At 53.0% G+C, this 133,156-nt stretch overlaps 9 protein-coding genes across 15 annotated transcripts in view; 3 read left to right on the forward strand and 6 right to left on the reverse strand.

The window, feature by feature from the left end:
* Nucleotides 1-201, forward strand: part of FCER2 (Fc epsilon receptor II) — an 11,939-nt gene extending 11,738 nt beyond the window's left edge. Inside the window, exon 10 of the mRNA XM_060182246.1 lies at nt 1-201. This exon is cut by the window's left edge and continues 58 nt beyond it. Coding sequence (XP_060038229.1) covers nt 1-81 — 81 coding nt within the window. The 3' untranslated portion in view covers nt 82-201.
* Nucleotides 202-1,659: 1,458 nt separating this feature from the next.
* Nucleotides 1,660-2,308, reverse strand: TRAPPC5 (trafficking protein particle complex subunit 5). Its single transcript, XM_007532817.3, has one exon. The coding sequence runs from the start codon at nt 2,278-2,280 to the stop codon at nt 1,714-1,716; it is 567 nt and encodes a 188-aa protein (XP_007532879.1). The 5' UTR covers nt 2,281-2,308; the 3' UTR covers nt 1,660-1,713.
* An 11,945-nt stretch (nt 2,309-14,253) lies between these two features.
* Nucleotides 14,254-19,658, reverse strand: MCEMP1 (mast cell expressed membrane protein 1). 2 transcript variants are annotated; one of them, XM_060181614.1, is made up of 8 exons: nt 19,526-19,658; nt 19,370-19,430; nt 18,871-18,960; nt 16,949-16,966; nt 15,913-15,963; nt 15,686-15,832; nt 14,535-14,601; nt 14,254-14,387 (listed from the first exon to the last, which is right to left on the reverse strand). In XM_060181614.1, the coding sequence occupies exons 1-8, from the start codon at nt 19,541-19,543 to the stop codon at nt 14,381-14,383; spliced, it is 459 nt and encodes a 152-aa protein (XP_060037597.1). In that variant the 5' UTR covers nt 19,544-19,658; the 3' UTR covers nt 14,254-14,380. The 2 variants fall into 2 exon arrangements, with proteins under 2 accessions (XP_060037597.1, XP_060037596.1); XM_060181613.1 differs by having other exon boundaries at nt 16,949-17,086; nt 19,526-19,650.
* An 8,576-nt stretch (nt 19,659-28,234) lies between these two features.
* On the reverse strand, nt 28,235-31,991 carry RETN (resistin). The gene is made up of 4 exons (XM_007532841.3): nt 31,885-31,991; nt 31,642-31,775; nt 28,729-28,806; nt 28,235-28,493 (listed from the first exon to the last, which is right to left on the reverse strand). Exons 2-4 carry the CDS (start codon nt 31,763-31,765, stop codon nt 28,360-28,362), a joined length of 336 nt encoding a protein of 111 aa, XP_007532903.1. The 5' UTR covers nt 31,766-31,775; nt 31,885-31,991; the 3' UTR covers nt 28,235-28,359.
* A 7,271-nt stretch (nt 31,992-39,262) lies between these two features.
* Nucleotides 39,263-53,738, reverse strand: STXBP2 (syntaxin binding protein 2). The gene is made up of 19 exons (XM_007532815.3): nt 53,631-53,738; nt 49,437-49,486; nt 48,887-48,968; nt 48,652-48,728; nt 48,456-48,534; nt 48,169-48,272; nt 45,041-45,189; nt 44,766-44,850; nt 44,557-44,687; nt 43,934-44,041; nt 43,606-43,663; nt 43,433-43,498; nt 43,227-43,307; nt 42,249-42,387; nt 41,884-41,993; nt 41,137-41,232; nt 39,943-40,028; nt 39,676-39,833; nt 39,263-39,434 (listed from the first exon to the last, which is right to left on the reverse strand). The coding sequence occupies exons 1-19, from the start codon at nt 53,665-53,667 to the stop codon at nt 39,349-39,351; spliced, it is 1,782 nt and encodes a 593-aa protein (XP_007532877.1). The 5' UTR covers nt 53,668-53,738; the 3' UTR covers nt 39,263-39,348.
* Nucleotides 53,739-60,798: 7,060 nt separating this feature from the next.
* PCP2 (Purkinje cell protein 2) lies at nt 60,799-63,118 on the forward strand. 2 transcript variants are annotated; one of them, XM_060181630.1, is made up of 4 exons: nt 60,799-60,881; nt 61,401-61,512; nt 62,303-62,430; nt 62,894-63,118. In XM_060181630.1, the coding sequence occupies exons 1-4, from the start codon at nt 60,822-60,824 to the stop codon at nt 63,011-63,013; spliced, it is 420 nt and encodes a 139-aa protein (XP_060037613.1). In that variant the 5' UTR covers nt 60,799-60,821; the 3' UTR covers nt 63,014-63,118. The 2 variants fall into 2 exon arrangements, with proteins under 2 accessions (XP_060037613.1, XP_060037614.1); XM_060181631.1 differs by lacking the exon at nt 60,799-60,881 and adding an exon at nt 61,219-61,279.
* Nucleotides 63,116-67,745, reverse strand: LOC103122218 (protein PET100 homolog, mitochondrial). 2 transcript variants are annotated; one of them, XM_016192437.2, is made up of 4 exons: nt 67,597-67,745; nt 64,823-64,909; nt 64,640-64,672; nt 63,116-63,235 (listed from the first exon to the last, which is right to left on the reverse strand). In XM_016192437.2, exons 1-4 carry the CDS (start codon nt 67,621-67,623, stop codon nt 63,155-63,157), a joined length of 228 nt encoding a protein of 75 aa, XP_016047923.1. In that variant the 5' UTR covers nt 67,624-67,745; the 3' UTR covers nt 63,116-63,154. The 2 variants fall into 2 exon arrangements, with proteins under 2 accessions (XP_016047923.1, XP_060037615.1); XM_060181632.1 differs by having other exon boundaries at nt 67,525-67,658.
* Nucleotides 67,746-67,951: 206 nt separating this feature from the next.
* XAB2 (XPA binding protein 2) lies at nt 67,952-85,940 on the forward strand. The gene is made up of 19 exons (XM_007532812.3): nt 67,952-68,049; nt 72,760-72,908; nt 73,428-73,551; nt 74,511-74,708; nt 75,446-75,580; nt 75,713-75,877; nt 77,499-77,643; nt 77,793-77,944; nt 78,043-78,162; nt 79,843-79,974; nt 80,055-80,186; nt 81,111-81,224; nt 82,635-82,797; nt 82,892-83,082; nt 83,792-83,914; nt 85,074-85,245; nt 85,359-85,488; nt 85,629-85,741; nt 85,825-85,940. The coding sequence occupies exons 1-19, from the start codon at nt 67,999-68,001 to the stop codon at nt 85,884-85,886; spliced, it is 2,571 nt and encodes an 856-aa protein (XP_007532874.1). The 5' UTR covers nt 67,952-67,998; the 3' UTR covers nt 85,887-85,940.
* Nucleotides 85,941-88,261: 2,321 nt separating this feature from the next.
* On the reverse strand, nt 88,262-121,004 carry CAMSAP3 (calmodulin regulated spectrin associated protein family member 3). 4 transcript variants are annotated; one of them, XM_007532839.3, is made up of 19 exons: nt 120,728-121,004; nt 110,247-110,500; nt 108,077-108,199; nt 107,899-107,994; nt 107,671-107,703; nt 107,004-107,051; nt 106,566-106,704; nt 102,807-102,946; nt 102,608-102,701; nt 102,461-102,512; nt 102,289-102,362; nt 99,360-99,429; nt 97,220-98,627; nt 93,131-93,270; nt 92,705-93,009; nt 90,668-90,767; nt 89,423-89,535; nt 89,045-89,163; nt 88,262-88,885 (listed from the first exon to the last, which is right to left on the reverse strand). In XM_007532839.3, the coding sequence occupies exons 1-19, from the start codon at nt 120,873-120,875 to the stop codon at nt 88,580-88,582; spliced, it is 3,762 nt and encodes a 1,253-aa protein (XP_007532901.2). In that variant the 5' UTR covers nt 120,876-121,004; the 3' UTR covers nt 88,262-88,579. The 4 variants fall into 4 exon arrangements, with proteins under 4 accessions (XP_007532901.2, XP_060037598.1, XP_060037600.1 ...); XM_060181615.1 differs by lacking the exon at nt 107,671-107,703; XM_060181617.1 differs by lacking the exon at nt 107,004-107,051.
* Nucleotides 121,005-133,156: the final 12,152 nt, after the last annotated feature.

The raw sequence follows: 133,156 nt of genomic DNA on the forward strand, positions 1-133,156 counted from the left end.
CAGGGCTCGGGGCAATGGAACGACGCCTCCTGCCGGAGCCTCCTGGCCGGCTGGGTGTGCGACCGGCTGGCCACCTGCTGACCGCGCACCCCAGGGCCCCTGGGTGCCCCCTCCCCCAGCTCTGGAGACACACGAGCCTGGGCAGCCCCCGCCCCCCACTTTGCCACATTCCCCCCCCTTTCCAGCCCCCAGAATCCAGAACAGGACCCCAAGAACACCTCACCCCCTCCCTTTAAAAAAAAAAGGGAGTCGGGCTGTAGCGCAGCGGGTTAAGCGCACGTGGCGCAAAGCTCAAGGACCCGCATAAGGATCCTGGTTCGAGCCCCCGGCTCCCCACCTGCAGGGGAGTCGCCTCACAGGCGGTGAAGCAGGTCTGCAGGTGTCTGTCTTTCCCCCTCTCTGTCTCCCCCTCCTCTCTTCATTTCTCTGTCCTATCCAACAATGATATCAATCATCAATAACTACAACAATAAAACAAGGGCAACAAAAAGGAATAAATAAACATTAAAAAAAAAAAAGGGAAAGTGCCCAGTGGTGGTGCACCTAGTTAAGCGCACACACCACAGTGCTCAAGGACCCAGGTTCAAGCCCTTGGTCCCCACCTGTAGGGGGAAACTTCACGAGTGGTGAAGCAGGGCTGCAGGGGTCTCTCTCCCTCTGTCTCCAGTTCCCCTCTCAATTTCTCTCTGTAATAAGTAAATAATTTCTATCCAGTAATAAGTAAATAAAGGGGTATTTTTAGGTGAGAGAATGGGAGAGAGAGAAAAGGAAAGAGACAGAGAATGAAAGAAAGAGAGTGAAAAAATAGTCCGGGAGGTGGTGCACTGAACTCTCAAGCATGAGTTCAATCCCAGAGGCAAGGTGGTGGCACGCTGGGCTAAGTGCACATAGTCCAAAGCACAAGCACCTGCAAAACTATCCTGGTTCGAGCTCCGAGCTCCTCATCTTCAGGGAAGTCGCTTCACAGGTGGTGAAGCAGGTCTGCAGGTGTCTGTCTTTCTCTCCCCCTCTGTCTTTTCCTCCTCTCTCCATTTCTCTCTGCCCTGTCCAATTAAAAAAAAAATAGAAAAAAATGGCCTCCAGGAGCAGTGGATTCATAGTGCTGGCCCTGAGCTCCAGATATAAAGCTGGAGGCAAAGAAAGGGGAAAAAGTGGGGGGTTGAGTGGCAGCACAGCTGGTTAAGCACACGTGGCACAAAGCACAAGGACCGGTGTAAGGATCCCAGTTCGAACCCCGGCTCCCCACCTGCAGGGGAGTCGCTTCCCAGGCGGTGAAGCAGGTCTGCAGGTGTCTATCTTTCTCTCCCCCTCTCTGTCTTCCCCTCCTCTCTCCATTTCTCTCTGTCCTATCTAATGACGATGACACCAATAAAACAACAATGATAACTACAACAATAAAACAAGGGCAACAAAAGAGAATATTTTTTTTAAAAAAAAGAAAAAAAGAGAAACAGATAGAAAGAAAAAGTGAGAGAGAGAGAGAGAGAGGAAAAAGAGAAAGGGAAGAAAGAAGGAAGGAAGGAAGGAAGGAAGGAAGGAAGGAAGGAAGGAAGGAAGGAAGGAAGGAAGACAGACCAGTGAAGGCACATCAGGAGCCCATCCCAAAGACACCCGCTCCCCACCCCCCCAGGCGCGCACAGACACACAGACACACAGCCGCGGGGCGCTCGCAGCCTTTATCGGGGGATCCGGGGCGGGAGCAGGGGGCGAGGCTCAGCGACCCTCCAGGGCCCGGTCGCGGGCGATGACCGCCTCGTCGAACTTGATCATGAGGGTGGTGCCCTTGTGCCAGTGCGCCGTGACCTTGGCGGGGAAGCCGCTGTGGCCCAGCACCGCCTCCACGACGCCCGCCGTGAAGCTGGCGCAGTTGAGGGTGCTGTTCTCCTTGGGCACCGAGATGTAGGTGTTGATGAGCGGCTCCCGCTCGATGATGTAGAAGGTGCGCGCGTCGTCGTTGGCCTGCTCCAGCTTGTCGGCCTCCTTGCCGAACAGCGCCCTCCACACCGGGCCCTTGACGAACAGCAGCGCGCCCAGCACCTTGGTCTCCCGCCGCGCGCCCTTCTCCCGGGCCACCAGCGCGTCCAGCACCCGCGCCCCGACCTGGCGGCCCAGGCCGGCCAGGCGCGCCTGCAGCTCGGCCACGGAGAACACGCGGCTCTGGCAGTGCTGCACCAGCTCCGAGAAGAGCAGCGCGAAGGCGCTCAGGCTCACCTCCGTGCGCGGCCGCGCCAGGGCCCGCTCCAGCAGCGGCGACTTGCCCCGGGTGAAGCGCGCCTCCATGGCCGCCGCCTGGGGACAGGGGGGGGAGGCATGGGGGGCGGGGTGATGGGGGCTGGTCAGAACCCAGACCCCGGATACGGCCACCAGACCCAGCTCCCAGGCCCCAAGCCAGACCCCAGGGACCAGACCCCAGACCCAGCCCTGAGCCCAGCCCCCAGACCCAGCCCCCAACCCAGACCTCAGCTACAGCACCCAGGCCAGGCCCCCAGACCCCAGCCCTCAGCCCCAGAACCCTCAGCCCAGACCCCAGCCCTCAGCCCCAGACCCCAGCCCCAACCCTCAGCCCAGACCCCAGACCCAGACCCCTACCCAGCCCCAGACTCCTGACCCCAGGCCCAGCCACCAGCCCTGAGCCAAGACCCCAGACCTAGCCCCCAAACCAGCCCCCAGACCCAGCCACCAAGCCCTGAGCCCAGCCCCCAGACCCAGCCCCCAACTCAGCCCTCAGCCCCCAAGGCCCAGCCCCCAGTCGCCAGACCCCAACAAAGACCTCTACCACAGACCCCAGACCCAGTCCTCAGCCCGACCCAGCCGCCAGGCCCGGCCCCCAGACCCCAGCTCCCTGACCCAGCCCCCAACCCAGACCTCAGCCACAGCCCCGACCCAGCCCACAGCCCCAAGGCCCAGCCCCCAGACCTAGCCCTCAGCCTAGACCCAGCCGCCAGCTCTGAGCCCAGACCCCAGACCCAGCCCCCAACCCAGCCCTCAGCCCCAGCCCCCAACCTAGACCCCAGACCCAGCCCCCAACCCTCAGCCCCAGACCCCAGACCCAACCCCCAGACACAGCCCCCAGCCCTCAGACCCAGCCCCAGTCCCCAGACCCAGCTCCCAGGCCCCAGGCCCCAACCCAGACCCCAGGGACCTAACCCCAAGGACCAAGACCCAGGGACCCATACCCCAGACCCAGCTCCTCGGACCCAGGGACCGGACCCAGGGCCCCAGCCCCCAGGCCCCAGAGACCAGTCCCCAGCCCCCAGGGACCTAACCCGGGGACTTGACCCCAAGGACCAGGCCCCAGGACCAGCCCCCAAGCCCCAGACCCCAGACCCCAGGGACTTAACCCAGGGATCAGACCCAGGGACCAGCCAGCCCCCAAGGACCAGACCCCAGAGACTAGACTCAGGGCCCCAGACCCTAGACCCAGCCCTGAGCCCAGCCCCCAGACCCAGCCCCCAACCCAGACCTCAGCCACAGCACAGGCCCCCAGACCCCAGCCCTCAGCCCCAGAACCCTCAGCCCAGACCCCAGCCCTCAGCCCCAGACCCCAGCCCCAACCCTCAGCCCAGACCCCAGACCCAGACCCCTACCCAGCCCCAGACTCCTGACCCCAGGCCCAGCCACCAGCCCTGAGCCAAGACCCCAGACCTAGCCCCCAACCCAGCCCCCAGACCCAGACTCCTGACCCCAGACCCAGCCACCAAGCCCTGAGCCCAGCCCCCAGACCCAGCCCCCAACCCAGCCCTCAGCCCCAGCCCCCAAGGCCCAGCCCCAGACCCGACCCAGCCGCCAGACCCCAACACAGACCTCTACCACAGACCCCAGACCCAGTCCTCAGCCCGACCCAGCCGCCAGGCCAGGCCCCCAGACCCCAGCTCCCAGACCCAGCCCTCAGCCCCAGACCCCTGACCCAGCCCCAGACTCCTGACCCCAGACCCAGCCCCCAACCCAGACCTCAGCCACAGCACCCAGGCCAGGCCCCCAGACCCCAGCCCTCAGCCCCAGAACCCTCAGCCCAGACCCCAGCCCTCAGCCCCAGACCCCAGCCCCAACCCTCAGCCCAGACCCCAGACCCCTACCCAGCCCGACTCCTGACCCCAGGCCCAGCCACCAGCCCTGAGCCAAGACCCCAGACCTAGCCCCCAACCCAGCCCCCAGACCCAGACCCAGACTCCTGACCCCAGACCCAGCCACCAAGCCCTGAGCCCAGCCCCCAGACCCAGCCCCCAACCCAGCCCTCAGCCCCAGCCCCTAAGGCCCAGCCCCCAGCCGCCAGACCCCAACACAGACCTCTACCACAGACCCCAGACCCAGTCCTCAGCCCGACCCAGCTGCCAGGCCCGGCCCCCAGACCCTAGCTCCCAGACCCAGCCCTCAGCCCCAGACCCCTGACCCAGCCCCAGACTCCTGACCCCAGACCCAGCCCCCAACCCAGACCTTAGCCACAGCCCCGACCCAGCCCACAGCCCCCAGGCCCCAACCTAGACCCCAGACCCAGCCCCCAACCCTCAGCCCCAGAGCCCAGACCCAACCCCCAGACACAGCCCCCAGCCCTCAGACCCAGCCCCAGTCCCCAGACCCAGCTCCCAGGCCCCAGGCCCCAACCCAGACCCCAGGGACCTAACCCCAAGGACCAAGACCCAGGGACCCATACCCCAGACCCAGCTCCTAGGACCCAGGGACCGGACCCAGGGCCCCAGCCCCCAGGCCCCAGAGACCAGCCCCCAGCCCCCAGGGACCTGACCCGGGGACTTGACCCCAAGGACCAGGCCCCAGGACCAGCCCCCAAGCCCCAGACCCCAGAGACCAGACCCCAGATTCCAGGGACTTAACCCAGGGACCAGACCCAGGGACCAGCCAGCCCCCAAGGACCAGACCCCAGAGACTAGACCCAGGGCCCCAGACCCTAGACCCAGGCCCCAGACTCCAGACCCAGCCTCCAGGCCCCAAAGACGAGACCCCAGGGACCAGACCCAGGACCCCAGCTCCCAGACCCAGGGACCAGACCCCAGACCCAGACCCCAGAGACCAGACCCGAGGGACCAGACCCCAGACCCAGACCCCAGAGACCAGACCCCAGGGACCAGACCCCAGGGACCAGACCCCAGGGACCAGACCCCAGACCCCAGGGACCAGACCCCAGGGACCAGACCCCAGGGACCAGACCCCAGAGACCAGACCCCAGGGACCAGACCCAGACCCCATCAGGACCCAGAGAGAGAGGAGGAGAAAAAGGAAGGGCAGTTAGAAGTAGAAACAGGTGTAGGTGTGACTTAAGAAAGGAAGAGAAGGCGGGACCACGGGAGGGGGAGGACTGGCTAAGTCTATATAAATACAGACAGATAGTTCTAGAAACAACCATCAGCCCATCTCTGTGACCTTGGGAGAACCACTGCGGTTGCCAGCGGAGGGACCGGGAATCAGAACTCTGGTGGAGGGGACAAGGTGGAATTCTACCCCTGTGATCTCATAATTTTGTAGACGAGTATTGAATCACTAATAAAGAGAAGAGAGGGAGAGAGAGAGAAAAAAAAAAAGATAAAAGGTAAGAGAAGGAAGGAAGGAAGGAAGGAAGGAAGGAAGGAAGGAAAGAAGGGGAAAAGGAGAGTGGCCCAGGAGATGGCGATATGGTGGTCAGAGTGCTGAAGTCTTGGCCCCAGTATCACAGACGCTCTAGTTCTCTCTCTCTCTCTCTCTCTCTCTCTCTCATTCTCTCTCTTTCTCCCTTTCTCCCTCTCTCCCCCCCTCTGGGTCCTTTCTCATTCTCTCTCCCTCCCTCTCTCCTCTTTCATTCTCTCCTTTCATTCTCTCTCCCTCTCTCTCCCACTCCCTCCCTCTCCCTCCATCTCTCCCTCTCTCTCTCTCCCTCTCTCCCTCATTCTCTCTCTCAATAAATACTGATAAACGTATAAGAAATAAACAAATAAATAAACTGGGCACCAGCAGAGGTGCATCCAACAGAACTCACGCAGTTATCAGACCAAGGACACGAGTTCAAGCCCCGGCTCCCTGCCCGCAGTGGAGCAGGGCTGCAGGTGTCTGTCTGTCTCTCCCTCTCTGGTCTCTCTCTGTCCTGACCCAAGGAGCCATGAATTAATTCAATGAAGTCTTCACGGAAATACAAAGCAGGGGGCACGGAGCACAGGGTTAGTCTTGAGGAAGGAGAAAAATGAGCTCCCCCCATTATGGGGCTCCCTGGCCTGGCTTGGGGCGGGGGGTGTTACGGGTGGGCTGGGGCTTTGGGGGAGCAGAGCTTGGAGGGGCCGACTGCACCCCGCGCACTGGACGCACCTGCAGGAGATGCTGCGGCCTCCCCTGCCTCCTCCTCCACGGGGTGTCTGGGCCTCTGCTAATGGGAAAAAAAATTTCAGATCTGAAGTTTGGGCGATCCTGGGATGGTGGGGTTTAGGGCGGAACCAAGGATTGGGGGATCCCGGTGGTCAGATCTGGGGTCTTGGGGGATCCCGGTGGTCAGATCTGGGGTCTTGGGGGATCCCGGTGGTCAGATGAGGGGTCTTGGGGGATCCCGGTGGTCAGATCTGGGGCCTTGGGGATCCCCAGGGGATCAGATCTGTGGGCAGATATGGGGACTGGGAAAATCCCAGGGATTTGGGGGTGAGGTCACTCAGATCTGGGGTCTGGGGGGACCCCAGGAAGCAGCGGCCAGAGGTGGGGGGCTGGGGGTCCTGTGATGAGGGGGCATCGGATCTTCGGGTTGGGAAGGTGTCAGAGCTGGGCTTCGGGGCACCCTGGCATGGGGTCAGGTCTGGGGTTTGGTGGGACCCCAGGATGCAGAAATGATCAGACCCGAAATTTGGGGGTTCCCAGACGCTTGGGGGGCCCTCGCATGAAGACCTGGGGGGGACTGAAGACCTCGGGATGGAGGGTGTCACACCTTGGAGCTTGGGGGTACCCCAGAATGGGGGTGCTGTCAGATTTGGGGTTCGATGATCCCAGGATGGAGCAAGTTATCAGACCTGAGGGGGCTGGGAACCCCAGGATTTTGGGGGCAGGGCATCTGGGGTTTGGGGTGATCACATTTGGGGGTTCAGGGATCAGATTTAGGGGTCTGGGGGTCAGAGTTGGTGGTTCTGGGGGTCACATTTGGGGGTTCTGGGGGTCACATTTGGGGGTTATGGGGGTCAGATTTGGGGGTTATGGGGGTCAGGTTTGGGGGTTCTGGGGGTCACATTTGGGGGTTATGGGGGTCACATTTGGGGGTTATGGGGGTCAGATTTGGGGGTTCTGGGGTCACATTTGGGGGTTCTGGGGGTCACATTTGGGGGTTATGGGGGTCAGGTTTGGGGTTTCTGGGGGTCATATTTGGGGGTTCTGAGGGGATCATATTTGGGGGTTCTGGGGGTCAGTTTTGGGGGTTCTGGGTGGTCAGATTTAGGAGTCCTGAGGGGTCAGATCTGAGGGTTCTGAGTGGGTCAGATTTGGGGGTTCCGGGGGTCAGATTTGGGGGTTCTGGGTGTGAGATTTGGGGGTTCCAGGAAGGGATGAGCAGTCAGAGAGGCCTTTGTGGGGGGAGATGCAGCAAAGGGGTGCTGTGTCCCCGCTTCCGGCCAGGGTTTGCAGTCACAGCAGTTGGGGGGCGGGTGCCACCCCGGAAGTGGAGGGGCGGGCGTTAAAAGCAGGGGTGGAGCCCGCCGGGTGCTGGGTGCTGGGACCCCCCACACACACCCTGTAGGGCCCGGGTCCGAGGCTGCAGACACGGCCCCTCCTCACGCTGCCTGGCGGCTGGGGGACCCCGGCGGACCCTTCCCAAAACTGGGGTGCAGCCCCGGCCCCCGCCGGCCACGTCCGGGCTGCGCGCTCGGGAAGGCCGGGATCGCGGCCCCAAAAGGGCTCCACGCCGCCGAGACTCGGACCCAGGACCGCCCCCACCCCAGCCCCCCGAGCACCCTCGGGTGCGAGAAGACGGGGCGCTGAGCAAACGGAGAGGGAGGGGGCTCACCGGGAACTGCGGCCGCCGGGGGCGCGGGTGGCTGGACGGCGCCGCCGTAAAAAGGCGGCGAGTGCGCATGCGCGGGAGGGGGCGGGGCGGGGCGCGCGGCGAGAGTTCCCACAGTGGCCGCGAGGGGGCGCGCGTGACCAAGGCGCCGGGTGAGGGGCGTGGCCAGCGAGCAGCTCAGCGGCCCGAGGCACTTTTTTTTTCTCTTAAAGGTATAGCCACTCCTTTGGACTGGACTCTGAAGCCTGAGGTCCCCAGTGGGATTCCTAGAGTCATGTTCTGTCTCTCTCTCTCTCTCTCTCTCAATCTCTCACAATAAGTATATGCCTTTGAAATGATTAAATTAAAAAAGTAAAGGTGTAGGCCAGGAGTAGATAGCTTAACGGTTCTGCAAAGAGACTCTCCTGCCTGAGGCTCTGAGGTCCCAGGTTCAATCCCCAGCACCACCAGCAGCCAGAGCTGAGCAGGACTCTGCTAATAAAGTAATAAGTAATAATAATAATAAATTTAAAGTAAAGGTATACAAAAAGAAAAAAATTGACATGAAAATTTGTCATAAAAATGTTTTCAAATGGAGTAGGGCACCAAAGTAAAAAGCCTGTTTTGAGGGTGAGAGTGGATGATCGGCTTCATGGGGCGGGATGGGAGTGGGGGGGGTGGGATGGGACACAGTCTTTTGGTGCTGGGAATGGTGTTTATGTACACTCCTATCAATTTGTAATCATATAAATCACTAAGTAATATGAGAAGGGAAAAATTGAATGTGTCAAACTTTTTAAAGCACAGATTGAGTCATCTTAATACATAGGCTGAGTCTTTGATATGCTGACTCTCTTAAAAGCCTAGACCAGGGAGAACAGAAGCAACTGGTGGCACAGCTATATGCAAATAATGTCAAAGGACATAAATTATGGTGATGTGTATGATATAGCAAATCCTAACAAAGGAATATTTCAAAGTTAACCCAATCGCCAAATAAAGTGATTATAGCAATAACTATCTATTGTCTTCCTAATCCTAAAACAGCAGGAACCTCCCACTTCCTCTATAGAGCCTGTATTTCCCCCAATATGGCAACCTCTAGGGTGGGTCTCACTTTCCTGCATGCTTCTCTCAATTCATACCAAATGATATTGCATCTGCTGATGCCAACCTAGTCAGTGCAATGAGTACCACCTCAGCATGCTTCACTTCAGACTGTGTCCAGAGACGTCAGGCATGGAATGTCAACCCTTCACCCTCACTACTCAGGTGAGACCTTTCCTTTCATAGTATTCTCTAATTCCATTCCAGGTGTTCACATGTATCCATGAATTAGGGCAAAATATATACCTGAAAACAAAAGTACACAATAGTCTGCAGTGAGTCAGTATAAAGTTCCTAATGAAATAGTGTCTACTAAGACTTAGATACCCTCCTCACCTACTTCCTATTACACTTCCCTCAGTCACTCCAAAGCTAACCTTATCAAAGCAAGGACTGCAAAAGCTGAATAAGGGCAAGAGACTGGCAAACTTTAACGCTGACCCTTTAGTAACTATCAGGCCACCCCATCAGCTGTGGCCCTAATCAGGGAGTCCTGAGATTCCCAAACTTGATGGGCCTAGACCCCTAACAAATCCCTCTCTCCATTGTTACCGGTAATTTCTATCAGGAACAACAAAATAGCCCCATTTGTGGGCCCTCAACTTGGATCAACAACAGTAGAGAATGTTCCATCCTCCGAAGGGAGGCTGGACAACATACTGTATGCTACACCTGAGGAAGATGGGTCCTGATATTGGGGCAGCTTGGAATGTTCCTACTCATGACCACAGAACGTGAGCTCAGATCTACAGGGATGCAGAGGTCACACAGGCTCCTAAGCTGAATATGGGCCCCAGATGACATCAAATCGATGGGGTTTACAGTCAACAATATTTATACACCTTTCCTATATTTGGGAGCTACTCTCTTCCCTTATCCAGCTTTCTGGTCCTTTTTCCAGCCATGAAATCACCTCCCCAGACAATAACTTGGATCCACCTGCATATCAGATTTCAGGCTCGGAGGAAAAAGGAAAAAAAAAAAAAAAAACACTAGTATAGCCACAGGCCCTTTAAAATATAATGCCTACAAAAAATCTGCCTACTAGCTATCTACAAAATGGAAAACCCCCTAACACTTCGTCTGCACTATTCCAGCCTTCAGGTTCATGATATTTCAACAGTGTGTTTGGCTTTGTATGTTAACTCTCTTTTCAGCCACCAGATTCCAGATGCTAGAATGATGTGACCAGACTTCCCTGGACAGACAACCCCACCAATGTGTCCTGAAGCTCCACTTCCCCAGAGCCCTGCCCTATTAGGTTAAGGAGAGAGACAGGCTGGGAGTATGGATCCACCTGTCAACACCCATGTTCAGCGGGGAAGCAATTACAGAAGCCAGACCTTCCACCTTCTGCATCCCACAATGACCCTGATTCCTTTCCCCCAGAGGGATAAAGAATAGGAAAGCTATCAGGGGAGGGGATGGGATACGGAGTTCTGGTGGTGGGAATTGTGTGGAGTTGTACCCCTCTTATCCTATGGTTTTGTCAATGTTTCCTTTTTATAAATAAAAAAAAAATGTTTTCAAAGACTGTGGAACTATGATTTTTTTTCTTTCCTGCCTTTTTTCCCCAATCCAAATTTTACAATGACAGAAGCCAGACCTTCCACCTTCTGCACCCCCAAAAGAATGCTGGTCCAATTCTTCAGAGGGGGAGAAATGTTAGGGGAAGATGACCAGAGGGCTCTGAACCCCAATTCCATCAGTACCAAGAGAGAGAAGAAGAAGGAGAAGAAAGGGGGAGTCGGACAGTAGTGCAGCGGGTTAAGCACAGGTGGCACAAAGCACAAGGACCAGCATGAGGATACCGGTTCGAGCCCCCGGCTCCCCACCTGCAGGACAGTCTCTTCACAAGTGGTGAAGCAGGTCTACAGGTGTCTGTCTTTCTCTCCCCCTCTCTGTCTTCCCCTCCTCTCTCCATTTCTCTCTATCCTATCCAACAATGACAACATCAATAACTACAACAAGGGCAACAAAAGGGAATAAATAAATAAATAAATATTTTTTAAAAAGAAGAAAGGAAGGACTCTTGGAAGTAGTAATAAGTGTAGGTGTGACTTAGAAAGGAAGAGAAGGCAGGACCATAGAGAAAAAGAATGAACATATATATAAAAATATAGATAGCTCTAGAAATAATAGTCAGCCCATCTCTGTGACCTTGAGAGAACCACTGCAGTTTCCAAAGGAGGGAGTGGGGACACAGGACTCTGGTCGTGGGAACAATGTGGAGTTATATCCCCTCCCTTGTCTCATAATTTTGTGAATCAATATTAAATCACTAAGTTTCAAAAGTATGTTTTGTTTAGGAAACAAATAAAGGCTTAACTTGTTTCTCTCTCTTTCCTTGGTTCTGGGGCTCTAGCACAAGCGGTTTCACTGCTCCCAGAGTAAGTTTTAAATTTTTCAGATAGGGCTGAGGAGAAAGCATGATGGGGGCAGGGGTAGAGAGCATAATGGTTATGCAAACAAACCCTCAGTGCTTGAGGCTCCGAAGTCCCAGGTTCAATCCCCTGCACCACCATCAGCCAGAGCTGAATGGGGGGGGGGTCACTTCACAAGTAGTGAAGCAAGTCTGCAGGTGTCTCTCTTTGTCTCTCCCTATTTCCCCTTCTTCTCTCAATTTCTATCTGTCCTATCCAATAAAATGGAAAAATGATCACCAAGAGTAGTGGATTCATAGTGCCAGCACTAGCGATAATTCTAGAGACAAAAAATAATGTAACAGATGTGTTGCTAGAATTGAACTCAGGATCTCACTCGCTAGCCCAATACTATAGACGCTTTGCTTCCTCCTAAATCACTTTTTTTTTTCTTCCCAGAGCCCTGCTCAGCACTGGCTGCTGGTGATGCTGGGTACTGAACCTGGGACCTCAGAGCCTCAGGCAGGAGAGTCTTTTTTTTTTTTAATATTTATTTTATTTATTTATTCCCTTTTGTTGCCCTTGTTTTTATTGTAGTTATTATTGTTGTATAGGACAGAGAGAAATGGAGAGAGGAGGGGAAGACAGAGGGGGAGAGAAAGACAGACACCTGCAGACCCGCTTCACCGCCTATGAAGTGACTCCCCTGCAGGTGGGGAGCCGGGGGCTCGAACCAGGATCTTATGCGGTCCTTGCGCTTTGCCACCTGCGCTTAACCAGCTGCGCTACCGCCTGACTCTCTAAGAGAGTGTTTTTTGCAGAACTACTGTGCTGTTTCCCCAGCATCCGATGACATCAATAACAACAACAACAATAACTACAACAACAACAAAAAGAAAAAAGAAAAGAAAAGAAAAAACTGGAGCCAAGCAGTGGCGCCCCTGGTTAAGCGTTCACACTACAGTGCAAAACGACCCGAATTCAAGCCCCTGGTCCCCACCTGCAGGGAAAGTGGTGAAGCAGGGCTGTAGGTGTCTCTCTGTCTCTCTCCAATAAAAAGTAAATAAATAAATATTTAAAAAAATAATAAATGGGCCCCAGATCAGATCAAACTGATGGGGTGTACAGTCAACAATATTTATACACCATTCCCATATTAGGAAGCTACTCTCTTCCCTGATCCAGCTTTCTGGTCCTTTTTGCAGCCAAAACATCATCTCCCCGACAATGACTTGGGTCCTTCTGTCAGATGTCAGGCTCAGGCAAAAACTAATAAAGTCATGGACTCTTTGGAATATAACTAAAATAGGCCTACTAGCTATCTACAAAATGGAGACCCCCCAAAAAATCTTTATCTGAACGATTCCAGCTTTTAGGTTCATGATTAGTCAACAATTTGTTTGGCTTTATATGTTAACTCTCTTTTTCAACCACCAGGTTCTAGATGCTAACATGATGCCAACCAGACTTCCCTGGACAGACAACCCCACCAATGTGTCCTGGAGCCCCACTTCTCCAGAGCCCTGCTTCACTAGGGAAGGGAGAGATAGAGATAGAGAGAGAGAGAGAGAGAGAGAGAGGCTGGGAGTATGGATCCACCTGTCAACACCCATGTTCAGTGGGGAAGCAATTACAGAAGCCAGACCTTCCACCTTCTGCATCCCACAATGACCTTGGGTCCATGCTCCCAGAGGGATAAAGAATAGTAAAGCTCTCAGGGAATGGGATGGGATACAGCGTTCTGGTGGTGGGAATTGTGTGGAGTTGTACCCCTCTTATCCTATGGTTTTTGTCAGTGTTTCCTTTTTATAAATAAAATTTTAAGAAGAAAAAGAAAACAGACCTTCCTTGGAGCAAGGGGATAATTCACCCAGGCAGATGCATATGCCTTGCCAAGCCCTGAGTTCAAGCCCTGGCACCACATGGAAGTAACCCAGCACCAGAGAGAAGTTCCTCATATGATGGAACAGAGAGCTATGGTCTCTCTCTCTCTATCTGTATCTGTGTGTGTGTGTGTCTCCATCCCACTCTGTCTCCATCTCTTAATTTGAAATGAACAAAAACTAATTGGGTTGGGGAGTAGTGAAATCACACATTTGAGGCCCTGACAGTAAAAGGGAAAAAAATTTAACTAGGACCAGATGGTGGCATATGTGGTCGAGTGCACACATTACAATGTGCAAGGACCTGGGTTCAAGTCCCCAGTCCCCACCTGCAGAGGGAAAGCTTCACAGAGCAGGGATGCAGGTGTCTTTCCTTCTCTCTGCCCAGACATTTTGTTTGTTTTTATTTATTTTTATTATTTGATAGAAACAGAGGAATTGAGAAAGGTGGAAGAGATAAAGAAGGGAAGAGCCAGAGAGAGACCTGCAGCCCTGCTTCAACACTTGGGAAGCTTCCTCCCTGCAGGTGGGGACCGCGGGCTTGAACCCAGGTCCTTGTGCTTTGTAACATGTGCCACTCAACCAGGTGCACCACTGCCTGGTCCCCAGACATGTTCTTTGAAGCCCCACCCACTTCCAGATTTCAAAGTCCCACCACCCCAGGCACCCCAATAATGGATCTGAAAGGCATCTGTTTTGTTGTTTTTGTCCTCTGGTTTTTATCTCCAAGAATCATAAACGCTCAGGGGGGTGGGGCTGTGCATGTTTTGGTGGGAGGAACAGGTAGGCACCCTCACACACACACACACACACACACACCTGTCCCATCCACAGTGACTCCCGCCACCGCCCCCACCTCAGAATGGTGTGGGGGGGTGATACTCAGGCTACACTTTGCCTGTGACCTCTCCCCCTCACCCACCCACCCACACAGCCCCCCAATAATCCCTGATATAGAGTCTTCTTTCCACATGGGGGTTCTGGAGCTGAGGAGTTGAAGGATTAGGGGTCTTCCCCCCCCCCTTGTTTTCCATCTTCAGTGAGAGAGGCGAAGAAGCCCATCACAGCTTCCTCCCACTCCGTGTCTTCATCCATTAGGCTCTGGTGGAAAGGAGGGTAGAGGGGAAGGGGAGGAGGTGTGGAGACCCAGGAAGATTCCAGCCCCTCCCCCTCAAAAAATAATAAACCAAATAGGGAGCTCCCTCCCCACCCCCCAAAAAATCCACCACCCCTCCAGTCTCAACTCACGGTTTATTTATCCTCTCTTCCAGTTTCTGCTTGACAGTCTCCAGACTAGACTGAACTTTGTTTATTTCTGAGGGTTTGGGGGGGTGGAAGAAGGAGGAAGTTCAGATGGAAGGAGGGGGGGGTCACCTCGACTTATCCGAGAGGAGCCCCCTCCCCTGCCCCCCAACCTCAGTGCAGAAAGAGAGAGAGAGTGAGCAGTGCCCACACTCCCCTCCAAGCTCTGAGCTTTGAAAGGATGGGGAGTCAAGATTGCCCCCCCAGAGGATGGGGGGGGCAGAAAGTGTTCAGGGGTCATGGGGGGAACCCTTAGATGATGCCGCATCCTGACGAATATCTGGCGGGGCGATGTTGCTAAGAACTGGCAGCCATGGAACCGGGGTGGAACGGATGGTTCCAGAAATGATCCTCATGGAGGAATATAATTTGGAATCGACCAAGTGGACATGGGGGCTACGGAACCATCCTGGGGCACAGTATTCTGCAGTGGAATAGCATAATGCCAGAGAGGATGATCGTAGTGTGGAAGCGCTCGCGCCCCATGAGGAGCTGGCCAGTCTTGCAATGATGTTATTCCTCGCGCCCACCTTTGCTGCAGTTTTTATGAGATGTTTGTGAAATGACAGAGTGCGATCGAGAGTAACGCCAAGATAGACTGGCTGGGCTTTCCCACGTCTACGCTCGACCGGACCTGCCAATATACGCGGAGATCTTCACCCACCCTGTCCAACGCTTGACGTCTCGTCACCCAATCTGGTCCCCTACGCCTACACTGAACTTCTCTGTTCCAGACTCTTGGAAACAGAGTTGGCAGTCAGCTGAGGTAAAGAACAAACACCTCATCACAGACCCCTGCAAGCGTCAACCCGGCTTTAACCTAGCACGTTATGATTGGGCTCTCCTCCATCGCTATCGAACAGGCCATGGCCGGTGCGCCGCTATGTTCCATCGCTGGGGAGCCAGAGACGACCCGAACTGCCCCTGCAGCTCCAGACAGACTATGACTCACATAGTCAACGACTGCCACCTCTCCAGATTCAAAGGAGGTCTCGAAACTTGACATCAGGCTCAACCTAACGCTGTTGACTGGCTACAGAAGAAGGGCAAACGCTAGAAGAAGAAGAAGGGGGGAACCCTCAGGGGCAGGCAGGCACCTGACTTCAGTTCCGTCAGCTTCATGGAGGTAGTTTCCACTTTGCCATTCACCCCTCTGATGTCATTCCTGGCATCCTGGACCTGCTTCTGGGTGTTACCCCAGCCCTGTTGTTGCTCTGTCTGGCACTCCCGGACCCAGTTGGAAACTGCCAGGGAGAAGAGCAGGACATGAGGAGTGTAGGTTTCACCACGCCTCTCCCCACCCTCTGTTTTGGTCCCCACTCACCATTGGACAGCTCCATCCTCAAACCATTCAGCTCCTTGGACATGTTGGAATCTGGTCGGGTAGGGAATTGGGAGGAGGTGGGTTTGAAATCCTAATACCTTTCTCCCTACCCTCCAAAGAATGTGGACATCTGATCTCAATGACAAGACAAACTCCCAACTGCTGGGGGTGGGGAGAACCAAATACAGCCACATTGGTGCTGGGAGAGGTGAATTGATGGGGTGGGGAGTAGAGAACCCCAATTGGCTCAATGGTCAGGGGTGAGGTGGGGTGGGTGGAAGAACCCTTGAGGTTCCCTCAGTGTGGTGAACTTAGAGCAGGGAGAAGGGAAGGCAGAGGGGTGAGGTGGTGGACACCTGGTTGAGCGCACATACTACAATGTGCAAGGACCTGGGTTCAAGACCCCAGTCCCCACCTGCAGGACGAAAGCTTCACAAGTGGTGAAGAAGGTCTTCAGGTGTCTCTCTGTCTCTCTTCCTCTCTATCTCTCCTTTCCCTATTTATATCTGGCCTTCTCTATCCAATAAAGATAATACAAAATAATAATAATAATAATAAAGTATCCTTAAAAAAAGAAGTGGACGGGGAGGACAGCATAATGGTCATACAAAGAGACTCTCATGCCTGAGGCTGGCTCCAATGTCTCAGGTTCAGTCCTCTGCACCACCATAAGCCAGAGCTGAATAGTGCTCTGGAAAAGAAGGAGAAGGAGGAGGAGAAGGAGAAGGAGGAGAAGGAGGAGGAGGACAAGGAGGAGGAGGAGGACAAGGAGGAGGAAGAGGACAAGGAGGAGGAGGACAAGGAGGAGGAGGAGGACAAGGAGGAGGAGGACAAGGAGGAGGAGGACAAGGAGGAGGAGGAGGACAAGGAGGAGAAGGAGAAGGAGAAGGAGAAGGAGAAGGAGAAGGAGAAGAAGAAGAAGAAGAAGAAGAACATGAAGAAAAGACAGAGAGAGTGGTCACAAGGAATCAAGTGACATCAATACCTGAGGATCCCTTCCCCCCCCAAAAAAAAAAAAGAGAGAGAAGCCACTCACTCTGCATCAGGATCAACGCTGACAGGATGATACAAAAGAGGAATGTCAGGGCCAGGATTACGTAGAGGCTCAGGATAGCTCGGTGCAACCAGTGGGGCACCATGGCTGAGTTTGAGGGGGCCCTGGATGGACCTGGATCTGGGGCAGAGGCAGGAAAAGTCACTTCCAGGGCACAATACCATCAGTTGAACTCTCAGCACCAATTCTGACACCAGCAATGGCTGGGTCACCTCTGTCCAATCTTCCCAATGCCATCAGCAGCTTGGGCATGTTGGAATCTGATTGGGTAGAAATTGTGGGGAGAAGGTTGAAATCAGTGGTCCCACCTGCAGTTGTTGTCATGCTATCACCATCACTTCTCAGCCTCCTTGTCACCAAAAACTCACCAGCATCAGAGGTAGCTGTCACCAATAGCCCTTGGCGTCCATGCCCACTGTTACCCGTGATGTCACCATCAGCAAATCTCACCATCCCCATCGATGTTCTGTTTCTGCTCTTCCCACAAGGCCATTCACACTCACTTACCAACACCAGGATTTGCACTCACACAATCAAGACCACATCACATGACCAACACAGTCAACACCACCATCACTATCACCAACACAATCAACACCACCATCACTATCACCAAACACAGCCAACACCACTATCACTATCACCAACACAGTCAACACCACTATCACTATCACCAACACAGTCAACACCACCATCACTATCACCAACACAGTCAACACCACCATCACTATCACCAAACACAGCCAACACCACCATCACTATCACCAAACACAGCCAACACCACCATCACTATCACCAACACAGTCAACACCACCATCACTATCACCAACACAGTCAACACCACCATCACTATCACCAAACACAGCCAACACCACCATCACTATCACCAACACAGCCAACACCACCATCACTATCACCAACACAGTCAACACCACCATCACTATCACCAACACAGTCAACACCACCATCACTATCACCAAACACAGCCAACACCACCATCACTATCACCAACAGTCAACACCACCATCACTATCACCAAACACAGTCAACACCACCATGACCTGAATCTTCACCAACATAATCAACACCACCATTACTATCACCAACACAGTCACCATCACCAACACCAACACAGTTAACAGTACCACCAACAATACAATCAACATCAACAACACAGTCAACATACAGTCACCTGACCCTGAACATTCACCAGCACAGTCACCACCATCCCTTGACTCTTCACCAATAGCATCAGCATCACTACCACAATCAACACAAAAATCATCTGACCCTTGACCTTCACCAGCATTATCAGTACTGCCATCACCACTCCCTGAACCTTTACCAACACAATCACATTTATTACCACAATCACCAATACAATGAACACCATCATTATCTGAACTGGCACCTGCCCCTGACAACACTACTACAATCACCAGCACAATCAAAACCATCGTCTGCTGACCTGAACATTAACCAACACAATCAACACCACCATCACCAATACAACCAACACCACCATCACCAACACTCGCATAATCAACACCATGATCAACCAAAACCAACACAATCAACACTACCATCACTATCACCAACACAACCAACACAATCAATGCCACCATCACTATCACAAGCATAATCACCAGCACCAGAACAATAACCACAGCCAACACTATCACCAACACCAGCACAATCACCAACACCATCAATACCACCATCTCATAGACCTGAAACTTCACCAACACTGTCACCAGTACCTAAACATTCACCAGCACAACCAACCACCACCATCTTGCTCACCACTTGACAAGCAATCCCTACCACAGTCGCACACCAGTTTGAACACCCCCACCACCACCAGCCCCTACAAATGACCCTGACCTCTGTGTGTGGTCACTCACTCTGATTCTTGGGTGTCAGGTGACCACCCTTCTGTTGCTCTCGGTTTCGGAAGGCCAAGTTGATATTCTCATACTCTGGGTCTTTTTCACCTGTGAGTGGGAGGGATCAGTGGAAATCTGGTAAGGATTTCCAGAGTGAGAAGGAGGAGGAAGAAGAAGAATGAGGAGCAGGAGGGGGGAAAAGAGGGAGTGGGGTTCATGGATCCCTGATCCCTGAGGCAACATCAATGAGTTACTATACACACACATACATTTTGGGGGGGAAGGAAAGAGCTCTCTGGCTTCCACCTTTACCCCCAAACTTCCTCCATCCCCACCCCTTCCTTTTAGACCCTCATCTGTCCCCACCCATCCACAACCCAGCCAACAAAACCAACACCGCCTTCACCAACACCTCAGCCTTCACCAACTCAGCCAACCACTACCACCACCACCAAGACCTGCACCTTCACCAACACTCCCCTCTTCCCAACACATCCATCCCCACAGGGTGTCTCACCTTCCTTGTGGGCCTGAGCACCCCGTTTTTTGTCTTTGGGAGCTGCTGGCTGCATCCTGACCTGTTGATCAATGTGGGTGTCCTCAATGTCTATCCCACTGCCCCGCCACCACCACCACCACACCAGCCACTATGTCCACAGACATCCCCACCCACCGGAAAGTGTTGAGTCATGTGAAGGAACTTCCGGGTGAGAGGGAAAGGCAGAAGGGGAGAGAGAGTGAGAGAAAGACAGAGAGAGACACAGAGAGAGAGAGAGAGAGAAGTGCCCTTTTTCTAGGGATCTGACCCTGAGACACCTTTCTCACTCCCCCAACCCCTCCGGGAGTCCAAGAGGTCAGGAAGGTCACAAACGTTCAGAGATCTCAGGGAGGGCCCAAGGGAAGAGGTTCTGCGTGGGCCCCAGGGACAGAGAGGATACCCAGGGAACTTGTGAAGGATATTAGTCAATGCTCTGGTGGAAATCAGATTGCAATACAGTTGGGATATAGGTTGTGTCACCCTTCAGTGTAACCAATGTTACAGTCACCCATGGCCCAAAAACACAGAGCTAGAGCAAGAACTTAAGGAAGAGGGATCCTTGTTTGAGCTCCAAGTACGAGCCCCGGCACCAGGTGGGAGGTTCTCTGGTACCAGAGGAAGCTCTTTGTTATAATATATATCTGCCTCCAGACTTATCACTGGGGTTCAGTGCTGTCACTACGAATCCACTGCCCCTGGCAGACATTTTTTTTTTCCATTTTACTGGATAGGACAGAGAAAAATTGAGAGGAGGGGGAGATAGAGACGGAGAGACGGTGAGACCTGCAGACTTGCTTCACCACACGTGAAGCTTTCCCCCTGCAGTTGGGGACAGACCTCAAACCAGGTCCTTCTATCTCTCTATCTCTCTATCTCTTTATCTCTCTTTCATTTTCTTGTCCCTTTCACCATCCGAAATCAAAAGAATGGGGGGGGGGGCAAATGGCCCAGGAATAATAAAGCTAGATATATCTGTGGTCCCACTATCACAAAAAAGAAGAGAGTAAGGGCCAGGTGGTGGCGCAGCTGGTTAAGCACACACACTGTAGTGCACAAGGACCCAAGTTCAAGGCCCTACTCCCCACCTGCAGGGGAAAAGCTTCATGAGTGGTGAAGGAGGGCTGCAGGTGTCTCTTTGTCTCTCTATTGCCCCCTCCCCTCTCAATTTCCCTCTATCCTGTCAAATTAAAAAAATAAATATATTTTAAAGGAAGACTTAGAACATTTCAGGAATCTGTGTGTGTCAGAGAGAAAGAACCTTCAGAACCCTGCTCAGCTCTGGCTGATGGTGGTGCTGGGGATCGAACCTGGGATGTCAGAGCCTCAGGCAGGAGAGATCTTTTGCTGAACGATCATGATGGCTCACCTGTCCCATTAATAGTAATAATAATAATAATAATGGCCGGGTGGTGGCACATCAGGTTGAGCGTACAGGTTACATTGCTCAAGGACCCAGGTTCAAGCCCCGGGTCCCCACCTACAGGGGGAAAGCTTTGCAAGTGGTTAATCAGGACTGCAGGTGTCTCTCTGTCTCTCTCCCTTCCTATCACCTCCACCCCTCTCAATTTCTGGTTGCCTCTATCCAATAGATAAATAAAGATAAAAATTAAACCCTTAAAATAAAAATAATAATAATAATAATTTTTTATCCCCCAAGCCCTGCTCTTCTCTGGCTAATGGTGATGGTACCAAGAACTCAGAACCTTAGGCTTTCTGAAGAACCATAGTGCTATCTCCCCAGCCCAAGCCCCATTCTTTGAGAGCCACCAAGCTAAGAGTTAGAATTCCTAGGACCCACCACCATCACCATAACCCTCTCCCCTTACCCCAATCTTACTCCCTGGGCTCCACCCAAGAAATTCTACTTTTCAAGACTCTGGGGCGGAAGGAACAGATATGAGGCAACACACCCAAAGCACTGATGAGGTTACACCCACATCTGGGATGGAGTAGAAGCCGTTCCCCCATCCCCTTGCCCAAGCCAAGGGAAATCCCTTCTCCCCCCCAACTCTAGACACTCCTGGCAAAGAAATGCCCTCACCCTCACCCTCACCTACACACACACACACACACACACACACACACACACACACAGACACCATGTCCCACCAGCCACACCTCTGACCCTGTGAACACTTTACATATGAGAGAGAGAGAGAGAGAGAGACCAGAGCCCTGCTCAACTCTGGCTGATGGTGGTGCTGGGGATGGAACCTGGGACCTCAGAGCCTCAGGCAAGGGAGTATCTTTGCAGAACCACTGTACTTTCTTCCCAGCCATGTAAAACACGTTCTATTTTAATGATATATAGACAGACAGAGAGAGAGGAGACCCTAGATCCCTGCTGAGCTCTGGCTGATGGTGGTGCTAGGGATTAAACCTGGGACCTCAGAGCCTCAGGCAGGAGAGTATTTTTCTTAGTAATATCTTATTTATTTAATAAGAAAGATAGATGATGATGGTGATGAAGATAGATAGATAGATAGATAGATAGATAGATAGATAGATAGATATAGACAGACAGATAGATAGAGGAGAGAGGAGAGAGCCCTGCTCAGTTCTGGCTGATGGTGGTGCTGGGGACTGAACCTGGGACCTCAGGTAATCATGATGTCGTCTCCCAGACCCTGTCTATTTTTTGATTTCTCAGAACTCTTTTTATTTTATTTATTCAGTTTTTTTTTTTTTTGGGGTAGAGACTAAGAGAAACTGAGAGGGGAGAGGAGATAAAGAAGAAGAGAAAAAGAGAGACACTTGCAGACCTGCTTCACCATTTTTGAAGCTTTCCCCCCACCCCTGCAGGTGGGGTATTCATTTTATTATTATTGGATAGAGGCAGAGAGAAATTGAGAGGGAAGAAGGAGAGAGGGAGGAGAGAAAGAGAGAGGGAGAGAGAGAGAGAGGCTGGCAGCCCTGCTTCACCTCTTGTGAAGCTCCCTCCCCCCACCCATGCAGGTGGGGACCAGGGACTTGAACCTGAGTCCTTGTGCACTGTAATGTGAGCACTTAACCAGATGTGCCAATGCATGGCTTCTATAACTCTCTCTCTGTCTCTATCTCTCTTACTTTCTTTTTTTAATTTCTTTATTCATTATTGAATAGAGACAGACAGAAATTGAGAGGGGAGGGAGAGATACAGAAAGACTCCACTCGTGATGCTTTTCTCCTGAAGGTGAAGACCAGGGGTTTGAACCCGGGGTCCTTGAGCACTGTAATGTGAACATTGAACCTGACATACCACTGCCTGCCTGGTCCCTATAGCTTTCTTTTCTTTTCTTTTCTTTTCTTTTTTTTTTTTTTTTTTTGTCTACTACTGGATAGAGATATAAATTGAGAGGGGAGGGATGCACACACACACACACACACACACACACACACATATAGAGAGAGAGACACCTGCAGCCCTGCTTCACCACTCCTGAAGCTTCCTTCCTGCACGTGGGGATCAGGGGCTTGAACCCGGGTCCTCGCGCACTGTGACGTGTGAGTTTAACCAGGTGCACCAGCATGCGTGGCCCCTTCTCAGAACTCTTTACAAATGTGGGGTTTTCTTTTTAAACCAGAGTCGTGTTCGGCTCTGACTTCTGGTGGTGCTGGGGATTGAACCTGGGACCTCAGAGCCTCAAAGATGACTGTTGTTTGCAGAAGGATGGTGTTATCCCTTCAGCCCTGTATGTTTTAGTTTTGATTACAAGTATTTTTTTTTTTTTTACCATTTTATTGTAAGGTGAGTGGTTATATGACAGCTGTTGACATATGGGGACAATTCCTTTTCTCCCTGTGTAGGTGTCTGCAAAACACTCTCTCCACTCAACTGAGGTTTTTTCCACCATCAGGCACCAGGACCGCAAAGCTCCCTTTCCCAGAGTCCCCCGCTTTGGTGCAAGACACCAAACCCAGTCCAAGTTCTACTCTGTGTTTTCCCTTCTGTTCTTATTTCTCCACTTCTGTCCATGAGTGAAATCAGCCCATCTTCACCCTTCTCTTTCTGGCTCATCTCACTTCACATGATTCCTTCAAGCTCCATCTGAGATGTGACAAAGAAGGTGATTTTATCATTCTTCATAGCTGAATAGTATTCCGTTGTTCATAGTTGTGCATACCAACTTTCTTAGGCACTTATCTGTCAGTGGACACCTGGGTTGCTACCAGGTTGACTTTTTCAAATAGATAGGTAAATATATACTAGATAGATAGATAGATAGATAGATAGATAGATAGATAGATAGATATAACCATTTACTTTCCTAGAGCCCTGCTCAACTCTGGCTGATGGTGATGCTGGGGATTAAATCTGAGACCTGAGAGACTCAGACATTTTTTGCAGAACCATTATGCTGTCTCCCGGGCCCTGCCTTTTTTTCTTAGTGATTTGTAAGAGCTCTTTACATATGTGAGGTTTTTTTTTTTTTTTTTTTTTTTTTAGCTCAGAGCCCTGCTCAGCTCTGGCTGATGGTGGTGCTGGTGATTGAACCTGGGACCTTGGAATCTCAGGCAGGAGAATTACTTTACATCACCACTATGTTATCTACCTGATGCCCACTTTTTCTTATTGATTTGTAAAAACTCTGTACATGTGAGGGATTTTTTTTTAAACCAGAGCCCTGCTCATGGTGCTGCTGGAAGCTCAGAGCCTCACACAAGGAAAATCTCTTGAAGGAACACTATGCTGTCTTTCTAGTCCTTTCTCTACTTTTCTTTTGGATACATTGATTAATTGGTTGGTTGGTTGATTGATTAGGGAAAAGAAAGAACTAGAACATCACTCTGGCACATGTCATGCCAGAGATCAAACTCAGGACCTCATGCTTTAGAGTCCAACACTTTGTCCACTGTGCCACCTTCCAGATTTCCTCCTCCTTCTCCTCTTTCTCCTCCTCCTCCTCCTCCTCCTCCTTCTCCTCCTCCTCCTCCTCCTCCTCCTCCTCCTCCTCCTTCTCCTCCTTCTCTCTCTCTCTCTCTCCTTTCACTCTTTCCAGTCTGGGGTGTGTTGTGTGACAACCTGGCACTGAACTAATTAATAATAACAGTAAATTAATTAGTGCTAAACCCTGGATCTAGCCATATCTGCATTTGTCCCTCTAACCCTGGGCCTCTCCATTACACAATCCAGAAACTTCCCTTCCCTGTTGCTCAAACAGGCATGAAGTGGAGTCAGAGGCTCTTGAGACTAGAAGAATCATCACCCACACCAAGGGGCTGGGCAGTTAGGAAGTAAGGAAACAGGGCCTCAAGAAAGGAAGTGGGGGTGGGGGTCTGTCCAAGCCAGTCCCTGGGGCAGGAGGGTGTGTGTGATGGCATTTGGCAAGGTCTCCGATGGGTCCTTCTTGGGGTTCAGATGCAGGGGGGAGGGAAACTTTAAGTGAGGCGTGGAGTTTCAGATGTATCACGCGAAGGTCTAGGGACTAGAAATATGCACGTCCCACTGTCACCATGTGAAGGTCTAGGGACTAGAAATATGCACGTCCCACTGTCACCATGTCAGCGAGGAGGGAGGGGCTTGGAGAGAGCCTCTGGACTTGGGGTTGGGGTGGCCTGTCACCATGTCAGCGAGGAAGGAGGGGCTTGGAGAGAGCCCCTGGACTTGGGTTGAGGTGGCTTCTAGGGACCTCAGTAGTGTAGGGGGCCTTGGTGGTGTCCGAGAGGGGGCTGGGCCCCAGAGCCCTGCCCCACTAGGGAAAGACAGAAACAGGCTGGAGGTATGGATCCAACTGCCAATGCCCATGTCCAGTGGAGAAGCAATTATAGAAGCCTGAATTCCCACCTTCTGCACCCATATCTTTGGTCCATACTCCCAGAGGGATAAAGAATAGGAAAGCTTCCAATGGAGGGGATGGGATACAGCATTCTGGTGGTGGGAACTGTATGGAATTATACCCCTCTTATCTTACAATCTTGTTCATCATTATTAAGTCACTAATAAAATTTAAAAAGAGGGCAGGGGTAGATGGCATAATGGTTATGCAAACATAATGGTTATGCCTGAGGCTTCGAAGTCCCAGGTTCAGTCCCCTGCACCACCATAAACCAGAGCTGATCAGTGCTCTGGTAAAAATAAAATAAATAAAATAAAATTTAAAAATAAAGAAAGAATAAAGGGGGTGTGGCACCATAAAGTGTGGAGGGGCACACAGGGGTGAGACATCCTGAAAAATTAGGATTCTAGGAGTCGGGCGGTAGCCCAGCAGGTTAAGCACACATGGCACAAAGCTCAAGGACCGGTGTAAAGATCCTGGTTCAAGCCCCTAGCTCCCCACCTGCAGGGGAGTCGCTTCACAAATCGCTTTCTCTCCCCTCTCTGTCTTCCTCTCCTCTCTCCATTTCTCTCTGTCCTATCCAACAACGATGATATCAGTAACAACAATAATAACAACAACAATAAAACAACAAGGGCAACAAAAGGGAATAAATATTTAAAATTTTTAAAATTTTTAAAAATTTAATTAGGATTCTGGGGATGGATGGTGGCGCACCTAGTTGAGTGCACATGTTACAATGCTCATGAACCCAGGTTCGAGACCCAGTCCCCACCTGCAGCGGGAAAGCTTTGTGAGTGGTGAAGCAGGGTTGCAGGGGTCTCTCTCCCTATCTCCCCCTTCCCTCTTGATTTATGGCTGTCTCTATCCAATAAATAAACATAATAATATATATAAGAAATAAAATTATTTTTAAATTATCTTTATCAGATAGACAGCCAGACATCGAGAGGGGAGGGAGAGCTAGAGAGGGAGAGAGAAGAGAAACAAAGACACCTGTAGCCCTGCTTCACCACTTGCAAAGCTTTCTCCCTGCATGTGGGGTCTGGGGGCTCGAACCCTGGTCCTTGTACAGTGTCTCATGTGCGCTCAACCAGGAGCACCATCACCTGACACCAATAAATTATTTTTAAAAAATAAATAATTTTTAAAAAATAAATAATTTTTAAAAAAATAATAAAATGAATATAATGGTTATGCAAACAGACTCTCATGAGTGAGGCTCCAAAGTCCCAGGTTCAATCCCCCCACACCACCATAAGCCAGAGCTGAGCAGTGCTCTGATTAAATTTTTAAAAATAAAAATAAATAATAAATAAAATAGATAAATAATTCCCCTCCCTTCCACCATCCCCAGTCCAGGAGTGTGAAGTGGGGTTGTCGGGAAATTGTGAGGATCCTCACAAAGCACCTGCATTTTTCTGCCTCCAGGAGCCTGGCATTCCTTAAAACATTAAGCCAGCTCCCCCTGCTCCACCCTGCATTCCTGATGCTATGGCTTATCTACATAATAATTATTTTGCCTGAAAGATCCCCACCCATTCCATTCCTTTGATCTATCTTCTTTCTACCCTCATGCAGGGTATTATTAATCCTACCAGTAAAACCCTTGCAACAGTTGCTAAGGAAGTTCCTACTTTTCCAGCTCCCTTTGGCCTTTCTCCGCCCATTTCCAAACCATGTCAAGCCATTTCCGTTTCCGACTTGCCACTTCCAGGTCTGCCCTTTAAAAGCGTGGGCTATCTGATCAATAAAGAATTGCATTGCCTCGCTGCCAGGAGCTTGGTTCATGAAGCATCTCCCTCAGGTCACTGAGTGAGTAGCAACCCAGGCTGGCTCCAGTTGCGTTCTTTCCAACCTAGAGAGTACTTCCCCGGGAAGAGGCACCCCCACACTAGCCTGGCATGGGGTGACAGGAGCTTTGATTCAGACCCTCGCCTTCCCCCCTATCCCCAGGGTGCTGGGGATTCAGAGCCTCCGTGTATGTGAGGGGTTCACCCCAATTTTCCATGAAGCTTCCTCGTGGGGGGAGGGAGGTAGTGAGGGGACACTCCAGCCACTTTCCGGGAGGTCTGACACCCAAAGGGGAGATGTCAAGATGTCCTGCACTAATACTGACGCCCCACCAAAAAATAATAATAATAAGTGATGAGCTTTGGAGTGTGCGTGGATGGGAGGTCATCAGAGAAAGCTAAGGACCCACACAAAAGACTTCTGGAAACAAAGGTAGAGGCCAGTACTGGAGGATATGGGGTGGGGTACAAGACCATTACATGGGCCCCCTGCCTCCTTTGAATGGCTACAGCGCCCAGTCTCTGTCCCCCCAAGACCAGCAGCAAACACGCACAGGCACAGCCACGTGGTCAGATCATTTGCATGAGCTTTGCAAGATTTATTAGTAGCCCCGCCCCTGGGAAGGCAGGCCCCACCCATTGTGAAAAGGTCCTGCCCTGGGGTAACTTGCTACGCCCCCCACAGACCTGACTCCACCCCTGGAAGACCTGGCCCCACTCCCTGCAGAGCTGACCCCCCACCCCCTGAGTCTGGCCGCCCCCCCTGAGTCTTACCCCATTCTCCATCCCCTTGCTAGGCACCAGACCACGCCCCCTTGAGATCTGACCTCGCCCCATATGCAAATTCCACACACACCCCCAAGCCTAACTCATAGCCACGCCATGCCCAATAAGATACTTGGCCCCCAACTCCACATCCCATAGCTAGGCCACACCCCCTGTGATTTTTCCGTTCTGCCCCATAGCCTGATCACATTCTCTCTGGTGCCTTGCCCCACCCCAACAGCTAGATCACGCCCCCATAGCTAGGCCACGCCTATAATTTGCATGACCCCACCCTCACATCTAAGTCACGCCCCTTCGGTGTCTGGTTGCACAGCTAGGCCACGCCTCCCGCATGTCTGGTCCCGCCCCCTTAGCCAGGCCCTGCCCCCTGTGCTTTCTTGCTCCACCCCATAGCTAGATCACGTCCCCTCTGGTGCCTTGCCCCACCCCCCATAGCCAGGCCCCACCCCTGCTGCATCGAGCCCCGCCCCCTATCCAGGCCACACCCTATATGGTGCCAAGCCCCGCCCTGTGCTGTCTTGCCTCGCCCCATAACCCAATCACATGCACTCCTAGTGCCTCGGACCGCCCCAGAGCTAGACCACGCCCCCTCGTTTGCATGGCCCCGCCCCACCGCCTGGCCCCGCCCGGGGACCTAGCCCGCGTGCACGCGGCAGCAGCGCGCCCCCGTCCAGTCCATGCCCGCGCACTGGCAGTGGCAGGTGGTGTCCGCGCGCACGTCCCAGGAGCCGCAGGCCGAGCCGCAGGTGCAGCCGGTGACCTCGAAGCCTGGGGGAGAGGCAGGGGGAGTGGGGGGAGTGCTGGGAGGGGAGGGACCTCTCCCATCCTACGGCCTGGGAAAGGGGGCGGGGTGCATTGGGGAGAAGGGGCCAGGACCCCAGTGTCCCTCCCAGGCAGACCGGCTTCCCGCTGCCAGCGTTGACATGGGGGGGGGGGTAGGAGGGAGGAGGGGCTGGGAGGACCCTGAGGAGGTGGAGGCTGGGCCTGCGGGGAGGGCGCTCACCTGCCGGGCAGGTGGCCAGGTGACCCCTGGAGACCACAGTTCGGCAGTTCAGGACCAGTTTGCTCATGGCCTGCTGAGCTGTGGGAGAGAGGGAGGGAGAGGAGAAGGGAGAGAGAGGAGAGGAGGAGAGAGAGGAGGAGGAGGAAGAGAGAGGAGGGAGAGGACGAGGGGGAGAGAGGGAGAGGAGGAGAGAGAGGAGGGAGAGGATGAGGGCGAGAGGGAGAGAGAGAAGTAGGGAGAGAGAGGGAGAGGAGGGAGAGAGGGAGGGAGAGAGAGAGGGAAAATAGAGAGGAGGGGGGGAGAAAGAGGAGGAGGGAGAGGAGGTGGAGAAAGGGGGAAGAAGAGGAGGAGGGAGAAGGAAGAAGAGGGGAAAGAGATGAGGGAAGGGGAGGAGAGCGGAGAAGTGAGCTCTGAAACCAGCTGGCGGCCCCCACTGCCCTGAGGCCCGCCCACCGCCGCGGCCCTCGTGGGGAGTCCCCCCCCCCATCCCTCTGGGCCCAGGAGTCTATCTCAGACCCCCCATCCCTCTGGGCCCAGGGGTCTATCTCAGACCCCCCATCCCTCTGGGCCCAGGAGTCTATCTCAGACCCCCCATCCCTCTGGGCCCAGGAGTCTATCTCAGACCCCCCATCCCTCTGGACCCAGGGGTCTATCTCAGACCCCCCATCCCTCTGGGCCCAGGAGTCTATCTCAGACCCCCCATCCCTCTGGGCCCAGGAGTCTATCTCAGACCCCCCATCCCTCTGGACCCAGGAGTCTATCTCAGACCCCCCCATCCCTCTGGGCCCAGGAATCTATCTCAGACCCCCCATCCCTCTGGGCCCAGGAGTCTATCTCAGACCCCCCATCCCTCTGGGCCCAGGAGTCTATCTCAGACCTCCCATCCCTCTGGGCCCAGGAGTCTATCTCAGACCCCCCATCCCTCTGGACCCAGGAGTCTATCTCAGACCCCCCCATCCCTCTGGGCCCAGGAATCTATCTCAGACCCCCCATCCCTCTGGGCCCAGGAGTCTATCTCAGACCTCCCATCCCTCTGGGCCCAGGAGTCTATCTCAGACCCCCCATCCCTCTGGGCCCAGGGGTCTATCTCAGACCCCCCATCCCTCTGGGCCCAGGAGTCTATCTCAGACCCCCCCATCCCTCTGGGCCCAGGAATCTATCTCAGACCCCCCATCCCTCTGGGCCCAGGAGTCTATCTCAGACCTCCCATCCCTCTGGGCCCAGGAGTCTATCTCAGACCCCCCATCCCTCTGGGCCCAGGGGTCTATCTCAGACCCCCCCATCCCTCTGGGCCCAGGAATCTATCTCAGACCCCCCATCCCTCTGGGCCCAGGAGTCTATCTCAGACCCCCCATCCCTCTGGGCCCAGGAGTCTATCTCAGACCCCCCATCCCTCTGGACCCAGGAGTCTATCTCAGACCCCCCATCCCTCTGGACCCAGGAGTCTATCTCAGACCCCCCCATCCCTCTGGGCCCAGGAATCTATCTCAGACCCCCCATCCCTCTGGGCCCAGGAGTCTATCTCAGACCTCCCATCCCTCTGGGCCCAGGAGTCTATCTCAGACCCCCCATCCCTCTGGGCCCAGGGGTCTATCTCAGACCTCCCATCCCTCTGGGCCCAGGAGTCTATCTCAGACCCCCCATCCCTCTGGGCCCAGGAGTCTATCTCAGACCCCCCATCCCTCTGGGCCCAGGGGTCTATCTCAGACCTCCCATCCCTCTGGGCCCAGGAGTCTATCTCAGACCCCCCATCCCTCTGGACCCAGGAGTCTATCTCAGACCCCCCATCCCTCTGGACCCAGGAGTCTATCTCAGACCTGGGTTTCTTGGAGGATGGAGGTTAGAGCTGTGGAGATAAAGGCGCTGCTGGAGGAAGGACCAAGGTTCGAGCCCCCACCACCACCACCTTCGAGGAGGATGCGCCTCTCTTTCTCTATGTATCTATCTCCCCTTCCGCTCTCAATTTCTCTTTGGGCTATCAAAAATAAAAAGAGAAAGAAGAGAAAAAGAAAAAAAAGGAAAAATGGCTGCTGGGAGCAGGGAATTCCTAGAGCTCGTACCGAGCCCCAGAGATAATCCTGGAAAGGAAGGAAGGAAGGAAGGAAGGAAGGAAAGAAAGAGAGAGAGAGAAAGGAAGAAAGAAAGAAAGAAAGAAAGAAAGAAGAGAGGAGTGGTCTGGGAGGTGGCGCAGTGGTAAAGCTTTGGACTCTCAAGCATGAGGTCCCGAGTTCGATCCCCAGCAGCACATGTGCCAGAGTGATGTCTGGTTCTTTCTCTCTCCTCCTGTCTTTCTCATAAATAAATAAATAAATAAAATCTTTTTAAAAAAAAAACAAGAAAGTAGAGAGGGAGAGGAGAGAAGGGGAGAAATAGATAACAAGATAAAGGGAGAGAGAAGGAAAGAAAGGAAGGAAGGAAGGAAGAGAAGGGAGAGAGAAAGTGGAAGAGGAAGAAAGAAGTAGAGAAAGAAATGTCGAAAGAAAAAGCAAGAGAGAGAAATAGAGAGAAGAAGGGAGAAAGAAAAGAAAGAAGTAGAGAAAGAGAGGGAGAGGAAAGAAGGAAGGAAGGAAGGGGAAAAAGAAAGGGAGAAAGAAAAGAGAAAAGGAGAGAAAGAAAGAAATAGAGAAAGAAAGGGAAAGAGAAAGGGGAGAGAAAAAGAACAAAGAACTAGAGAAAGGGAGAGAAAAAAGAGAGAGAAAGAAAGAGAGGAAGAAAGAAGGAAAGAAAGAGTGAAAGGAGCTTTGCTTGGGGGGCATTGCATGAAGTGCTGAGGAGGTTGGAGCTGGGGGTCCTGGTTGGGTTTGAAGTTGGGTTGGATCGGGAGGTTTCGTTGAGTTGAGTTGAGTCTGGCACAGATCACGCCAGGCTCGGGCCCTGGGTGGGGACAGGGGTGGGGACTGACGGTCTCCTCACTCAGGGACGTGGTGGCCTCTTGGACCTTCTGACTGATGGCTTCATCCATGGGACACAGCGACTCGCCATCAACCAGGACCAAAAGGAGGACGAGGAGGAGGTGGAGGAGGAGGAAAGCCTTCATCCTGCAAGAACTGCCCGAGAGAACCAAGTCGCCCCCCACACACATGCTGACCACCCCTCCCACCCCACCCCACCCCCAACCGTGCCCATGGACCTGGGGTTGGGGTGATTGTCACTTACCCTCTGAGCACGGCACAGTGCTGGCTGAATCTGGGATCCAGAACCCAGGAACCTACCACCAGCCTCTCTTGAAGGTCTCACCAGAAATGTGGGGACTTCCTGTTTTCCCAACATCCCCCACCCCACTCCACCCCTAGCACTTCCTCATTGAATCCGGGTTCAAGAGGAAGCAACCAGGACTGACCCCATGTCTCTCTCTCTCTCTCTCTCTCCCCCCTACTCCCCATTAGTGGGAAAGTCTTCCTGTCTCTATCACAACCTCCCAATTCAAGAACCTTGCTTTCACACATCAGGGCTGGGATGTCCTGGTAGCTGGAGTCCAACAGAAAACAATGAATTGGGGGTCGGGCGGTGCCACAGTGGGTTAAGCGCACGTGGCGCAAAGCAGTTCCAGCCCGGGGGGAGTCGCTTCACGGGTGAGGGTGTGTGAAGCAGGTCTGCAGGTGTCTGTCTTTCTCTCCCCCTCTGTCTTCCCCTCCTCTCTCTATTTCTCTCTGTCCTATCCAACAACGAACAACATCAACAATGGTAATAATAATGACCACAACGAGGCTACAACAAGAGCAACAAAAGGGGGGAAATGGCCTTCAGGAGCGGTGGATTCATGGTGCAGGCACCGAGCCCAGCAATAACCCTGGAGGAAAAAAAAAAAGTGAATCTCTGATACACACACACCCCTGCAAACCCGCCCCCAATATACAGGTCCCAGGGTTATTTATTATGAATTGTTTTATTTATGTGTCTATTTATGAGAGGGCTAGGAGGAGAGAGAGAACCAGACACCATCATCGCTCTGGTACCTGTGCTGCAGGGGATCGAACTCAGGACCTCAGGCTTGAAAGTCCAATGTTTTATCCACTGTGCCACCCCTTTCAGACCACATAATGTGAATTCTTGGGGCTGGGAGATAGTTCATCTGGTAAGGTGTGTGCCTGCCGGGGACACAGCCCAGATTCAAACCCTGGCACCACGTTGAGAGTGCCTTGATATATAGGGAAACTCCAGGGTGGTCTCGGCTCTCTGTCTCTCGCTATCTGAGATTACCAAGAATGAAACCGAGAGGGACTGAGGAGACAGCAGGGTGATTCTGCAAACAGACTCTCCTGCCAGAGGCTCTGAGACCCTAGGTTCAATCCCCAGCACCACCATCAGCCAGAGCTGAGCAGGGCTCTGGGAAAATAAAAATTTTGAGAGAGAGAGAGAGAGAGAAAGAATATTAGGCCAGGAGTAGTGCTAGTGAAAGGCCAGGGCACAGGCACATAAAACTAAACGACAACATCAATAATAACAATAATAACCACAACAATAAAACAACAAGGGCAACAAAAGGAGAAAAATGGCCTCCAGGAGCAGTGGATTCATAGTGCAGGCACCAGCCCCAGCGATAACCCTAGAGGTAATAATAATAACAAAAACAACAATAATAATTTTTGTCATCATTGTTGGACAGGACAGAAAGAAATGGAGAGAGGAGGGGAAGACAGAGGGGGGAGAGAAAGACAGACACCTGCAGACCTGCTTCACCGCCTGTGAAGCGACTCCCCTGCAGGTGGAGCTGGGGGCTAGAACCAGGATCCTTATGCCGGTCTTGGTGCTTCGTGCTATGTGTCCTTAACCCGCTGTGCTACTGCCCAGCCCCTAATAATAATAATAATAATAATTGTTGTTGTTGTTTTTATTATTACCACCAAAACACAGCTCAGCTCAGGCTGGTGTTGGTATGGAGGAGAATGAACCTGAGACCGTGGAGCCTCAGGCATTAAAGTCTTTTTGTAGGGGCCAGGCTGTGGTGCACCTGTTTAAGCACACACATCACAGTGCACAAGGACCCAGGTTCAAGCCCCAGGTCCCCACCTGCGGGGAGAAAACATCACAACTGATGAATCAGAGCTGCAGGTGTCTGTCTCTTTCCCTCTCTCCCCACTTCCCCTCTCAATTTCTCTCTGTCTCTCTCCAGTAATAAATAAATTAAAATACTTAAAAAAAAAAAGTCATCAGGCCAGATGGTGGCGCACCTGATTAAGCGCACACATGACAGTGTGCAAGGACCCAGGTTCAAGCCCCTGGTCCCCACCTGCAGGGGGGAAAGCTTCATGAGTGGTGAAACAGGGCTGCAGGTGTCTGTTTCTCTCGCTGTCTACCTCCCTCTCCCCTCTCAATTTCTGGCTGTCTCTATCCAATAAGTAAAGAAAATTTTAAAAATAAAAAAACAGCAAATTAAGCAAATAGCATGATCCTAGGTCCAGGGGGACATGTGGGCCTTCTATTCTAGGCCTGGGATGATTAGTCACGTCACCCAGAAAGTTTCGTTTACTGTCAGCCCAGTAGGTTTGAAATGAGGCCAGAGGCACTCGAAACTAGAAGAATCTGGACTGGGACAGGGGATCCGGAACTTTAAAAAAATATATAATACATACATACATACATACAGGAAATTGAAACTCAGTGAGTTTGCCTGCTCACATCAGCACTCAGGGACGGGAGGTTGATGGTGTTGGAGTTAAGGGCTCTGAAAGGGCCCTTTTTGGGGTCTGGAATGGTGGGGTAGGGAGCTGGGTCTTGGGAGTCAAAGAGGTGCCCACATCCATGTCTTGGGACAAGAAGTGCCTCTAAACATCAGCAAGTGAGGTGGACATTTCTGCTTCACATACTTAAAAATTCAAGTCTCCTCCCATGGTTCTTTTTATAATTATTTATTTATGTAATGAGAGAGATAAACAGAGAGACCAGAGCCCTGCTCAGCTCTGGCTGCTGGTGGTGCTGGGGATGAAACCTGGGACCTCAGAGCCTCAGGCAGGAGTGCCGGGCTAGCTTCGCGGGTGGGAGACAGACGACCAGGGACTCATGGCTGAGCCGGGCAGCAGTATCTCTTTATTCATGTGGAACGCAGCACAATCTAAGCAATCTCTAATCACAATCCTGTCCTTATATATACTTGCCAAGTAGGGTGGAAACAGGATGTGACGTAGAGAGGGTGGAGCGAAAAAAGTGGTGCAAATCAGGGTGTACTAGGAGAGGGGGTGGAGCAAAAAGCCATCATGAACCAGTGGAGATTAAACCGATGTCCTGCAGGCAGGGCGGTGCTTAGTTAACAGTGGTTATGTAAATAGAATACAGTGTTAAGCAGGGGGGATTAAACCAATGAAACAGAAGGGGTTTTAGAAGCAGAGTTAGAAGCATACCAACACAGGAGAGTCTTTTTCGCAGAAGCATTATAGGACTTCCCAGGCCCAGTCTTTTTCTTGTTGATTTCTAAGAACTCTTTACATATGTAGGGTTTTTCTCTCATTTTTTTTCTCTTTTTTTTTTTTTCTCTAAACCAGAGCCCTGCTCAGCTGTGGCTTATGGTGGTGCTGGGGATTGAACCTGGGAGCTCAGAGCCTCTGGCAGGAGAGTCTTTTTCGCAGAACCATCACGCTGTCTCCCAGGCCTTGCCTTTTTTTAAAAAAAATTTTTTTAATTAATTTATGTTCCCTTTTGTTGCCCTTGTTTTTTATTGTTGTAGTTATTATTGTTGTTATTGATAAAGTCATTGTTGGATAGGACAGAGAGAGATGGAGAGAAGAGGAGAAGACAGAGAGGAGGAGAGAAAGATAGAAACCTGTAGACCTGCTTCACCGCCTGTGAAGCGACTCCCCTGCAGGTGGGGAGCTGGGGGCTCAAACAGGGATCCTTACGCCAGTCTTTGGGCTTTGTGCCACATGCGCTTAACCCGCTGCACTACCACCCAACTCCCAGGCCCTGCCTTTTACTTATTGACTTGTAAGAGCTCTTTGCATATGTGAGTACTTTTTAAAAATTTTTTTACTGGGGGATTAATGGTTTACAGTTGACAGTAAAACACAGTAGTTGGTACAAGTGTAACATTTCCCAGTTTTCCACATAACAATTCAACCCCCACTAGGTCCTCCTCCGCCATCATGATCCAGGACCTGAACCCTCCCCCGACCCTACCCCAGAGTCTTTTACTTTGGTGCAATACATCTATTTTTGTTTGCTTGTTTGTATTTGTTTTTTAAACCAGAGCCTTGCTCAGCTCTCACTGATGATAGTGCTGGGGATGGAACCTAGGTCCTCAGAGCCTCAGCCAGGACAATCTTTTTTATTATTATTATTTATAAAATGGAAATATTTACAAGGCCATAGGATAAGAGGGGTACAATTCCACACAGTTCCCACCACCAGAACTCCATATCCCACCCCCTCCCCTGATAGCTTTCCTGTTCTTTAACCCTCTGGGAGTATGGACCCAGGGTCATTGTGGGATGCAGAAGGTGGAAGGTCTGGCTTCTGTAATTGCTTCCCTGAGGAGAATCTTTTTTTTTTTCCTCCAGGGTTATCACTGGGGTTCGGTGCCTACACTACAAATCCACTGCTCCTGGAGGCCGTTTTTTTGTTCCATTTTGTTGCCCTTGTTGTTATTGTTGCCACTAATGTTCTTGTTGTTGGATAGGACAGAGAGAAGTGGAGAGAGGGAGGGGGAGACAGAGAGGGGGAGAGAAAGACAGACACCTGCAGACCTGCTTCACCGCCTGTGAAGCGACTCCACTGCAGGTGGGGAGCCAGGGACTGGAACCGGGATCCTTATGCCGGTCCTTGCACTTTGTGCCACATGCACTTAACCTGCTGCGTTACTGCCAGCCTATTTATTTATTGAAGAGAGGCAGAGAGAGAGTCTCTGAAAGAGACCCCAGTCCTGAAGCTTTCTCCAGTGTGGTAGGGGCTGGGCTAGAACTTGGGTCCCACACATGGCCAAGCAGTGCATTGTTCAGATGAGTTATCTTTCCACCCACTACCTATTTGAGAGAGAGAGAAGGAGGAGGAGGAGGAAGTGGAGGTGAAGAAGAAGAACAACAACAAGAAGGAGAAGAAAGAAGAGGAGGAAGTGGAGGAGCAGTAGTCAGCGGATTAAGTGCAGGTGGCACACAGCGCAGGGACCGGCGGAAGGATCCTGGTTCGAGCCCCCAGCTCCCCACCTGCAGGGGAATCGCTTCACAGGCGGTGAAGCAGGTCTGCAGGTGTCTGTCTTTCTCTCCTCCTCTCTGTCTTCCCCTCCTCTCTCCATTTCTCTCTGTCCTATCCAACAACGATGACAACAACAATAATAACTACAACAAAAAAAAACACAAGGGCAACAAAAGGGAATAAATAAATAAATAATAATAATAAACAGCAAGGGCGGGAGTCAGGCAGATTGATAGACATCAATGAAAAGGCTACAATCAGCTAGGATATTTCTCACATAAAAGAATAATTTATTGGGAGTCAGGCAGTAGCGCAGCATGTTAAGCACAGGTGGCGCAAAGCACAAGGACCTGTGTAAGGATTTCGGTTCAAGCCTCTGGCTCCCCACCTGCAGGGGAGTCGCTTCACAGGCGGTGGAGCAAGTCTGCAGGTGTCTGTCTTTCTCTCCCCCTCTCTGTCTTCCCCTCCTCTCTCCATTTCTCTCTGTCCTAGCCAACGACAACATCAATAACAACAACAATAATAACTACAACAATAAAAAATAAGGGCAACAAAAGGGAAAATAAATAAAATAATAATGAAATTACACACACATATTGAAGACACAGCAATCGAGAGATCCTGAGAGTGCAGTACAGAGATCTCTCCAAAGTGGACCCATGTTGCTGGGATAGCCTGAGGGTGCTTCTTCCCGAGCAAGTGCTCTCTGGGTTGGAGAGAACTCAACTGGAGCCACCCGAGGCTGCTGCGTGGGAGAGGGATCAGGAACTCGCTGAGCTAGCATCGCAGGAGAGACTCTGGGACTCTCGGAGCCGGAAGGCAATCCCAAGTGTGTTTACTCAGAAAAGCAGCTGTATATATACTCGCCAAGTAGGATGTTATGTAGGGAGGGTGGAGCGAAAAAAGACTGGTGGAAATCAGGGTGTACTAGGAGAGGGGGCAGAGCAAAACGACATCGTGAACCAATGGGGATTAAACCAATGCCCTGTAGGCAGGGCGGTTCTTAGTTAACAGTGGTTATGTAAATAGACTGCAGCACTAAGTAGGGGGAAGCTGGCGTACTGCCAAACACCATGTGGCAAAGGTGAGAAACAGAATTCCAGGCCCTAATGCAGTGGATGCAAAGGCCCTGGGGCAGCAAATGGTGGTTAGAGGGCCAGATGACTCCAGGAATGGCTGAGGCTGGGGTGGAGGAGTTGGGGCTCCATCCTCCTAAGAGAATGGCCCTCTCATTCTCCCACATCCCTCCCACCCCTTGGGCTTCTGCAATCCCAAGCTGGGTGGATGGGAATAGTATGCAGGTTTGAACAAGGGGCTGAGGCTCCAGATGGGTGATTTGTGCAGGGGAAACCCTCCTTGTGGCCCCTGACCCTCTGGCCCCCAGGGGCAGCCCAGCCCAGCTCAGGTCGCAGGGGAGGGACTCCCCCTATTGACCACTGAAGCTTCACAAGCCCTAGGGGAGGCGAGAGGGAATTAAGTGAAATCAACCACCAAGAGAAGCAGGAATAGGGGACAATCTCCCACATAGATAAGAAACAAGGATGGGGAGGGGGTGGCAAGTGGAGGCAGCAGGGGAGGCAAAGCAGTGGTTCTGCAAGAGGCTCTTCTGCCTGAGGCTCTGAGGTCCCAGGTTCAATCCCTAGGACCACCATCAGCTAGAGCTGAGCAGGGCTCTGGTCTCTCTATCTCTCTCATTAATTTTTTTCTTTTTCTTTTAAGAAACAAGGACAGCTTTCAGCCACCAGGTTCCAGGTGCTATCATGACGCCAACTGGACTTCCCTGGGCAGACGACCTCACCAATGTGTCCTGGAGCTCCGCTTCCCCAGAGCCCTTCCCCACTAGGGAAAGAGAGAGGCAGACTGGGAGTATGGATCCACCTGTCAATGCCCATGTTCAGCGGGGAAGCAATTACAGAAGCCAGACCTTCCACCTTCTGCAACCCACAATGACCCTGGGTCCATGCTACCAGAGGGTTAAAGAACAGGAAAGCTTTCTTTCTTTCTCTTTCTTTTTTGCTTCCCTTCCAGGGTTATTGCTGGGCTCAGTGCCTGTACCATGAATCCACTGCTCCTGAAGGCCTTTTTTAAAAAAAATATTCATTTATTGCCTTTTGTTGCCCTTGTTGTTGTAGCCTCGTTGTGGTTATTATTATTACCATTGTTGATGTTGTTCATTGTTGGATAGGACAGAGAGAAATGGAGAGAGGAGGGGAATACAGAGAGGGGGAGAGAAAGACAGACACCTGCAGACCTGCTTCACCGCCTGTGAAGCGACTCCCCTGCAGGTGGGGAGCCGGGGGCTCGAACTGGGATCCTTACGCCAGTCCTTGCGCTTTGCACCACCTATGCTTAACCCGCTGCACTACCGCCTGACCCCCATAAATAAAGATTTTTTAAAAAGACAAAAGCAGGACAGAGAGAAAGGGGAGCGTTTATTATTCTGGGAAAGAGGGGGGGAGGGGTTGCCGGTAGAGGAGAGGCCTTTGGGGGCTTGGGGGTTCAGGGCAGGGCTATGTTCTCCAGTTTCTGATCCAAGGTCTTGAGGTCGTCCAAGAAGCGGTTGGGGGTGAGGATGTGTGAAGACCCTGAGCAGGAATGAGAGTTCAGGAGATGCAGGGGCGAGGCGGGGGGAGGGTCCCCCAGCACCCCCAAACCCTAGCCCCCCATCCTGGTACCCCATTCTCCATCCCAGCCAGCCAGGGCTACCTCCCCGCTTTCTGGGGAGACAGCGGGCTCCTCTTGTGTCGAGAGCTCAGGGGTGTCGCCCCTCAGCCATGGCGGGAGCACCCCAGCCCCGCACCCCACACACACACCTTGGCCACTCACCGATCAGCACCTCCCACTTGCCCTCGGTGGCCCTGGTGACCTCGTAGGCCGCCCGCATCTCAGACATGGCGACACCCCCCAGGATGAAGACAATAAGCCGCGGCCCCGCCCGCGTCTCTATTCCCGCCTTGTTCTTGTGCCAGTGGCCAAAGCGGGCGCTGCGGGGTCACAGGGGTGCCGGCGGTTTGTGGGGGTGGGCGGGGGGTGGGGGTAGGCGGTCACCTTGGGTCGGGAGCCAGGCTTTGGGGGGGTCCCGCCTGCCCTCACCTGACAGCCGCCTGGGAGCTGGATGAGGGGGCCGGGTCAGACACAAAAGGCCACTGTCTGCGATCCAGACGGTCGTCTGTGGCATCCTGGGGTGGGGAGGATGGGAGGAGGGGGGGGTCAGGAGAGGTGGGGACACCCCTGGGGATGGGGTATGAGCCCTTGGGGATCAGATGTCTCTGCATCTCTGCACCCCAGAACTTGGGGACTTCAGTCTTTGGGATCCCAGGAATGTGGAACCCCAGACCTTGGGGCCTAAGAGGCTAGAACCCCCAGAACTTGGGGACTAGAGTTTGTGAAGAAAAAAAAGCAAACCCAGACCCTGAGGACTCAGGCATATGTACGCCAACCCCCTTGGGGACCAGAAATGTGGACCCTCAGAACTTGGAGATCCCAGGCTTTGGGATCCCAGGAATGTGGAACTCCAGGACATGGGGCCCAAGAGTGTGGGCCCATAACTCAAGGACCCTCAGACCTTCAAAATCCAGTGTGTGGAACCCCAGAACTTGGGGATCCCCCCAGATCTTAGGAGCAAGGAGTATGGACCCCAGGCCCCTTGGAGACTCAAGACTGTGGGCCTCCAGAACTCAGGGACCTCCAGGCTTTGGGAACCTAAGAATGTGAACCCCAGAATTTGGGACTCTTGGACCCTCAACCAGAAGTGTGAACTCCCAGATTTGGGAATAGGAGTAGGGAGGCTCAGAATGTGGGGACCCAGGAATGTATCCTCCCCCAAGCTCTCGGGGATGCCAGAAGTCTAGACCCCCAGGTCCCTAGAGGACACAGACGTCTGAACCCTCAGCCCTTGGCAACTTTGACATCGGATTCAGGCCTGTGGGAAGAAGAAGCGAAGATCCAGGTGGGAATCGGTGGTCAGGGACCCCTGGTCTGGTCCTTGGGGGGGGGAGGGTTGGGGGGCTACGGAGTAGGGAGCCACTGAGTCAAGAAGGGATGAGGTTCTCCCTTGAGGGCCCTTCAGATCTGAATTTGGGGGATTGCTCGCCCTGTCCCCCAAGATCAGATGTAAGGGGCATGCATGCCCAGAAATGAACACTTCCCATTAAGCCTGGAGGGAAACAGGTGCCAACTGGATCTGGGCAGGACATGGGGGAGGGGAGGCAAGGTTTCCAGGAGGGGAGATCAGACCCAGCACCCCCACTTCCAGGTGCTACCCCCCAATCCCCGCCCCACTGACACCTCTATCACGTCCTTGATGAGTGGGGTCCAGCGGGACAACTGATACGTGGGTTCTGTCCGCTGCCTCCTTTCCAGCCGGCTCGAGGTCCCGGAGCCCTAAAGGTTGGGGTTCAGAGATGGGGGGGTGGGGGGACATGGGGGAGAAGGAGGCAGGTCACAGGGTTGGGGGCTGCTCTGGCTGAGGGTGGGGCACGGGTGTGTGGAGAAGTCGGGGGAAATGGAACAGAAACCCAGAGACAAGAGACAGACAGAGAGAGAGGAGACTAAGCAGAGGAAACCGTTAGGGGGTGATTTGGGGGTGCCCTGGGTGGAAGTGGCCACCCCATCACGGGAGACAGCAGTGAACCCCAAGATTCTAGACTCACACACCACCACTGCCGCCCCCCACCACACACACACACACCAGCTTCTCACTTCCTTGCCAAGCCTTCAAATGATTTATTAATTAATGAGAGAAAGAGAGAGGGGGGGGGGAAAGAAAGGGAGAGAGAGAGAAGCAGAGCCTCCCTCTGGCACATGCAATGCTGGGGATCGAACTCGGAACTTGCTGCCTGACAGTCCAACGTTTATCCCCCTGCGTCCCCTCCTAGGCCACCCCGTCAAGTCGGCTTGCTCCACGCTACTCCAGTAAGAGCTTGCCACCCCCCACAACAACAACAACAGCACGCGGTGTAGCCCAGAGCTAGCCATACACCCCTGATGCCCAGCCCCCCCAGCCTGCACCCCTGCACCCCACACCCAGCGTACCCCGAGGTTGGTCACGGTGCCCCCCAAGAGTTCCAGGTTGCGGACGAGGCCGCTGTGGGCCTGCACGTTGGCGTGTTGGATGAGTTTGGCCAGGTTCTCCTCGCTCACACCTGGGGGGCAGGTGGGGTTCACCTGGGGTGGGGTCAGGGGCACCTGGGGACCCCTAGGTTAAGGAGGAAGAGGGCTGGGGACCCCATGGAGTGTTGTCACGTGGTTTGGGGGGCGTGGGGGTGCCCCAGGGAGGTTGGGGGCAAACCTGAAGCAGGGAGGGGGGAAAGGTCTCAGATAGGGGGAAGTCCCAGTGGATGAGGTGTCTGTATCTATGGGGGGGTTCCCCCGGGACTGGCCGCACCCCCAGCCCCCACCGTTCCGTAGCAGGATGTAAAGCAGAAGGACCCGGATCTTGTCGTAGGCGGGCACAGCAGCGTCCAGGAGAACTGGGACTATCAGCTTCATGGCGTCTTTGAGCTTCTCGCCCTCAGCGTCAGAGCCCATGGCCAGGTCCTGCGGGTGGGGGGAGGTTGGGGGCGGGGGAGTGTCCCGGTGGGGGGAAGGCCCTGGCCAGGCCTCTGGGGGCTGCTCCTCGGTCTCAAGGCAGGCCCCGCCCTCGCAGGGACCCCGCCCAGCAGACCTGCCAGTCAGGAGGCCCCACCCCTCACACACAGGCCCCGCCTCCATGCTGGGGGAGGAGGGCTGATCTTCCCAGCCCCTAACCCCTATGCTGGAGGAAAATGTCTTTGCAGGCCCCGCCCCTTTATAAGGCCCCGCCCCCAGGGTGGGATTTGCCTCTAGAGGCCACGCCCTTTCCACAGGCCACGCCCCTAGAAGGGAGGTGGTCTACCTCTGCAAGCTCCGCCCCCAGGGTGAGGTCTACCCCTGCACGCCAGGACCCTAGGCAGGGGGGATGTCTACCTCTGTAGGCCACGCCCCTTGTACAGACCAAGCCCCTAGGCTGGGGGGGTCTACCTCTATAGGCCATGCCCCTCAAACAGGCCCCACCCTCAGGCTTGAGTCTACCCCTACAGGACCCGCCCCCTTGCGTAGGCTCAACCCCTAGGCTGAGACCTGCCTCTGCAGGCCCCGCCCCTTACTCAGACCACACCCCCACCACGAGGCCCCGCCCCAGCCCTGGACTCCTCCTCCACAGACCCCGCCCCCAGGGGTCTGAAGCCTGGTCTGCCCCTTGGGCCCCGCCCTCGTGTGGCCCCGCCCCTAGTCCTGCTCTAGTCCTCCACAGACCCAGCTCTTCGCAACGCCCCGCCCCTCGCACAAGCCCCTCCCCCAGCCCCCCCCCCCCCCCCCCGCTTCTCCACAGGCTCCGCCCCATCCCATCCGCTCCCCACCTGCTCCACTCCGCACAGCTTCTCCACAGTGCCCTTGAAACGCTTCATGCAGTCATCTGCTAAGTGCAGGTGCGTGGAATACTGCAGGGGAAGGCGGGGGTGGGAATTGGGGTGGGGTGGGTGTCAGAAAGTAAATCAAGGCACTGATGGGGGGGACAGGAGGGGGGCTCCCCTACCCCCCCAACACCACCACCTGTCATCCTCACTTTGTTCAATTCCTTTTGGTACTGTGGCATCTTTTTCAAGATGTGGGACAGGTCTTTGATGTTGGCCTGGGGCGGGGCAGGGGGGAGGGGAGGCCAAGGCAGGGAGTCAGGGAACGCCTCGGCCTTGGGACATGCCTTCCCCCCCACAAATCAGGGGACAAGGGGGGCTTTACCTTGTCGGTGGTCAGCCGCTTGCTCTCACAGAAGGTCTTCAGAAGGTCCGTGACCTTCCTGGGGGTGGTGGGGGGCGGGTAGGAGTGAGGCTGGGGGAAGTGGGGAGGGGGCCGGTGCCGAATTTGGGGGGGTGAGGTGGGCTTGGGGGATTGGTCGTGGTGGTAAAAGCCAGAGAGTGCCTGGCCCACGAGAGGGGGGAGACCCATTGGAGGGTTTGCTCACCCAGGGCCCAAGAATGGGGTTCCCAGCCCACCTTGGAAGAGGAGGAGGGGCCTGGGGACATAGGGGGGTGGGGGGTGGGGTTGGGGGGAACACCCCCATACTCACTTGGACACATCGGCAATGTGCATATGTCGCAGTTCCATCCACAACTCATCGTCTTCGTCCAGAAGAACCGCCTTCTCCCGGGACTCGCTCAACCCTGTGGTTTCGTACCTGGGGGGGGGCAGAGAAATAGGGGTTTAGGGCCCAGAGAGAGGCTGGGGGGGCAAGCTTGGGGGGGCATGTGCTCTTCTCAATACCCATGAAGTCACAGGCCAACATGGGGAGGACCCCACAGGGAAACTAGGGGGCTAGGGTGGGGGTTGGTCAGGGCCCTGGGGAAGGATTGAGGGGGTCACGGAACAGGTTTGGGGGTACATCCTACTTGGGGTAGGTTTGGGGGGGTATGTGTTCTTCTCAATACCCAGGAAATCACAGGCCAACATGGGGAGGACCCCACAGGGAAACTGGGGGGCTAGGGTGGGTGTCAGGGCCCTGGGGAAGGATTGAGGGGGTAACGGGACAGGTTTGGGGATACGCCCACTTGTATGTGTCCTGTCATATGCCCAGCAGGTCTTAGGCCAACCTGCGGTTGCCACAGGGAAACAAGGGAGGTCAGGGCTCTGAACTGGGGTGGCTGGGGGCAGGTTTGGGGGAGGGGAGGGGAGGGGAGGGGAGGGTTCACCCACTTATATGTGTCCTGCTCGATGCCCAGAAGGTCGTAAGCCATGGCTTGGAAGGTGAGTTCGTGCAGAAGCGGGGATACGGGGTCGGCTGCCCGGTCCATGATGAGCAGCTGTGAGCGAGTTTTTTCCGGACCCTGGAGGAGATGAAAGACTGAGCGCTGGTACTCTCACTCGGACTGCGCCCGTCTGCCCCCCTGGCGCGCCCCGCTCACCTCGCCCAGACTGGGGGTGTCTGCCTTGAAGGCGTTCAGTTTGGCCAGCACGGCGTGGGCCAGCTGGGCCGTGTCTTCCGCGCCCCTGAGAATTGGGGGGGGGGGTGCAGGCATGGAGTTGGGGAGGGATGGGCAGTCCCAGATGGGAATTGGAGGTGGGACAGTCAGTGGGGCTGGGGGAGGTGGGGTCCGGAAAGGGGTTCTGGATTGGCTGGAGACCCGGATGTGGGGGGTGGGGGGCTCGAAGTTGGTGCAGGTTGGGGGGGGTCCCTCACTTGTGGTAGCGGATGGCGGGGTACTCCTGCAGGGTGGCGCAGAGGGTGGCGATCTGCTGGGCCAGGACCTCGAGCTGTCGCGACCTATCCTCCGCCCGGAAGGGGCAGTAGAGGTTGTAGGTGCTGTGGGGGGCGTCCAGGGAGAACACCTGGGGGAGGGGGGGTGTTGAAAGGGTTCTGGGACCAAGAGGAGAAAAGCCACGCGGAGCCTGCTCTCTTTCGCTCCCTGCGGTCAGCCGTGGGACAAGATTCCAGACCCTCTAAAGGATATACTTTTGTTTTCTTTTTTAAATGATGTCTATTTATTTATTTATTTATTGGCTAGAGACAGCCAGAAATTGAAAGGGAAGAGCTAGAGAGACACCTGCAGCCCTGCTTCACCACTCTTGAAACTTCCACCTTGCGGATGGGGACCAGGGGCTTGAACCTGGGTCCTTGTGCACAGTGCTACAGGTGCGCTCAACCAGGTGCGCCACCACCTGATCCCTGTTAAAGATTTTATTTAGGGGGAGTGGGGCGGTGGCGCAGCGGGTTAAGCGCACATGGCACAAAGCGCAAGGACCGGCGTAAGGATCCCGGTTCGAGCCCCCGGCTTCCCACCTGCGGGGGAGTCGCTTCCCAGGCGGTGAAGCAGGTCTGCAGGTGTCTATCTTTCTCTCCCCCTCTCTGTCTTCCCCTCCTCTCTCCATTTCTCTCTGTCCTATCCAACAACGACAACAACAATAATAACTACAACAATAAAATAACAAGGGCAACAAAAGAAAATAAATATTAAAAAAAAAAAGCTAAAGATTTTATGTAAGAAAAAGAGAGAAACAGGACGTTTCTCTGACACATCAGACACGAGGGACCAAACTTGGGACCTCACGCTTCAAAGTCCAAAGCTTTATCCAATGTGCCACCTCCCAGGTGCGCTCTCTCTCCCTCTCTCTCTCCCTCTCTCTCCCCCTCTCTCTCTCCCTCTCTCTCTCCCTCTCTCTCTTTCTAGTATATTATTTATTCATGAAGAATGATAGGCAAAGAGAGAAAAAACCAGATATCATTCTGGTCCATGTGCTGCTAGGGATTGAATTCAGGAACTCATGCTTCAGAGTCCAACACTTTAACCACTGCACTTCTTGTCTGTCTCTCACGATTTATTTAGGAGAGAGATAAAGAGAATCAGAGCATCCCTCTGGTACATGCAATGCCAGGAATCAAACTAGGGACCTTATACTTAAAGAGTACCAATGTTCCCCCCTCCTGGGACACATTCCCTCCTTTGAAAAAAAATGTTCTTTTAATTCCGTAAGAGAGAGAAACAGGGAGACAGGCGGCAGCATAGCGGGTTAAGCGCACGTGGCGCAAAGCGCAAGGACCGGCGTAAGGATCCCGGTTCGAGCCCCCGGCTCCCCACCTGCAGGGGCGTCGCTCCACAGGCAGTGAAGCAGGTCTGCAGGTGTCTGTCTTTCTCTCCCCCTCTCTGTCTTCCCCTCCTCTCTCCATTTCTCACAGGCGGTGAAGCAGGTCTGCAGGTGTCTGTCTCTCTCTCCCCCTCTCTGTCTTCCCCTCCTCTCTGTCCTATCCAGCAACGACGACATCAATAACAACACTAATAACTACAACAATAACAAAAATAAAGACAAGGGCAAAAACAAAGGAAAATAAATATAAATATAAAAGAGAGAGAAACAGAGCTTTGCAGTGAACAGAACTGAACTTATGCTTGCAAGCCCTCGACTCTTGACACTGCCCCGCACCCCCTCCCAGGCCACCTGTGGGGGGTCACCATGGACACGCCAGTCAGTTCCTGAGTGGTCCTAGAACCTCAGTGCTAGTAGACCCTAGCATAAAGGCGGGGTCTTCAAGGAGAGACCCCAGCCTAGGGGTGGAGCTTGTTTGAGGGGCGTGGCCTGCATGAAGGGCGTGACCTTCAGGGGTAGATTCCAGACTAGGGGTGGGGTCTGTTTGAGGGGCGTAGCCTGCATAGGCAGATCCCCCCCAGCCTATAGGCATGGCCTGAATGAAGGGCGTGGCTTGCAGGGGTAGACCCTAGCCTATGGGCAGGGCCTGTTTGAGATCTGGGCAGGGTTCTGCTAAAAAAAAAAAAAAAATCTGACAAGACATACAAGTAAATCACAATTTACAATGAAATCTTTTATTTAATGAAATATATATATATATATATATATATATATTGCCTCCAGGGTTATTGCTGGGGCTTGGTGCCTGTACTAGGAATTCACTGGCCTGAAGGGTGTTTTTTCCATCGCTATTGTTGTTGGATAGGACAGAGAAATCGAGAGAGGAGAGGGAGAGAAAGATAGACACCTGCAGACCTGCTTCACCGCTTGTGAAACAACTCGGTCCCCCTCCCCCCACCACACACACACAGGTGGTGAGCTGGGGGCTCGAACCAGGAATCTTTGGGCAGATCCTTGTGCTTCGTACTATGTGTGCTTAACCCAGTACGCTACCACCAGCCCCTAGAACTATTTCTGAGAATGTGACACATAGCGGTTATCACTTTTATTAAAACAAGATAGTATGAGTGGTCGGGCCTATGTTGTATAGAAGGTTTTAAAGGCTGGAAAGTGACACCATGGTTTGAACATGGGACTTGAAAATATCAGGTCCTCAGCTCAGTCCTTGGCATTGCATGTTCCATGGTGATGTTTTTATTCATATTCTCTCTCTCTCTTTCTCTCTCTCTCTCTCCCTCCCTCTCTCTATCTGTCCTCTTTTATTTTTTACCAGAGCACTGCTCAGCTCCGGCTTACGGTGGTGCGGGAGCTTGAACCTGGGACTTTGGAGAGCCGTGACCTGCAGTCTAGGGGCATGGCTTGTTATAGGGGCGTGGCCTTGTAATGGGCGTGGCCTGTGGAGATAATCCCGTCGAGGGGCGGGGCCTGTTTGAGAGGCGTGACCTGCAGGAGTAGACTCCAGCCTAGGGGCGTGTCCTCTTTTAGGGGTGTGGCCTATAGGAATAATACCCCCCTCCCGCCTTGGGGCGGAGCCTGAAGGGTACACCCCCAGCCTGGGGGCGGGGCCTCACCTGGGGCGGAGCCTGTAGAGACCACTCAGGTAGACCCTCCCCCCCAGCATGGAGGCAGGCGGGACCAGACCTGACCTGGGGGTGGGGGGCTTACCTGGGCCTCGTAGGGGAGGAAGGCGAGATGAATCTCTTTCAAGGTTTTGATGACTTTGGCCAAACGAGAGCGACCCAGCTCGCTGAACAGAGGTTCGGGGCAGGCTGGGGGGGACGGGGGGAGGGGGTGGAGGCGGGGAATGACCACTAAAGCCAAACAGCCCTCCCACCCTGTCACCCAGAGAGACCCCCACGATTCTTCTCCCTCACCCCCACCCCCCTAGAAAAAAATGAATGAATGAATGAATGAATGAGACACCCGCAGGAGTCCCTGATTCTCTCCCTTACTGTCCGTGAAGAAGACATGGGCTGCTTTGTAAGTGTAAGTCGGGGTCCCCCGGAAATCTGCGATCAGCGCCTGCACGGACTTGGGGGTCGGGGGCGAGGAGGGCAAGCAAGTGAGTCTCCCGTCCCGGCTTTGCACCCCCAGTCTCCAGATCGCCGCCCCCCTCACCCCCAAAAATCCAAATCCAAACACAATCACCTTCTCCGTAGGACTTAGCAGATATATGGCTTCCAGGCTGGGGATGGGTTCCCGGCGCTTGTTAATGTCCTCGACAACTGGGGGGTGGGGGTGGGGGGTCGTTACGGAAGATGGGGTACATGGGGGTGGGGTGGGGGAGCTGCCGCCTCAAGGGGCCGCTGACTATCAAAGGATCCCACATTTCGGGGGGTGGGGGGGAACCATGTAGATGGGGATCCCAAGCCCCTCCACTCACTAGTGATGCCCTCGGCCAGGATGTCCGACATCTTGCAGCAGGAGGAGAGGATCCGCATGCTGGGATGGTCCATGATCAACACCTGGGCAGACAGACGGACAATGGATGGATGGATGGATGGATGGATGGATGGATGGATGGATGGATGATGGATGGATGGATGGGGGTGGGGGACAAAGGAGAGACCACAGCTGTCTCCTCCACCAGGGAGGGCCGAGAGCATATTTCCCTTCCCTTATCCCTGTGGACCCATAGCTTGAGGGAAAAGAAAGCTGGGGGGGAGGTGAGGATGGGGTCATATATATTCAGAGTGGGGGGGGTCCTCCCCATGGGACTGTAGTGGGGAGGGTCTCCGGGATCTCACACATATCCTCAGTACACCCGAGGCAACTTTCTCTTCTTCCGTAGCTCAGATGAAGAGATAAAGAGAGAGAAGTTGCCTCTGGAGTTTCCCCTGGTGCCTGGGGACGCTCCCATGGGGCACCGGGGCTCGAGGGCCTTGGCAGGCAAGAACATGGATTGGGATAAGGCGATCAGTCTCTGATCCTACCTTCCATTCTCCGTCTTTTTTGACGCTCCGGATGACCCCACTCAGAATCTCTGCAGGGAAGGGAGAGGGCCACGGTGGGCTCAGGATGGAGGGAGTGGTGTGTGTGTGTGGGGGTGAGACTGGCCTCACTGCACCCCTGAAGTTTTCCAGGTGGCTACTATCATTTTGCTCCCCCAACCCTATCCCTATCCTTTAAGGTAGCTCCTGGGTCACCCCATTATACAGATAGGGAAACTGAGGCTCAAAAAGACACATGACTTTTTTTTTTTTTTTTGCTTCAAGGGTTGTTGCTAGGGCTCGGTGCCTGCGCTACAAATCCACTGTTCCTGGAGGCCATCATTCCCATTTTGTTGCCCTTGTTGTTGTTGTTATTATTGTTATTGTTGCCATTGCTGTTGTTGTTATCTAGGACAGAGAGAAATGGAGAGAGGAGGGGAAGACAGAGTGGGGGAGAGAAAGACAGACACCTGCAGACCTGCTTCACCGATTGTGAAGCGACTCCCCTGCAGGTGAGGAGCCGGGGGCTTGAACCAGGATCCTTACTCCAGTCCTTGCGCTTCGTACTATGTGCACTTAACCCTGTGTGCCACCACCCCAGCCCCCGACACGTGGCTAACCTAAGGAGCCTCAGCGCCAAAATGACAAGGGGACATAAGTCACACCAGATAAACACACTTTTAGGTACACAAAAACCCGGGACAGATGAGTGGCCCGGGAGGTGGTGCGATGGATAAAGCATTGGACTCTCAAGCCTGAGGTCCTGAGTTCAATCCCCAGCATCACATGTGCCAGAGGGAGGCTGTGCTTCTCTCTCTCTCTCCTCAATAAATCAATCTTTAAAATAAAAAGGGGGGCAGGCAGTAGAGCATCGGGTTAAGCGCAGGTGGCGCAAAGCACAAGGACCGGCATAAGGATCCGGGTTCGAGCCCCTGGCTCTTCCCAGGCGGTGGAGCAGGTCTGCAGGTGTCTGTCTTTCTCTCCCCCTCTCTATCGTCCCCTTCTTTTCCCATTTCTCTCTGTCCTATCCAACAACGACATCAATAACAACAACAATAACTACAACAACAAGGGCAACAAAAAGGAAAATAAAAATAAAAAAGGAAAAAATAAATAAAAAATTTTATTTTTTTAAAAAAATTAAATTAGGGCAACAAAAGGTAATAAATACTTTTTTAAATAATAAAATTAAATTTAAAAAGGGGAGCAGGCGATAGCGCAGCGGGTTAAGCGCACGTGGCACAAAGCGCAAGGTCCAGCGTAAGGATCCCGGTTCGAGCCCCCGGCTCCCCACCTGCAGGGGAGTCACAGGCGGTGAAGCAGGTCTGCAGGTGTCTGTCTTTCTCTCCCCCTCTCTGTCTTCCCCTCCTCTCTCCATTTCTCTCTGTCCTATCCAACAACAGCAGCAGCAATAACAATAACAACAAGGGCAACAAAAGGGAAAAAATAGCCTCCAGGAGCAGTGGATTCATGGTTCAGGCACTGAGCCCCAGCAACAACCCTGGAGGCAAAAGAAAGAAAGAAAGAAAGAAAGAAAGAAAGAAAGAAAGAAAGGGAAAGGAAGAAAGAGAAAAAAGGCAGGGAGAGTGGGTAGTGGTGTACCAAGTAGAGCACAAGTCAGCATGCTCAAGGACCCAGGTTCAAGACCTCTGGTCCCCACCTGCAGGGGACGCTTCACGAGTGGTGAAGGGGGGTGGGAGGTGTCTGTTTCTTTCTCCCTCTCTACCTCCCCCTCCCTCCTCTAGACTTCTGTCTCTACCCAACAAATAAACACATACATTTATACATACATATAAACATACAGACAGACAGACATAAATTTAAGTGGAGAAGGCAGCCCAGAAGAGGGCACAGTGGAACCAGCCTTGGACATAAGGTCCTGAGTTCGATTCCCAGCATTGCATGCAGCAGTGGGAGGTTCCGCTTCACTCTCTCATTAATAAATTGATTTTAGGCCAACAAAAGGGAATAAATAAATAAACATTTAAAAAATAATAAATAATAAATTGGTTCTTTTGTCCCCAGCTCCCCACCTGCAGGGGAGTCGCTTCCCAGGCGGTGAAGCAGGTCTGCAGGTGTCTGTCTTTCTCTCCCCCTCTCTATCTTCCCCTCCTCTCTCCATTTCTCTCTGTCCTATCCAACAACAACAACATCAAGAGCAACAACAATAATAACTACAACAACAATGATAAAAACAAGAGCAACCAAAAGGGAAAGAAATGGTCTCCAGGAGCAGTGGATTCATGGTGCAGGCACTGAGCCCCAGCAGTAACCCTGGAGGCAAACAATAAATAAATAAATATAAATGAATAAATTTATTATTGTTATTATTATTATTAAGTGGAGAGTTAGGACCTGTTCGTATCCAAAGTTGGGCCTCCCTTTTCCTACCTCGAATTCTGGGGGTTGCATGCAGAATCCCCCCCTTACTCCACATGGCCCAGGGTCACCCCAGTCCCTCCAGGAATCCCTGCTCTGAGGCTTCCCTGGCCTCAGTTTACCCATCTATCAAATGGGGCTCAGTGTTTTACACACACACACACACACACACACACACACACACACACACACACACACTCCAATCCCTGCCTGTCTCTTGCTAACCCTGGGTGACTGGGGTCGGGGTGGGGTGGTTCCTGTTTTAGATGAAGACTGGCAGAAGGAGGGAGGGAGGGAGGGAGGGAAGAAGAGACGAGGGGGAGTTGGACAGTAGCGCAGCGGGTTAAGTTCAGTGGTGCAGAGCGCAAGACCGGCATAAGGATCCCGGTTCGAGCCCCCGGCTCCCCACCTGCAGGGGAGTCGCTTCCCAGGCGGTGAAGCAGGTCTGCAGGTGTCTGTCTTTCTCTCCCCCTCTCTGTCTTCCCCTCCTCTCTCCATTTCTCTCTGTCCTATCCAACAACGACGACACCAACGATAACTACAACAATAAAACAACAAGGGTAACAAAAGGGAATAAATAAATAAAGATAAACAATTTTCAGCTGAGGTAAAGGTTGTTCATGGCTGTAGAAGGGTCTTAAAAGTTTGCAGGCTGGGAGTCGGGAGGTAGCGCAGCGAGTTAAGCGCAGGTGGCACAAAGAGCAAGGACTGGCATAAGGATCCGGGGTTCGAGCCCCTGGCTCCCCACCTGCAGGGCAGCCGCTTCACAAGTGTTGAAGCAGGTCTGCAGGTGTCTGTCTTTCTCTCCCCGTCTCTGTCTTCCCCTCCTCTCTCTATTTCTCTCTGTCCTATCCAACAACGACGACATCAATAACAATAATAACTACAACAATAAAACAACAAGGGCAACAAAAGGGAATAAAATAAATATGTATTAAAAATAGAAGGGCGGAGGGTAGATAGCATAACGGTTCTGCAAACAGACTCTCATGCCTGAGGCTCTAAAGTCCCAGGTTCAATTCCCCGCACCACTATAAGCCAAAGCTGAACAGTGCTCTGGTTAAAAAAGAAGAAAGGAGAAGAAGAAGAAGAAGAAGGAGAAGAAGGAGGAGGTGGAGGAGGAGGAGGAGAAGAAGGGGGAGGGGGAGAAGAAGGGGGAGGGGGAGGGGTTGTGTGGCCGGCCCCGCCTGCCTGCCAGAGTGTCATGTCCACTCTTATCAGGTTGGCCAGGGCGGAAGGAGCAACCCAGGCCCGGAACTACCCAAAAAAGGATGAGAAGGAAAAGGAGGAGGGAGAGCCAGAGGGGACCCCCCCCCCCCCGCCCACCTCCTCCCCTAAGCAAACACGCAGGGCGGCCTGCGGGCCCAGACCAGGTGAGCAGGTGGGCCTGGACAGGTGGGTCAGGACACGCCCCCGGGGTCTCGGGCCACCCGGGGTGGCGGGTGCCAGCACCCAGCCTGACTCCCATGTGCACCCTGGGAACCCCTCCACCCACCTACCCTGCACCCCACCCCACCCCACCCCCAGGACTCGGCGGGGCTGGGAGATCGGGGATCCCAAGGATCCAGTTGGCATCGTCGGGGGCCCAGGAGTCGCTGTCACCCCAGGCCCGGGTCTCACCCCGCCGCCCCCTACCCCCAGGCCCACCCAAGGGAGCCCAGCTGGACACCCGAGCCCCCGGCCGGCCGCCCCCTGGAGGATCGGTGCCTCCGAGCCCCCAGCAGGGCCCTGCTGGCTGAACCCCCACCCCCAGAATGCAGGCGCCCCCGGCCCCCAGGGCATGCGGATGCCTGATCCCCCCAAAGTGGAGACACTCACTCTCTCCCACCACCGCCTTCAGCCCCGAGGGCGCCATCTTCCCCAGGGGCGCCGCCGCCGCTTCCGGGTTGGGCTCAAGGTGGGGGCGTGGCCAGCGCGTGCGGCCACCTGGGCCACGCCCCCCGCCAGTGCCAGACTACTGGACACGCCCCTTGAAGATATGGACACGCCCCCTTGTGGGGGATGGCTCCTCCTCCTAGGGGGTCTGGCTCCGCCCCCTATCGTGCGGGCCATGCCCCGCCCCTCGTGAGTGCTAACCCCACCCACCTACGTTGTGGCTCCGCCCCCATTGCAATGACCACGCCCCTCCTAGGCATGGTCCCGCCCCCCAGTTGTCTCTGCTGGGAGCAGCTGGGTCACAAGCCCACACAGAAGGAAGTTCAAACACAACCTTCTTAATTCTCTTCCTCCTCCTCCTCCTTCTTTTTCTTCTTCTTTTTCTCCTCCTCCTCCACCTTTTATTTCTTAGCACTTTGTAAAAACACTATTTCTTTTTTTTTTTTAATTTATTGGGGAATTAGTGTTTTACATTCAACAAGTACATGCATAACATTTCCCAGTTTTGCATAGAACAATACAACCCCCACTAGGTCCTCTGTCATCCTTCTTGGATCTGTATTCTTTCCACCCACCCACCCCAGAGTCTTTGACTTTGGTGCAATATAAAAACACTGTTTCTAAAATTATCTTATTTTCATGAGAGATAAGAGTCTGAGGTCCTGCTCAGCTCTGGCTGATGGTCGTGCTGGGGATTGAACCTGAGATCTCAGAACTTCAGGCTGGAGAGACTTTAACAAAATCATGATACTGTCTTTCTTCCCAGCTCTTGTTTTATTCTTTTTATTTTTACTTTATTATTTATTTTTCCTTTTTGTTGCCCTTGTCATTATTGTTGTTGCAGTTATTATTGTGTTGCTATTGTTGCCGTCATTGTTGGATAGGACAGAGAGAAATGGACAGAGGAAGGGAAGACAGAGAGGAGGAGGAGAGAAAGACAGACACCTGCAGACCTGCTTCATCACCTGCGAAGCGACTCCCCTGCAGATGGAGAGGCGGGGGCTCACACCAGGATCCTTACGCTGGCCCTTGCGCTTTGCGCCATGTGAGCCCTTATTTTATTTATTTGTTTATTTATTTATTTATGAGTGACAAGGAGAAAGAGAGTGAGGGAGAGAGAGACCAACCAGAGCCCTGCTCAGCTCTGGCTGACGGTGGTGCTGGGGACTGAACCTGGGACCTCAGAGCCTCACGCAGGAGAGGCTTTTGCAGAGCCATTATGTCCCCAGCCTGTTTAGTATTTTTTATATTTATTTCTTAGATACCGACAGAGCAAAAACAAGAGGGAAAGGATAGACAGACAGAGACAGAGAGTCACCTGCAGCCCTACTCCACCACTCTTGACTTCGCCCTGCAGGTGGGGACCGGGGGCTCGAACCTGGGTCCTTGCTTATTGTGATATGTGCATATTGTGATATCATGATGACTGCACCACTGTCTCCTCCCCTTCCCCCATCTTGTCTTTCTTTTTTTAAAATATTTTATTTATTTTAATGAGAAAGTGTAGATACACAGGGAAAGACACCGTGAGAGAGAAAGAGACCAGTATACTGCTCAGTTCTGGCTTATGGTGGTGCTGGGGATTGAACCTGGGAACCTCAGAGCCTCAGGCTTGAAAGGCTTTGGCAGGGGCCAGGTGGTGGCACACTTGGTTGAGCACACATGTTACTATGCACAGGACCCGGTTTGAGCCTCTGGTCCCCACCTGCAGGGGAAAAGCTTTGTGAGTGGTGAAGCAGGGCTACAGGTGTCTCTCTTTTTCTCTCTCTACCCCCTCCTTAATTTCTAGCTATTTCTATCCAATAAATAAATATAATTAAAATATATATTTTTTTAAAAAAAAAGAAAGGCTTTGGCATAACCATTATGTTATCTCCCATCTTTCTTTTTTAATGTTAAGTCATAGACAGTTGGGGGTGAGACAGAGAGAGAGAGGGAGAGGGAGAGGGAGAGTGAGAGGAAAAGGGAGAGGGGGGAGGGAGAGAGAGAGGTGCAAGCAGATAATCAATCATTCTGGTATATGCCAGAAAAAAGAAAGACAAGGGGCCAGGCGGTGGCACACCTGGCTAAGCGCTCACATTACAGTGCGCAAGGACCCAGGTTCAAGTCCCTGGTCCCCACCTGCAGAGGAAAAGCTTCACAAGTGGTGACGCAGGGCTGCAGGTGTCTTTCTAGACTATTACTATTATTAATTATTATTGTTATTTTACAGAGAAAAAGAGAAAGTGAGAGGAGAGGGGAGACAGGAGGGAAGAGAAACCCCTGCAGCCCGGCTTCACCACTCATCTCCCTTCCTCTCCCAATTTCTGGGTCTTTTTTTTTAAAAAAATTATATTTATTTGTTTTCCCTTTTGTTGCTTTTTTATTGTTGTTGTTGTTATTACTGTTGTTGTTACTGATGTCGTCGTTGTTGGATAGGACAGAGAGACATGGAGAGAGGAGGGGAAGACAGAGAGGGGGAGAGAAAGACAGACACCTGCAGACCTGCTTCACCGCCTGGGAAGCGACTCCCCTGCAAGTGGGGAGCCGGGGGCTCGAACCGGGATCCTTACGCCGCGCTTTGCGCCACCTGCGTTTAATCCAGTGTGCTACCGCCCGACTCCCTCTCTGTCTTTATCCAATAGTAAGTAAATAAAAGATAAATAAATAAAGTGTTTCTTTCTTTCTTCCTTAACATTGGAGACACAGAATCTCTCTCCGCTACATTCAGTGCCAGGGATTGAACTTGGGATCTCGTGTGTTCTTGTTGTTTTTAGCAGAACACTGCTCAGCTCTGGCTGAGGGTGGGCCCAGGAACTGAATGTGGGACCTGGAAGCCTCAGGCATGAAAGGTATTTGCATAGCTGTTCTGCTGTCTCCCTGCTCCCCCCCCACCCCTACACTTTTAAACATTTATTTATAGGGCCAGGGTGGCGGCACCAGGTTTAATCAAACGCCATCACCACCATCAACCAGAGCTGAACAGGGCTTTGGTGTCTGTCTCTGTCTCTCTCTAAAATGAGTACACTAGTTTTCAAAACATTTAATTAATTAATTCATTAATTAAATCACTTGGGAGATAACATAATGGTTCTGCAAAAGACTCTCCTGCCTGAGGCTCTGAGGTCCCAGGTTCAGTCCCCAGCACCACCATCAGTTAGAGCTGAGCAGGGCTCTGGTCAGTGTCTCTCTCTCTCTCTCTCTCAATAAAATGCACAAACTAGTTTTCAAAGTCTTTACTTTGGAGCTGGGTGGTAGCGCAGTGGGTTAAGCGCAGGTGGCGCAAAGCACAAGGATCGGCGTAAGGATCCCGGTTCGAGCCCCCCAGCCCCCACCTGCAGGGGGGTCGCTTCACAGGCGGTGAAGCAGGTCTTCAGGTGTCTGTCTTTCTCTCCCCCTCTCTGTCTTCCCCTCCTCTCTCCATTTCTGTCTGTCCTGTCCAACAACAACGACAATAACTACAATAAAAACAAAGTGCAGGGAGTTGGGCTGTAGCACAGCAGGTTAAGCGCAGGTGGCGCAAAGCACAAGGACCAGCATGAGGATCCCGGTTCGAGCCCTGACTACCCACCTGCAGGGGAGTCGCTTCACAAGCGGTGAAGCAGGTCTGCAGGTGTCTGTCTTTCTCTCCCCCTCTCTGTCTTCCCACCTCTCTCCATTTCTCTCTGTCCTATCCAACAACTACGACAACAATAATAACTACAACAATAAAACAACAAGGGCAACAAAAGGGAATAAATAAATAAAATAAATATTTTTAAAAAAAGCGCAAAGACCAGCATTAAGGATCCCCGGTCGAGCCCCCAGCTCCCCACCTGCATGGGAGTCACTTCACAGACGGTGAAGCAGGTTTACAGGTGTCTATCTTTCTCTCCTCCCTCTCTGTCTTCCCCTCCTCTCTCCATTTCTCTCTGTCCTATCCAACAAAAGCAGGTATGACAACAATAACAATGACAACAGTAACAACTACAACAAGCCCAACAGCAAGGGCAACAAAAAATGGGAAAAATAGCCTCCAGGAGCAGTGGATTCGTAGTGCAGGCACTGAGCCCTAGCAATAATCCTGAAGACAAAAAAAAAATTAATTAACCAATTAACTAAAGGACTGGGGGAGACAGCATAATTATTCTGCAAAAGCCTCTCCTGCCTGAGGCTCTAAAGTCCCAGGTTCAATCCCCAGCACCACCATCAGCCAGAGCTGGACAGGGCTCTGGAGGCTTTGGGTATCTTTCACTCTGTATCGCTCATTAAAATAAATAAAATATATTTAAAGGTTTTATTTATTCATGCAGAAGATAGGCAGAGAGAGAAGAGAGAGAACCAGACATTATCTGGTACATGTGCTGCTGGCGATTGAACTGGGGACTTCATGCCTGAGAGCCCAACGTTTTATCCACTGAGCCACAAATATATATATATATATATATATATATATATATATATATATATTTTTTAAAGGAATAATTTTTTACTTATTATTATTATTTTACTAGAGTATGGTTCAGCTCTGGCTTATAGTGGTGTGGGGAAGATTGAACCTGAGGCTTCAGAGCCTCAGGCACAAGAATCTATTTGCCTAACCATTATGCTATCTGTACCACCAAAGTAAAACAGAAATATTTTCATTTTATTTTTATTAAAGACAATTTTCTGTTTGAAGGAACTCTCCCATGATTCCTCTAGAAAAGCAACAATCTATTATTATTATTATTATTTATTGGGTAGAGACAGCCAGAAATTGAGGGGGGGACCAGGTGGTGTGCACCTGATTAAGAGTACAAATTACAGTGCTCAAGGACCTAGGTTCAAGGACCTGCAGGGGGGAAGCTTCATGAGGGGTGAAGTAGGGCTGCAGGGGTCTCTCCTGTCTCTTTCCCTCTCTGTCTCCTCCTCCCCTCTCAATTCCTGTCTCTATCCAATAATAAATAAATAAACTAAAATAAATTGAGAGGGAAGGGAGAGACAGACAGAGAGACATCTGCAGCCCAGCTTCACCACTCATGAAGCTTCCCCACCCTGCAGGTGGGAACTGGGGGTTCGAACCCAGGTCCTTGCACATTGCAACGTGTGCACTTAACCCAGACCTGGCCCTTAAAACATATGCATGTATTTAAAAAAGAATAAAAGATAAATTCATTCACGAGAGCAAGAGAGAGAAGAAGAACCTCTCTCTGGCACATGCGATGCCGGGGATCGAACTCGGGGCCTCACGCCTGAGAATCCAAGGCTTTCTCCACTGCTCGCCCTCCCAGATCACACAAACTTCCCTTTTCTGGGTGCAGGGAGAAAGTGGGATCTCAGGGCAAAGTAGCCTGGGGGCCCTGGGTGAGGGGCGACTGTGTTGCTGCCAAGTCCCCTGCTCCCCCTCCCCATCTAAACTAAGCCCCCCAAGAACTGCCAGAGCCCGTGGAGAGTTTAGCAGGTGCCCGGAGAACTGGAACCCCGCGCCATCCTCCCCGGGGCCGAAAGGGGGCGCTGTGGGGACAGCCGGCAGGGTCCCTGCTCAGAGCACCTTTGCGTGCAGTCACGTGAGGCAACTGTCCCCGCAGGGGTGCTGGTCACGTGTTCCTGGGGGCACAGTCCACAGACCCTTAAGGGTCACAATGGGGGAATGCCAGGGGACCTCCAGCTTGGGGGTGGGGGGAGGTTGTCACTTTGTGTTGCAGAGGGCACATTCCAGAAGCCCCCAACCCCGTGAGGTCTTGGGGTTAAGGGTTCATTCACACATTCATTCATTTTTTTTTTCCTTTTTTTTTTGCCTCCAGGGTTATTGCTGGGGCTCGGTGCCTGCACTATGAATCCACTGCTTCTGGAGGCTTTTCCCCTTTTGTTGCCCTTGTTGTGGTTATTATTGTTAGTGTTGATGTCGTTAGTTGTTCGACAGAGAGAAATGGAGAGAGGAGGGGAAGACAGAGGGGGAGAGAAAGACAGACACCTGCAGACCTGCTTCACCGCCTGTGAAGCGACTCCCCTGCAGGTGGGGAGCCGGGGGCTGGAACCGGGATCCTGCCGGTCCTTGCGCTTTGCGCCACCTGCGATTAACCTGCTGTGCTACCGCCCGACCCCCCTTGTTGTTTATTGTTGTTATTTGTGTTGTCGTTGTCGGATAGGACAGAGAGAGATGGAGAGAGGAGGGGAAGACAGAGAGGGGAGAGAAAGACAGACACCTGCAGACCTGCTTCACCGCCTGGGAAGCGACTCCCCTGCAGGTGGGGAGCCGGGGGCTCGAACCGGGATCCTTCTGCCAGTCCGTGCACTTTGTGCCACGTGCACTTAACCCACTGCGCTGTCGCCCGACTCCCAGATTAAAAGATTTACGAGAGATGATGGGGGGGAGAGAGGAGGCAATACCAGAGCCATCAGTCTAGCACATGTGATGACAGAGAGAGAGGGAGGGAGAGAGAGAGGGAAAGAAAGAGAGGATGGGCCTGGGCAGTGGTGTGCCCAGTTAAGTGCATAGTACTAAGCTCCAGATCCCCACCTGCAGGATTCGTAGTGCCGGCACCAAGCCCCAGCGATAATCCTGGAAAGAGACAGAGACACACACACACACACACACACACACACTCACACGCAGAGCCCAGCCCTGAAGTTTCCTCTTGGAAACTTGTCTCACCTATTGGTGTTATTTCTCTGAGAGAACACAGACCCACTTGGGGGGCTGGTGGGGGAGGTCAGGGTGGAGGGAGCAGCGGAGGAGGGGGGAGGAGGCCTCAAAGTCTGGGGGTTCAGTTCCCACCCATCAGCTTCTGGAAGATTCTCTGGTGAGAGAGAGAGAGAGAGAGAGAGAGGCTTCCTCCAGTGCGGAGGGGGCTGGGCTCCATCTGGCTGGTTGGGGTAACTGAGGGATTGTGTGTGAGTGTGTGTGTGGCGGGGGTAGAGTCCAGCTTCCGGATGGGGGAAGGGGCTGAGCATTCTGGGGAGCCCTCCCCCCAACCTCCTGCCACCAAATCAATTAATCTGGATGACATTTATGGAGATTAAACCCAGGGCTGGGGGTGGGGGTGGGGGGCTGAGAGCAGATGGGGTGTGAGCCGGGGATTTGGGTTTGGGGCTGGGCAAGGGTACCCCAGCACTCCTTCCTACCCCCCCCCCCACTCCACCTGTTATAAACCCTCTTGGGGTACAGGGGGAAGGGAAGAAGCAGGTTCTGAGATGGAGCAGCCAGAGGTGGAGGCCCGGGTTGGGGTTGGGGGTGCTGTGCCCCAGGCCAAGGTGAGCAGGCCCCGCCCCCCCAAAAAAACCCTCGTCTGGGGGCCTCTGGACTAATTAGTTTGCAGGCCACCTCATTAGCGAGGGGCCTCCCGGGACCCCCTGACCCACTTGTCACCGGGAGAGGGGATGGGGGGGTGGTCCAAGGGGTACCCCGTTCTATTTTTTTTGGGGTGCTGATTGTAGGGAGGTAGGGAACCGCTATCGGGGTGTAGGGGTGGCCCGTTTCCTAGGTAAGCGGGTGTCCCAGCCCCGCCCCCCCAATCTAGGGCAGAGGGCGGGTTCCCTTCCCCTGGGGAGGGGCACCATCACGTGAAGTGGGATGGCGGAGGGGGGGTGGGGGAGGCCCGGGGCTGAGGAGCAGAGTGTCCTGGGCTCATGCAGCAGACTGAAGAACTATGGTGAGGACAGAGGAAGAGGAGGAGGAAGAGGAGGGGAGGCCAGCCCTGGGGGGTAGGGTTTCCCCCACAGCCTAGGGGCCTGGCTGGACACAGACTCCCCCCTTTCTCCCTCTCAATCCAGGCAGGCTCCCCGGAGGAGGAGGGCTTCTTCAACTTGCTGAGCCACGTGCAGAGCGGCCGGATGGAGGAGCAGCGCTGCTCCCTGCAGGCGGGGCCCAGCCCCCCCGAAAGCCGTAAGCACGGGGGTCCCTGGGCCAGAGGGGGTGTTGGGGGGGCCGTCATGGGGCATGTGAACAGGCCGAGGCATCAGCGTGGACCTGGGCTGGGGGGTGAGGGGGACTGGGAGGGGACATAGGCCAGAAAGAAGTGGGAGGCACACCCCAGCCTCTCCCCACATCCTGAGAGGAGGCTGAGCTAAGGGCCTGGGTTCGAGCCTCTGTACTGCCCTGTGTCCCGACACTGGATCCAAGCCCAACTCGTTGAAGGAAGCTTCGGGGTTTGGGGGGGTCTCTTGCTCTCTCTCTCTCTCCTTAAAGTGTTACGGTGCTCAAGGCCGTGGGTTCGAGCCCTAGCAGCCCACCTGCAGAGGGGAAGCTTTTACAAGCGGTGAAGCAGGACGGCAGGTGTCTCTGTCTCTCTTCCTCTCTGTCTCTTCACTGCTCTTGGTTTCTGGCTGTCTCTAGCCAGTAAGTAAATAAAAATAAAATAATAATTAAAAAAAAAGAATAAACTTAGGGGGGCCAGGCAATGGCGCACCGCACACGTGACAATGCACAAGGACCCGGGTTCAAGCTCCCGGTCCCCACCTGCGGGAGAAGGGGGGGAAGCTCCCTGCGTGGCGAAGCCGGGCTGCAGGTGTCTCTCTGCCTCTCTCCTTCCCTATCTCCCCTTCCCTGTTTCTCTCTCTGCCCAATAAAAGAAAAAGGAAGCAAACACCCCCCCACAGCAGTGAGTGGGAGGGGGAGGGTTTGGGGGCCTGGGGGAGCCTGTGTGTGTGGAAACACCCACCCCCCCGGCCTGCAGAGAGTGACCCCCCGCCCCCCGAGATGGACAGCCTCCTGGACATGCTGGCCAGCACCCAGAGCCGCCGTCTGAATGACCAACGGGTGACCGTCAGCAACTTGCCCGGCTTCCAGCCTCTGGGCCCCAAGGTCGGTAAGGGTGGCCGTGTGGGGCCGAGTGGGGGACCCTCCCCTGCACCCCCACCTGAGCCCAGCGCCTGCCCTCTTGAAAGTGGAGTTTCTGGGAGCAGTGGCCACTCTTGGGGGGGGATTCTCTAGGTAGATGGTGACAGTGATGGTGGGGGGGATTGGAGGCTGATTTCTTAGCTCCTGACCCCTCTCTACAGGTAGAGGTAAGGGAGGGGGCTTGTGGACACCCCCTCCAAATCCGCTTTCTCATCTCGACCTCAGGAGGACGGGCACCCCTCAAACTGAGCCCCCCTCGCGCTGAGCTGCAGATAGAACTCGGGGGTGGGGGGTAGTTGTGTGTGTGTGTGTGTGTGTGGTGGGGTGGAAATAGGTGCTTGGAAGTAAGTTGGGGGGCAGGGGTCACCGGTCACACCCCTTACCATCGATGGCCCTCACCCGGGGGAGGGGGATGCTTTCTCGGCAGGACGGTGCACAGAAACGAGCGGGGACCCTCAGTCCCCAGCCCCTCCTGGCTCCCCAGGACCCGGCGGCATTCAGCTTCCGGAGAAACAGCAGCCCTCAGCCCCAGACACAAGCCCCTTGAGGGACTCCGAAACCATCCTGGCTGTCCGCCTACCCCCCTCTGCACCCCGGCTGGGGAAGGTGGGGGAGCCCCAAGAGCTTTGAATAAAAACACACAGAAAAGTGAGGGAGCATGTGTGTGTTCTTTGGGTCCGTGGGGGCCTTAGCTCCGCTGGGCGGGAGGGAAGAGCTTCTCCTCTCTCTGCTTCCGGATCCGTTCTTTGAATTCTTCCAGCTCCCGGCGCTGGGGGACAGAAGAGATAAAGGGGAGGGGGTACACAGGCTAGGACTCTGATCACGTCTTTCGCAGCCCAAGGCCTGAGTGTCCAGCTCCGTTACCCACCACCACCACCCTGGGTCAGTTACCACCAAGGAGAATTCCGGGGGTGGGGGGGGGACAGGAATCAGATGCCTTCCCCACCCCAGCCCCCAATCCCCCCAGATTAGGGAGGGGGTGCAGTGGATAAAGCATTGGACTCTCAAGCATGACGTTCTGAGTTCCACCTACTTCGCTCTCTCTCTCATAAATCTTTTATTTATTTATTTTTATTTGTTTATTTATTATTGCCTCCAGGGTTTATCGCTGGGGCTTGGTGCCTGCACCACAAATCCACTGCTCCTGGAGGCTGTCTCCCCCTTTTTTAAAATATTGATTTATTTATTCCCTTTTGTTGCCCTTATTATTTTATTGTTGTAGTTATTGTTGTTGGTGGTGATGTTGTCATTGTTGGATAGGACAGAGAGAAATGGAGGGAGGAGGGGAAGACAGAGAGGCGGAGAGAAAGACACCTGCAGACCTGCTTCACCGCCTGTGAAGCGACTCCCCTGCAGGTGGGTAGTCAGGGCTCGAACCGGGATCCTTACACTGGTCCTTGCGCTTTGTGCCACGTGCACTTAACCCGCTGCACTGCCGCCTGACCCCCTTTTATTTTATTTTATTTTATTTCTCACATACAGATAGAGAGGTAGAAGGGGCTGGGCCGCTGCACACCCTCGTTGAGTGCACAGTGAGCAAGGACCCAGGTTCGGTTCAAGCCCCCAGTCCTCACCTGCAGAGGGGAAGCTTTGAGAGTAGGGAAGCAGGGCTGCAGGTGTCCCAGTCTCTCTCCCCCACCCTCTTTGGTTTCTAGTTGTCTCTATCTAACAAATAAAGACAATTAAAAATTAAAAAATAAGAGACTCGGGCAATAGCGCAGTGGGTTAAGCGCAGATGGCACAAAGCAAAAGGATCCCGGTTCGAGCCCCCGGCTCCCCACCTGCAGGGGAGTCGCTTCCCAGGCGGTGAAGCAGGTCAGCAGGTGTCTGTCTTTCTCTCCCCCTCTCTGTCTGCCCCTCCTCTCTCCATTTCTCTGTCCTGTCCAACAACGACGACATCAACAACAACAATAATAATAACGACAACAACAAAACAACAAGGGCAGCAAAAAGGAATAAATAAACATTTTTTAAAAACTTAAAAAAAAGAAAGAAAGAAAGGAAGAACTGAGCAGGGCCCTGGTTAAAATAATAATAGTAGTAGTAACAACAAAAATAATACGGAAGTGAGAAGGAGAAAAACCAATGCTCTGCGGAGGCTCTGGGAATCGGACTCAAGACTTGGCGCACACCGGCCCTGCCCCCCACCCCCAGGAAGAGGGGAGTCGCTTACCTGGTCCTCCTTCTCCGGCGGCCACAGCTCTCTCTGTGGGGACAAAGTCACACAGTGCTGGAGGCCGAATCCCAGAACCTCCCCCCGCCCCCCACCACATTCCCCAGCAGCCTGGGGTCCCCTGGCCCCCCACCCCCCCGCCCACCCTGGGATGAGCCCTGGCCTGCCCTCCCCTGCACCCACCTTGCGCTGGACAACGTAGTACTCAAACCACTCAGCCTGGTTGGAGACCCAGAACATCGCTACTGGGAAAGTTAGATAAAGGGTCATCTGAAGAAGAAAAATACGTACATGAATCAAAGGAGGGGGAGGGGGCGTGGAGCCAGGGCTGACACCCCCCCCCAACACCACACACACACTTGGGTTACAGCATGAAGGACTGACCAGCTTCCCTGAGAGCCCAAAGCGCTTCTGACTTAAGGTCTCCCAAGAATCTTAAGATTCCCACCATGGGTGCAAACCTATTTCCTCTCTCTCTCTTCTAATACTTTTACTTACTATTGGATAGAGACAGAGAAATTGAGAGGAAGGGGGAAGACAGAGAAGGAACAAAGACAGAGAGACACCTGCAGTCCTGCTTCACCGCTTCTGAAACTTTCCCCCTGCAGGTGGGGACGGGGGACTTGAACCTGGGTCCTTGTGCACTGTAATGTGTGCGCATAACCAGGTGTGCCACCGCCTGGCCCCCTATATCCTCTCTTGAAGAGCTATTATTTAAAAAAAAAATTTTAAATATTTATTTTCCCTTTTTGTTGCCTTTTTTTAAAACATTTATTTGTTCCCTTTTGTTGCCCTTGTTGTTGTCGTTATTATTGTTGTTGTTATTGATGTCGTCGTTGTTAGAGAGGACAGAGAGAAATGGAGAGAGGAGGGGAAGACAGAGAGGGGGAGAGAAAGACAGACACCTGCAGACCTGCTTCACCGCCTGTGAAGCGACTCCCCTGCAGGTGGGGAGCCGGGGGCTCGAACCGGGATCCTTATCCTGGTCCTTGCGTTTTGCGCCATGTGTGCTAAACCCACTGCGCTGCCACAGAACTCCCTGAAGAGCTATTATTTTGGGGGCTGGAAGACGGGGTCACCAGTTGAGTACAGCATTGTGGTCCCCATCTGTGGAGGGGGTGGGGCAGCTTCATGAGTGGCGGAGCAGTGCTGTAGGTGTCTCTGTCTGCTCACCTTTTCAACTTCTTTCAGAATCTTTTTTTAAAATTTTATTTATTTATTACTGGATATACACAGAGAAATTGAGAGAGGGAGAGAGACCTACAGCTCTACCTCACCACTCCTGAAGCTTTCCCCCTGTAAGTGGAGACCAGGGGCTTGAACCTGCGTCTTTGCGAATTATAATGTGTGTGCTTAACCAGGTGTGCCACCACCTGGCCCCTTAGAATTTTTTAAATCTTTATTAATGGATAGAGACAGCCAGAAGTTGAGAGGGAAGGGGGTGACAGAGAGGGAGAGAGGCAGAGAGACACCTGCAGCCCTGCTTCACCACTCGGAAAGCTTTCCCCCTGCAGGTGGAGACTAGGGGCTCAAACCTGGGTCCTTGCGCACTGTAACATGTGCACTCAACCAGGTGCGCCACCACCCGGCCCCTCACCTTTTCAATTTCTGTCTGTCCTTTCAAGTAAAAGAAAAGAAAAGAAAAAGGAAAGAAAAATAGCCGCCAAGGAGTGGTGGATGCATCCTGCAGGCACTGAGCCCAGGTGATAACCCTGGAGGCAAAAAAAAAAAAAAAAGAAAAAAGAAAAATGAAAAAAAAAAAGAAAAAAGAAAGAATGAAGGTGGACTTTCACTTTGACCCTGCAATTCCTCTCCTGGGGATAGATCCTAAGGAACCCAACACACCCATCTAAAAAGATCTGTGTACACCTGTGTTCTTGGCAGCACAATTTGTAATAGCCAAAACCTGGAAGCAACCCAGGTGTCCAACAACAGATGAGTGGCTGAGCAAGTTGTGGTCTAGATACACAATGGAATACTACTCAGCTGTAAAAAATGGTGACTTCACCTTCTTCACCCCATCTTGGATGGAGCTTGAAGGAATCATGTGAAGTGAGATCAGCCAGGAAGAGAAGGATGAAGATGGGGTGATCTCACTCATGGACAGCAGTTGAAAAACAAGATCAGGGGAGTCTGGCACCCACGTGGCGCAAAGCGCAGGGACCAGCGTGAGGATCCCGGTTCGAGCCCCCGGCTCCCCATCTGCAGGGGAGTCGCTTCCCAGGCGGTGAAGCAGGTCTGCAGGTGTCTGTCTTTCTCTCCCCCTCTCTGTCTTCCCCTCCTCTCTCCATTTCTCTCTGTCCTGTCCAATAACAACATCAATAACAATGGCAACAATAAAAATGACTAGGGCAACAAAAAGGGGAAAATATAAATATATATATATATATATATATGAAAGTGATGTACTTCTTAAAAAATAAATTAAAAATAAATAAATAATAATAAATAGAGAGAGAGAGAGACTATGGCACAGGAACATACACACACCCGGCTCAAAGGCTCCAAAGGCTCCAAAGTCTTCTCTTTGGGATGTCATTACCCGATCCCCCTCTCATGTCAGATCCCCGGGGTGAGATTCCCCCCCCAAAAAAAACCAAAAAAATCTACGAGATCTCATTCTTCTGTCTCTCCTTCCAAGTCTCTGTCACAGAGACACCCTCTCACCCACCCCACTACGGCCCTGTGAGCTCCCCTCAGCCCCCAGTGGCAACGTATCCTCCTCGGGACCCTCTCCCCGGATCGACCCTCCCTCCCTCCTCTCCCCCCTTCTTCTTTGCCCCCGTCGGTTTGCAACCGTTAAGTCTCAGCCGCTGCCACCCCGAAGCGTCCCCTCTCTTTGGGGACTTCCTCCCCGCCCCACCCACCTACCCACACACACACACCACCCACTTGGCTAGAGTGTCTCTTGCAGAGATCTCTGTTTGGGAGGTCCCCCGCTCGCGGGGTCCACTGACCCGAAACACTTCCAACTTCACCCCCATCTCGCTCCTCTTGGTTTCCGCCCACTGCCGAGCCGACCGCAAGATAGCGGCGCAGGGTGAATCCGCAAGCAGCGCTGCCGACGCTGATTGGCCGAGGAACGGGCGCAGGGTGATGCCGCAAGCAGCGCTGCCGACGCTGATTGGCCGAGGAGCGGGGGGGGGGGAACGGATGACGTTATTCTCAGGCGCCTCCCCTCCACGAAGACTTCCGGTCTCCGAGGCGCCTCGCGCAGAAAAGTCAACAGGGGGGCGAAGGGAGGAGGTGCGGGCAGGACTGAGCCAATCGGAAAGCGGATGGACATAGAGTGGGCGTGGCTTGTGCCTCTGACGTCAGGGGGCGGTGACTTTAAGAGCTTCCGGGAAAACCTGGAAAAGATGGTGGTCATGGCGCGGCCGGCGCGGCCCGAGCGGTCGGACTTGGTGTTTGTGAGTCCACCCGGCGGTCTGGGAGGGGGGGTGTGGAGTGGGAACATGGAGGGTGGACGCTGCAGGGAACCGGATCTTGGACGATCGGGGTGGGGTGGGGTGTGGAGGGCTAAGAGGTTTGGGTTCGAGAGGAGCCGGGGGCGGGCGGGGATGGATGGCGGGGACAGGGTTGTTGTGATGGGACCCAATGATGGTGCCCGAACGATGTTTTTTTTTTTTTTTATTGTTTACTTGTATTTATTTATTTATTGTCGGATAGAGACGGAGAGAAAAATAGAGGGGTGGGAGTAGAGAGACAGACAACCTGCAGCCCTGCTTCACCGCTCGGGAAACTTAGCCCTGCAGGTGGGGATCGGGGGCTCGAACCTGGGTCCTTGAGCACTGTCGAGCTCTTAACCAGGTGCACCACCGCCTGGACCCTCTCCCCCCCACACACACTTGGCGTTTTTATTGAAAACAGAGAACTTCTGTCCACGTTTAGGGCATCTGCCATCCCCGGCCTGTGGCAGAAGTGGGAGGCAGGAGAGACTCGCACAGACAACTCTCTATTTATACTTTTATTTTATTTATGTATGTATTACTTTATTATTATCTTTATTTTTTTCAGAGGCTTCAATTGTTTAATATTTACTTATTCCCTTTTGTTGCCCTTGTTGTTTTATTGTTGTAGTTATTATTGTTGTAGTTATTATTGATGTCGTTGTTGTTGGGTAGGACAGAGAAATGGAGAGAGGAGGGGAAGACAGAGAGGGGGAGAGACAGACAGACACCTGCAGACCTGCTTCACCGCCTGTGAAGCGACTCCCCTGCAGGTGGGGAGCCGGGGCTCGAACCAGGATCCTTCCGCTGTCCTTGCGCTTCGTGCCACATGCGCTTAACCTACTGTGCCCAGCCCCTATATATATTTTTTAAAAAACAACTTTATTTTGTTAGGACAAGGAGAAATTGAGATGAAAAGAGTTATAGAGAGGGAGAGAGGGCAGGGGTAGGTAGCATCATGGTTCTGTAAAGAGACTCACCTGCCGGATGGTCCAAAGACCCAGATTCAACCCCTCTAAGCAGGGCTCTGGTGAAAGAAAGAAAGAAAGAAAGAGAGAGAGAGAGAGAGAGAAAAAAAGAAAGGAAGAAAGTAAAGAAAAAAAAAAAGGAGGGTGGGACAAGGGGGCAGTGGTGCACCTGATTAAGCTCGTAAATTACCAAGTTCAAGGATCTGGGCTTGAGCCCTGGTCCCCACATGCAGAGAGGAAGCTTCACAAGCAGTGAAGCAGGTCTGCAGGTGTATGTCTTTCTCTCCCCTTCTGTGTCTTCCCCTCCTCTCTCCATTTCTCTCTGTCCTGTTCAACAACAATGACAGTAGTAACAACAATAGTAATAACAAGAATAACAATAAACAAGGTCCATAAAAGGGGAAAAATAGCCTTCAGAAGCAGTGGATTTGTAGTGCAGGCACCGAGCCCCAGCGATAACTCTGGAGGCAAAAGAGAGAGAGAGAGAGAGAAACACCTATAGCCCTGCTTCACTGCTTGTGAATCCCCCCCCCAGCAAATGGGGACTGGGGGCTTGAACCGAGGTCCTTGTGCACTGTAATGTGTGTGCCCATCCCCGAGTGTGCCACCGCCTACGCTGCCTACGCAGAATTTGAAAAGCGCAACTGTCAGTAGATTTTTGGAAATGTCAGGAGGCAAAGCTTGGTGAGCAGGACGGTGGGCTTGGCCTTCTGTGGTCAGATCTTCAGGTCCTGGGGAACTGTCGGGGTTTGGTCCTGAGCTTTAGAGTAGGTCTGACCAGGGGGACATGATGGTCTCCAAAGGAGAAGCTTGATGATGGCAGAACTGGCCAGGCAGTGACCCATGGGAACATCTGAAACCAGAGATTTGGATTCTCGTAGAAGCCTGACATCTTTACTAGTTCTGGCTATCTTAGGGTTAAACCCTCTCCCATCTCCCATCCTCCCGTATCTCCAAACTCAGTGGCCAGTCACCTAACTCAAGTTGGACGTGCTAAGATCGACCCAACTGGAAAAGAGAAATTTCCCACGAGTGGTCATCCCACTTCCGGTTATCTTTTCCATCTCCAAAACTCTCTCCCTTTACACTGTCTGAACTGGAAGACGCTTTGAAGAGGGTTAAACCAGGAACAGCTGCTGGCTATGATAACATCACCCCAGAACTCATTCTTAACCTGGGCCCCGCGGCAAAGAAGTGGCTCGCTTCATTCCTGTCCCACATCTTGGAATCTGAGTCTATGCCCAAAGTTTGGCGTCGTGCGAAGATAATAGCGGTTTTGAAACCAAAGAAAGACCCAACACTGGCCGCCAGCTATAGACCAATTTCTCTCCTCTCCGTGTGTTACAAAACTCCTTGAGAGGCTGCTTCTGTCACGTATTCCTCCTCTTACAGAGAAATTCCTATCACCCGCCCAAGCTGGTTTCCCCGCAGGAAGATCTACCTGCGAACAAGCCCTGGCCCTCTCAACTTACATTGAAAATGGATTCCAGAAGAATTTAAAGACGGGTGCTGTCTTTGTTGATCTCACAGCAGCCTATGACACGGTCTGGCACCGTGGTCTCCTAGTCAAGATCTCAAGATGCCTGCCTCCATGGGTGGCCAACACTATATTGTTTCTTCTCCAAAACAGAAGATTCCGGGTGCATCTGGGTGACAAGTCTAGCAGATGGAGTCTTGTCTCAAGTGGCCTCCCCCAGGGCTCTGTTCTGGCTCCTACGCTATTTAATATTTACATCAATGACCTTCCAGAAACTTCTTCAAGGAAGTTCATCTACGCCAATGACATCTGCTGTGCTACTCAGGCATCCAAGTTTGACATCCTCGAGGAAACAATCACGAAAGACATGTCTCTGATATCTGATGACTGTAAAAAATGGCGACTAATCCCTAGCACTGCAAAAACGGTATCATCTGTTTTCCATCTACACCATGCCTCGGCCTCGTGTGACCTTAATGTGCAGCTTGACGATATGAGAATCCGGCATGAAGCCCAGCCAGTCTATCTTGGCGTTACTCTCGATCGCACCCTGTCATTTCACGAACATCTCACAAAAACTGCAGCAAAGGTGGGTGCGAGGAATAACACCATTGCAAGACTGGCCAGCTCCTCATGGGGCGCGAGCGCTTCCACACTACGATCATCCTCTCTGGCATTATGCTATTCCACTGCAGAATACTGTGCCCCAGTATGGTTCCGTAGCCCCCATGTCCACTTGGTCGATTCCAAATTATATTCCTCCATGAGGATCATTTCTGGAACCATCCGTTCCATCCCGGTTCCATGGCTGCCAGTTCTTAGCAACATCGCCCCGCCAAATATTAGTTGGGATGCGGCATCATCTAAGTTCATTTCCCACGTCTACGCTCGACCGGACCTGACAATATACCCGGATATCTTCGCCCACCCTGTCCAACGCTTGACGTCTCGTCACCCAATCTGGTCCCCTATGCCTACACTGAACTTCTCTGTTCCAGACTCTTGGAAACAGAGTTGGCAGTCAGCCGAGGTAAAGAACAAACACCTCATCACAGACCCCTGCGAGCGTCAACCCGGCTTTGACCTGGCACGTTATGATTGGGCCCTCCTCAATCGCCATCGAACAGGCCATGGCCGGTGCGCCGCTATGTTCCATCGCTGGGGGGCCAGAGATGACCCGAACTGCCCCTGCGGCTACAGACAGACTATGACCCACATAGTCAACGACTGCCACCTCTCCAGATTCAAAGGAGGTCTCGAAACTTGACATCAGGCTCAACCTGACGCTGTTGATGGCTACGGAAGAAGGGCAAACGCTAGAAGAAGAGGAGGCTTGGACTCTGGGTCTATACATCTCTCTATGTATATATTTATACATCTCTCTCTCTATATATATAGATATATATACATCTCTTTTTTTTTTTTGCCTCCAGGGTTATCGCTGGGGCTCGGTGCCTGCACCACGAATCCACCACTCCTGGAGGCCTTATTTATTTATTTATTTTTAAATGTTCACTTATTCCCTTTTGTTGCCCTTGTTACTTTATTGTCGTAGTTATCATTGTTGCTGTCGTTGTTGGCTAGGACAGAGAGAAATGGAGAGAGGAGGGGAAGACAGAGAGGGGGAGAGAAAGACAGACACCTGCAGACCTGCTTCACCGCCTGTGAAGCAATTCCCCTGCAGGTGGGGAGCCGGGGGCTCGAACCGGGATCCTTAACACCGGTCCTTGGCATTTTGTGCCATGTGCGCTTAACCTGCTGCGCTACCGCCCAGCCCCATCTCTCTCTCTCTCTCTCTCTCTCTCTCTCTCATTCTTTTCCTTTTGCCATGTGTCTATTTGCTTGTTTATTCCTGGAGGAGAGGGAGAAAGAAGCAGAACAGATAATAAGCTTGAGGGACCGGGTGATGGCCCACCTGGCTGAGCGCACCTGTTACAGCGCACAAGACCCAGGTTCACGCCCCCAGTCCCCACCTGCGGGGGGAAAAGCTTCACGAGCGGCGGTGAAGCCAGGCTGCAGGTGTCTCTCTGTCTCTCTCTTCCCCTGTCCATCTGAATTTCTCTCAGAGTAAGGAAAGGTGAGAAGAATGGTCACCGGGAGTGGGATTCATTGGTGGGTTGCGTGGTGGGGGGGTCAAGTTTGGGGGGTGGAGTGGCACAGGGCTTGGGTCCTAAAGGCAACCCTCACCACCTCTCCCATACCTCCACCCCCACCCCCGCACCCCAGGAGGAAGAAGACCTGCCCTACGAGGAAGAAATCATGAGGAACCAGTTCTCCGTCAAGTGCTGGCTCCGTTACATCGAATTCAAGCAGGGGGCCCCAAAACCTCGCCTCAACCAGCTCTACGAGCGGGCACTGAAGCTGCTGCCCTGCAGGTGGGACACGCTCCAGCCACCCCCTGCCCGCCCCACCCCGACCCCACTTGCTCCAGGCATCACTGAAGCCAACAGTAATCAGAATCCTCCCCCCCATTTTTTTCCCCCTTTTCTGTCCCAGTCCTTCCCCCAGGCCACTTCCCTGAGCAAAAGGAGAGTCTCAAGCTCAAGGACCAGCAGAAGGATCCTGGTTTGAGCCCCCGACTCCCCACCTGCAGGGGAATCGCTTCACAGGCGGTGAAGCAGGTCTGCAGGTGTCTGTCTTTCTCTCCCCCTCTCTGTCTTCCCCTCCTCTCTCCATTTCTCTCCTGTCCTGTCCAACAGCGACACCATCAATAACGAACACAGTAACACCTACAACAGTAAAAAACAACCAGGGCAACAAAAGAGAATAAATAAATAAATAAATAATAATAATAATAAAAAGGGGGGGAGTCCCAAGAAGGGGGTGGGCAGGGAGGCTCTCTTAAATGTGCCCGACCCTTGTGACACCCTACCTCTTTCTCCACCCTTCCCCAGCTATAAACTCTGGTACCGCTATCTGAAGGCCCGCCGGGCCCAGGTGAAGCACCGCTGTGTGACTGACCCTGCCTACGAAGACGTTAACAACTGTCACGAGAGGGCTTTTGTCTTCATGCACAAGGTGTGTGTGTGTGTGTTGGGGGGAGGCTTGCAGTCTAGCCTGGCAGGGTCCAAGAGGCAGCTGGGGCCTGGAGACTAGAGCCTACCAGTCTCTCTCTTCTCTTCCCTTCTTTTCTCCTCTCTCTGTCTCTCTCTCTGTGTCTCTCTCTCTGCCTTCAAGGTTATCTCACTGGGGCTCACTGCCTGCACTATGGATCCACTGTTCCTGGAGGCCATTGTTTCCATTTGATTGGCTGGGGCAGAGAGAAATTGAGAGAGGAGGTTGGGCCATAGCGCAGCAGGTTAAGCACAGGTGGTGCAAAGCACAAGGACCGGCATAAGGATCCCAGTTCGAGCCCCCGGCTCCCCACCTGCAGGGGAGTCGCTTCACAGGCGGTGAAGCAGGTCAGCAGGTGTCTGTCTTTCTCTCCCCCTCTCTGTCTTCCCCTCCTCTCTCCATTTCTCTCCGTCCTATCCAACAACGACGACATCAGTAACAGCGACAATAATAACCACAACAATAAAAACAACAAGGGCGACAAAAAATGAGAAAAAATGGCCTCCAGGAGCAGTGGGTTTGTAGTGCAGGCACTGAGCCCCAGAGATAACCCTGGATGCAGAAAAAAAACAAAACAAAAGAGAGAGAGAGAGAGAGAGAGAGAGACACCTGCAGACCTGCTTAGACACTTGTGAAGTGTTTATCCCCCTCCTCCCCCTGCAGGTGAGGAGGCGGGGGCTCGAACTGGGATCATTGTACCAGTTCTTGCATTTCATCCTACGTGCGCTGTGTCACCGCCTGGCCCTCCCAGCCTGCCAGTCTCTGTGCCCCTCTCCTAGGCTGAGCTCGAGTCAGTCACAGTGGGGAGGAGGTTCTGGGTCTTTGATCATAGTCTAGACACACACACACACACACACACACATACACACACACACACACACAACTTGGGGTTTCTCTCTCTCGCCCCCCTCTTCCCCCTGCAGATGCCACGCCTGTGGCTGGATTACTGCCAGTTCCTGATGGACCAGGGACGCGTCACACACACCCGCCGCACTTTTGACCGAGCCCTGCGCGCCCTGCCCATTACCCAGCATTCCCGCATTTGGCCGCTGTACCTGCGTTTCCTGCGTTCACACCCGCTGCCGGAGACGGCCGTGCGTGGCTACAGACGCTTCCTCAAGGTGAGGCCAGTGGCATTGGGTGGGTGGGCTCTGCAGGGGCCTGGCCTGGCCTGGCCAGTAGGCTGGCTCTCAGGGTAGAGAGGCAGCCCCCCAAACGGCTTCTCTGCTAATATCCTGGAGGAGACAGGAAGAGGAAGCGGGAGCAGGGATCCTTGGGACAAACAGGCTTTGGTTTTGCAGTCTTTGGTCTTTACTTTATTTATTGGATGGAGACAGAAATTCAGAGGGAGGAAGGGGAGATAGATAGATAGGTAGATAGATGGAGTCAGAAATTCAGAGGGAGGAAGGGGAGATAGATAGATAAATAGACAAATATATATAGAGAGAGACACCTGTAGCCCTGTGTCACCACTTGTGAAGCTTTCCCCCTGCAGGTGGGGGCCATGGGCTTGAACCCTGGTCCTGCTTCTTCTTCTTCTAGCGTTTGCCCTTCTTCCGTAGCCAGTCAACAGCGTCAGGTTGAGCCTGATGTAAAGTTTCGAGACCCCCTTTGAATCTGGAGAGGTGGCAGTCCTTGACTATGTGAGTCATAGTCTGTCTGTAGCTGCAGGGGCAGTTCGGGTCGTCTCTGGCTCCCCAGCGATGGAGCATAGCGGCGCACCGACTCCCCCGATAATATATATTTAAAAAAAAGAAGAAGTTGTGGGACCCCAGGCGGGGGGAGCATGCTATGGCATAGCACCCCACCCCCCTTTCCCGAGCTCCCACTGACTTTGCGGCATCTGGCTGCTCCCCAGCTGAGTCCCGAGAGCGCAGAGGAGTACATCGAGTACCTCAAGTCCAGCGACCGTCTGGACGAGGCGGCCCAGCGCCTGGCCACCGTGGTGAACGACGAGCGCTTCGTGTCCAAAGCCGGCAAGTCCAACTACCAGGTGGGTCCCCAGGCCCCGGGGAGGCCGGGCTGTGGGGGATGGGGGGACATCGGGGGTGAGGGTCCCCTCCCGAGTGCCCTGCAAGTGCCAGCCTCCCACCCCCCCATTGTCCCTGCTCCCCCCCTCCCACAGCTGTGGCACGAGCTGTGCGACCTGATCTCCCAGAACCCGGACAAGGTGCAGTCCCTTAACGTGGACGCCATCATCCGCGGGGGCCTGACGCGCTTCACCGACCAGCTGGGCAGGCTCTGGTGCTCGCTGGCCGACTACTACATCCGCAGCGGCCACTTCGAGAAGGTTCATCCGGCCCCACCTCTTCCCCAGGGTGGTGGGGGAGGGACGGGGGGGGGGGACATGCAGGAGGCGGAAGTGCCACCGCCAGCAGGTGCAGGGAGAGCCATGCCCCCCCACACAGAGACACACAGACACACACAGAGACAGACACACACAGACAGACACACAGACAGACAGATACACAGAGACAGACACACACACACAGAGATTGACACACAGACAGACAGATACACAGAGACAGACACACACACATACACACACAGATTGGCACACAGACAGACAGATCCACTGACAGATCCACAGAGACAGACACACAGAGACACACGGGGCCAGATGGTGGCTCACCCGGTAGAGCGCATGTTACAATGCGCAGAGACCTGGGTTCGAGCCCTGGTCCCCACCTGCAGTGGGAAGACTTTTGCAGGTGGTGGTCTTGTTGCAGGTGTCTGCCTCTCCCTCTCTGTCAACCCTCTTCCCTCTCAATTTCTGGCTGTCTCTAGCCAATAAATAAATAAAGACAATTTTTTAGAAAATTAAAAAAAAGAGACACACAGATAGACACAGATATACTCACAGAGACACATACAGATACACAGAGAGACCGACACACAAAGACACTCACAGATAGACACAGACACACACACACACACACACAGATATAGACACATGCACACACAGACAGATTAACACACAGACAGAAACACAGACACACACGAAAAGACACACAGACCAGTACAGACCCATGCACAGAGACAGATACCCTGACAGACAGACTGACAGACAGACACACATAGACCCACAGACACACACGGAGACAGACAGACAGACAGACACACACAGAGACACAGACAGACACAGCCAGTCCTGGAACTTTCTGCCTCACTGTGTGTGTGTGAGCTAAAACCTACTTAGCCTGGGCACACTCATTCTCATTTGTAAAATACAGGCGCCTATTAAAACAGGAAAAATGGGGTGGGGTTATAGCATAATGGTTCTGCAAAGAGACTTTCATGCCTGAGGCTCTCAAGTCCCAGGTTCAGTCCCCCACACCACCATAAGTCAGCTGAGCAGTGGTCTGGTTAAAAAAAAAAAAAAGGAAAAATATTGGGAGGGAGGGAGGACACATGTGGCGCCAAGCGCAAGGACCATCTTAAGGCTCCTGGTTCGAGTCCCCGGCTCCCCACCTGCAGGGGAGTCGCTTCACAGGCGGTGAAGCAGCTCTGCAGGTGTCTATCTTTCTCTCCCCCTCTCTGTCTTCCCCTCCTCTCTCCATTTCTCTCTGTCCTATCCAACAATGAACGACATCAACAACAATAATAACCACAGTAAGGCTACAACAACAAGGGCAACAAAAGGGGGGGAAATGGCCTCCAGGAGCAGTGGATTCATGATGCAGGCACCCAGCCCCAGCAATAACCCTGGAGGCAAAAAAAAAAAAAAGTGACAGGCCTCTGCCCAGGTTGGGGATCTGCACCTCCCACAATCCAGGGGAGCACAGGGCAAACTCGGCCTTTCCCACTTGTGTCAGAAGGTGACGCAGCCCAGGGGCCTGTCACTAGAGTCTCCCGAGTGCCAACCCCCCAGCACCCTCTCCGCTCCCTCCAACCCCCGCAAACCCCCGCAGGCCCGGGATGTATACGAGGAGGCCATCCGCACCGTGATGACCGTGCGCGACTTCACCCAAGTGTTCGACAGCTACGCCCAGTTCGAGGAAAGCATGATTGCGGCCAAGATGGAAACGGCCTCAGAGCTGGGAAGGGAGGAGGAGGGTGAGCCTTCCCCCTGCTCCCCCCCCGCCCCTCCCCCCGCCATCGTCGCTGCTGTCGGGTGGGGTGGGAAAGGGAGCCAGGCTTGGGGGGTCTGGGGGTTGGGGTTGGCTGAGGCCCTCACAGCCTGCTTCCCCTCGTGCCTTGGGTAGACGACGTGGACCTGGAGCTCCGTCTGGCCCGCTTCGAGCAACTCATCAGCCGACGGCCCCTGCTTCTCAATAGCGTCCTCCTCCGGCAGAACCCGCACCACGTCCACGAGTGGCACAAGCGCGTGGCCCTGCATCAGGGCCGCCCACGAGAGGTGCGCAGGGACACACAACACACACACACACACACACACACACACACACACACACACGGCGCGCCCAAGCCCAATGTGACCTAGCCCTTCCCACCCAGATCATCAATACCTATACGGAGGCTGTGCAGACGGTGGACCCCTTCAAGGCCACAGGCAAGCCCCACACTCTGTGGGTGGCCTTCGCCAAGTTCTACGAGGACAACGGGCAGCTGGACGATGTGAGTGCCCGGCTGATGTGCACATGTCACCACGCACAAGGCCCCGGGGGTTCAAGCCCCCGGTCTGGTCTCCAACCTGTGGCGGGGGGGTAGGGGGGAGGCACGCTTCCCAAGCGATGGAGCTGGGCTGCAGGTGTCTCTCTCTCTCTCTCTCTGTTTCCCCCCTCCCCCTCTTCATCTCTGTCTCTATCCAATAAATGTTTTTAGGGAGTCAGGCGGTAGCACAGCGGGTTAAGCGCACGTGGCGCGAAGCACAAGGACCAGAGGAAGGATCCCAGTTCGAGCCCCCGGCTCCCCACCTGCAGGGGAGTCGCTTCCCAGGCGGTGAAGCAGGTCTGCAGGTGTCTGTCTTTCTCTCCCTCTCTGTCTTCGCCTCCTCTCTCCATTTCTCTCTGTCCTATCCAACAACAAATGACATCAACAACAGTAACTACAACAACAAGGGCAACAAGAGGGAAAATAAATAAATATAAAAAACTTTAAAAATCTTTTTTTAAGATTTATTTTTCCTTTTGATGCCCTTGTTTTATTGCAGTTATTGTTGTTGTTATTGATGTCATTGTTGGCTAGGACAGAGAAATGGAGAGAGATGGGGAAGACAGAGAGGGGGAGAGAAAGACAGACACCTGCAGACCTGCTTCACCGCCTGGGAAGCGACTCCCCTGCAGGTGGGGAGCCGGGGGCTCGAACCGGGATCCTTACACCGGTCCTTGCGCTTTGCGCCACCTGCGCTTAACCCGCTGCGCTACCGCCCGGATCCCAAACCATTATTTTAAACTGAGAAAATGCAGAAATGAATTTGCCAAAGTGACAGAAAAAGAGGGTCCAGTGGAAATGGCAGGCGGTGGTGCACCTAGTCGCACAGACATGGTACAGTGCACAAGGACCCGGGTTCAAGTCCCCTGTCCCCACCTTCAGGGCGGAAGTTTCGCAAGTAGTAATGCAGGGCTGTGGGTGTCTCTCTGGCTGTCTCCCTCTCTGATTTCTCTCTTGTCTTATGAAAGAGAGAGAGAGAGAAGAAGGGACGGAGGAGGAAAAGGGAGAAATGAGATGCGCAAAGATCCGAGCCCCTAGTTCCCACCTGCAGGGAAGAAGCTTCATGGGTGGTGAAGCGGGTCTGCGGGTGTCTCTCTCTCTCTCTGTCTCTCCCTCCTCTCTTAATTTCTCTCTGCTCTAGCCATTAAAATGGATTTAAAAAACTATCTGCTCGGGAGTCGGGCGGTAGCGCAGCGGGTTAAGCACAGGTGGCGCTAAGTGCAAGGATCCCGGTTCGAACCCCGGCTCCCCACCTGCAGGGGAGTCGCTTGACAGGCGGTGAAGCAGGTCTGCAGGTGCCTGTCTTTCTCTCCCCCTCTCTGTCTTCCCCTCCTCTCTCCATTTCTCTCTGTCCCATCCAACAATAACATCATCAATAACAACAATTTCAACAATAATAAAAAAAACAAGGGCAACAAAATGGAAAATAAATAAATATTTTTTAAAAACTATCTGTTCGGAGCAATGGATCCGAGCACCGAGCCCCCAGTGATAGCCCTGGAGGCAAAAAGAAAAAAAGGGGGGAAAAATAGACAGGCGTGGTCCAGGAGGGGTCACAGGGTCCACAGCACTGGTCCGCGGTGGGTGAGGGGGTTGGCAGGAGGCCCCTGGCCCTGGCACCTGACCTCTGACCCCTGCCCCCAGGCCCGGGTCATCCTAGAGAAGGCCACCAAGGTGAGCTTCAAGCAGGTGGACGACCTGGCCAGCATCTGGTGCGAGTGCGGGGAGCTGGAACTGCGGCACGACAACTACGACCAGGCCCTGCGGCTGCTCAGGGTGAGTCCCGGGGGTGGCGGGCCCCGGGGTGCGGGCAGCAGGGTGCGGCCCCTCCCTGAGCGCCCCCCCCCCCTTAACAGAAAGCCACTGCCCTGCCGGCCCGGCGGGCCGAGTACTTCGACAGCTCAGAGCCGGTGCAGAACCGCGTGTACAAGTCCCTGAAGGTGTGGTCCATGCTGGCGGACCTGGAGGAGAGCCTGGGCACCTTCCAGGTGAGGGGCGGGGCCTGTGGGAGGGGGCCGGGCCAAGGCAGTGGGGTCCCTGGTCCCAGAGGAGTCTGAGGACTTGGGGGGGGGATCTAGCTCTGGGGACAGGGAGAGGAGTTGGGGGCGGGGCTTGGGGGGACAAGGTGGGGACAGGGGCCTGCAGGTGGGATCTGGCCCCCCAAGGAGAGTGAGGGCTATGTGGGTGGACCTGAGGATTGGGGGCGGGGCCCCTCAGTCATGGTGTGGGCGGGACCAAGGCCAGTGGGCGGTACCCTGCTCTGGGAAGGAGGGGATTTGGGGGTGGGGCTATCCCAGTGGGCGGGGTCATGGCTGTGGGCGGGGCTCGTGGTGCTTATGGTTTAGGGGAGGGGCCTAGGGCTGTGGTCGGGGCCTTAGGAGGGAGCTGTGAGCAGGTGGAGGCGGGGCCAGGTTGTGGGTGGGGCCCGGTCTTGGGTGGAAGTTTCTACAAGGGTGGTGTCCTAGGACAGTGGTGGGACTGTGGACAGGGCATAGGGTAAGTTGTGGGGGCGCTGTTGGGGAGCTGAGTTGTGTGGGTGGGGTCCGGTGCTGGGGGCAGGCCTTGGGACTGGGTGGGGAGGGTGCACAGAGCACCCTGAGGGTGGGGTCCTGGGACAGGTCTGTGGGCGGGGCTGGATGCTGAGCTGACAGGAGTCTGGGGCGGGGCTTGTGGGGTGTGGTGGTGGGCGGAGCCAACCAGCGAGGGGCGGGGCCTGTGGGCATGGTGCTGAGGTGGTGGGCGGAGTCAGACACGGGTAGGCCTGGTGCTGGGGGCGGGGCCAACCCCTGATGGGGAGGGGCCAGGGTTGGGGGCGGAGTCAGACACTGCGTGGGGCGGAGCCGGGGACGGGCCTGACCACCCGGGCTGGATTCGCATGGCCGCCTTCTCCCCTACACCCCGCCCTCCCCCAGTCCACCAAGGCCGTGTACGACCGCATCTTGGACCTGCGAATAGCCACCCCGCAGATCGTCATCAACTACGCCATGTTTCTGGAAGAACATAAGTACTTCGAGGAGAGCTTCAAGGTGGGGGGGACGCAGCCGAGCGCCCATGCCAAGGGAGCTGGTTCTCCAGCCAGCCCGAGATCGGAGAGAGATGGAGAGGAGAGAGAGAGAGAGACTCAGAGACAGTCACATGGGGCTGTATGTGTCTGGGGGTTTTTTGTTGTTGTTGTTGATCTATTTATTTATTTTCCCCTTTGTTGCCCTTGTTGAGTTCCATTGTTGTAGTTATTGTTGTTGATGTCACTTGTTATTTATTTATTTATTCTCTTTTATTGCCGTGGTTGTTTTTTATTGTTGTAGTTGTTACTGTATTTGTTATTATTGTCATCGTTGTTGGACAGGACAGAGAGAAATGGAGAGAGATGAGGAAGACAGAGAGGGGGAGAGAAAGACAGACACCTGCAGACCTGCTTCACCGCCTGTGAAGTGACTCCCCTGCAGGTGGGGAGCTGGGGGCTCGAACCGGGATCCTGACGTTGGTCCTCGCACTTTGCGCCACCTGCACTTAACCCGCTGAACTACCTTCCGACTCCCTTTTTTTTTTAAAACTTTTTAAAATTATCTCTAGCTGTTGGATAGAGACAGCCAGAAACCAATAGGGAAGAGGGAGACAGAGAGAGGGACAGAGACAGAGAGACACCTGCAGCCCTGTTTCAACACTCTCAAAAGCTTTCCCCCTGCAAGTGAGGATGGGGGGGTGGGGCTGGAACCTGGGTTCTTGCACGTTGTAACATGCACTCAAGGGGGCCGGGTGGTGGCGCACCTGGTTGAGCACACCTTACGATGTGCAAGGACCCAGGTTTAAGTCCACAGTCCCCACCTGCAGGGGGAGAGCTTCACGAGTGGTAAAGCAGGGCTGCAGGGGTCTCTCTGTCTCTCTTCCTCTCTATCCCCCCCTTCCCTGTTGATTGCTGGCTATCTGATAAAGATAATAAAATACATATAGGGGGTCGGGCAGTGGCGCAGCGGGTTAAGCACACATGGCACAAAGTGCAAGGACTGGCGTAAGGATCCTGGTTCAAGCCTCCAGCTCCCCACCTGCAGGGGAGTCGCTTCCCAGGCGGTGAAGCAGGTCTGCAGGTGTCTGTCTTTCTCTCCCCCTCTCTGTCTTCCCCTCCTCTCTCCATTTCTCTCTGTCAAATCCAAAACAAACAACATGAACAGCAATAATAGCCACAACAAGGCTACAACAACAAGGGCAACAAAAGGGGGGGGGTGGCCTCCAGGAGCACTGGATTCATGGTGCAGGCACCGAGCCTCAGCAAGAACCCAGCAGGCAAATATATATATATATATATATATATATATATATATATATATATATATATATAAAAAATAGTAAAACATGAGCTCAACCAGGTGCACCATCACCCGGCCTCTCTCTCTCCGTGTCTCATTGTCTCTCTATCTCTCTGATCGCCCCTCCTGCAGGCCTATGAGCGCGGCATCTCACTCTTCAAGTGGCCCAACGTGTCGGACATCTGGAACACCTACCTGACCAAGTTCATCGCCCGCTATGGGGGCCGCAAGCTGGAGCGGGCGCGGGACCTGTTCGAGCAGGCGCTGGACGGCTGCCCCCCAAAATATGCCAAGAGTAAGAGCGGGGAGTTTGGCGGGGCCGGGGTGGACGGCTACCCAACCCCGTGTTCCTGACCCTGCTGTGCGCGTCCCCCGCCTCCCCCCCCCAGCCCTGTACCTGCTGTACGCGCAGCTGGAGGAGGAGTGGGGACTGGCGCGCCACGCCATGGCGGTATACGAGCGGGCCACCCGCGCCGTGGAGCCCGCCCAGCAGTACGACATGTTCAACATCCACATCAAGCGCGCAGCCGAAATCTACGGCGTCACCCACACAAGGGCCATCTACCAGAAGGCCATCGAGGTGCCCGCGGGGACCCGGCCCCCCAGACCCCTCCGAACCAGGCCCCCTGCCCTCCTACCCCCCTGGACCCCAACCCTCCTTAGCCTCCAGCCCCCGGGCCCCAAGACCCTCCTGACCAGCGGCCCAATGGCCCCCAGACCCTCCTTACCCTCCGGCCCCCAGACCCTCCTGCCTCACAGCCCCCGGCCCCCAGATCCTCGTGACCCCCCAGCTCCCAGACCCTCCTGGCCTTCCGGACCCCAGAACTTCCTGAACCCCCAGCCCCCTGGCCCCCAGACCCACCTGACACCCAGCCCCCAGACCCTCCTGACCCCCCCCCTCCCCCGGCCCCCAGACCCTCCTGTCCCCCATCCCCAGACCCTCCTGGCCCTCCGGACCCCAGAACTTCCTGAACCCCCAGCCCCCTGGCCCCCAGACCCTCCTGACCCCCCCGGCCCCCAGACCCTCCTGGCCCCCATCCCCAGACCCTCCTGGCCCTCCGGACCCCAGAACTTCCTGAACCCCCAGCCCCCCGGCCCCCAGATCCTCCTGACCCCCCACCCCCAGACCCTCCTTACCGTCCAGACCCCCGGCCTCCAGACCCTCCTGAGCCCCCAGCCACCTGCCCCCAGACCCTCCTGAGCCCCCAGCCCCCCGGCCCCCAGAACCTCCTGAGACTCCGGCCCCCAGACCCTCCTGACCCCCCACCCCCGCCCCCCCTGACGCGCAGGTGCTGTCAGACGAGCACGCCCGGGACATGTGTCTGCGCTTTGCCGACATGGAGTGTAAACTGGGGGAGATTGACCGCGCCCGCGCCATCTACAGCTTCTGCTCGCAGATCTGCGACCCCCGGGTGAGGGGGGGCGGGGCGGGGCCGCGGGTAAGGGGGCGGGGCCGCGGGTGAGGGGCGGGGCCGCGGGTAAGGGGGCGGGGCTGTGGTGGCGCCCAGTTCCAGGCTGCTTCTCCTTTCTCTGTTCTCTCCTCTCTTGTTACTTTTCTCTTCCGTCTCACTTTTTTCTCGCTCTCTTTCCCTCTTCTCTCCCTTTCCTCTCTCCTTTCTCTTCTCTATTTCTGTTTCTTTTTTCTGTCTTTTTTCCCTTTTCTCTTTTTTCTTTCTTCTTTTTTCTCTCCCTTTTCCCTCTCCTCTCTTTCTTCTTTCTTTTCTTTTTAATATTTATTTATTCCCTTTTGTTGCCCTTGTTTTATTGTTGTTGTTATTGCTGTCGCCGTTGTTGGACAGGACAGAGAGAAATGGAGAGAGGAGGGGAAGGCAGAGAGGGGGAGAGAAAGACAGACACCTGCAGACCTGCTTCACCGCCTGGGAAGCGACTCCCCTGCAGGTGGGGAGCCGGGGGCTCGAACCAGGATTTCTCCCTCTCCTTCTACCTTCCTAATTCTTTCTTTTTTAATTAATTTTAATTTTTTTAATTATTTATTTTCCCTTTTGTTGCCATTGTTTTTTGGTTTTTTTAAAAATATTTCTTAAGAATTAATTTATTTATTCATGAGAAAGGAGGAGAGAAAGAACCAGCCATCACTCTGGAACATGTGCTGCCAGGGATCCAACTCGGGACCCCATGCTTGAGAGTAGTGCTTAGCTACTGTGCCACCTTCCAGACCACCCCATGTTGTTTTTTATTATTGTAGTTGTTGTTGTTATTGATGTCGTCGTTGTTGGATAGGAGCAGAGAGAAATGGAGAGAGAAGGGGAAGACAGAGAGGGGGAGAGAAAGACAGACACCTGCAGACCTGCTTCACCGCCTGCAAAGCGACTTTCCTGCAGGTGGGGAGCCGGGGGCTCGAACCGGGATCCTTACACGGTCCTTGTGCTTGGCGCCACCTGCGCTTAACCTGATGCGCTACCGCCCGATTCCCCTCCCTATTTCTTTCTCCTTCTGTCTCTCTTTCCTCTCTTTTCTTCTCTCTCTCTCTCTTTCTACCTCCCTGTCCCCCCCTCCCCTTCCCCGCCCCCCCCTTACACACACCTCCCGCCCCCTCCTCCGGGCCCACAGACGACGGGTGCCTTCTGGCAGACTTGGAAGGACTTCGAGGTGCGTCACGGGAACGAGGACACCATCCGGGAGATGCTGAGGATCCGCCGGAGCGTGCAGGCCACGTACAACACACAGGTCAACTTCATGGCCTCACAGATGCTCAAGGTGTCGGGCAACGCCACGGGCACCGGTGAGCTTGCTTGCCCGGGCGGGTGGGGGGGGGGGCCGGGGGCCGGGACACCCCCCTCCTCTTCCCCGCCTGGACCGTCACGAGAGGCCCCCCCATCTCCACACACCCCCCAGTGTCCGACCTGGCCCCCGGGCAGAGCGGCCTAGACGACATGAAGCTGCTGGAACAGCGGGCTGAGCAGCTGGCGGCCGAGGCCGAGCGGGACCAGCCCCCGCGGGCCCAGAGCAAGATCCTGTTTGTCAGGTGAGCTGAGGGGGCCGGGGGGACCCACAGACACACTTCCGGGGCCTGAGCACCAAGGGGAGACCGGGGGAGCCAGGGGGACCCACAGACACACTTCCGGGGCGCAAGCTGACCTCCCCCGTCTGTGACCGCCACACCAGGAGCGACGCGTCCCGAGAAGAGCTGGCACAGCTGGTGCAGCAAACCAACCCCGAGGAGATCGAGCTGGGCGAGGAGGAGGAGGACGACGACGAGATGGACCTCGAGCCCAACGGTGAGCGTGGGAGCCAGGGTGTGGGGGCGGGGGGCACCCCCAGACGGGGCCTGTGACCGACCGACACCCCCACCTTCCTACAGAGGTGCGGCTGGAGCAGCAGAGTGTGCCGGCCGCCGTGTTCGGGAGCCTGAAGGAAGACTGAACCCCCACTCCCCCCACCCTGGCCCCCCTAATAAAACTGCCCTGACATGCACACACACGTCTGTCTCGTATATTCTGGTCCCAAGCCTCCTGCCGGCACCACCTGCGGCCAGCCAGGTGCCCCCATGTGGATGGACAGACAAGACCCCGGGCCCTGGGCCAGCACCGCGCCCGCGCGCGCGCTGGACAGGGGGTTGGGGAGTCCGGGTGCCCTGCCAGCCTGCCCAGCCTCAGCCTGTGGAACCGGTTCTGGGACTCTGCTGCCCTGAGTCTCGGGCCTTGATCCCGGTCCCCCCTACACACATGTGCACACACACACAGACACATATACACAGAGACACATACACACACACAGAGACACATACAGAGACATATACACAGAGACGGACATACACATACAGACACACCAACCCACTGGGATTTCCCTCCCCCCCAACCCCCCCAAAACCATTTTTCCCCAGGGGAAGGCCCCCCTGCTACTCCTGAGGTCAGTGAGGGCTTTGGGGGGTTTGGGAGGGAACCCACCCAGCCCCACAGGCTCTGTAAGCTTAGTGAGGTGCCACCCCCCAAAAACACGGCTCCCAGGCATGGGGTGTGTCAGCTGAGACTGAGGGAAAGTCAGACGAGGCTCAAAGCCATTAAGAAATATTCAGCACACAAAGATTTGCACCCTGAACCTCTACCCAGGCTGTCGGGAGTGGGGAGGGGGCCGATGTCGGGGGTGGGGAGGGGGCCGATCGCTGTCTCCGTGCAGAGAAGCAAGAGGTAGATGAGACGGCCACGACACATGAGGCCCAGCCTCCATCTCCCAGAGGGCCAACAAGGCAACCGGACCCTCCCTTGGCTGAGGGGTCAGGGGAAACCCTGGCATGGGGGCGGGGGGTGGGAAAGCAGCCCCAGGGCAGACAGGCAAGGGAGCCCCTGACTCACTGGGGCCAAGAAACCCAAGTGGACTGCCTGGAGGAGGGGAGTGAGTGGAGAGTTGGGCTTCAGATCAGACAGAAGGAAAGATGACAGGAACCAGAAGGGAGATGAACTGGGGATGGAGGATGGGGGGGGGGGGCGTGCAGTGACCAAGGGGCAAGATTCTCAAGCACGAGGGCCCGAGTTTGATTCCTGGCATCATGTGTATCAGAAAGAGGCTCTGGGGAGGCTGGGTGGTAGCGCAGCGGGTTAAGCGCACGTGGCACAAAGCGCAAGGACCAGAATAGGAATCCTGGTTTGAGCCCCCGGCTCCCCACCTGCAGGGGAGTCGCTTCACAGGCGGTGAAGCAGGTCTGCAGGTGTCTGTCTCTCTGTCTTTCCCTCCTCTCTCCATTTCCCTCTGTCCTGTCCAATGACGACAACATCAATATTAACTACAATAAAAAACGAGCAACAAAAGGGAGTAAATAAACATTAAAAAAAAATAGGCTGTGCATGGGGGGGGGGTGTCTCTGTCTCCCTCTTGTCTGTCTAATAAAATAGACCAGGAGGTTGGCACAGTGGATAAAGCCTTGGACTCTCAAGCATGAGGTCCTGAGTTCAATCTGCTTCTCTCTCTTTTATTAGTTTTTCTTGTTTTCATTTTGTTATTATATTTTGCCACCAGGGTTATCACTGTGACTCAGTGCTGGCACTACAAATCCAGTGCTCCTGGTGGCCTTTTTTTTTTTCCTTTTTCTTTAATATTTTCCCCCTTTTGTTGCCCTTGTTTTATTGTTATTGTTGTTACTGAGTCGTCGTTGTGGGATAGGACAGAGAGAAATGGAGAGAGGAGGGGAAGACAGAGAAGGGGAGAGAAAGACACCTGCAGACCTGCTTCACTGCCTGGGAAGCGACTCCCTTGCAGGTGGGGAGCCGGGGGCTCAAACCGGGATCCTTACGCTGGTCCTTGTGCTTTGTGCCACATGCGCTTAACCCGCTGTGCTACCGCCCGACTCCCTCCCTGAATCTTTATTAATAAATTGAATACTTGATCTCAAGTGGGAAGGCCGGATTGTAGCGCACCTGGTTGAGCGCACATGTCACAATGCACAGGGACGTGGGTTTGAGCCCCCGGCTCCCCACCTGCAGGAAGAAAGCTTTGCAAGTGGTGAAGCAGAGCTACAGGTTGTCGGTGGGAGTCGCTTCCCAGGCGGTGAAGCAGGTCTGCAGGTGTCTGTCTTTCTCTCCCCCTCTCTCTGTCTTCCCCTCCTCTCTCCATTTCTCTCTGCCCTATCCAACAATGATGACATCAATAACAACAACAATAAAACAAGGACAATGAGGGAATAAATAAATATTTTTTAAAAAAGGTTTAAAGAAGAGAGAGAGATGACAGAGAGATTCATGGGGACACTATGCAGGGAAGCTATGAAGGATGGTGTACTCCCAAGACAGCCCCCGAACTCCAGATGGTCTTGATTATTTTATTCAAGAAAGAGGTGAGGGGGTGATGTAATATAGACAGACAGAGGGCTGAACTGAGCCCTGAGTCCCTGAACCTCCCAGCTCAGCCCCAACAGCAGGACAGGACAAAAGTTGGGGGCAGTGGTGGGGGGGAGAAGCTCCAGCCTCACCCCCAAGAAATATTATTTTTCATGGGAGGGGGAAGGGGACAGGAGTCAGACAGAACCCAGGAATCACAACTGACTGTCTCCTCCCCCCCCTTTCTCTTTTCCCCCAGCTGTGTCTCTGGGATGAGGGTGGGGTGGCAGGGGGAAGAGGACGGAGCTATTTGGGGATGCCGCCACCCTTTTTGGGGGTGGTGGGCTTCCGGTTTTGCCAGAGGTGTCCCTGAATGGTGAAGGCGTCCACGCTCATGGACATGGTCTTGGCCGGAATCTGGGTGAAGCGTTTGCGGTCCGAGTTGTATTTATAGATGCCCTCGACCATGGCGGGGGTGACCGTGCGGGGGCCGTACCCCGTCAGCCGACACAACTCGTCCGTGTCCCCTGACAGTGTGTACAGCGCCCGGAACTGACAACTGGAGTCGCGGAAGAGGATGAGGAAGTGGTTGGCTTTGCTCTTCTCGATTTCCTGGAGGGGATGGACAGATGGATGGATGGATGGATGGATGGATGGACAGACAGCTCAGCTGAGCCCCTGTCTACTCCTCTCCCCCAGTCCGGTGTCTGTACACACACATACACACACACACACACACACACACACACGCACACACCCTGAAACTCTCACCTCCAGGATGCGATTCTTCTGCGGTTCGTTAACCTTTCCAGCCAGGCAGCAGTGGGATAGGGCGTTGTGAATGATGAACTTGTTGGACTTGGCACTTGGCTCCTTGTACAGTCGGGGGCCTATGGGGGGGCGCGGGTGATGGTCACGAGGGAAGGGGGGATGGTCAGGGGAGAAGGGGTATGATCACAGAGGGAGATGGGAGATGGTCAGGGGATGTCACAGGAGAAGGGGGATGGTCAAGGGAGAAGAGTGGTGGTCAGGGGAGAGGGGGGATGGTTACAGGAGATGGGGGATGATCAGGGGAGAAGGGGGACAGGCACAGGGAACGGGGGCAGGCGACCACCGGTAGCCCCCAGCCGCAGCCCCAGGCTGGCTCACCTGTGTACTCAGGCACTGAGGCGGGGGACGAGGCGTTACTGCCGTTCTCCCAGTCCCGTTCGCGGCTACCTGGGAGCCGGCTGGGAGACATGAGGCCGGAAGGAGATGGAGCCCTGAGGAGCCGGGGGAAGATCAGGGACCTCAGTGACGTGGGTGTGGGGGGATGGGGGGGCAGATGGGAGACAGACCATCACAGGGCACTTAAGTTCACAAGTACCTCTTGGGTTGGTTGCACCTGGTTGAGAGCACTTGTTACCATGCGGAAGGGTCTGGGTTTGAGCCCCCGGTCCCCACCTGCAGGCATAAGCTTCTCAAGTGGTGAAGCAGGGCTGCACGTCTCTCTCTCTCTCTCTCTCTCTTTTTTTTTTCATTTTTTGTATATTTATTTATTTTTCCCTTTTGTTGCCCTTGTGTTTTTTTACTGTTATTATAATTATTGTTGTTGTTACTGATGTTGTCGTTGTTGGAGAGGACAGAGAGAAATGGAGAGAGATGGGGAAGACAGAGAGGGGGAGAGAAAGACAGACACCTGCAGACCTGCTTCACCGCCTGTGAAGCGACTCCCCTGCAGGTGGGGAGCTGGGGGCTCGAACAGGGATCCTTACTCAGGTCCTTGTACTTTGCACCACCTGCACTTAACTCACTGCGCTACTGCCCAACTCCCCCCACCCCATTTTTTAATACCTCTTCCCTCTCAGTCTCTCTCTTGACCTATCAAATGAAATAAATACAGGTTTAAAAAAAAAAAACTCAAAAAGAAGGTGGGAATTGTATGACATTGTACCCCTCTTATCCCGCAGTCTTGTGGATCATTAAGTCAGTAATTAAAAGGGGAAAAAAAAATCAAAGGGCCAGATGGTGGTGCACCTGGTTAAGCACACACATTACAACGTGCAAGGACCCGGGTTTAAGCTCCTGGTCCCCACCTGCGGCGGTGGGGGGTGGAGGAGAAGCTCCCTGAGTGATCAAACAGTGTCTCTGTTTTTCTCTCTTATCTCCCCCTTCCTTTTCAATTTCTGTCTCCAATAAATAAATAAAGATAATTTTTAAAAAAGTAAATAAATAACAATAAAATCAAATAAAACGATGTATGTATTCAGAAAAGAGTGAACCAGAACATCCACCTGGCTTATGCCAATACCCGGGCCCAAATTCAGGACCCCACACCTACAGGTCCTAGGCTTCACCTCTGAGCCGCCACCTCCCCCTGCCAGCCCCCTAGGGTTGCCCTTGGGCTGAACGTACCTGGACATCGGTCCCTTCACACCCAGGTTATTGGGGGCCTCGTTGGCCACAGTGGACAGGGACAGGGTAGAATGTGAGTACACCTTGCTGAGCCGAGAGCCTACGGAAGTTGGGGGTGACATGGGTCAGGTAGGGGGACGCCCCCCTCAGAAGTCCTGGAAGGGTGGGGCTTCACCATTCCCAGCAGCAGAGAGACACAGACAGATGAAACACCTACAGCCCTCCTCCACCACACTTGGGACACTCCCTCCTGCGGGTGGGGGACTGGGGGCTTGAACCCGGGGCCTTACACACATACCTTTACTTCTTTTATTTATTTATTTATTTATTTATTTATTTATTTATTTATTTTTAATTATATGTATTTATTTATTTTCCCCTTTTGTTGCCCTTGTTGTTTTATTGTTGTAGTAGTTGTTGTTGTTGATGTCATTGTTGGATAGAACAGAGAGAAATGGAGAGAGGAGGGGAAGATAGAGGGGGAGAGAAAGACAGACACCTGCAGACCTGCTTCACCGCCTGTGAAGCGACTCCCCTGCAGGTGGGGAGCCGGGGGCTTGAACTGGGATCCTTCCGCTGGTCCTTGCGCTTGACGCCACGTGCGTTTAACCCACTGCGCTACCCCCTGACTCCCTGTTTTTGTTTTTATTTTTTTTAAATTATCTTTATTTATTTATTGGACAGAGACATCCAGAAATTGAGAGGGAAGGGGGAGACAGACAGACAGGGAGAAAGAGAGACACCTGCAGCCCTGTCTCACCACTCACAAAGCTTTTACCCTGCAGGTGGGACCTGAGGGCTCGAACCTGGGTTGTTGTGCGTTAGGACATGTGCCCTCAACCAACAGTGCCACCACCCAGCCCCCTTTTCTTTCTTTCATAGAGACAGAAATTGAGAGGGGAGGAGAAGACAGAGTGACAGAAGGGAGAGAGACAGACACCTGCAGCCCTGCTCCATCACTCATGCAGCTTCCCCCCTGCAAGTGGACACTAGGGGGCTTGAACCCAGGTTCCTGCACATTGTAACATGTGTTCTCCACTGGCTGTTCTATCACCTGGCCCTGGGTATTTTTAAGAGAGAGAGACAGAGAGAGAGAAAGGAGAGATATCTGCCCCATATAAACGGGGGGGGGGAATTTTTTTTTTTGGCCTCCTGGGTAACTGCTGGGGCTCGGTGCGTACACCACGAATCCACTGCTCCCGGAGGCTATTTTTTTTCCCTTTTGTTGCCCTTGTTTATTGTTGTTGTGGTTATTATTATTGTTATTGATGTTGTCATTGTTGGATAGGACAGAGAGAAATGGAGAGAGGAGGGGAAGACAGAGAGGGGGGGAGAAAGACAGACACCTGCAGACCTGCTTCACCGCCTGTGAAGCGACCTCCCTGCAGGTGGGGAGCCGGGGGCTCGAACCGGGATCTTTATGCCGGTCCTTTTGCTTGGCGCCACGTGTGTTTAACCCACTGCGCTACCGCCCGACTCCCATACTATGTGCTCTTAACCTGCTGTACTACCACCCGACTCCCCAGGAAATTTTTTTTTGCCCCTAGGGTTATTGCTGGGGCTTGGTGCCAGCACTACAAGTCCACTGCTCCTGACATCCAGTTTTTCCATTTTATTGGATAGGACAGAGAGAAATTTAAAGAGGAGGGGGAGATAGAGAGGAAGCGAGACAGAGAGATACCTGCAGACCTGCTTCACCGCTTGAGAAGCAACTCCCTCCTATAGGTGGGGAGCCGGGGGCTCAAACCCGGATCCTTGTGCTTTGTACTATGTGTGCTTAACCTGGTGCGCCATTTCCCGGCTCCCAACAGAGGAGAAATATCTTTGTAAGGAACCAGCATTGATCAACGGGAATGAACCCCACTGCCAACATCCCCTGCACCCTCAAACATGCCTGCAGGAGCCTCACACAACCCAGCCCAGAGGAAAACCCAGCCCACAGTACCTGGCACTCCCAATGCCACTGCAGCAGCCCCCAGATCCCCGGCCCACCCTGCCCACCTGGGGACCACCCCCTCACCCACCCAGGGGTCTCACCCAGCAGGCCTCGGGCGGGGCTCCTGGCCAGGGCGGAATCGTCACAGCAGCCGGAACGAGGTCGGGGACCCCTGCGGCCCCCCCGGCTGGGCCCCCCGGTGCCCACTGCCCGGGGCCGAAGCACCTTGTCAAGATCGTCCATCAATTTGAGCTGGGCCCTCCGTTCATACTCCAGCCGCGTGAAGTCCCCCCGCCGGGGTCCCACCTCTTCTTCGGCTGGGCCCCGGCCGGCAGGGGCCCCTGTGGGAGGAGCTTGGGGGGCCGCGGGGGCCGGGGGTGTGGGGGCCACATCCTCCTGGGCCAACCTGCAGATGCAGGGTGAGAGGAAGCAGTCAGAGACAGAGTGCCCCTCCACCACTTTCCACCACCCCCCGGCAGGGGGGCTGCCCTGCAGATTGGGGTGTAGTGGGGGGACCCCAGCCTCACCGCACAGCCTCCTCTCTCCGCTGCTCCTTCTCAGCCTCCTGCCACTGCCTGCGTCTTCGAGCCTCCTCTGCCCGTCGCTGCTGCCTCTCCAAGAGGCTCGCCCGTTTCTGGGCCATCTCGTCCTCGGGCTTGTCTTCATCCTGGGGGGTGTGTGTGGGGGGATCAGGGTTAGAGGGGGACAGGGAGGCTGGCTGGCTATTCATCCATCCATCTTTCCACCCATCCATCCATCCACCCACCCAGCCACTTATCCATCCATCCATCCATCCACCCATCCCTCCATCCACTTATCCATCCATCCATCCATCCACTTATCTATTCATCCATCCATCTATCCACTTATTCATCCATCCATCCACTCATCCATCCATCCATCCATCCACTTATCCATCTATCCATCCATCCAATATCCATCCATCCATCCATCTATCCACTTATTCATCTATCCATCCACTCATCCATCCATCCATCCACTTATCCATCCATCCATCCACTTATCTACCCATCCATCCATCCACTCATCCATCCATCCATCCATCCATCCATTTATCCATCCATCCATCCACTTATCTATCTATCCATCCATCCATCCACTCATCCATCCACTTATCTATCCATCCATCCATCCACTCATCCATCCATCCATCCACCCATCCACTTATCCATGCATCCATCCATCCACTTATCTATCCATCCATCCATCCACTCATCCATCCATCCATCCATCCATCCATCCACTCATCCATCCATCCATCCATTCACTTATCCATCCACTTATCTATCCATTCATCCACTCATCCATCCATCCATACATCCATCCATCCACCCATCTACTTATCTATCCATCCATCCATCCACTTTTCTATCCATCCATCCATCCATCCATCCATTCACTTATCCATCCATCCATCCATCCACTCATCCACCCATCCACTTATCTATCCATGCATCCATCCATCCACTTATCTATCCATCCATCCATCCACTCATCCATCCATCCATCCACTCATCCATCCATCCATCCATCCATCCATCCACTCATCCATCCACTTATCTATCCATTCATCCACTCATCCATCCATCCATACATCCATCCATCCACCCATCTACTTATCTATCCATCCATCCATCCACTTTTCTATCCATCCATCCATCCATCCATCCATCCATCCATTCACTTATCCATCCATCCATCCATCCATCCACTCATCCATCCATCCACTTATCTATCCATGCATCCATCCATCCACTTATCTATCCATCCATCCATCCACTCATCCATCCATCCATCCATTCACTTATCCATCCATCCATCCATTCACTTATCCATCCATCCATCCATCCACTCATCCATCCATCCATCCACTCATCCATCCATCCATTCACTCATCCATCCATCCATCCATCCACTCATCCATCCATCCATCCATTCACTTATCCACCCATCCATCCATCCATCTTTCCCTCTGTCCACACATCCAGCCAGCCAGCCACTTATCCATCCATCCATCCACCCATCCATCTTTCCATCCATCTACCCAGCCATCCAGTCACTCATCCATCCAACCATCCCTCCATCCACTTATCCATCCATCCCTCCACTTATCCATCCATCCACCTAGCCAGCCATCCATCCATTTGTCTATCCACACACCCATCCATCTACCCACTCATCCATCCATCTACCCAGTCATCCATCCATCTACCCAGTTATCCATCCATCTACCCAGTCATCCATCCATTTACCTACCCACCACCTTCTGTCCATCTACTCCCACTCCCTGAAAACCCTTATCATTCATTCATTCATTCATCCATTCACACATCCACCTATCCATCCATCCACCTACCTGTCCATCCATCCATCCATCATCTTCTGTTCATCTAACCACTCGACTGGTCCACCTTCTCTCATCCATCCATCCATCCATCCATCCATCCATCATCTTTAGATATATACTCATCCACCATTTTCAGAAAAGAGACAGAGAGACCCCTGCAGCCCTGCTCCACCACTCGTGAAGCTTTCCGCCTGCAGGTGGGAACCAGGGGCTTGAACCTGGGTCCTTGTGCGCTGTAACATGTGCGCTCAGCCAAGTGCGCCACCACCACCTGGCCCCAGTGTGACCTGATGGAGCAACACCTTGTACCACACGTGAGGACCCAGGCTTGAGCCCCAGCACCACATGGGAAGACCTACAAGGCACCAAGAGAGGCCCCTCCATGAATGGTGGAGCAGTGCTGTGCTGTCTCTCCTGCTCTCCGTGGGCTGAGGGCGGGTGGAAGCATGAGGAGGAAGACGGCGCAGAAGACCTCAGCCCTGTGTATCCAGCACTCAGCCCACCTCTGTGTCCATCCGTCCACCCTGGCCACTATGAATCCATTGTGCCTGGTGGCCATTATTATTATTATTATTATTATTAATTTACATTCTATTGGTCAGGACAGAGAGAAATTGAGAGAGGAGAGGGAGACAGGAAGATGGACACCTGCAGACTTGCTTCATCACTTGTGAAGAGACCCCTCTGTAGGTGGGGAGCCGGGGCTCGAACCCGGGTCCTTGCACATTGTACTATGTGTTCTTAACTGCATGAGCCTCCACCCACCACCCACCCCACTCGGTCATTTCAGACGCACCACCTCATCTCTCTGTTCCTGCCCACCCAGCCATCCAGCCACTTGTCTGCCACTGTCCATCTAGCTACTCTTTCTCCCCACCTTCTAAGCCTCATCACCCATCCACCCACCAACCCATCCATCAGTCTATCTTTCCACCCACTCACCCACCTTCTATCAAACCACTCTACCTGTCCACATCCTTTAACACTCATCCATCCATCCATCTTTTCCTTCCATCATCCATCCATCTTTCCACCCATCATCCATCCATTACCCATCCATCCTCCCATCTTTCCACCCATTATCCATCCATCCATCATGTCCATCTTTCCACCCATCATTCGCCTATCCACCCATCTTTCCATCCATCATCCATCTTTCCACCCATCATTCATCTATCCATCCATCCTCCCATCTTTCCATCCATTATCCATCCATCTATTATCCATCCATCCATCCATCCATCCATTATTCATCCATCATCCATCCATCTTTCCATCCATCATCCATCCATATTTCCACCCATCATTATCCATCCATCCATCCATTATCCATCCTCCCATCTTTCCATCCATCCTTCCATCCATCTATCCATCCATCCACCCATTACCCATAATCCATCCATCATCTATCCACCCATCTTTCCTTCCATCATCCATCCATCTTTCCCCCATCATTCATCTATCCATCCATCCTTCCATCCATCCACCCATTATCCACCCACTCATTACCCATCATTATCCATCCATCCATCACCCATCACCCATCGTTCCTTCCATCATCCATCACCCATCTTTCCATCCATCATCTATCACCCATCTTTCCATCCATCATCCATCCATCTTTCCACCCATCATTCATCTATTCATCCATCTTTCCATCCATTATCCATCCATCCATCCTCCCATCTTTCCACCCATTATCCTTCCATCCATCCATCCATTTTTCCTTCCATCACCCATCCATCTTTCCACCCATCATTCATCTATCCATCCATATTTCCATCCATCCATCCATCCATCCATCCATCCATCCATCCTCTATCCATCCTTCCATCATCTATCCATTTTTCCATTCATCCATCATCTTTCCATGCATCAATTCATCTTTCCATCCATCAATTCATCTTTCCATCCATCCATCCACCCACCCATTCACTTTCCTACTCACCTACCCACTCACTTATTCATCCATCCATCTACTTACCCACCTTCTATCAAACTATTCTACCTGTCCACATCCTTTTATCACTTATACATCTACTCATCCATCCATCCATCCATCCACTCACCCATCCATCCATCCACTCACCCATCCATCCAGCTACCCATCCATCCATCCATCCATCCATCCACCTTCTGTCCACCTTTGTCATTCACCCATCCACCCATGTGCCAACTCCAGTTACTGTCCCCCCACCCCGTCTCCCCACTTCCTGCCCCTCCACCCACCCACTCAGAAGACACCCACCTTATAGAAGAACCCCAGCCCAGCCCGGGGCTCTCCCTCGGAAGATGCCTCCTCCTCCAGGGAGTCCTCGGCCCCAGGTGGGCTCCCATCAGCCTCATCTTCAGCGGGGGGCTCCTCCAGGCTGCCCAAAGGGATCTCGATGAGGCCGGGCCGGCTGGGGGGTTCTTCGGGCGGGGTGCCCTGGGTCAGGAGGATGGACGAACGGGTCTGCACGGGCACCTGGCTGGGGGAGAACTTGCGCAGGTGGGGGAGGCTGTCCACGTCGTGGGGGGGCGTGAGCACGCGGGTCAGGGGGGCCAGGCGCAACTCGGCCGGCCGTGTGTGTTTGGGGCTCCGGGGTGCGGGGCTCGGCCCGGGGCTGCGGCGGGAGGCCGGGGCTCGTCGGGCGGGGCTGGGGGATGCGGCCTTGGGGGCGCTGGGGGGCCCCGGGATGACCCAGGTGGCCGAAGCCGGGGCAGGCCCAGGGGGATCCGGGGGGGCCAGGAGGCGTTGCTGCTGGTCTGTGAGCCTCTGCATGTCCCTCTGCAGTGAATTCAGTGCCGCACTCAGTTTGCTGACCGCCTTGTTATAGTCCCCCAGCCCCTCGGGGGGTGGTGGACCCACGTCGGCAGAGAACGTGACCACCTTGGGGCGCGGGGAGGGCTCCCCCTGGCCCTCGCCGGCCGCCCGCTCCCCGCCGGGCACCGGGCTGGGCTCGGCCTCTGCTTCCGGCTCTGCCTCAGTTTCCCCGCTGGCCTCCCTGGGCTGCACCTGCAGGAAGGCACTTTTGCCCAGGCGTTGACGGTGTTTGGCGAAGATGGCCTCGATCCGGCGCTTCTGGGCCTCGATGGCCCGCCTTTTCTCCTCCAGCCGGGCGCCCAGCTCACTCATCTCCGAGCTCAAGGCCTCGGGGGGGAGTCCCCCTGTCGCTGCCACTGCTGCCGGGGACCCAGGATCTGTCTCCGGCTTCACCAGCTGTTTCTTGCGCTCGGCAAAGCTGGTCATCTTCACTTCTGACGGCTGGGCCTTCGGGGAGGAGCTGCCCTCCGACGGCTGGGCCTGCCCTGCAGGTGGGCCGGGGGGCTCGGGCTTCAGGGGGGGCTCCGGGTGAGACAGGTAGACCGGGGCCTTGTTGGGGCCCTCTGGGGAGTGGAGGTAGAAGCTGCCGTCGGCCGCGCCGTCCGGGAGCAGGCGGGGCTCGGCGCTGTGGATGATTTGCAGGGCCTCCTCGATGGTGGGCAGCTCCCCGGGCTCGGCGGTGGGTGGCGGGGGTCCAGGGGACGCAGCAGCAGCAGCGGCGGCAGGGCGTGGGGGGCCCAGGCTATCAGAGCTGACGGAGCGCAGGAGGACCGGGTCTCCCATCACCACGTCCACATCGCTGTCCAGGCCAAAGGGGGTGCTGAACGACGCGGCCTGGGAGAGGGGGCGGCTGCAAGGCGGGGGGGGGGGGGGGGGGGGGAAGGGAGGGAGGGGGCAGGGAGGGAGGGGTCAGCCCCCATCTGCCTGGGCCCCGCCCCATGGGATCTGGCTAGGCCCCGCCCCTTGTACCTGCCTGGGCTATCTCCCCTTCAAAGCAGTCTGGGCCCCATCCCGGGACCTGTCAAGTCTCCATCCCCTGAACCTGTCTATCCACCAGCCTCGCTCCTTGGACCAGCCTGGGTCCCACCCGGCCCCTTAGGGCCTGACTAGGCCACGCCCCCGGAATCTGGGCCACGCCCCCTGAAGCTTCTAGCCCTATGTCCCACCCCTGTGACCTGTTTAGGCCACGCCCCTCAATCTTCTTGTCCTTGGCCCCGCCTCCTGGAATCTGTTTAGGCTCCGCCCCTGGAACCAGGACCCCCATCCCTGGAATCTGGGCCCCACCCCTGAACAGTCTAGCCCTTAGCCCCACCCCAGGGACTTAAGGGCGTGCACCCTGGGACCTGTCTAGGCCCCGTCCCCTGAACCTGTCTAGCCCCACCCCCTCCCTTCCACCCTACCCTTAGGACCTGTCTGGGCCCCAACCTCTAGAATCAACCTGAACCCCACCCCCTCAGACCTGTCTAGGCCACACACCATAAACTTGTCCAGACCCCCTTCCCCTGGGACCTTCTGGGCCCCACCCCTGAAATATGCCTGGGCCCCACCCCTGCCCCACCCCTAAACCAAGCCTGGCGCTTACCTGAGCTGGCGGTTCCAGGCCTTCCCCAGGGCCTCCATATGGGACATGGACGGGGAGGACTTCATGGAGCCTGGGGACAGGGAGGGTACTGGTCACTGGCCCGGGGACACTGGGACCCAGGGGTCAGGCTGAGGTGTCGCTAGGGGAGTCACTAGTGGTTGTATTATTATTTTTGTCTGCTTTTGCTTTTTTTTTTTTTTTTTTTGTAGCTAAGACAGAAACTGAAATGGGAAGGAGGAAAGACGCAGAGAGACACCTGCAACCCTGCTTCACTGTTCAGGAAGCTCCCACCCCCCGCAGGTGGGGACCTGGGGCTCGAACCCAGTCCTTGCACATGGCAATCTGTGCATTCAACCGCTTAAGTCACTGACTGCATCGTCCTGGGTCTTTATTTTTTTATGCATTTTTAAAATTCTTATTATCTTTATCTATTGGATAGGGACAAGCAGAAATCGAGAGGGTTGGGGAGACAGAGAGACAGAGACACCTGCAGTCCTGTTTCACCATTCCCAGAACTTTCCTCTTGGAGGTGGAGACCAGGGTCTTGAACCTGGGTCCTTGTGTGTTGTAATGTGTGTGATCAACCAGTTGCACCACCACCCAACTCCCCAAGGCACAGGGTCTTTATTTTTTAATATTTAATATCTATTTATTTTCCTTTTAGTTGCCCTTGTTTTATTGTTGTAGTTATTATTGTTATTGATGTCATCGTTGTTGGATAGGACACAGAGAAATGGAGAGAGGAGGGGAACACAGAGAGGGGGAGAGAAAGACACCTGCAGACCTGCTTCACCGCCTGTGAAGCGACTCCCCTGCAGGTGGGGAGCTGGGAACCTTACGCCGGTCCTTGCACCTTGCGCCACCTGCGCTTAACCCACTGCACTACTGCCCGACTCCCCCATTTGTTTCTTTTCCTCAAGATTGTTGTGGTGATTCCTGGTGTTTTCCGGTTCCAGATAAATGATGGTAGTTTTTGTTCTATTCTCTTAACGAAACTTGATGGGACTTTGATGGTATCGCATTGAATTTGTATATGGGTCTGGGGAGAATATTCATTTGGATGATATTAATTCTTCCAATCCATGAGCATGGGATATTTTTCCATTTCTTGGTATCATTTTCTATTTCTTTGAACAGGGACTCATAGTTTTCATTATACAAGTCTTACACTTCTTTGGTCAGGTTTATTCCTAGGTATCTTATTTATTTTGCTGCAATAATGAATGGGAGTGATTTCAGGATGTCTTCTTCAGATTTAGTGTTTGCATAGAGAAATGCCAGATTCTTGTACATTGATTTTGTAGCCTTGCTATATTGCCTAATAACTTCCAGTAGCTTTCTGCAGGATTCTTTAGGTCTTTCTATGTCTACTATCATATCATCTGCAGATAGTGAGAGCTTGACTTCTTCCCTGCTACAACCTAAGAGACAGTGTTGGGGACTGAACCTGCAGCCACTGGGGCCTCCGGTGTGCAAGTCCTGTATTCCACCAGACTGAGATCTCTCCCTGGTTGGGTTGGGGAATATCTGGGGGGTCTTGATGAGCCATGGAGGAGGACATGGGGAGTCACTAGAAGAATAAGTGTCCCCCAGAATCTGTATTTATTTATTTGTATTTATTTATCGCGTCATCATCTAAGTTCATTCCCCGCGTCTACGCTCCACTGGACCTGCCAATATACGCGGATATCTTCTCCCACCCTGTCCAACGCTTGACGTCTCATCACCCAATCTGGTCCCCTACGCCTACACTGAACTTCTCTGTTCCAGACTCTTGGAAACAGAGTTGGCAGTCAGCTGAGAACAAACACCTCATCACAGACCCCTGTAAGCGTCAACCCGGCTTTGACCTAGCACGTTATGATTGGGCCCTCCTCAATCGCTATCGAACAGGCCATGGCCAGTGCGCCGCTATGTTCCATCGCTGGCGAGCCAGAGACGACCTGAACTGCCCCTGCGGCTCCAGACAGACTATGACCCACATAGTCAACGACTGTCACCTCTCCAGATTCAAAGGAGGTCTCGAAACTTTACATCAGGCTCAACCTGACGCTGTTGACTGGCTACGGAAGAAGGGCAAACGCTAGAAGAAGAAGAATTTATTGCCTCCAGGGTTACTACCAGGGCTTGGTGCCTGCACCATGAATCCGTTCCAGGAGGATATTTTATCTTCTTTTGTTGCCCTGTTGTTTATCATTGTTGTGGTTATTAATATTGCTACTGATGTTGTTGTTGGATAGGACAGAGAGAAGTGGAAAGAGGAGGGGAAGACAGAGAGGGGGAGAGAAAGACAGACACCTGTAGACCTGCTTCATCGCTTGTGAAGTGACTCCCCTGCAGGTGGGGAACTGGGGGCTCGAACCGGGATCCTTAAGCCGGTCCTTAAGCTTCACAGCCTTCCGATGTGCTACCGCCCGACCCCCTACTTCTTTCTTTTTTTTAAATTTTTATTTATTTATTTATTCCCTTTTGCTGCCCTTGTTGCCTTATTGTTGTAATTATTATTATTGTCGTCATTGTTGGACAGGACAGAGAGAAATGGAGAGAGGAGGGGAAGACAGAGGGGGAGAGAAAGACAGACACCTGCAGACCTGCTTTACTGCCTTTGAAGCGACTCCCCTGCAGGTGGGGAGCCAGGGCTCGAACTGGGATCCTTACTCCCGTCCTTGCGCTTTGCGCCATGTGCGCTTAAGCCGCTGTGCTACTGCCCAACTCCCTTATTTATTTTTAAAACCAGAGCACTGTTTAGATCTGGCTGATGGTGGTGCAAGGGATTGAACCTGGGATTTTGGAGCCCCAGGCATGAGTGTCTCTTTGCAGAACTGTTATGTTAGCTATCCTGGTATACCCCCAGGGAGGCAATCATAAGGGGACAGGTGTGGGATGGAGGGGATCTCCCTCTACTGATGAACCAGCCCTGCCCTCTCACCTGTGGACCCACGGAGTGGGGACTGGGGACCTCCAGACGACAAGAGTGGGTGGCGGAAGTTGAAAACAGGAGAACTATCAGAGACAGACAGAAAAGGAACATCAACCATCCCCCCCTCCCACATTGCAGCACCCCAACAAGAAGTAAGGGAGTCCCTCAAGGTGCTGCCTACCTGCTGCCGCTGTTCTGGGGCGTGGCGGTCTCCGCAGCCCGGGGGGAGGCAGCTGGGGCAAAGAGCAGAGCATCAGACGAGCCCCAGGTGGGGGGAGGACCCCCCAGATCAACCCCCACTCCAGGGCCCTCCGGGGCCCAGCCTCACCATGTCCGTCGGGTAAGTCCTTGGCTTGAACGAAGTCTGGTTTCAGGACCTCGAAACACATAAACATTTCCGCCAAGAGCACCACAAGGTTGATCTAGAGATGGAAAGAAGCCTCAGCTGTGGGGGTCCCCCCCACCCTCAGACGTATGCCCCCTTGCCTATCCCTGGGGTCCCCCCCAGCCCTCCAGGGGAGGTTTACCTTGAGAGGTGGAGGCACATAGAGCAAATCTTCCAGAGCCAGCGGACAGCCACGGGGAAGGCGCGAAGCACAGAAGTCCTGCACCAGCTGAAGGTTATACAAGCTGTCCGCCACGGACATAGGGTCCTTGAGGCAAACCTCTGTGGGGACACAAAGTCTGGGTCCCCAGCATTGAGGACGGGATGGGGGTGGGGGAATCCCGAGGCAGAGAGGAGAGAAGCAGCACACAGGCCAGTCCAGCCCAGCAGATGGCACACATGGACCTTGCCACCTTTGGCAGAGACACACCCCTTCCACCATAACGCTCAAATGGGCTTTTGCAGGTGTGAAATCCCGAGTTGGAGCACCCCTGCACCCCACCCCCAGCATTGCTTTGTGTTGCTGTGTGTGTGTGTGTGTGTGTGTGTGTGTGTGTCTGTCTTTCTCTTTCTTTCATTAAAATAAATACTTTTTAGAGGGATGTAGAGGTCAAACAGGCTCCTAAGCTAATTATGGGCCCCCGATCACATCAAATTGATGGGGTTTACAGTAATAGTTATACCCCTTTCCCATATTAGGGAGCTACTCTCCTCTGATCCAGCTTTCTGGTCCTTTTCCCAGCCATGACATCATCTCCCCAGACAATAATTAGGATTCACCTGCATATCAGATTTCAGGCTCAGGCAAACAAACAAACAAACAACAAACACTAGTACAGCTACAGGTCCTTTGAAATATAACTAAAATATGCCTACTAACTAGCTACAAAATGGAGGACACCCCCCCAACACTTCACCAGCACTATTCCAGCCTTTAGGTCCATGATTGTTCAACAATTTGTTTGGCTTTGTATGTTAATTCTCTTTTCAGCCACCAGGTTCCAGATGCTAGCAGGATGCTGACCAGACTTCCCTGGACAGACAACCTCACCAATGTGCCTTGGAGCTCCGCTTCCCCAGAGCCCTTCCCCACTAGGGAAAGAGAGAGGCAGGCTGGGAGTATGGATCCACCTGTCAATGCCCATGTTCAGCGAGGAAGCAATTACAGAAGCCAGACCTTCCACCTTCTGCATCCCACAATGATCTTGGGTCCATACTCCCAGAGGGATAAAGAATAAGAAAGCTATCAGGGGACGGGGTTGGTATACGGAAATTGTCTGAAGTTGTGCCCCTCTTATCCTCTGGTTTTGTCAATGTTTCCTTTTCATAAATAAAAAATTAATAAAATAAAATAAATATATATTTTTTAAAGTTTCAGGTTAAGGGGGTCGGGCAGTAGCGCAGTGGGTTAAGCGCACGTGGCACAAAGTGCAAGGACCGGTATAAGGATCCCAGTTCGAGCCCCTGGCTTCCCACCTGCAAGGGAGTCGTTTCACAGGCGGTGAAGCGCCCCCTCTGTCTTCCCCTCCTTTCTCCATTTCTCCCTGTCCTATCCTACAACAATGACATCAATAACAATGATAATAATAACTACAACAATGATAAAACAACCAGGGTAACAAAAGGGAAAAAAATGGCCTCCAGGAGCAGTGGATTTGTGGTGCAGGCACAGAGCCCCACAATAACCCTGGAGGCAAGAACAACAACAAAAAAATAAGTTCTAGGTTGAATCTCTAACACCACCATCAGCCAGAGTTGAGCAGTTCTCTGGGGGAAAAAACAGAGAGACAGAGAAAGAGAGAGAGACAGATGAAGAGAGAGGGAGAGAGGGAGGGGGGAGAATGGAGGAAAGAAAGGAAGGGAGGGAGGGAAGGGAAGGGAAAGGAAGAAAAGAAAAAAACTTTGCTGTCCAGGAAGGGGCGCGGTGGATAAAGCATTGTACCCTCAAGCATGAGGTCCTGACTTCTGGGCCCGGCATTGCTTGTGCCAGAGTGATGTTCTGGTTTATTCCATCTCTATCTATCTCTGTCTCTCTCTTTTGAAAATAAAGACATATCTTTGAAAAATATAGTATGACATACAGCATAGAGACTCTCCTGTCTGGGGCTCTGAAGTCCCAGGTTCAATCCCCAGCACCACCATCAGCGAGAGCGGAGCAGGGCTCTGGTCTCTCTCACAGTATCTCTCACGAAAATAAAAGTGATAAATGACATAGTGGGTGTTTTATTGTTAAATGGAAAACTGGGGAATGTTATGCATGTACAAACTATTGTATTTACTGTTGAATGTAAAACATTAATTCCCCAATAAAGAAATAAATTAAAATAAAATAAAATAAAAATGAATAGGGGGCCGGGCAGTGGTTCCACCAGGTTAAGCACAATAGTACCATTCCCAAGGATCCCAGTTCAAACCCCTGGTTCAAATCACCTGGGGGGGGTCGCCTCACATGTGGTTGAAGCAGGTCTGCAGGTGTCTCTCTATCCCTCTCCCTCTCTATCTCTTCCTCCCTTCTCTATTTCTCTCTGCTCTCCAATAAAAAACGAAAAAATAAAAGTCAATACTGTATATATTTAAATAGACAGTGGTCCGGGAGGTGGTGCAGATCACTGCTTTGGACTCTCAAGCATGAAGTCCCGAGTTCGATCCCCGGCAGCACATGTGCCAGTGATGTCTGGTTCTTTCTCTCTCTCCTATCTGTCTCATAAATAAATAAAATCTTTTTTAAAAAAAAATAGGGCGGAAGGGGAGTCGGGCTGTAGCGCAGCGGGTTAAGCGCAGGTGGCGCAAAGCACAAGGACCGGCATAAGGATCCCGGTTCGAACCCCGGCTCCCCACCTGCAGGGGAGTCGCTTCACAGGCGGTGAAGCAGGTCTGCAGGTGTCTGTCTTTCTCTCCTCCTCTCTGTCTTCCCCTCCTCTCTCCATTTCTCTCTGTCCTATCCAACAACGACAACAACAATAACAACTACAACAATAAAAAAAACAACAAGGGCAACAAAAGGGAATAAATAAAATAAAATAAATATTTAAAAAAAATAGGGCGGAGGGTAGATAGCATGCATAATGGTTATGTAAACGGACTCTCATGCCTGAGGCTCCAAAGTCCCAGGTTCAATCCCCCCCGCACCACCATAAGCCAGAGCCGAACAGTGCTCTGGTTAAAAAAATTAAAAAAAAAAAAAAAAAAGACAAAGATCAGAGTTCAACTCAGCCCGGGCTTGAATCTGGGACGTCGGGCACACAAGGTCTGTGCTCTGTCACTCAACGAGCTCTCTGGCTCTTGTATGATTCTTGCTCAGAGGGAACAGAGAAGCTCCCGGAAGCAGAGGGGTCTAGACAGTTGTGCAAAGTCACACAGCTACTCAGGACAAGAGAGAAGTTTGCAGAGCCCGGACTGCCCACAGGCACTGGTTCTTCGGGTGCCCAGGCCGGGATGCCTGCCTGCTCACTCGCAGGCCCCACCCACTCAGCCTCAAGACCACGCCCACAACCACGTGGCCCCGCCCCCTCCCTCAATGGCCCGCCCCCACTCCATCACCCGGCCCCACCCACCCACCACAGTCCCTTTCAATCACCCCGCCCATCCACTCACATGGCCTCACCCACTCACATTCAGCTCACACGTAGGTGGTCCCGCCCCCTCGTCCAGCCCCGCCCACCACCCAAAAGGCCCCCGCCCACTCACTCAGCCCCTCCCACTCACTGGGCCTTCTCTCCACTCCCACGGCCGGCCCCACCCATTCACTCGACCCCGCCCACACTGCAGTCACGCCCATTGGCTCGCTCGGACCCGCCCACTACCCCACAGCCACGCCCATTCACACTCCATGGCCCCGCCCACTCGCCAACTCACCGTCCCGAAGCTCCCACCACCCAGAAAAGCCCCGCCCACGGCTCACCCTCCAGGCGCAGCAGCTGGGGACAGTAGCAGTGAATGGTGGCAGCCAGCGCGGCCCCACTCGCCAGGTCCTGGAGGCTCGTCACAGCCGGGAAGCAGGGGGCACGTCGGGCTACAGCGCGGTCTTTGCGGTACCGGATCTGCGGGTGTGAGCCACACCAGGGTCAGAGGTCGGCCTGCCCACCCCCGCCGAAGTCAAGAGGTCATGCAGGCTGGGCAGGAAGGCCTGGGGTGGCTTTTTTTTTTTTTTTTTTTTGCACAAGAGGGGGCATGAAGCCGGGAGTCCTGGAGCTAGAATGGGGGAGGCAGGGAGGCCAGCCTGGAGCAGCGGAAGTGGGGAGGGCAGCAGCTAGGGGCAGAGGGGGGTGCCTACAAGCAGCCAGGCCAGCAGCGGGGGGTCCCCGGGTGGGGACCCCAGGACGGGGAGGGGATACATTACCATTGGGGGTTTGCTCCCCGACTCCTTCAAACAGAAGGCAATTGCGTGCTGGGAGAGGTGAGAGGAGCAGCTGTCAGCCCCCCCCTGAATGTGCTCTGGCCAGCTTTGGGGACCCCAGCTCCTCCCAGCCCGCAGGGACCCCACAGAGCAGCCTCTCATGCAAGGAACTCCCTTGCCCAATAAAATCAGGCGGGGGGGGGGGGGTCATGCAGAGAAAGCAAGGAGGCAAGAGTAGGCAAGACCCCCGGCCCCCCAACTCAGGCCCCAGGGTAGGAGGAGAGACCCCAGGAATAAGCAAAGGCAGAATCCCCCAACTTGGAAGGAAGGGCTCCCCACTGCCCCCAAAGTTGGGGGACCATCAGCAGCTGGAATCTCAGAAAAATTCTTCACCCTCTCTTTGGGGGTCTGAGGATCTCTGGTGGCTGGAGAAGGGGCTTCTCCTTGTGTGCTGCCCAATGGGGTCCAGTCTCCCCAACTCCCCTCTTGCTGAACATACACACACCGCCATCCCCACTTTAAATAACTGTGCCTTTGCTCACAGCTGGGGAGGAACAGGAGAGAGATAGCAGACCTGCAGGCAAAAGGGACCCACAGACAGACAAAGCGACAAGCAGGGGGGAGGAGGTGCAGGCAGCAGTGGGAGGGGGGCAGAGACAGCCCCACTTACAGGAACCAGCTTCCAGTACCAGCGTGTGGGGCACTGAGGCCAGAGAGGCAGAGGCAGGAGCAGCGGGAGGCGGGCACAGGGGAGAGGACAGACAGACAGAGAGAAAGAGAGGGAGAGTCACTGCAGCCCCCCCCCCCAGCAGAAACGCTGGCCAGGAGGCACGGGCCCGTCCATGCGGCCCTCCCCTTGTCCATCCGTCCCTCTGTTTGTCCACCACCCCAGCCTCACCGAGGGCTGCGCGGGGGCCACCCCGTCTGCAGGGGCCGCAGGAGAGGCTCGCTGGGTGGCTTCCTGCTCCGTCTTTTCCTGCAGCCGTCGGATGGTCTGGCGGGGATTCCAGGCAGAGATCAGTCCCTCTGGGGTTCCCCCACCCCAGTCCCACTGCCCCCCAGCCCCCAACACCTACCGTGTCCACCCAGAAAAGGAGCTTGTGTTCCAGGCTGGCCAGAGCTAGGGGACCAGGCAGGGTCTTGGTCCACTCAAAGGCGAAGGCCACCATGAGGGCATCGATAACAGCCAGGTGGGCGCCCTGGGGTGGGGGACAAGGGCTGGAGGGTGAGCTCAAGAGGGCGGGGCCAAGACCAGTGGGCGGGGCAACATAGAAGCCCAGCCTCTTGTGGGCAACCAATGAGGAAGAATCTGGAGGGGGCTGGAGATGCGGGGCCAAGTCTTGTGGGAGGGGGTCATGGGCGGGCCCTGTAATCTCCCTGTATTAGTGACCAATGAGGGAGAAGCTAAAGGGGGCGGAGCCTGATGGAGGGGGTCTGGGGGGCATGGAAAGTGGAGAGGGGGGACTAGCTTGTGTAAGTGACCAATGAAGAAGATGGAAAGTCCTGGAGGGGTGGGGCTAGGGGATGAGGTCATGCGTGGGTGAGGCAGAAGGGGCCCAGCTCTGTGAAATGACCAATGAGGAAAAAAGCCAGAGGGGGCGGATCCAGAAGGGAGTGGCCTTAGAGAGTGGGCGGGCATAGGGGACTGACGTCCTGGTGAGTGACCAATACAGAAGACGGTAGAGGGGGAGGGCCCTGAAGGGGCGGGGCCATGGATAGTGGGCAGGGCCAAGGACTAGCATGAATGACCAATGAGGAAGAAGCTGGAGGGAAGGAGCCTGAATGGGCGGGGCCCTGGGTAGTGGCCGGGTGCAATTCGGAACTAGCCTTTGAGTGACCATAAAGGGGAGGGGGGGGGACCCTGGAGGGGCAGAGCATGGGAGTTCTGTCTCTGATGATAGCCAATGAAGATACGGGAAGACCTCGAGGGGCGGGGCCATGCGTGGGTAGTGGGCGGGGCAATGTGGGTCCCTCTGAATGACCAATGAGGAAGAAGTCTGCTGGAGAGGAAGGAGTCTACTGGATGAGGCCAGTGCTAATGGGCAGGGCATAGGAGTCCATCCACCACAAGCGACCAATGAGGAGGAAGCTAGAGACCTGAGGGGTGGAGTCAGTGCCAGTGGGTGCGGTCTGTAAGTGACCAATGAGAAAGCAGCTGGAGTGGGAGGAGCCTGAATGGGCGGGGCCGTAGCCAGAGGGCGGGCCTCAGGCAAAGTGAAATAGGAAGGTGTGACTGAGCTGAGCTGTAAAGCCACCAGTTTGGGACAGAGGTAGACAGCATGATGGTTCTGCAAAGCAACTCTCCTGCTTCAGGCCCCAAAGTCCCAGGTTCAATCCCAGGCACCATCATAAGCTCAGAGCTGAGCAAGGGCTCTGGTTACAAAGAAAATGAAGTAAAAAAAAAAAATTAAGTCACCAATTTGACCTGGAGAGTAGTCTCTGGGGGGGGGCAGAGCCAGGCCTGACAGGTGGAGTCTCCCGAGGTAGCCTGGTGGGCGGGGCCTCATGAGGAGGGGCTAGGCCTCTGGGGTGGGACCAGAGCTTATGGGCGGAGCATCTGAGGAGGAGCCTGGACTATGGGAGAGGCTAGGTGTGGTGGGTGGGACCTCAAGAGGGGCCAGGCACGGTGGGAGGAGCCTCAAGGGGAGGGGCATGTCCGCATGGTGGGTGGTGGGGCCTCGTGGGAGGGGATTGGCCCAGTGAGAGGATTGACAAGAACAGGAGCAAAGTCTGGTGGGCTTGGCCTCTGGTAGGTGGGGGGGGCCCATCATTGATGGGTGGAGCCACAAGGGGGAGGGTCACATCTGGTGGGAGGGGCGTAGGAAGGAGACTGGTGGGCGTGGCCTCAAGACGAGGGGCTGGAACCGATGGGCGGGGCACAAAGAGGGGCGGGGCCAGCTCTGGTGGGTGGAGCCACAGATGAAGGAGTCAAGCCTGGTGGGAGGGGTGGAGGGGTGGGGCCAGGGATGGGTGATGGGGAGGAGCCTGGTGGGCGTGTCCTCAAGGCAAGCAGCTGAGGGATGGGGCGCAAGGGGAGGGGCCAGTTGATAGGCGGAGCCACGAGATGGGAGGAGTCAAGTCTAGCCCCTTAGATGATGGGGAGGAGAGTGGTGGGCGTGGCCTCAAGGCAAGGGGCTGGCACAGGTGGGCCGGGCGCAAAGGGCAAGGGCCAGCTCTGATAGGCGGAGCCATGCAGGGGAGGGGCCAAGTCAAGTGGGCGGGGCTACGGGGCGGGGCCAAACCTACCATGAGGATGGGCTGGTGCCTCAGGTCAGCCTCCTGCACCGGGCGCTCAGGCAGCGCGGGCACCGTGCCCCTCCGTGCCAGCAGGGCCAGCAGCGCCGAGGGGCTGGGCGGCGTCTCGAGCTGGGGCAGCGCCTGGCGCCAAGCCCGGCAGTAGAGCTCGGCTGACAGCAGCAGCCGGGTGACCGGGGGCTTCACGTGCTCCTGGGCATACTGGTCGGTGTAGAAGGGCTCCCACAGCTCGGAGGGCACGTGCTCTGCGGGGGCGAGGGCAGGGGAGGGGGCCTGTCAGGGCCACCGGGCAAGTCCCCGCAAGCACGGGGGAGGAGCCTGTCTGCACAGATTGCAAAGGCTAATAACCTCCCCTACACACACACACACACACACACACACACACACACACACACACACACACACACACACACACACACACACACACACACCAGAAAAAGGCCTGGGCCCAGGGAAGGTTATAACCATGACAATCAGGGCTTAATCACTTAATCTCTGAGGGTCCTGCAGACATTGGAGAACAGAGAATGCAAATCAGTGGCTCAGAGCCACACAGCTGAGCAACCAAGGAGTGACCCGCCCGCCCCCACCCCCACCCCACCCCCAAACACACAATGAGATTCAAACTCAAGCTTGGGAGGCTGGGAGAAAGGGCAGGTGGAGGGCGTATAGAAACCCAAAAAGGCATGAATTTGGGGGCCTAAGCAGGAGGCGGAGGGAAGAAAGGGAAGGAGGAGGGGAGGGGGTAAAACAGAAGAATGGTTCTGCAGAGAGACCTCTCCTGCCTGAGGCTCCAAAGTCCCAGGTTTAATCCCCTGCATCACCATAAACCAGAGCTGAGCAGTGCTAGGAAGGAAGGAAGGAAGGAAAGAAGGAAGGAAGAAAGAAATTAAGAAAGAGGAAGTCGGGCCGTAGCATAACAGATTAAGCGCACATGGCGCAAAGTGCAAAGCAACAAAAGGGAATAAATAAGTAAAAAAAAAAAAATTTAACTTTAAAAAGAAAGAAAGAAGATTAAAAAAAAGAAGAAATAGAAGAAAAGAAAAAAAGAGGCCGGGAGTCAGGCGGTAGCACAACGGGTTAAGTGCATGTGGCACAAAACACAAGGACCCATGTAAGGATCCAGGTTCAAGTCCCCCGCTCCCCACCTGCAGGGGACTCGCTTCACAGACTGTGAAGCAGGTCTGCAGGTGTCTGTCTTTTTCTCCCCCGTCTTCCCCTCCTCTCTCCATTTCTTCCTGTCCTATCCAACAACGACGACATCAAGAACAACAATAATAACTACAACAATAAAAATTAATAAATAAAAATTTTAAAAGACAAAAAAAGAGACCCCCTACTGGTTGGGAGGAGGGAAATGGGGGTGCGAAGGCTATGGCTGAAAGTAGGAGAGGGGGTGAAAGAGGGATGCAGGAAGACACAAAAACCTTTCCCAGAACCCCCATCAACCAGGGCAAAAAAAAATTATTTTTTAATTGAGTTGGGAGCAAGGGAGATAGCATAATGGTTCTGGAAAAGACTTTCCTGCCTGAGGCTCTGAAGTCCTAAATTCAATCCCCAGTACCACCATCAGCCAGGGCTGAGCAGGGCTCTGGTTAAAAGAATGAATAATTCTTTCTTTCAAATAATTAATTTTAAAGAAAACTGTTGGAATAATAAAGGTTAGGAAGGCAGCATAAAGGTTTTGCAAAAGCTATTCCAGCCTGGGGCTCTGAGGTCCCAGATTCAATCCCCAGCACCACTATCAGCCAGAGCTGAGCAGGGCTCTCGAAAACAAAACAAAACAAAAACCCTCACCAATGTATCCTGGAACCCCACCTCCTCAGAGCCCTACCCCACTAAGGAAAGATAGAGACAGGCTGGGGGTATGTATAAACTGTTTAACACCCATGTCCAGCGGAAAAGCAGTTACAGAAGCCAGACCTCACATCTTCTGCACCCCATAAAGATCTTTGGTCCAGGGAGTCGGGCGGTAGTGCAGTGGGTTAAGCACACATGGCGCAAAGCGCAAGGACCGGTGTAAGGATCCCGGTTCGAGCCCCCGGCTCCCCACCTGCAGGGGAGTCGCTTCCCAGGCGGTGAAGCAGGTCTGCAGGTGTCTGTCTTTCTCTCCCTCTCTGTCTTCCCCTCCTCTCTCCATTTCTCTCTGTCCTATCCAACAACGACGACATCATCAACAACTACAATAATAACTACAGCAATAAAACATCATGGGCAACAAAAGGGAATAAATAAATATTAAAAAATAAAAGGATCTTTGGTCCATATTCCCAGAGGGATAGGGAATAGGGAAGCTTGGGGCCAGGTGTTGGTGGTGCACCTGCTTGAACACATGTTACAATGCGCAAGGACCTAGTGGGGGTTGAATTGTTAGATGGAAAACTGGGAAATGTGACACATGTACAAACTACTGTATTTTATGGTCGACTGTAACCATTAATCCTCCCAATAAAGAAAAAAATGCAAAGGGAGTCGGGTGGTAGCGCAGCGGGTTCAAGTTTCCAGACTCCCACCTGCAGGGGTTCCCTTCACAAGCAGTGAAGCAGGTCTGCAGGTGCCTGTCTTTCTCTCCCCCTCTGTCTTCCCCTCCTCTCTCCATTTCTGTCTGTCCTATCCCACAACAATGAACACAATAACTACAACTTTTTTTTTTAAGTTTAAAATAAAAAGAAGAAAAAAATGCAAAAAGAGAGAGAAAGGTTTAAGGGAACCCGGGGTTAAGAAGGTAGAGAGAATTAAGACCTGAGTAAGGATTTCAAAGGGGACTAGCATGGGGGACCCTGCCCCCTCATTGAGTGACTATTCAGAATCCTTCAAAGGACTGGGGTGTGTGTGTGGAGGGGGCAGGGAAGAGAAGACGGGATTCCACTGCTCAAGCACATCTGGACAGGACATCCCAGCAGGCCCTGGGGTGGTGCCCCCTTTTCCCAGCAATGCGCCGCAGGACCCCAGGATCTCAGGATCCCAGGACCCAAGGTGGGGTGGTGGTGGTGACAGCCAGGCCCCATACTCACCCTCTAATCTTAGACTTGACCTTCCAACCACCCCACCCTCCCCACCCCTAACTCTCAACACCTGTGTGCTATCTTTTCCTCACTCACTCCTTGAATACAAGGGCTCTCCAAGGCTCTCCTTCCTCCCCCGCACCCTACATCACCCCAAGGTCACTGGGGGTGCCCCCTTTCTTCCAACACAGACACACACACACAACTGAATGCCCTGGGATCTATCCAGGACTTAAGGATCTAGCCTGGGCGCTCTGCCCAGCACCACCTCCCGGAAGCCTTCCTCCCACAGGGCACCCCCCCCCCCCAATCTTCTCCCTCTCTGGCCACTCAAACTCTGCTCCCTCCCAATCCATTCCTGAGCCCTTCCTGCCACGGGCGAGGTCCTGGTTAATGAAGACACACACACACACACACACACACACACACACCCAGCCCCTATCACTCTGACTTCTCTGGGGACTTGCTATATTGTTTTTTGGTTCTGGATTTTTTTTATATTATCTTTATTTATTTATTGGACAGAGACAGCCAGAAATCAAGAGGGAAAGGAGGTGATAGGGAGAGAGACAGAGAGACACCTTGCAGCCCTGCTTCACCACTCGTGAAGCTTTCCCCCTGCAGGTGGTGACCAGGGCTTGAACCTGGGTCCTTATGCACTGTAATGTGTACACTCTACGGGGATGCCACTGCCAGGGCCCCTACATTGTTTTAAAAAGTCAGACCAAAGGGAGCCAGGCATTAGTGCAGCAGGTTAAGCGCACATAGCACAAAACTCAAGGACTGGAGTAAGGATCCCGGTTCGAGCCCCCGGCTCCCCACCTGCAAGAGAGTCACTTCACAGTCTGTGAAGCAGGTCTGCAGATGTCTGTCTTTCTCTCCCCTCTCTGTCTTCTCCTCCTCTCTCCATTTCTCTCTGTCCTATCCAACAACAACATCAATAACGACAACAACTACAACAATAAAACAAGGGCAACAAAAGGGAAAATAAATTAAAAAATAAACAAAATCTTTTTTTTAATAAAAATTAACTTAGCAGGGAGTCAGGTGGTAGCGCAGAGGGTTAAGCACATGTGGCACAAAGTGCAAGGACCGGCACAAAGATCCCGGTTCGAGCCCCCGGCTCCCCACCTGCAGGGGAGTCACTTCACAGGGGGTGAAGCAGGTCTGCAGGTGTCTATCTTTTTCTCCCCCTCTCTGTCTTCCCCTGCTCTCTCCATTTCTGTCTGTCCTATCCAACAACGACGACATCAACAACTACAACAATAAAAAAACAACAAGGGCAACAAAAGGGAATAAATATTTTTTTAAAAAATTAACATAGCCAGTGAGTAGTAGACTGACCTCTCTACCCCACCCCACCTCTGTCCCCAAAATAATAAAAGTAGAATGGGACAGGAGACAGCATAGTGGTTATACTGAAGCCTTTCCTGCCTGAGGCTCTGAAGTCCCAGGTTCAGTCCCCAGCACCACCATCAGCCAGAGCTGAGCAGGACTCTGGGGGAGGAGGGGGGGGAGAAATAGAAACAAGTTACAAGAGAAAAACAAACAAGTTACAAGAGAAAAAGAAACAAGTTACAAGAGAAAAAGAAACAAGTTACATGAACTTGTTGATACATTTCACCCAGTGTGTAGAGAAGGATTGTTTCAAGCAGAGAATTAAGGAGGAGGGTGGGAATCCCTGTGAAACAAGATTTCACTACCTCTCCCATCCTCTGTTGTTTTTTTACACCAAGCCTTCAAAATCCACTTGGAACATTTAAAAAAGAAATAGCTGTGTGTTTTTATATTGTATCTATCTATTTTGGATAGAGACAGAGAGAAATTGAGAGAAGGGGAAGGAGAGAAGGAGAGAGACAGACAGACACCTGCAGCCCTGCTCCACCACTCTCAAAGCCCCCTCCCCCCATTCCGCAGGTGAGGACTGAAGGCTTGAACCCAGGTCCTTGCACATTGTAACATGTGCACTCTACTGGCTGTGTTACTGCTTGGGCTGACTTTTTCAGACAGAGAGAGGGTGCATCAAAGTTTTCTCTGGGGGGCCGGGTAGTGGCACACCTGATTGAGCTCAAATGCTACAGTGCACAAGGACCTGGGTTCAAGCCCCTGGTCCCCACCTGCAGGGAAGAAGCTTCACGAGTGGTGAAGCAGAGCTGCAGGTGTCTCTCTGTCTCTCTCCCTCTCTATTTCTCCCTACCCTCTTGATTTTTACCTGTCTCTAGCCAATAAATAAATATATATAAAAGAAAGAGAGAGAGGGAGAAAGGAAGGAATGAAGGAAAAAGACTCTCACACCAGAGACTTCTAAATCCCAGGTTCAATCCCCATCCCACCATAAGCCAGAGCTGAGCATTGCTCTGGAAAGAGAGAGAGAGAGAGGTGGTCTAGGAGATGGCACAATGGATAAAGCATTGGACTCTCAAGCATGAGGTCAATCCCCAGCAGCATATGTACCAGAGTGAAGTCTGGTTCTCTCCTATCTTTCTCATTAATAAATAAATCTTTTTCTTTTTTTTTAAATTTTTTAACCAGAGCACTGTTCAGTTCTGGCTTATAGTGGTGCAGGGGATTGAACCTGGGACTTTGGAGCCTCAGGCATGACAGTCTGTTTGCATAACCATTATGCTATCTACCCTCCACCCAAATAAAAATCTTTTAAAAAGAAAGTGAGAGGGAGTCAGGCGGTAGTGCAGCAGGTTAAGCGCAGGAGGCGCAAACCACAAGGACCAGTGTAAAGATACTGGTTCGAGCCCCCGGCTCCCTACCTGCAGGGGGGTCGCTTCACAATAAGTAAAGCAGGTCTGCAGGTGTCTTTCTCTCCCCCTCTGTCTTCCCCTCCTCTCTCCATTTCTCTCTGTCCTATCCAACAGCGATGACATCAATAACAACAACAATGATAACTACAACAACAATAAAACAATAAGGGCAACAAAGGGGAATAAATAAATAAATATTAAAAGAAGAGAGAACGATTCTTCCAATGCAACGGGGATCAGGCTTGAACCTGGGGTGCACCAATGGAGCCACGAGAACCACTCCTGCCCCCCCCCACACACCATTCACTGCCCCCCACACACACACCATTCACTGCCCCCCGCCCAGGGGTTGCTGACTGCTCTCCCCCAATAACCCTCAAGAACCTTCCATGGCTTTCAGCTCCCCTCATCTCTCTGTTCCCAGATCCCGCAGAGATTTCTCTCAGGGGGTCTCTACCTATGTAGTCCTCTTACCCCCACCCCTCCACCCCCAGAAGGCAAACTCTTCCCACCCTTTTTCAGGGTTCTGAGCTGCCTTTCCTCTGGGAAGTTTTCACGCCAGGAGAATTTGGGGGTGGGGGTGTGTGTATCCCCTGCCAGACACTGCACACGAGACCACAGACCTTATCTCTCTAAGCAGGGACCATCTGGCATGGGGTCACCCCTCACCCCCAACACACACACACTCAATCCCTCGCCCGACCTGACATCCAATTTGGAACATGCACCCCATTTCCGTTTCAGGGGGGCATGTCTCCGGTTAGAGAAGGCAGGCTCATGACAGGCTAAACTTGACCACCACCACCACCCCCACAAAGCTATGCCAAACTGCCTGTTTGGGGGTCACTCAGCACGGGGAACGGGGGAAGATTACAGAACTGGGGTGACGGGGCCCCTCAGACTCGGGCAAACATGAATGGAATTCATACAAAGTCTACAAGGAGAGAGAGAGAGGGAGAGAGAGGGAGAGAGAAGCAGAACATGACTTAGGTCCAGGCAATGGTAGGATTCGAACCTGGGACTGCATGCCTGAGAGTTCAGTGCTTTATCTATCCACTGCACCCCCTCCTAGGCCACTGTGTATGTTTATCTGTTAATTGAGGGGATCGTGTGAGAAGGAGGTAGATTGGGGTGACTGGGGTGGCTGAAGGACCTAGAATTTGCAGGAATAAGGCCCTGGGTTCAAGCTCTAATACTGCTTTAGACTAGAATAGGGCTCTGGCTTCTCTCTCTCTCTCTCGCTCTCTCTCTCTCTCTCACACACACACACACACACACACTATCAATCTTTTTTTTTTTAATTTCTTTATTGGGGAATTAATGCTTCACATTCAACAGTAAATACAATCATTTGTACATGCATAACATTCCTCAGTTTCCCATATAACAATACAACCCCCACTAGGTCCTCTGTCATCCTTCTTGGACCTGTATTCTCCCCACCCACCCACCCCAGAGTCTTTTACTTTGGTGCGATACACCAACTCAATCATTTAAAAAAATAATGTCTATTTATGTATTGGATAGTGACAGTGAGAAATCAAGAGGGGGGCAAAGATTAAAGAGAGACAGACCCCTGCAGCCCTGTTTCACCACTCCTGAAGCTTCCCCCCCCCCCCTGCAGGTGGGGATCCAGGGGCTTGAACCTGGGTCCTCATTCATGGTAACATGTGCACTTAACCAAGTGCAACACCACTCGGTCCCTTATCAACTCTCTTTCTTTCTTTCTTTCTTTCTTTCTTTTTAAATTCTTTTTCTGAGAGAGAGCCCATCCCTAAAACTTCCTCCAATGCGATGAAAGCTGGGCTCGAACCTGGGTCCATCCAGCACATTGCAAAGCAGTGTACCACCACCTGGTCCCTAAACCTCTCTCTCTGTGTCTGTCTCTCCATGTCTCTTTCTCCATCTCTCTCTCTCTCTCTCACACACACACACTTTAACCAAAGCCCTTATCAGCTCTGGCTGATAGTGGCACAGGGGACTGAACCTAGGACTTCAGAGCCTCAGGCAGGAGAGTCTGCAGAACCATGATACTGTCTACCCTCTCTGAAAATTTGATTTCTTTTCATGAGAGAACAAGAGAGAGAGAGAGACCAGAGCCCTGCTCAGCTCTGACTTATAGCATTACATTGGGGAAGGGGAGCCAGTTGAGGGGGGGTCTTGAGGACCCCCCCAACATCAGGATCTGCTTTGGGAACATGGCAGATACTCCATGATGCCATTTTTTTCTAGTGGAGAAAGAAGAGGACAGACACCTCTTCCAGGACAGACACCTCTTCCCTAAAACTGAAGCTTCAGGGTGAGAAATTTTTTTCTCTCTTTTTTTTGCCACTTTTTTTCCCTTTTGTTGCCCTTGTTGTTTATCATTGTTATCGTTGCCATTGCTGTTGTTGTTGGATAGGAGAGAGAAATGGAGAGAGGAGGGGAAGATAGAGAGGGGAGAGAAAGACAGACACCTGCAGACCTGCTTCACCGCCTGTGAAGCAACTCCCCTGCAGGTGGGGAGCCAGGGGCTCAAATCTGGATCCTTATGCCAGTCCTTGTGCTTTGTGCCACCTGCGCTTAACCTAATGCTGCGCTACCACCCGGCCCCAAGAAATTTTTTTTTGGGGGGGTAAGAGCAGGCCACATTACTATCCACCAGACCCCCCAAGGTCCCCACCTGCAGGGGGTAAGCATCATAAGTGTTGAAGCAGGGCTGCAGGTGTCTCTCTGTCTCTCTCTCTCTCCACCCTGCCCTCTCAATTTCTCTCTCTCCAAAATTAAATAAAATATAATATTTAATAATAATAACAACAAGTAGCAGAGGCCGGAAGGTAGCACACTGAGGAGAGCACACACATGTCACCATGTACAAGGACCCAGGTTCAAGGCCCCGGCTCCCCGCCTGCAGTGGGAGGAAGCTTCACGAGCGGCAGAGCAGGGCTACGTCTCTCCCTCTCTCCCTCTCTATCTCTTCTTCCCTTCATCTTCCTTTCTCTCTGTCTCCATCTCATAAATAATAACGAATATTATTTTAAAAAAGAAGAGGAGGAGGAGGAGGAGGAGGGAGACAGCACAGTGATTCTCTTCAAAGACTCTCCTGCCTGAGGCTCTGAGGTCCCAGGTTCAATCCCCAGCACCACCATCAGCCAGAGTTGAGCAGGGCTCTGGTGCCCCTCTCTCTCCTTCCACCATCTATCTCTCTAATTAAGTAAATAATATAGTATGAAGAAAAAGAGTCTCCTGCCTGAGGCTCTGAGGTCCCAGATTCAAACCCCAGCACCCCCATCAGCCAGAGCTGGGCAGGGCTCTGGTCTCGGTCTCTCTCTCCCTTAATTCACCCCCCCTTCCTATCTATCTATCTATCTATCTATCCATTCATCATCTATCTCTCTCATTAAGTAAATATATTACTAAGAAAAAGACTCTCCTGCCTAAGGCTCTGAGATCTTGGGTTCAAGCCCCAGCACTATCATCAGCCAGAGCTCAGCAGGGCTCTGGGGTCTGTCTGTCTGTCTCTCTCTCTCTTTCTTTCTGTATCTCTCTCATTCAAGGAAAAGAAATTAAATTTTAAAAAAGGGGGGCAGGTGGTGGCGCACCTGGTTGAGCACACGCACTGCAGTGAGCAAGGATCCAGGTTCAAGTCCCCGGCCCCCACCTGCAGGGGGAAAGCTTTGCAAGTGGTGAAGCAGTGTTGCAAGTGTCTCTCTGCCTCTCTCTCCCTCTCTGTCACCCTTCCCTCTTGATTTCTGGCTGTTTCTAGCAAGCAAAATAAAGATAATTTTAAAAATTAAAAAAAAAAGAAGAAGAAGAAAAAAAGGAAGGAAGGAAGGGACAGACACAGACGACAAGGAGTCCAGGGCAGCTGTCAGCGGCGGGTCCACACCCAGAACAGGTTTCCCTGGAAGCTTCGGGGAGGGAGGGGCGGGCGCCAGCACCCTTGGGAGGGAAGGGGCGCCCCAATCCCAGGACTGGGAGGGTGGTGGTGGTGGTGGTGGTGGTGGTGGTGAAGGGCGGGGGCAAGGTGCAGACTGTCATGAACCCCACTCCCCTCCCAACTCAGTCCCTGCACCCCCACTTTTTGCCCTGAGGACCCACACCCAGCCAGTTGGGGGACACAGAGGGGGCCCCTCCAATTAGGGGCCCCTCTCCCTCCTCCCTCTTTGGGGGTGGGGGAAACCCGACTTTTTTACATATAGGATGCTGTGTGTGGAGGGGTGGGGTTCGAGGCCAAATGGGGTGCTTGGTTCCAGCTGGGAGGCGCCGGCCGGGTCATGGAGGAGAAAAAAAAGGGGGGTTACCTGGGGAGGGGAGAAGAAAGGGGGTTCCCCCCCCCTTGAGCCGCCCGGACCGCAGCAGGAAGGGGAGGGATGCGTCTCGGGGGCTCAGGGCTGGGGTTTGGGGGGGCCTGGGAGTGTGTAAATAGGGGGGAGTGGGCAGGGAGGAGGGAAAAGGGGGGACCCCCTCATCTCGCCGGCCTCATGCACCTGGGCCACCCCCCCCACCTACTCCAAAACCCGGAGCCAGGCGCCGGCTCCACCTCCCCCTTCCCCGCCCCCACCCCGCGCTCCCCGCAACCCGAGGGGGGGTGCAAAGTCCAGCCGCCCGGGACCGAGCAGGAAGCCGGGAGGCCCCGGGGCCGGCCCAGCTATTGTTCCCCGAGCCTCCGCCCCTTCCCCGCACCTGCCGCGCTTCCCCCCCGTCGCCGCGGGGTCCCCTCCCCCGGTACCTGCGCCCCCAAAGGCGGCCCGCAGCACCCACGCCAGGCTGGCGGCCGCCTTGGCCCGCGAGAAATCGTACTGGTCCAGCGACTTGATCTCGGGGACCAGGAAGGTCCTTCGCAGCGGCCCGGGCCCCGGGGGCGCCGCCTCCACCATGGCGGCGCCGGGGCTGCGGGTAGATCGTTCGCGGGTGCTGCGGGGCTGGGCTGCGGCGCCGGCTGCCGGCTCCTCGCACCCGGGGCCTCCTCCCTCCGCGCCACCGCCGCCGCGCCAGGTGCGGCCGAGGCCTCGCGACGCTGCGTCGCCCCGCCCCGGGGAGGGGCCCAGGTGCAGCCCGCCCTCTGCGCCCCGCAGCGGCTGGGGGGCGGGGACCCCCCCAAGAGGGGGCTGGGGTGCGGGCAAGGGGTGCACCTGCCAAGGGCCGGAGGGGCTCAGGAGGTGGCGCGGGGTTTGCACCTGCAATAAACAGATGACAGATAGATAGATAGGTAGGTAGTTAGGTAGGTAGGTAGGTAGGTAGGTAGGTAGGTAGGTAGGCAGGCAGGCAGGCAGATAGATAGATAGATAGGGACAGATAGATATAGGGTTTGCCCCTGCTATAGATAGATAGATAGATAGATAGATAGATAGATAGATAGATAGATAGATAGAGACAGATAGATATAGGGTTTGCCCCTGCTATAGATAGATACATAGATAGATACATAGATAGATACATAGATAGATGACAGATAGATAGAGACAGATAGATATAGGGTTTGCCCCTGCTATAGATAGATAGATAGATAGATAGGTAGATAGATAGATAGATAGAGACAGATAGATATAGGGTTTGCCCCTGCTATAGACAGATAGATTGATAGATAGATGATGGATGGATGGATGGATGATATATGGATACATCTATATAGATATATAGTGGCACAAAGCGCAAGGACCGGCAGAAGGATCCCGGTTCAAGCCCCCAGCTCCCCACCTGCAGGGGAGTCGCTTCACAGGCAGTGAAGCAGGTCTGCAGGTGTCTGTCTTTCTCTCCCCCTCTCTGTCTTCCCCTCCTCTCTCCATTTCTCTCTGTTTGTCTAACAGCAACGACATCAGTAACAACAACAATAATAATCACAGCAATAAAAAACAACATGGGCAACAAAAGGGGAAATAAATAAATATTTAAAAAATAGATATATAGACACAAGGTTTTCACCTGCCATATATATATTATATATTATGCATTTTATATATATATATATATATATATAGAGAGAGAGAGAGAGAGAGAGAGAAACAGAGAGAGAGTAGGGGTAGACAGCATAATTGTTCTGCAAAGAAATTCTCATGCCTGAGGCTCCAAAGTCCCAGGTTCAGACTCCTGCACCACCATCAGCCAAAGCTGAGTAGGGCTCTGGTAAAAAAAAAAAAAAAAATGGAAGAAAGAAAAAAAAGAAAGAGTAGGGGGCTGGGTGGTGGTGCACCTGGTTGAGCGCACATGTCACAGCACGGCAAGGACCCAGGTTCAAGCCCCTGGTCCCCACCTGCAGGGGGAAAGCTTCACAAGTGGTGAAGCAGGGCTGCATGTGTCTCTCTCTGTCTCCCTATCTCCCCCTTCCTCTCAATTTCTGACTGTCTCTACCAAAAATTAAATAAAGATGAAAAATTTAAAAAAAGAAAAGAAAGTAGATATAGATAGATAGTAAAGGAAAGTCTCTTTTTACTTTTTATTTTATTATTATCGCTTTTTAACTTTTTAATATCTTTATTTATTGGACAGCGACAGTCAGAATTCAAGAGGGAACGGGGAGGCAGAGAGGAAGAGAGACAGAGAGACACCTGCAGCCCTGCTTCACCTCTCATGAAGCTTTCCCCCAGCAGGTGGGACCGGGGGTTTGAACCCGGGTCCTTGAGCACTGTAACATGTGTGCTCAACCAGGTGCAACACCCCCTGGCCCCTTTTACTTTTTTTAGTAGTGACTTAATATTGATTTAAAAATTATAAGATAACACCGTTCCCACCACCAGAGTTCCTTGTCCCCATCCTCTCCATTGGAAACTGCAGTGGTTCTCCCTAAGTCACAGATATGGGTTGACTATTATTGCTATAACTATTTATATTTATATATGTTTGCCCTTTATTCTTATTTATTTAGTTAGGTAGTTTACCAGAACACTATTCATCTCTGGCTTATGTGGTGTGGGGGATTTAACCTGAGACTTTGGAGCCTCAGGCATGAGAGTCTTTTTATATAAACATTATTTTTTTTTTACATAACCATTATTCTCTCTTCCCCCCTCCCAATTTGCCCATTTTTTTCATTTATTTTTATTTAATTTATTTTTCCCTTTTGTTCCCCTTGTTTTATTGTTGTTGTAGCTTTTACTGTTGTTGTTATTGATGTCGTTATTGTTGGATAGGACAGAGAGAAGTGGAGAGAGGAGGGGAAGACAGAGAGGGGGAGAGAAAGACAGACGCCTGCAGACCTGCTTCACCGCCTGTGAAGTGACTCCCCTGCAGGTGGGGAGCCGGGGGCTCAAACCCGGATCCTTACACAGGTCCTTGCACTTTGTGCCACGTGCGCTTAATCTGCTGTGCTACAGCCCGACTCCCTTTTTCTTTTTTTCTTCTTATAAATATTTTATTTATTTATTCATGAAGAATGATAGGAGGAGAGAGAGAAAGGGAAAGAACCAGACATCACTCTGTTACATGTGCTGTCAGGGATGGAACTCAGGACCTCATGCTTGAGGGTCCAATGCTTTATGCACTGCGCCACCTCCTGGACCACCCCGTTTTTTTCTATGGTCCCCCGTCTTCTCTTCCTTTCTAGGTCACACCTACATCTATTACTACTTTCTTTTTTTCCTTAATATTTGTTTGTTTATTCCCTTTTGTTGCCCTTGTTGTTTTATTGTTGTGGTTATTATTGTTGTTATTGATGTCATTGTTGGACAGGACAGAGAGAAATGGAGAGAGGAGGGGAAGACAGAGAGGGGGAGAGAAAGACAGACACCTGCAGACCTGCTTCACCACCTGGGAAGCGACTCCCCTGCAGGTGGGGAGCCGGGGGCTCGAACCGGGATCCTTACGCGGGACCTTGAGCTTTGTGCCACCTTCGCTTAACACGCTGTGCTATCACCCGACTCCCTTTTTTGTTTTAAATCTTTTTAAAATAATTTTTTCTTAATATTTATTTATTTATTCCCTTTTGTTGCCCTTGTTGTTTTATTGTTGTTGTTATTAATGTCGTCGTTGTTGGATAGGACAGAGAGAAATGGAGAGAGGAGGGGAAGACAAAGAAGGGGAGAGAAAGACAGACACCTGCAGACCTGCTTCACTGCCTTTGAAGCGACTCCCCTGCAGGTGGGGAGCCAGGGCTCGAACCTGGATCCTTACGCACCACCTACAATTAACCTGCTGCGCTACCACCTGACTCCCTATTACTACTTTCAAATGTCCTTTTCTTTTTTTGTTTGTTTTTATTTATTTATTTTTTTAACCAGAGCACTGCTCAGCTCTCGTTTATGGTGGTGCGGAGGATTGAACTTGGGACTTTGGAGCCTCAAGCACGAGAGTCTCTTTGCATAACCGTTATGCTATCTACCCTCCGCATCCTTTTCTTTTTTAAAAAAAGTTTTTTTAAATTTATTATTGGATAGAGACAGAGAGAAATTGAGAGGAGTGAGATAGAGGGAAAGAGACAGAGAAATACCTGCAGCCCTGCTTCACCTGAACCTTTCCCCCTGCAGGTGGGGACTAGGGGCTTGAACCTGGGTCCTTGCATGCTATAATATGAGCACTTAACCAAGTATGCCACTGCCTGATCCCACCCTTTCCTTTTTTCCTCTTCTCTCTTTGGGTCCTGATGGGATTGGGTTCAGAACCCCCTGGTCATCTTCCCCCTGCCATTCCTTCCCTGCTGAAAGTACAGACTCTGGTCAGCTCTGGCTGATGGTGGTGCTGGGGTTTAAACCTGGGACTTCAGAGCCTCAGGCAGGAGAGTCTCTTTGCAGAATCCCTGTTTTGTCTCTGTGAATCCACTGCTCCTGTGGCCATGTTTTCAATTTTGGGGGGGAATAGGACAGAGAGTAATTGAGACAGGAGGGGGAGATAGAGAGGGAGAGAGACAGAGAGACACCTGCAGACCTGCTTCACCGCTTGTGAAACCTTCTTCCCTGCATATGGAGAGGTGGGGGCTCGAACTGAGCTCCTTGCAAGGGTCCTTGTGCTTCGTATTATGTGCACTTAACCTGGTGCACCTCTCTCTCTTTTAATTTTATTTATTTGTTTGTTTGTTTTATTGGATAGAGACAGACAGATAGAAAAGGAGAAAAGGGGGAGTCGGGCGTTAGCGCAGCGGGTTCAGCGCAGGTGGCGCAAAGCTTAAGGACCGGCGGAAGGATCCCGGTTCGAGCCCCCGGCTCCCCACGTGCAGGGGAGTCGCTTCCCAGGCGGTGAAGCAGGTCTGCAGGTGTCTGTCTTTCTCTCCCCCTCTCTGTCTTCCCCTCCTCTCTCCATTTCTCTCTGTCCCATCCAACAATGACGACATCAATAACAACAATGATAACTACAACAATAAAACAACAACAAGGGCAACAAAAGGGAAAATAAGTAAATATTCAAAAGTAATAATAAAAATAATAATCAAAGGAGAGACCGACCAGTTGGTGGCGCACCTGGTTAAGTGCTCACATCACAGTGGCCAAGGACCTGGGTTCAAGCTCCCTGATCCCTACCTGCAGGGAGAAAGCTTCACAAGTAGTAAAGCAGGGCTGCAGGTGTCTCTCTCTCTCCCTCTATCTATCTATCTATCTATCTATCTATCTATCTATCTATCTATCTCTATCTCCTAGTCCCCTCTCAATTTCTGTCTCTATCTAAGAATACATAGATAAGTACATAAATAAATACATAAATAGAGGAAGAGAGAGAGCCTCTCTCTCTCTCTCTCTCTCTGTCTCTCTCTCTCTCTTTTCAGTGATCTAGTCATTTAGGAGTGGCACAGTGGATAAACGACTGTCAAGCACAAGGTCCTGAGTTCATCCCTGGCTTCAGATATGTCAGAACCATGCTCTGCTTCTCTCGCAGTCTTATAAATAAATCTTTTTAAATGATGTATTTATTTATTTGTGACTTATGAGCTGAGCAAGTTTCACACCAGCCCAAGAAAGAGAGAGAAGCCAGAATTTTTTCTCTTTCTGCTCAGCTGTGCTGCTGGGCATTGAACCTGGAACCTCAGAGCCTCAGGCAGGAGAGTCTTTTTTTTTTTTTTTTTGCAGTATCATTATCCTGTCTCCCTGACTCTGTCTTTTTCTTTTCTTTTTTAAACATTTTAAATATTTATTTTCCCTTTCTTGCCCTGTTTTTTTGTCGTTGTAGTTGTTATTGTTATTGATGTCATCGTTGTTGCTTAGGACAGAGAGAAATGGAGAGTGGAGGGGAAGACAGAGAGAGGGAAAGAAAGACAGACACCTGCAGACCTGCTTCACCGCCTGTGAAGCGACGGGGGGGGGGGTCAGGTGGGGAGCCAAGGCCTCAAACCCGAACCAGAACCCTTCAGCTGGTCCTTGTGCTTCACACCACCTGCGCTTACCCCACTGTGCTACCGCCCGACTCCCTCCTCACTGTTTTTTTTTTAATAATTTATTTCTTTATTGGGGAATTAATGTTTTACATTCAACAGTAAATACAATAGTTTGTACATGCATAACATTCCCCAGATTCCCATTTAACAATACAACCCCCACTATGTCATTCATCATCTTTCATGGACCTGTATTCTCCCACCCACCCACCCCAGAGTCTTTTACTTTGGTGTAATACTCCAATTCCATTTCAGGTTCGACTTGTGTTTTCTTTTCTAATCTTGTTTTTCAACTTCGGCCTGAGAGTGAGATCATCCCATATTCATCCTTCTGTTTCTGATTTATTTCACTCAACATGATTTTTTCAAGGTCCATCCAAGATCGGCTGAAAACGGTGAAGTCACCATTTTTTACAGCTGAGTAGTATTCCATTGTGTATATAGACCACAGCTTGCTCAGCCACTCATCTGTTGTTGGACACCTGGGTTGCTTCCAGGTTTTGGCTATTACAAATTGTGCTGCCAAGAACATATGTGTACACAGATCTTTTTGGATGGATGTGTTGGGTTCCTTAGGATCTATCCCCAGGAGGGGAATTGCAGGGTCATAGGGTAGGTCCATTTCTAGCCTTCTGAGAGATCTCCAGACTGTTCTCCACAGAGGTTGGACCAATTGACATTCCCACCAGCAGTGCAGGAGGGTTCCTTTGACCCCACACCCTCTCCAGCATTTGCTGCTGTTACCTTTTCTGATGTCATAACATTCTCACAGGAGTGAAGTGGTATCTCATTGTTGTCTTGATTTGCATTTCTCTGACAATCAGAGACTTGGAGCATTTTTTCATGTGTTTCTCAGCCTTTTGGATCTCTTCTGTGGTGAATATTCTGTCCATGTCCTCCCCCCATTTTTGGATGGGGTTATTTGTTGTCTTGTTGTTGAGTCTGGCAAGCTCTTTATATATGTTGGTTATTAAACTCTTATCTGATGTATGGCATGTGAAGATCTTCTCCCATTCTGTGAGGGGTCTCTTGGTTTGGGTAGTGGTTTCTTTTGCTGTGAAGAAGCTTTTTAATTTGATGTAGTCCCATAGGTTTATACTTGCCTTAGTCTTCCTTGTAATTGGATTCGTTTCATTGAAAATGTCTTTAAAATTTATGCAGAAAAAAGTTCTTCAATATTTTCCTCTAAGTATCTGATAGTTTCTGGTCTAACATCCAAGTCCTTGATCCACTTGGAATTTACTTTTGTATTTGGTGAAATACAGTGATTCAGTTTCATTCTTCTGCATGTTTGAACCCATTGTTTCCAACACCATTTGTTGAAGAGTCCTTTGCCTTTCTTAAGTACAAGGTGAGAGACAGAGAGAGAAGGAGAAACACCACAGCCCAGTTCCACCATCCACCATCCTGTCCTCTTGCATGATAAAGTGTGACAGGGCCCCCTGTAGTTGAATGTAAATTAAAGAAGTGGGAAAAACTGGGTGAAAAAAATGAGCATTTTAGGCCCCAGGAAGGGGGTGCGTTGGGTAAAGCATTAGACTCTCAAGCCTGAGGTCCTGAGTTCTATTCCTGGCATCACATGGGCCAGAGGGAAACTCTATTTCCCTTTCTCTTTCTGTATCATGAAATGAATATAAAATAAGTCTTTAAAAAGGAGACAGAGAAAGAGGAGTGTGGGTCATGGCACACCTGGTTGAGTGCACATGTTGCTATGCACAAGGACCCAGGTTCGAGCTCCTGGCCCCCACCTGCAGGGGGAAAGCTTTGCGAGTGGTGAAGCAGGGCTGCAGGTGTCTCTCTGCCCCCCCACCTCTCTCTCTATATATATATATCCCCTTTCCTCTTGATTTCTGGCTTTCTCTATACAATAAATAAATAAAGTTAATAAACTTAAGAGAGACAGAAGCTCAGGAGGTGGGCCAGCGGATAAAGTGTTGGACTCTCAAGCATGAGGTCTTAAGTTTGATCTCCAGCATGGCATGTACCAAAAAAGGGAGACTCTGCTTTCTCTCTCTCTCTCTCCTCCCTTTCAATAAGTAAGTCAATTGATCAGTCCATCTTTTAAAAATATGGCCATATCGGGATGCATTGGCAAGAGTGTGGGCTTGCATACTTACCGAAGAAGCACCCCCCCTTCTCTCTCTCTCTCTCTCTCTGTATATGTGTGTGTACGCACAGATTATCACTGTACATCAGTGTGGTTGAGGAGATGTTACTGGGTATTTTTTTAGCTTTTTTAGTTTGTTTCTCAGAGTCCTAATCAGCTCTGGCTGATGGCGGTGCTGGGGATGGAACCTGGGACCTCAGAGCCTCAGGCAGGAGAGTCTCTACAGAACCATTGTGCTGTCTCCCCAGCCCTAAATAAAGTCCCCACCCCCCTCCCTTTCTCTCTCTCTCCCTCCTTTTCATTTTTTTTATTCTGGGGCTGGGGAGACGGGGGGGGGGGGGGATAGCGGTAGCACAGTGGGTTAAGCGCAGGTGGCACAAAGCACAAGGACCAGCATAAGGATCCCGGTTAGAGCCCCCGGCTCCCCACCTGCAGGGGAGTCGCTTCACAGGCGGTGAAGCAGGTCTGCAGGTGTCTCTTTCTCGCCCCCTCTGTCTTCCCCTCCTCTCTCCATTTCTCTCTGTCCTATCCAACAACAATGACATCAATAACAACAACAACTACAATAACAATAAAACAACGAGGGCAACAAAAGGGAAAATAAATATAAAAATTTAAATAAATAATGATATATATATCAATTCCAAGATAAAGTGTTGTAGAAATAGTCCACCAAGCAGGGCTTTTGCCTTGCACCGGAGCTCCTGAACCCAAGCCTCACACTGGGGACCATATGGTACCCGAGGAAGCTCGGCTCTTGGGATCTCTCTGCCTCTCTCTATGTCTCTGTCTCTCTATGTCTCTGTCTCTCTCTCCCTCAAGCTAGAACTCAGAGCCATGAGAGCACGTGCAGGCAGGCGTGAGGCCCTGGCTTGGCAAAATAAACACAGAGATGGAAAGATTTAAAAAAATATATATATCCAGGTCTCCTCATGGGAAAAAAAAATTACACAACACAACCCCCCACTCCCTTGTGAGAATCTCAGGGTCCCCATTTACCAGACACTCCACAGGGGTGTTTGAGACCTTGGGTGGTGCCCTGGAGAGCTGAGATCCCAGGCTGGGCGGTGGATGCCGCCCCAGGGTGGGGAGCTGGGGCTCGTGTTGGGATATGCCCACACAGGCGCACCCCAGCTCACAAAGGGGCCAGTGTGTGTGTGTGTGTGTTTTTGCACCTGAGCATGTGTCCCCTCCCCTGCAAACCTGGCTGGGCGTCTCCTCCTCCTTCCCTACCTCCTCTCCCCCTCCCCCAGGTTCCCTCTCTGTGTGTGGCATAGCAGGGCAATCAAGGAGTCCTGCCTGGAGGAGGCAGATCTCTGCAAGGACCAATGCAGGGGTGGGGGAAGGGAGGTTCAGACTGTTGAAAGCTCCCTGGGGAACCCACCCCTCACCACACACACACACACACACAAACACACACACACCCCACCCAAGGACCCCATAGACGCTCTTCAGCCAGGGCTGGGAGGAATTATTATTTTGGAGAGGGGGTGGCCGGGGTTCCCAAGTGGGGTGTTCTGGTGCTCTCACACCAGCTGGGCACAACACCACCACCCCTAACCCCACCTTCAGGGCGCCCCAGGGCCTCCAGGGCCCCATCACCCACACTGGGCAGACGGGAAGGCCTGCCCTGGCCAGACCGCCCCACCCACGCCTGGGCACTGGAACCCGGACCCACCTGGCCCTGGGGGCCTGTTCCTGGGGTGGAGGCTGCCCCAGACCGCCTGACTCCCCTGGCTGATTTGGAGGGGGCAGGAGGGGGGGCACCTCCTCCCAGCTCATTAGACCCAGCCCTGCTTATGAATCCAGGACTTGGGGTGACATTCTGGACTTTGGAAACCAGGGATTCAGGATTGTGCTTAAAAGACAGGCAAACGAGGAAGAAAGTGAGGGTTGTATTGTTCTATGGAAAACTAGGACATGTTATGGATATGCAAACTATTGTATTTCCTGTCGAATGTAAAACATGAATTCTCCAGTAAAGAAATAAAAATGTCACTAGGAAAAAAAAAGACAGGCAGAATCCTCCCCCTCCAAATAATAATAATAATAATAATAATAATAATAATAATAATAATACCATCAGCAATATCCCTAGCGGGGACCTGGGTGGTGGCTGTTTGGTTAAGTGCTCACATTACAGTGCACAAGGGCCCCGGGTTCAAGCCCCCGGTCCCCACATGCAGGGAGAAAACTTCACGAGTGGTAAAGCAGGGCTGCATGTGTCTCTCTGTCTCTCTGTCTCTCTCCCTCTCTCTTTTTTTTTCTTTTTAATTTTTTTAAAAAAATTTTTATTACATTTATTTATTTATTTTCCCTTTTGTTGCCCTTGTTGTTTATTGTTGTTGTTATTATTGCTGTCATCGTTGTTGGATAGGACAGAGAGAAATGGAGAGAGGAGGGGAAGACAGAGAGGGGGAGAGAAAGACAGACACCTGCAGACCTGCTTCACCGCCTGGGAAGCGACTCCCCTGCAGGTGGGGAGCCGGGGGCTCGAACCGGGATCCTTATGCTGGTCCCTGCACTTTGTACCACATGCGCTTAAACTTCTGCGCTACCGCCCGACTCCCCTCACTCTCTTTCTCTGTATGTCTCTCTCATTAAAATCAAACCAATATAGTGGTCCGGGAGGTGGTGCAGTGGATAAAGCACTGGACTCTCAAGCATGAGGTCCCGAGTTCAATCCCCGGCAACACATGGACCAGAGTGATGTCTGGTTCTTTCTCTCCTTCCTCCTATCTTTCTCCTAAATAAATAAATAAATAAAATCTCTTTTTAAAAAATCAAATTGATATAAAAATAATTTTTAAAAAATCAGGGCTGGCACCATGGTTCACCCGGACAGTATATATATACTTACTTTGCTGTATATATGTGACCCAGGTTTGAAGCTCTGTGTTGGAGTATCTCTTTCTGCCTCTCTACTTATCTCTGTCTCTCTCCCTCTAAATTATCTTTATTTGGGACTGGGCGATAGTGCAGCGGGTTAAGCACACATGATGCAAAGCGTAAGGATCCCGGTTTGAGCCCCCGGCTCCCCACCTGCAGGGGAGTCGCTTCACAGGCGGTGAAGCAGGTCTGCAGGTGTCTGTCTTTCTCTCCCCCCCTCTGTCTTCCCCTCCTCTCTCCATTTCTCTCTGTCCTATCCAACAACAACTACATTAATAACAACAACAATAAAAAAAAAACTAGGGCAACAAAAGGGAAAATAAATAAATATAAAAAATATATAAAATAGGGAGTCGGGCGGTAGGTAGCACAGCGGGTTAAGCGCAGGTGGCGCTAAGCACAAGGACTGGCATAAGGATGCCAGTTCGAGACCCCAGCTCCCCACCTGCAGAAGAGTCGCTTCACAGTCGGTGAAACAGGTCTGCAGGTGTCTGTCTTTCTCTCCCCCTCTCTGTCTTCCCCTCCTCTCTCCATTTCTCTCTGTCCTATCCAACAACAATGACATCAATAATAACTACAACAATAAAACAACAAGGGCAACAAAAGGAATAAAGAAATAAATAAAATTTAAAAAAACTTAAAATATATATATATAAGATAAAGAAAGATGATTTAAAGAGAGACTCAGGCAGTTTTGTTTGTTTTTTTTTTAATTTATTTATTTATTTATTCCCTTTTGTTGCCCTTGTTTTATTGTTGTAGTTATTATTGTTTTTATTGATGTTGTTGTTGTTGGATAGGACAGAGAGAAATGGAGAGAGGAGGGGAAGACAGAGAGGAGGAGAGAAAGACAGACACCTGCAGACCTGCTTCACCGCCTGGGAAGCGACTCCCCTGCAGGTGGGGTGCCAGGGGCTCGAACCGGGATCCTTATGCCGGTCCTTGCGCTTTGTGCCACCTGCGCTTAACCTGCTGCACTACCGCCTGACTCCCTTTCTGTTTGTTTTTAATCTTGTTAGCTAATACGATTCGTCCACTCCTGGCTGATGTTTTATTTAATTTTCAGATAGAGACAGAGATGCAAGGGTTGAGAGTAGACCAGTATCATGGTTCTGCAAAGAAACTGAGTGGTGACGCATCACATTACAGTGCCTAAAGACCCAGGTTCGAGCCCCTGGTCCCCACCTGCAGGTGTCTGCAGGGAAAGCTTTGAAAGTGGTGAAGTAGGGCTGCAGGTGCACCATAAACTAGAGTTGAGCAGGGATCTGGGGAAAAAATACACAGAGAGAAAGAAAGATATGGAGAAACACAGAGAGAGAGAGAAACAGACAGATTCTGGCTTGAATGTGGGTCTTTGTACTTGGTGGTGGGTATGTGTTGAATGAGGTGTGCCACTATGTGGCCTTATTTATGTTCCCAGAGCCCTGTTCAGCTCTGGCTGATGGTGGTGCTGGGGGATTGAACCTGGGGCCTCAGAGCCTCAGGCAGGAGAGTCTCTGAGCAGAGCCACCTCTCAGGCTCCTCTCTAGCTGATGTTTACAAGATGGGGAAAGAAGAGAGGGGGGAAAAAAGCCTGCTGGGAAATGTGGAATTGAGAAAGCTGAAGGTCCCAATGCCAAGAAGAAAGAAAGAAAGGAAGGAAGGAAGAAAAAAAGAAAGAAGAAAGAAAGAAAGAAACAAACAAACAAAAAGGGCGGAGGATAGATAGCATAATGGTTATGCAAACTCTCTCATGCCTGAGACTTCAACGTCCCAGGTTCAATCCCCCGCACCACCATCAGCCAGAACTGAACAGTGTTCTGGTAAAAAAAAAAAAAAAAAAAAAAAAAAAAGACAGAAAGAAAGAAAGAAAGGCCAGACAGTGGCGC

This window comes from Erinaceus europaeus, chromosome 23 (genome assembly GCF_950295315.1).
Source record: "Erinaceus europaeus chromosome 23, mEriEur2.1, whole genome shotgun sequence".
NCBI lineage: Eukaryota > Metazoa > Chordata > Mammalia > Eulipotyphla > Erinaceidae > Erinaceus > Erinaceus europaeus.

What these genes read in the sequence shown, in the direction of transcription:
- TRAPPC5 (XM_007532817.3), bottom strand. Translation starts at nt 2,280, where the DNA reads ATGGAGGCGCGCTTCACCCGGGGCAAGTCGCCGCTGCTGGAGCGGGCC.
- XAB2 (XM_007532812.3), top strand. Translation starts at nt 67,999, where the DNA reads ATGGTGGTCATGGCGCGGCCGGCGCGGCCCGAGCGGTCGGACTTGGTG. An exon ending in AGCGGTCGGACTTGGTGTTT is followed by an intron (nt 68,050 to 72,759) that starts GTGAGTCCACCC and finishes CCCGCACCCCAG; the next exon opens with GAGGAAGAAGACCTGCCCTA. An exon ending in ATCAGGGCCGCCCACGAGAG is followed by an intron (nt 77,945 to 78,042) that starts GTGCGCAGGGAC and finishes CTTCCCACCCAG; the next exon opens with ATCATCAATACCTATACGGA.
- PCP2 (XM_060181630.1), top strand. Translation starts at nt 60,822, where the DNA reads ATGGAGCAGCCAGAGGTGGAGGCCCGGGTTGGGGTTGGGGGTGCTGTG. An exon ending in GTGCTGTGCCCCAGGCCAAG is followed by an intron (nt 60,882 to 61,400) that starts GTGAGCAGGCCC and finishes CTCTCAATCCAG; the next exon opens with GCAGGCTCCCCGGAGGAGGA. An exon ending in TCCAGCCTCTGGGCCCCAAG is followed by an intron (nt 62,431 to 62,893) that starts GTCGGTAAGGGT and finishes CTTTCTCGGCAG; the next exon opens with GACGGTGCACAGAAACGAGC.
- STXBP2 (XM_007532815.3), bottom strand. Translation starts at nt 53,667, where the DNA reads ATGGCGCCCTCGGGGCTGAAGGCGGTGGTGGGAGAGA. An exon ending in CCATGTCTTCTTCACGGACA is followed by an intron (nt 48,273 to 48,455) that starts GTAAGGGAGAGA and finishes CGTCCCCCCCAG; the next exon opens with CCTGCCCCGAACCTCTGTTC. An exon ending in TCATCAAGGACGTGATAGAG is followed by an intron (nt 40,029 to 41,136) that starts GTGTCAGTGGGG and finishes TCCCCACCCCAG; the next exon opens with GATGCCACAGACGACCGTCT.
- MCEMP1 (XM_060181613.1), bottom strand. An exon ending in CCTGACACCCAAGAATCAGA is followed by an intron (nt 17,087 to 18,870) that starts GTGAGTGACCAC and finishes CCTCTGCCCCAG; the next exon opens with ATCCAGGTCCATCCAGGGCC. An exon ending in AGCGTTGATCCTGATGCAGA is followed by an intron (nt 15,964 to 16,948) that starts GTGAGTGGCTTC and finishes CTACCCGACCAG; the next exon opens with ATTCCAACATGTCCAAGGAG.
- LOC103122218 (XM_060181632.1), bottom strand. Translation starts at nt 67,623, where the DNA reads ATGGGGGTGAAGTTGGAAGTGTTTCGGGTCAGTGGACCCCGCGAGCGG. An exon ending in ACTACGTTGTCCAGCGCAAG is followed by an intron (nt 64,673 to 64,822) that starts GTGGGTGCAGGG and finishes TTGTCCCCACAG; the next exon opens with AGAGAGCTGTGGCCGCCGGA. An exon ending in CGCCGGAGAAGGAGGACCAG is followed by an intron (nt 63,236 to 64,639) that starts GTAAGCGACTCC and finishes TCTGTCCCCCAG; the next exon opens with CGCCGGGAGCTGGAAGAATT.
- CAMSAP3 (XM_007532839.3), bottom strand. Translation starts at nt 120,875, where the DNA reads ATGGTGGAGGCGGCGCCCCCGGGGCCCGGGCCGCTGCGAAGGACCTTC. An exon ending in GGTACTGGAAGCTGGTTCCT is followed by an intron (nt 107,052 to 107,670) that starts GTAAGTGGGGCT and finishes CACCTCTCCCAG; the next exon opens with CACGCAATTGCCTTCTGTTT. An exon ending in CCCACTCCGTGGGTCCACAG is followed by an intron (nt 99,430 to 102,288) that starts GTGAGAGGGCAG and finishes CCCTGTCCCCAG; the next exon opens with GCTCCATGAAGTCCTCCCCG.
- RETN (XM_007532841.3), bottom strand. Translation starts at nt 31,765, where the DNA reads ATGAAGGCTTTCCTCCTCCTCCACCTCCTCCTCGTCCTCCTTTTGGTC. An exon ending in AGAGGCCACCACGTCCCTGA is followed by an intron (nt 28,807 to 31,641) that starts GTGAGGAGACCG and finishes TCTCTCCCACAG; the next exon opens with CTCAGCAGGCCATGAGCAAA. An exon ending in CCTGGCCACCTGCCCGGCAG is followed by an intron (nt 28,494 to 28,728) that starts GTGAGCGCCCTC and finishes CCTCTCCCCCAG; the next exon opens with GCTTCGAGGTCACCGGCTGC.